This window comes from Cryptomeria japonica, chromosome 9 (assembly GCF_030272615.1).
Source record: "Cryptomeria japonica chromosome 9, Sugi_1.0, whole genome shotgun sequence".
Lineage (NCBI taxonomy): Eukaryota > Viridiplantae > Streptophyta > Pinopsida > Cupressales > Cupressaceae > Cryptomeria > Cryptomeria japonica.
In genome coordinates, this window is record NC_081413.1 from 380,979,113 (window position 1) to 381,123,291 (window position 144,179).

Sequence of the window (144,179 nt, forward strand, 5' to 3'; positions counted from 1 at the left end):
GTAGAAAAGTGTTACAACAAGGAAGATGGTGATTGATTTCCCCGCTTCTTCAGAGGAAGGATCTTTTGATGAATATAAAGTGCTTGAGATGCTTCGGAGACCAAATGGCTTAAAAAGTGTTGGTGAATTGTATCTCATTGTTCCCTCTTATGATCAAGATACAACTGAACAAGCTTGTGTGACGTATTTGCTCCAAACAAGCTTGTTCCCATAAATGTTGATGTTCTTCCAAAAGTACTGATAAAGTTGTAAATTGAGTGTATGGCTATAGTTGCTAGTGATGATAGTGATTCTAGTGAACCTTGCACAGAAGGAAATGTGACAGAGTAAATGACTAAAAAATGCCTAAAGGCACATTATGATCTTAAACCAAATTTGATCAATTTTAGAAAAATGATGGATAATGCAACACAATTATATAGGTATTGTTTGAGGTGGCCTATGACTACTAAAATAGGTTAAAGATGAAATAGACTCTATTGAGCCTTAGCTTAAGGAGTTAGCCCAATCCTTCACTATTTAAAAAGATGCTAATGGTGCAATGATATCCAAGGTGTAGGATCTCCATTCTCAATTGTCATTGAGACAGAAGTAGAAAGAAGAATATGTGAAGTTGTTTTGTGGACTTAAGGATGTCATGGAATTATGGTTGTCTACTTTTCTGAGATTATTGCCTGATGCAGAGAAAGTTGAGTAGAATGTGATTAATATCAATGTCTTTGATGTTGCAGTGAACTTATGTATTGATTTTTTGAGTGTCAGAGAAAAATTTTGTCTGCCACTATTCATTCATGGAACTCTTCTTTTGTTGGATTGAAGAAACAATACAAAGATATTTGGCCTAGAAATGTTTGATATGTATTCCTATTTTCGTTTACTTTATGGACAATTTTGTTAAGGGGGATTGCAGTTTTGCTTGGTATAGCATGTCAATTGAGGAGTTGCTCTTTGTCATTGTTGGCAAAGGGGGAAAACTATTGCTCGAGAGAAATTGTTGATAGAAGGAAAAATATTTTTGAGGAATTTGTTTTTTGTCATCTATGATAAAGGGGGAGATTGTTGCACATATGAGTGTCATTGTCTTCATTAATGTCAAACCGATGTTAGTTTGTGTCGTCGAATTGTTGTTGGTGATCCAAATATGTATTTTTATGAATATGTTCAATGGAAGTATGTTCATGTTCTTGATCTTTGGGTGAATGGTGTATCTAGTCGATGGTCTAGATGTTTATTTCTATGATAATATGCTACAGAATTGATTGTAGATTCACGGGTGAACTCACAATATTGGTTCCCACTTTTTGACCAACTTTGACACTTATATGAATATTTTGAAAAAAACCTTCACTTTCCGACACCTATAACTTTTAAACCATTAAGAATTTGAAGATGATATAAACTAGTGATTTTTAACATCTTGTTTGCAGATTCTAAATATATTTTTTTCAAATTTGTTTGAATAAAATTTAATTGATTTTTCCATCTCCCTCAAAAAGTAGTTTTTTACAGTAAACAACATTTTTTAAGAGTGATGTGTATCCCAAAACGCATAATTTTTTTTCTATAAATGATAAAAACTTAATTCTTTTGAATTTTGGTTTGTAACATCAATACCCAGGGCATGCAGTTGGTTTGATAGTGATATGTTGAATATTTTTCATTTTATTAAGTTTTGAAGTTCGACTAATTATAATTTAGATATAGGTGTACGTTTGAACACATAACTTGTTCTATATATATCAAAATTCAATTTTATTTTTTTTGTTAGAAAGAAAACATCAATACCTAGTGCATAGATATTTTTCATAATTTTTTTAACTTAGTTTACTATTTTTCCCAATGCATTGAACAAAGAAGTTCATGTTTGGTGAAAAACCTACATTCATAAGAAATAAAATAAAAATATATTAATGAAATTAAATATATTAATTGTTATACTATTTGGAAATCTTATAATAAGGACTAAATACTTTTTTTAAAAAAACTTTTAAATGAATTAATTTGACCCCCCAAAAGCTAATGTAAAATTGTTTTTTTATCAGCATTTGATAGATGCAAAGGAGACTCCATTGCAAGTATGATTTAGAAGTAGAAAGGTTCTATTCAAGAAATTTTGATCTAAGAGCCTTTGATTTAACTCTCTTCAATTAATTACTTAAAATGGGACCTCCTAAAGCTTAAATCATTATATTTTTTTTAAAATGTATGATTTCAGCAAAAATCAGGTCGTACCAAAAAGTGGGAACCAGCTTTGTGAGTTCACCCCCTGGACATGATGTTGATCTAAGGATATAGGATGATAATTTAGTGTGTTTCTAAAAGTCTCGTGTTCCTTACCTAGTCCAGAAGTGATTTTGTTATCTTTGATGACTATTCTAGTGAACTATGTTATATTTTGAAATCTATGCTTGTACGAGATATGCTTTAGATGATCATGTAGATCAAATGTTGATATTCTTAGAGTGTTGTAATTCCTTTATGATGGACCGCTTATTCTGTTTTTGGGCCTGAATTAAAATATTTTGGATTTAGCAGATCAGTTGGTACCAGCTTATGCATATTGGTCTGAGCAGTTGCGTGCAAAAAAAAATTATGATTATTGGAAGGATTCTAACTTGGTGTGAACCTTCACATATCTTCTTTACCTCTCGGATATATTTTTGAGTTGATGCTATGTACATGATACATTTTCCTTTGGCCAACTAGCAAAGTTTATTTTGGTCTGATTGATATATATTAGGCAAATCGGTAATGTTTGGTATATATGTGTATGATGATGTTGGATAAAGAGTGTGCTATGATGATATGAAGTGTGAAGTAGATCTAAGGTTCGGAGGTTGTGAGAAGCAGACAAATTAGTACAAATTGAGTAGCAGCTTGTATTTTGCCCTGAGGAAATGATCTTCAGTTGAGCAAGTCCTAATTTTGTATCTTTCCAAAGGTTGTGGGCCTTAGTCTGCAAGTCTGGAGCAGTGAGCTCTTTGGCAGGAAGTCATATTCATTGTAAATTGTTGATGTATATTGTGAGTTAGATTCTTGTTGTGGTTTTTCCCAATTTGAGTTTTCCATGTAAAAATATTGATGTTTTTGTATGGGTGTTTTGATGATTGAGTTGTTTACTTTTTATGCATAAACGTATGGATGAATGTTATGGTTCAATGTGATCAAATTTTTGTATATGTTGATTCACCCCCCACCTCTCAGCTTCCAGTTCAGCAATTGGTATCAGAACATTGGTTCTTGAAGAGATAGCTTAACTGTTGAGGTAGATCTTGGATTTTGAACACCATGTTTGAAGAAGAATTGAATGATATGGATCGAAATGATAGTAATGATGTGGATAGCATTGTTGATATGGAAGGCGAACTAAGATTTGCATTGGTAGACTTGGATGATAGCAAAGAAACACATAAAAAAGAAGTTGAGAAGATTTATTTTATGAGAAGTCTACTTGATAAGGGAAAGAAGGTCATTAATGAATTTGAAACAAAAATTGATCAGAAGACTAGAGAATTTTCAAGGCTTGAAGCAAAAATTGGCAAACTCAAGGAGGAACTGGAAGATGCAAAGGATCAGATTGATAATGAATTAAAAGGAACTGGAAGATGCAAAGGATCAAATTAATAATGGATTTAAACTTAAAGGTAGGAGTGAAGTGTTAGATGCTTGTCTCAATTCTCAAAAACAGAATAAAGACGAGTGGACTTATCTTTGAAGAAGCTGAATGTTCGAAAAAGGACAAAGGAAAAGACAAGATCAAGTAGACCTCTAGCAAAAATCAAAAACTTTGTTCCGCACCGAAGCTTCAGAAATTCAAGGATTGTCCAAGGACCTCCTTCTATTCCTACTGGGTATGCATCTTTTAATGGTAACTATTTTTCATGTAATAAATTTGGGCATGGAGCTAGTGAATGCAGAAATTGACCTTTTAATGGAAGATGTCATTTTTGTAACAAATTTGGTAATAAGCCAAGTGAGTGCAAAAGTAGGATGAATTGGAATAGAGATGAAAATTTGAATTTAAGAAAAGGTGTTAAATATTTCGATGGAACTTTTTATGCTTCCAAGATCTATGGGCACAAAGTTGTTGATTGCAGAATAAATTGGAGATTCGAAAATAGTAGAATGAATGACAATGAACTTCAAAAAAGTCTGGTATGCTACAATCGTAACTAAATGGGATACATTGCGAGACATTGCGGAAGCGGAATTGAGAAATCAAATAAACCACAAAAGAAAATCGATTACAATGAAGAAAAGGAGATGGAGATGAAATGGAAAAATAAATCAGATGGTAAGATTGAAGAAAAGATTGAGGATGGATCCACACCTTCTATGGGTGTAGATCCCTCTTCTGACAACTAACTCAAACAACTTTGTCTGAGGGGGAGAGCTTAATGCATATCTTTTGTCCCCTCTTGGTTTGGCGTTGACTTGCTCTTGGCATGGAAGAAGTGTGAAAGCCATTTTCAATCATTTCTAAGCAAGTTTAATGGTTCAAAAAAATTTCGGTGACTTCGAGTATACAATGTATCAGCTTTTAAAGAAAACCCTAGATGACCATTATATATATAGCTTATTTGGAATTCATTTGTGCAAAAATATGCTCGAAGAGTTGCAAAGTGAAAAGAGAAGTGAAGGAGATCAATCAGAGGTATTTCTCTTGTTTGTAATATTTTCTAATGGAAAATCCTAAAATTATCAATGTCAATAGTGAGGCAAGACCTAGTTTTGAATTTCAACCATTGATTTCGACAATGAGCGACCCTGTTGGTGCATTTTTTGTTGTTCTCGATAAAGTGGTATGTAAAGAAGATATCTTCAATTACATTCATGTTTCTTTGGAAGAGTATGATCATAGCAAGCTTACTGATTTTAACAAGATTCATCAAGAAGATGGTACACATACTTAAGGCAAACTATGCTAGTTTAGGGAATAAGAGTTTAGATGCTTGGAGTAATTTTCACATGTTTAATGATTAAGAGATAATTAGGATAGTGCTAAGTAGAATTCATGAAGATTGTTTATGGTTGGATCAACCGTATTTGATTTCAAAGAACCCCTAAGGGATATGACTAGTTTATGCTCAATTGGAACCATGCCTGCTTTAAGATCTGTAAAGAATAATGAGGTGAACAAGTTGGTTGGTTTTGTGTCTGATAATAGAGCACTTTGGATTGATAGTATTGATGACTTGGCAGTTAGGTATGCGACTATGGGAATTTCATACAAGGTGTATTATAGGAATTGCGAAAGATCATATTCTTCCACAGTTGTATATGTGGCCTATAAAATGGTAAAGAAAATGTTGACTATGATCTGTGTGAATTGTTGAGGTGGTAATTGTTGGATAACCTCTTATTGACGAAGACTAATTTGTACCCCTTCCAATATGGATCACTCATTGTGTGCTTGGTATTTTATTTTATGAATGCATTGCCTTGAATAAATAATGTGGTATGGAGAAGAGATGTTTCTGTCAGTGCTCAAATTAAGGAATATTTGGATAGTTTGGATAATTGTGATGTTGCTTGTCACAAGTTCTTCATAGATATTTGGACAGAAATGGCTGTGAAGAATCATATCCCTCTAAAAGTTGTTGAGAGGTACAAGGATGATATTACCTTAGTTGACAGGGACAATTGTTTCATTGAAGCCATTATTCTAAGGACTTCATGGGTGGCTAAGCTTCCTTGTGAAGTGTCAAAAAATGAATGCATGAGTATTGTGGAAACAACCCTTAAAATGCCAAAAGATGTGAATGAAGAAACATTTGGAACATATAATGAGATTATGGGTAGAAGTGTTGGAAAGAGACCCAACAAGGTTGAGAATGTGTCAAAAGGCAATAGAGAAAGGAAATCATTTGGAGAAGCCTATGCGTCTTCTTCCTTGTCAAGAGCTAAACGTGTATCAAAGGAATCTGCAGAGGTTGTTATTGTTGAAAGTGATGAAGAAAAACCAAAGAAAGTCAATGTGCAGAAAAGTGTTACAGCAAAGAAGATGGTGATTGCTTCCCCTGCTTCTTCAGAGGAAGGATCTTTTGATGAAGATAAAGTGCTTGAGATGCCTCGGAGACCAAATGGCTTAAAAAGTGTTGGTGAGTTGTACCTCATTGTTCCCTCTTAGGATCAAGGTACCATTGAACAAGCTTGTGTGACATATTTGCTCTAAAACAATCTTGTTCCCATAAATGTTGTTGATGTTCTTCTAGAAGTATTGATAGAGTTGTTAATTGAGCGTATGGCTATAGTTGCTAGTGATAATAGTGATTCTAGTGAACCTTGCAGAGAAGGAAATGTGATAGAGAAAATGACTGAAAAAAGGCCTAAAGGCACATCATAATCTTAAGCTAATTTGATTAATTTCATAAGAATGATGGATAATGCAACACAATTATATAGGTATTGTTTGAGGTGGCCTACGACTACAAAATAGTTTAAAGTTGAAATAGACTCCATTGAGGCTTATCTTATGGAGTTAGCCTGATCCTTCAATATTTACAAAGATGTTAATGGTGCAATGAGATCCAACGTTCGAGATCTCCATTCTCAGTTGTCATTGAGACAGAAGCAAAAAGAAGAATATGTGAAGTTGTTTTCTAGACTAAGGATGTCATGGAATTACGATTGTCTACTTTTCTCATATAATGTTGATGCAGAGAAGTTGAGCAGAGTGTGGCTAATATCGATGTCTTTGGTGTTGCAATGAATTTGTGTATTGATTGTGAGTGTTAGAGTAGAATTTTGTCTGCCACTATTCATTCATGGAACTCTTCTTTTGTTGGATTGAAGAAACAATACAAGGATATTTGGCATGAAAATGTTTGACAGGTATTCCTATTTTCCTTTACTTTTGGAGAGTTATGTTACGGGGGGTTGCAGTTTTGCTCGGTATGGTGTGTCAGTTTAAGGAGTTGCCATTTGTCATTGTTGTCAAAGGGGGAGAAATATTGCTCGAGAGAAATTGTTGATAGAAGGAAAAATATTTTTGAGGAAGTTTTTGTTTTGCCATCAATGACAAAGGGGGATATTGTTGTACATATGCTTGTCATTGTTGTCATTGGTGTCAAACCGATGTCAGTCTACATGGTACGATTGTTGTTGGTGATCCGAATATGTATTTCGATGGATGTGTTTAGTGGAAGTATGTTCATGTTCCTGATGTTTTGGTTGTATGGTGTATCTAGTTGATGGTATGGATGTCTGTTTTTATGATATAATGTTACAGAATTGATTGTAGATTCACGTGGTGATGATTTGAGGATATGGGAGATGATTTAGTGTATTTACAAAAGTTTGGTTTTCTTTACCTAGTCTGGAAGTGATTATGTTATCTTTGGTGACTGCTCTAATGAACTATGTTATGTTCCAGAATGTATGCTTGTACCAAATATGCTTCATATGATCATGTAGATCAAATATTACTATTCTTAAGGTGTTATACTTTCTTTATGGTGGACCTCTTATTCTTTTTTTGGGTCTGAATTAAGACATTTTGGATTTAGTAGATGAGTTGGTACCAACTTATGCATATTGGTTTGAGCGGTTGCATGCAAAAAATTTTGATGATGATTAGAAGGTGTGTCGACTTGTTGTGAACCTTCACACAATTTTACCTTCCAGATGATATATTTTTGGGTCGATGCTATGCACACATTACATTTTCCTTTGGTTGACCTAGCTAAATTTATTTTGATCTAATTGATATATATTAGACAAATCAGTTGTATTTGGTATATATGTATATGATGATGTATGAAAGAGTGTGCTATGATGATATGAAGGAAGTCTAAAGTAGATATAAGGTTCGAAGGTTGTACAAAGAAGATGAGTACAAATTGTGAACTGTTACCCGCATTCTAATAGATGAAATTTTGTATATAGTTCAATCTATTATTTTCATTGTATCTTAACAGCAATTTGTATCTTGCCCTGAAGAAGTGATCTTCAATTGAGCAAGTCCTTATTTTGTATCTTGTTTGAGGTTGTGCGCCTTAGTCTGCAAGTCCAAAGCAGTGAGCTCTTTAGCAAGAAGCCATATTCATTATAAAATGTTCATATATATTGTGTTAGATTCTCACTATGGTTATTCTCAGTTTGGGTTTTCCATGTAAAAATATTGGTGTTTTTGTGATGATTGAGTTGTTTACTTTTATGCATAAATGTTTGGATGAAAGAAACGGTTCAATGTAATCAAGTTTTTGTATATGTTGATTGTCGCCCTCCCTTTCGCCTCCTCCCCTCCTGCCCGCACCTCTCAACTTCCGATAATTCTCAACAATTACTATCATCATTAATTTTCCCCCTTTGATATTATCTTTAAGTACCCATCAACTAATTCTTATTGATGTTGTAGACACTAAAAATTAACCTCTTTTTCATCATTACTTCTTTGCAATTAATTAAATAATTTTAATTATTTAATTATTTTACTAATCATCCATTTCTTCTAATATTAATTAAATAAATTTTTTTAATTAATTAATTTATCAACCTTGCCTATTAATTAATTTTTTTAATTATTTAATTAATTTATTGTTTTTTTCTTTTGTTGATCTAATACAATTAAATAAGTGTTTCAATCATTTAATTAGCTAGCATTCTCCTATAGTTGAATGAATTATTTAATTTATTCAACTATTCACCCTCTTATTCTTCTAAAAATAAATTAAATATTTAATTTATTTATTTACCCCTTGTTCGTGAAATTAAATAATTTAATTTATTTAATTTTCTCCACCACCCAACCACATGTCCATTCTTATCTTCGACCACTTCTCCACTTCATCCCACTCCCTCTTCCATCTTTAGCCACCACTTTCTCCTCTGCAATCTCAACCATTGATTTCTTTTGGGTTGAATTCAAACTCAACCGTTGATTTGTCCCCCTCCATTTCTAGAAATTTGAATCTCCATCTCCATTTTCTCTTTGGCCACAAATATTTGAGCTCTTATTTTATCTATCTAACTTGTGTTTGCGGATTTTTTAGAGTAACATAACAATATTTCAAAGAAGACTCAAAGACAATGGAGAAATCATGAGTGCATTGGAAGGTATACTTTGTTGTTGATTTATTGTTTCTTGCACTTGTTTTCAAGTTCTTCATTGGTAGGCTAGATCTTTGCTTAATTCTAGGGTTTTATGGTTGCCCCTTGATGAACTTATGCATCTGGAATTTCTAGTCCTATAGATGCAATCCACTTCTCCATGCACTTCATGAAAGTTAGGCCAAATATTGAGTTGTCATTGCAACATGGGCATAGTCACAATACATTTTTCTTATGTCTATATGGTTGTAGAATTACAAACATTTTGAGTCCCACTATAACCCTCACCATAATGGCATGGATCTAAGTAAGATGCACCAACATTGTATGCTCAAAATGAAGTTTGGTGGAGTTTGCATTCAACGTTAAAGTGGAAATAATACCAAAATGGTGTGTATATGCTACAAGTTTTGGTGTTACAAAATATTTTTCCTTTATGATCCATAAAATCAGGGTAGCTATGTCACACTCTTGTACATCACATGGATTAAAAGTGAGATGCTTATAAACTACCATTTCCATGCATATAACTACCTATCATGATTGCCTATGATATGCATTAAAGGAATAAAACAGAAACATCTCAAATACCAAAAAAGAATTGTAGTGCACACAACAATTTGCAACACAAATTTACTCTAAAGAAACCCTTCAATGGGCTAAATTCCACGAGGCATGATCTATACTCCTCATGCCACTAACACAGTCATGCATCTTTATAATGGCTCAATGGAACTTACATTACATTCAAACTATTCTAAAATGAATCATGACTTGCAGCCCTACTTGTAGCAGTGGAAAATGAAGGGCACTACCTCCATGCACTTGTTCTATTGTCCACTTGTAGAAGCCCAAAATCTGTTGCAGCAATTCCAAATGATTTTGTATGCAATCTTTGCTAAATTATGATGCTTCAAGGGAAATTGTGTCCCACTTGCAATAACATGTACCTTTGTCAACTCTGTCCATACCAACTAGTCTCAACTAATCAGTAAACTTCAAGGCTTTGGTCTTTGTCAACCAGCCAACTCTGCATTGTTCATACAATCTCTACACTTGCAAAATGTCTCTAGCAACACCTAGTTTGCAACTCCTACCTATGATAAGTCTCCAACCTCTAACTAGGTTCCCTATGGCTCCAATAACCATGAATAGCCTTCATTGTTAATCAATCTCTTAGCCCCAACCAGCATTTGCACGGCTTTGGCCATCTGCAAACTAGTGGTATGCCACTATTTGTCATTCTACTTAGCATTGTCAACCCGCAATGGCTTGTCTCTTATACCAACCTACTAACCCTCATTCATATGGTTTCCCATACAATATAACAAGCAATCTTCTTCCTTTTCCCCTCTCAATATCCATCCTCTCCCTCTTCACCTTCCACCTCTCCCACCCTCATCACTTCAAATTCATTGCCAAACACAAGAACTTATGGGTGGTCATTGCAACACATGTAGTCACAATCAATAGTCGAGCAAGGAATAGCATCACCCAAATAAAAAATATAGCTGCCCTGGCAAATGAATCATGTCTACAACTTGCCCCTTGCAAGATGATTCGCATGCCCACATCAAGAGGAAAGGATGTGCTAGGGCATGGGAAAGACATATGCTTGCATAGTAGAAAATGCCCTCCAAAACAGCCACCACCAACAACTATCCAAGCGATTGCTACTCCAACTGTTACCATCTAGCCAACAAGAAAAAATCACACAAGGAAAGAACTGCCACCATAAACTTGCCACCTCAATCTCTCTAGTAACACTAACTACCTCAATCTCTCGACAAAATGCTCATGACTCCATCCAATTCTACAACATTGTTGCAAGTAACATTAGACCTTGGGTTGCACTTATAGCATTGTTACAAATAGTACTATCACCCACAATAGGAACAATCTCAAGCTGTTGTTTGTTCTTGTTGTCAACCAGTACAATGATGGTGAATGAAGTGAAGCTTATCACTCTCAATGCTGTTGTGGGTGACTTGCACTAGACTTATATATGTGTGACCTTTGTTGCAAATGAATGTGTAGCACCATAAGCCTTTTGCAAGCTACTATAAGTGACTTACAATGTTGCTTTAAGGTCCTTTCAATTGCTGCAAGTGAACTTACAGCCAAAATCCCATTGTCCACCTTACTGATCCATTTTGTGATCACTATGCCATAGTCAATGTTGAGAAAATCTTACACCTTTGTCATGGTGATGTACGTTCTTAGTATTTTTCCACGGATAAAAATGAATAAAAGGGAATACACTAAAGCAAATTATTCCACGGATAAAAATGTGTTCAAAATTAAGGATGTCCTTTATTATTATTTATATATAGATATATTTACTTCTAAGGAAAAATAGACCCAATTGCTAAAGCTAAGGAATCATGCAATATGGATTGTCAATGTATCTATTTTTCTCGACATATTAGATAACTCATATCTATTGTTGTATAAGGCTTGCAGGTATCTTCCTTTGGCCTCTATTTTGTAATACCACGAGCCATTTGCCCACCAATACAAAATTTCTTTCAAGGAACAGCTTCCACAAATGTGCCTTGCCTTTATTTGTTGCTTCCCAAGAAACAAAAAATATCTATTAAATTAACTCCCTCCTTTCTGAGCTCGGGGCCTAGCTCGATTGGTGAGAACTTCTAGTGTGAAGCACAAGCTCACGAGGTCTAGTCTCCCCCCAGCTCACGTGGTACTGGAAGACATGTCGTGCCAGCGTCACCGGTCACGTCAAAAAGTTTTCCTAGCGCATTGCAGTTTATAGGGGGGTGCTATAGCTGATTCCTACAATCTTAGAAAAAAAAACTAAATGAAAATAAATATAAAATATAAAACACTCCCTCCTTACTAGTAATGATTCCTTTGGAGTGGAAATCTTCCTCCTTATTTCATTTCCCTGTTTCTTAAAAAGTATCAATATTGAAGCTTATTGGTTTATTTCTCATCAAAGGGGCCTTGCAAAAGAAAAAATATGCTTCCTCCTAAATGCAAAGTTCTCTTGCACGAAATATATGTTGTTTAATCTTGCTTCAAGAAGCTTGAAGGTGTAACCTTCATCTTTGCTTCTCTACCAACTTGAAAAATGCAGTTCAGCACCTTTTTACTTTCAGTATCAAATAAATGGATATAGGATTGATTTTAGGTGAAGGTTATGATCCATTGGTCTGTTGCTAGAGCATGCAATAATTTGACATCTGGTGAGTAAATGTTACAGCCTCCAGATGTGATCAGAAAGAATTAATGAGATCAAACTAAGCTTCTGCAAGATGTGCTATGAGCAGGTCAATTTGACATTATTTAGCTGTCCCTTTTCTGCAGTGGATTTACAAAGAATGATATCATCATTGTGACAATTTCTCCGACAATAGCATTCAATATTTCAGTTAGAAGAAATAAATAAAGCAATCTGAAGATTCTATCAGTGAAGAAGATGTGTTAAGAGGATAGGCGTTGTCTATTACCATTCCTGCTGGCCAAGACTTCACAATCTGCCACCTATCATAAATTTCAGTTCTTTATGATCATGCTAGTTTTGCAAAGGTTTGTGGACATTGCAATCAGCCTCGTCATCCTTCTTCATGAAGATAAGGAATCATATTAAATAATGTCATATTAGTGAACATGTAGAGAGGTTCAAAACCTTGACTGTGTATCACCTTCATTAGACGGGTTGAACAAAAATGTGTCAATATCTACAACATGAATTCCATTATACAGATGCATCTGATTCTCTATTCAACCAAAATGCAAATTCATATATATTTATATATACAGTGGTAGGCATCCTCTTCAGGATTTACGGGATGTTTTACATAAATTGCACTATACATATAACTTTCACTTGAGATTCTAAATTGTTCACCAAGTCTGGCATTAAAAGCAATTGGCAATTAAAAGCAACACTTAAGGAATGTACTAGCCTTTTTTTAATATATGAACCACCTTTTTCAATATTTGATGCAAGAAAATTAAATTATAAACTGGCCCTGTGCATTCTATATAAACCACCTTCAAAATTGTCAGGACCCTTCTTAAAGCTTGGAAGATGTTAAACCTGCAACACATCATACTGCAATTTAAAACATGTCAAGGACCTAAAAGATGTGAAGCGGAAAAAAATAAATAGAGATACCATACCTAATGCTTTTCCATTGACAATGCTTGGACAGGCAGCTGGAGGTGCAGAGTTCTCATCTAAGAAAGATTCTACCCTATTTGCATCCGGCCATAAAGGATACCCTTTAATCTTTCCCTGCCGAAGCAATTAAGTTATATCAAAAATTATCCTACAGGAGCTATATTTATAGAAAGGTAGGTCAATTTCTAGATGATCAAAGCTATCAATCAGATATTGTTCTAGTAAGCATGAATAACAAAATGTGTAGTGACTAGTCTCAACTTACTAAGACATTTAATGCAGCAAGTGTAGCCATCCCTTCTCGAGTCCACTGAACAGAAAGTTGAAAAGACCATTTAGCATTTATTTTATATCATTATGATTTACAGATGTTTAAATAGTTAGCAAAAAATGGCTCATATCTAGGATTTGCAGCTTCGGGAGTTCTTTTGGGTTTTAGTACATTTTTTGTTTATCAGAGATTCACCGGTAAAATTTTAAAGCCAGAGGGCATTGGCTCAACAAGGGAAGCTACAAAGTTCCTCTTTCTAATCCCTAATCCCTACACCAACTTGAATGAACATTGTTTGTTATAAATGCAAAATAAAACATGCACAATATTCTTAATCAGGAATAGGAACAAATACTAAATAATTTGGCATCAACAGATGAAACAAGAAAGAATCAAATCTTATGACACTCTCTTTAGTAACTAAGAATTTTTTAATGATAAAAGATCCAGAGTTCTATAAGAGATACCAGTCCTACTCCTGAATAAGAGATATATAACTAAAGCAACAAAAATCATGCATACAAAACCCCAGATGGGGTTTGCAGGAAGAGACCACAGTACAAGCCAAATCATAGCACATAAATATAAAAACTAACAGAAACACATGCAAAATATCTGAATACCCAGCACACAAATGTGAGTATCAAACATGGAAGAAATACAAAATGAAATACACAAAACCTAAACAACCCATGCAATAAGCCTAAACAAACAGGAGGAAACTAATCACTCAGAGGGAACACAACCCAACACTCCATGTCATGAGCACCCAAAGCCTCATTCCGATGATTCAAAGCCCCCATTGGGAGACCCTCCACCAAAGACACAATTTATTTAATTTGAACACTACCCAAGCCAGCCAGATCAACAATGATATCCATCAGCATGCATTTTAGCACACCAACAGATTTGACAAATGCACCAAAACATCACCTTCCAACCATGGCAGGGTTTAACCACTAGATCCTTCAAGGACCCCTTTACGGTGTATTACCAACAAATGTGTCATCACGATTCTCAAGTCTTGGCAGAATGTAGTAACTACATCCACATCCACTAACAAGACCTATGTTTCTAGTGCATCACCTTCTATTTTAAATCCCAAGTCTCATCTTTGATCTTCAAAACACTATCTAGCTGATTCATCAACTCAGCACCTCCCTTCACAAGTTCCATGACACTAACCAAATTGTCATTCACCGATACTATTAGTGTTTCAATTCCTTGCTGCACTTCATCCAATAGCACCACATTTGGCAATTTGTCTGCAAAAGTTGCCAATATCAGAACCTAGACCAAAGGGAGCCATTATACTCTTCACCCAAAAATCCTTTTACAATCCTTAGCATGGCTAGACTAGAACACTTAAAAAACCTTGCTCAAATGATGACCAATTACCCTACCCCAACTATAGGAATCCTTGCAAGCACCCTTAAAAGTCATAAGAAATCAACTCAAAGCCACTAAAAAGAAAGAAATCATGCTCAAGAAACCATGAACCGCAATCAACAATCCAATCCACCCCAACCACCATGCGAAAATCCATCCTTCCGTATTTAATAATCCCTGAATGATTTCGCATGCTTTAGGCATTGCCTTGTCAATCACATCCAACTTCTTCTAACCATCCCAACCAAGACTCAAAGAAATATTATCAAGGCAAAGGGTGGCCATTCATATAAAACAAGTGAAGCCAATCATTAAAGAGTGTGTGATACAATTATAGATGAAGGGTCCAACTAAGGACTATCCAACCATTCAACCTTATCGCAAACCTTATAATCATTGCATATACAAATACAATCTGATGATAACAAATTGAATTCAACTATTCAACCTTATCACAAACACTTATAATCAATGCATTATAACTAGCCTAGACCTTAGTCTTAGCTTACAATACAATATTAGCACTTCACATTAGTGTGGCCACAAGAATGGTTATCCTCAAGCTGGTCACTCTTTCCTTGCTCTTCTCTAATAAGATATTTGGCACTACTTGAAACTCAGATGTCTCCTTGCTCTTCATTGTCCTTTTGCAAATGCATTAGACCTCCTTTTATAGCATATCTTTGGTGTAGAAGGTTCTTAGTTGGCCCAAAATAAGAATCCAATGTGGCTCTAAACACAAATCTATAAGCTTGTAGGTATCTTCCAATATCAATGAACGCTTGGATATTTAATTCATAGCTAAACTAGGTCTTCTTTGTTAGGAAATTTGACGAGACATTTCATGAACCAACAATTTGAGCAATCCCATTGCATTAATGTAGAAACAAACCATCCTCCACTTTGATATCAAATCGGAGCGTTCAAATCAAATTGTGCTGCCATACAGTTGATTCTATCTTCTATCCTAAATGCTCAACTATTGACTGTGTGGAAAATGTAACTATGACAAACCCAAATGATTGGTAAAGCACTGTAAAACTACATAACAAAAATAAACTGAAAGAAAACATTTTTGGTTGCTGCAAGATTGCTCTTACACCCTCGATGCTCCTAAATCAGTGTGTGGACAAAGGAAGAAAGAGGTCGAAATAATAAAAGCCAGCTAATGATGACACTAACCAAAAACACTAGATGATCCTCAAAGAGCTCGAAAAAATCATAATGACAAATAACCCCAAGCATGACCAATCACGTGTAATGCAATCAAAACAACTTTGTTATCCCTACATCATAAACAAGGCTTTGAAAAGAAATGAAAACCATTGTATGGATGGGAGGATACCAATAAATAATTACAACCATCCGAATTAGACAAACATTATAAAGATCAACCCCATTATTGGCAAGAAAATATATCGGTTATTTTGTTCCCTACAATAATGTACCACCTCTACTGAACCAAAATCGTTTCTCCATATGAAAACTTCTTACTAAATAGCATAAAGCTTCCAATCGGAGCAACGCACTTTCTTCAAAGCATTGAAAACTATTAAAGAGTCTCTCTCCATCATGATATTACAGAAGCCTTCTATCTAAGCCATGGCTATGCCAGATAAGAGTGACTCCCATTCAGCTTCACTATTTGTTTTAGTATTTGAGTAGGGTGATCCTCCAATTACAAAAATGCCCAAGCCATCCCATAACACATAGCTAGAATTTGCAGGACCAAGATTACTACAAGAAGCTTCATGAAAGTTAAGCTTCCTACCATACAAAGGGCTTTCCATTTTTCGCCTCTTCAATTATTCTTAGAGACTACTAACCCATTCATAGGAGAGCTTAAACTAATATTCCATTGATTAGGTACGTGGACTACGAAGTTTGACATGTGCACTCCAGTCTTTGTAAATCACCTTCACATATTCACTAGTGATACTTTCAATCCAAGCCCAACAATGGATAGGACTTCCTTTTTTAAACTTCTTTGATTGCTTTCAATCCATATGTCTCATAAAACATAGAGCAAAGTGTTCTCCAGAGTGCCAATGGTCTCGAGGTGCCCATAGCCCGACTATAGATGTGTTGTTCCAAACTGGCCGAAAAACCCAACTCATCAACAATTTTGAAATAAGTTTAGTCCAAATGTCAGCTGAAAAACCACAATGCAGCAAAAAATGATTTCCATATTGCAAGTTTTTGTCATTGATGTCGAAAGGTTCAATGTCAACATTATTTGAAATGAAATACTTGTCAAGCTGCTGATTATTCGTTAGATCTTCATCAATTGTTTGTTGAGCTACTTGCTTACTTGTTTGAGCTGCTTGACATTATACAAGTTGTTGGTTATGTTGCTAGATTTCAAGCTACTCCTAAGGATTCTCTTGTTCATGTAGTTAAGAGGATCTTCAAGTATCTTAAGAGTACTATGCATTATGGGCTTTGGTATTGTTGATGTGTGTTTTATGCACTATCAAACACAGAATAAAGTATTGAATACTCTATCCTCTGATGAACAAAGACCTCTCTAGTGCTGAGTGCAAGGATCACTTGAGATGACTCCAAGGTTAACAATGTCAAGTCTTGACGTGTTGGATAGCTTCAATGGTTGATGTGTTTGCTGCTCCTCCAAAGGAACTCAAGTAATTGTTCTTCAAAGAGATGAAAATTCTTAATCACAAGGAATGCTATTCTTACGAATGATATTGCAATAAGTTCTTTCTACTACTACTAATGATCTCTTGCTAAAAAATATATATAAAAAGGGATGAACGTTTAGAAACGCTAAACTAACACTAAGAATGCGCGATTGATGGATAACTTCAAATGAGGCTCAACTAAGCTTTGCTTTAACATGCGAAGAACATCTCCATAAAGTTAGTGTGATCTTCTAAGGATAGCTAATAATATTCAAATCACTACTGCGAACATGGACACCATCAAAACGATGGATATCAATGTAAAAGTAGTAATTGAAGTTAATGGCAAAAATGAGTTCAGTTGACTATGAACAATAGGAGCTTCACCATCAATCATGCACATAATTGTTTCACTCATCTAAATACTTAAGCAAGTTTTATTCTATCTCTTTTTTCTTCTTTTTTTTAGTTTTAAGTTCTCTCTTAAAAGGATGAAGAAACAAGCAAATGCTCCAAAACACAATAAGTCACCAACACTTCAATGTTTTTATTATTCCTGGCAGCATCAAAGCAACAATTCTTCAAAACTCTTCTAATCAATCCCTTACAAATAAAATGAGTGGAGCTTATATAGTGCTCTCAAATACAATGAATGGCCCAGATTAAATCAAAATCAATGGCCAAGATCTTGCCACCTAAACCCTAATTAGAGTTTGTTACAACAAATACCTAATTTATTGCAAATTATTTAATATCAACCAATGGGAATGTGACATCCATTTGGCACAAACTTTAAGGAAAAATCCTCCAATGAGAAAAAAGATGCCACATGGGATCATAGAAAACATTCTTCTAGAAGTTTGTTACCCTTATCCTTTTCTTTTGATGTAAATTCAATGAATCTGGACACTATAATTTCAATCTTGTCCATTGGAACATTAGGCATGACTTTCAAGTTTCAACTGATCTTCCATGAAGCTCACCTCATCTAAGGCAATAGCAAAGGTTTTCTTCCATCCTGACCCAAAATCCTTAGTCTTACTAGCAAGTACCATGAATGACTGTATATCTTCCAGATGCTTTTTTGTAGGTGATCTAGCTGTCCCAAAGAATATGAATTTTACTCTCTCAACCAGCTGATCAGCATCTATATGGATTCCTTCATTCATCTCTTTCTCAAGTATGATTTCAGCTACTTCCACGATTTGATCATGTATCTCATTTATTGCATTTTCTAGTTAAGTGCAACCACTATTGATATCTTCAAACATGACCTTCCTCATTCAGAGCAAGTTATACCAATGTTGGAAATCATGTGATTGTCCTTCTTTCAACACTCCTCCATTCACCAAAGTCTCTAGGTAAGCTCTTCATTGCTTGTAGTCTTTGCATAGTGTAATCTTTGGTGAAAGTGAAAACATCATATGCTGCCATGAGAACTTGAGTCCTATCAAGAACACCTGAAACTTTGTCAAATATCCTCACTAGCTCCTTCATGGATGTATTTGCCTTTTTGAAAGACTTATTTATCCAATTCTTCGTCATATGAATTAAAGTCCTCATTTCTTCTAAATTATCAACGAAGTCTGGAGGGAGCAGTGGTGGAGGTGTGTTTGAAGAATCATGTTTGCCTTATTAGTTCTTTGAGTTGCTGAAGGTAGCTCCTCAATGCATTCACCTCTCTCTTGAGCTTCTTGTTTTTCTCTACTTCAAGCTTCAACATACCATGAACTATCTTCACTGTGTCATTCAAGTCTTACATTGCTTGCTCAGTAGTGGAAGGACCTAAGTCAATAGTCTCCAAGTCATACTCCTCTATTGTGATCTCATCTTCGGGCTTATCTACTCTTGGAGTGGCAATTTTTATCTCGAGATCTAGTATTATCCTTTACAATTTTTGACATCTTGGTGGCCTTCTTTTTAACTCTCTTAAGGTTTATTCAGGAAGCCATCCAAATCATCAATAGACTCTTCTTCTATTATTATAACTTCCTTTGCTAATCTCTCCTTAAGTCATGCTGGGATAGAGAATCTTTCTTCTCCCACTTGAACCTCCTTGAGTTGTTGATCTTCTTGGGGTGGAGAGATTACTTCATCATCTTCTTTCTCTATTTTCACATATTCATATTCAGATGCCTTGTTGCTAGCTTGCTCCTATGGTGCTGAATTGTATTGTACTTGGGATCATTTCCCTCTATTTGTCTTCTCGCATCTATTGTCTTGAATTGTAGACTCCATGGATTCATTCACACTGTGATCTATGCTTCCCCTGAGTGGCCAACTCTCCTTGGCGGCTGTTTGATTCATCTCCACTTCATGTATGGATGAGGTACTAGTAGAAGGACGACCTGAATTTGATTTATTCCTCTTATGTGATGATCCTTATGATTTTCTTTCCTCTTTGAGCCTTTGGAGTGAGTTGACTAGGTGGTACTTTCACTCACGCTCATACTTTTTGTATCTTCATCAGATGAATCCGAATTTCCCATCAAATCAAATGTCAATTGCGCAGTTTGGCTCTTCAACTTCTGAGTTTGAATGTCTACCCATCTTCGTGTGTAGGCCAAGAGTAGTTTCATTAAGTCTTTCAAATCTATGATCTCAACATCAATCCAATTAACCTCTACCTTCTTGTCTTTCTCTCATTCGTACACAGGTTGGAGGTGTTTTCTAGTATCTTGTGCTTCATTGGGAATGTCAAAAACTTTACACATCCCGACGATGTCAATTGGTAGCCTTGAACACATCTTCCTTCTTATCTCTAAATCATCTTGGGCATTCATCCAATAATCTTCCAATTGCATCTTATACTTGTGCCTTCTCCTGTTAGCTATTCTCATGTTGCCATAAGGATCAAAGTTTTCTCTGGAAGAATACGGAATAAGGGAATAGGATCTCAATTCTTCCTCAGATTTCTCAACTACCTGTAAGGATGGACACACTTCTATTGATTGTCCAATTAAGATGGGAAAAACAATCCAAGTCTCGTGTCTATTTTTATGGACTTTGTCATAAGTGATCAACTGTCTCACTAACTCCAGTAGTACCATCTTGTCGATATGGTAGCGTGGTAGCATGTATGGCGGATAGGAACATCCTTGAACTCTTATATAGGTGAACTTGGGAAATTGGTGAAGAACACAAATGGACACTGAGAGTGGGGTAAATCGGTGTATTTTAAAACTTTTAACTATGTGTGCAGATACTGACACTGCAAATTAATTAAGAACATATACACACACAAATCAAACCACAACACAGAATATACGAGGAAAACCCAATGTGGGAAAAACCTCAGTGAGAATAGCTGTTGGAGTCTACTGCTACAATCCAACCTTACAATAAATAACAGTTTACAATGTTTAGGGCACCAACCCCTGAACTTTAGGGCACCCAACCCAAGGAACACCAACCCCTGATTTTATGAGTGCCTACTCAAAGGAGCACCTACCCCTACTCTAAGCACCCACTCAGAGATTTACATTGATTCATTAAGTTTACAATGTAATGACAAAGCCTTGTTACAAATGAGTTTTGTAACACTTAAAAAATTCTCATATCTTGAGAATGACTTTCTTTGCCTGCTGAAGTTTTTCCTTTGTTTCTCCTCCTTCCTTTGTCCCTTTTTCTTCCTCTCTCTACTACAGTATTACTCTCCAAAATGCTCTGTTCTTTCTCAGTTTCTATGGATGTCTTCTTCTTCCTGCTAGCGCTTCACTTTGCAGAATACTTTGTTCTTGCTTTGTTCCAAACTTCTTCTTTTTTCTTCTGTAGATTTCTCTGATTTTCTTGGCAACAGCACAACTTTCTACAGCACTCCACTTACACAGTCGACTAGACGAGATATTTCTATTTCCACCTCTGTAACTGTCTCAACAGCCACACCTACCAATGTCGAATCTCATTTATAGTCCTGCACCATCAGTTCTACATCAAGGAATGTTTTTCCTTCTAATATTGCAATTAATTCATTTTCCTTTCTAGGCTTCGGTCTGCAGTAGATTGGATTTCTTTCTTGGATCGACCACCTACATTAAATGACTCTTCTCTGTTTTTCTAAAAGTTCTTTGTACTAAGTTGCTATTTTTAGCAACCCCAATCTGTCTAACAGATTTTATTTTGCCTCTGTCGATTTCCTCGAGCCCATCAACGATTTGGAACTCGGTCGCCGTTAATGCATTCTCCATCCTCTATCGACCTACCCAAACAAGATCGACAACTACCATACAGAAGTCCACCGTCACCGACCTCTGCACATTACATGTTCTTGTTTACAATCAGGGAGCCATATGTCTTCATTTCCTTCGTGAGATTATACGGTCAAAGTCGGTTAGCATCCACGTAAACCTTTGTGCCTATAGGTATGCACAGATGTTGTCAAAAATCTTCTTAATCGACATCCAAGTCACCTGGTCAACCATGGTCAACCGCCACGTGGACTATCGAGCTTATCGGGTTGCCATAGTGTCGACAAAAAAATATCTTTGATGACCTTAACCTCTGTCACTGCGGGATGGCGGGATATGCGCCATATTGCCTTTTGACTTGCCCCGCATCGTTGTTCACATGCTCATTTTACCCATGCAGGCTGGCGAGATGCACCATTTTTCTGCCTCTACATACCCCGCAAGATCCTCTTTCCATCCTACTACAGCTGCGGGATTGCGGGATCCTTCTACCACTATCATCATGTTTCCCCGTGCGACCATCATCTTGTCTTACTTAGTATCGCGAGATAGTGGGATACATATCTCGCTCCACCTTGCGTAGCCCCACATGACCATCGCTCCTCACTTTTGATGATGCAGGATAGCAAGAAGCCCAATTCCTGCCTTTTATCTCTTAAACCTGCATTGTCACCTTTAACACGTCCATGCCACGGGGTGGCAGGAAGCATCTCTTGCTTCATCTTTTGTTACCCAACGAGACCTTCACTCTCAACTCAAACAAGCCGCAGGATAGAGGGAGACACTATGCCCAGCTTGGAGTTATCCCGCACGGACACCATGCACATACTTTGCGTGGTGCGAGATAGCGGGGGAAAACATTTCCCTTTGACTTTTCTTGTCCCGCATTGCCAACCAGGGTCTTCGACCTCAATGAAACTCTTATCTCGCACGATCTCTTCCCTGCATTCGAACACATCGCGGGGCCCACGGATACACGTGAACCAAACAATTTGCTGCCATGTGGAAATCACAACTCTCAACCCCAACTCGAGACTCGATCACTACTGCCGACATGTGGGGACGATGAATCAAGTCAAAACTCCTGCAGCATGACATGACGTGTTATGCGCAATAGCACAACATAACCTGCGTGTTATGCGTGACTGCTACCTGCATCTTTGCAACCTCTCTTGACATCCTTTTGACATCAATGACAATAATGCCAACAATCTCCCCCTTTGGCATTGATGTCAACACACTTGCAAACTACTCAGACCATTTCTCCGACCAATTCTCCCCCTTTGACAACAATGGCAAAGGCCGCCGCAACTAATTGTCAATTGTGCATGAACTCCCTCTTTGATTTTCTATAGCAATGAATGGAACTTCCAATTTTGATCATGACACAAATGCAATACATTAGAAATTTCCTTTACAACTTCTTGACGTATGTACATTCATCATGTTAGACTTCCTCTGTTGCTTGTAAGCTAGATGAACCATTATTACAATATAAAAAGCAGTGCCACTACTACTTAGAAAATTCGAAACTCCCCCTAAGACTGTACATGAGGTTCAAGGCGGAAAGTGCTCCCCCTAAACCACAGACTACACTAAAAAACCCTTAAGTGTTGCAGGCGATTTTTGTCTTAGATATTCAAAGTTGTCCTTAAGCAATGGCTTAGTAAAGATATCAACTTTTTGTTCACCGGTGGACACATATTCAACTTTCACCTCTTTCTCTGCAATCTTTTCCCTGAGAAAATGATATTTGATTGCAATGTGCTTTGTCCTAGAGTGCATGAAAGGGTTCTTTGATATATTGATTGCACTTAAGTTGTCACACATGATGGGAATAGGATCCGACAAAGTTGAACTACTCGTCACTCCGCAAAACTCGTCAAGCCCCTGGGAAAAAAAACTCGGCGAAAACTCAGCAAAAACTCAGAAAAACTCGACGAAAAACTCAGCAAATTAAAAACACACTTAAATTTAATAAAAAATGCATTTTTTCTAAAATTTAATGAGAAGATGCATCCAATGAGTCAATAAATGACAACACAAAAGAAACAAACTGATTCTAGATATATTTAAATGCAAAGTGTCTACAAAATCGCATCCTCATGAGGAATGTTGATGGTTGGAAGCCTAAAAGCAATATAGTTAATAGTTTTTGTAAAACCAAAAGTAAATACATCATTACAAATTACAATTACAACTTCCTCTTCCCAACTCTAGCAAAAAATTTGGGAGGTAGATCTAGAGGGTCCAGTCCCAGAAGTCTGCAGTGGGCGTGTGAGTGTCTGTGCCTCCTCGCTCGGTATGGTTGGCTCATCCTCCATCATGGCTGAAGCTATGTCTCCACCTTCTTGCGGCACTGGCAATGACTCCTCATCCTCATCCTCATCCTCTTCCTCCTCAATGTCATCCAACGTGAAACCAAATCCACCCCCCTCCTCCATAGCCTGCCTCTCTAAATCAGTGATCTCACCCTCGGAAAACAATGGAGGTTGCTCCTATGATATCCAATCACTGTAAGGATCTATATCATCCAGGTCAATTGGACCACCTTCTACTTCCTCTACCTTCCTTACGCGCAATCCAAGGTTATATTGCACGAAGACAGGGTCATTGAGGCGTTTCTGTGCTAACTTGCTCCTCTTCTTCATGTGGATTGCTTCAAACAAGCTCCAATTGCGCTCACAATTGGATGAACAGCAAGGCTGACATAAGACTTTGAGGGCAAATTTTTTGAGATGGGGGGTGTTTCCACCCCAATTTTGCCACCAAGCATCTGCAAAATAAAAAAAATTGAAAAGTTAGAAAGCAAAGAGAAAAGAGAAAACATAATTTATCAGTTTATCCAAAGTTCAAAAACTCGGCCCACGGACTCGGCACACCAAAAATTTGGGCTCGGACTCGGACTTGTGAAAGACTCGCGAAAGACTCGGCAAGGACTCGGCAAAAAAAAAAACCGTAGTTTTACAAAAAAACATAAAGAAATTAATGCATTTAGAGGACATAGAAGCCATAATTGAAACATAACACATGTCATATGATCTACAAACGCGCAATATTTGAAATTTGAAATACTAAATCTAAATACCCAGATTTCTTCAATGCTAGTTATGTTGTTATATGGAGCCTAATCAGACTCGGAGGTTAAATTTTCACTACTTCCATCAGCGCAGTTTCCCCCTATATTTTTCGACGGGGGTTTGGAGGCAGCGCCCCCAATTTGGGGTCAAGGGGCATCACCCCTTGGGAAATACTTTTATTATTTTATATAGGCGTCGGGTGTTATTTCTCTATTGGCAAAAAAACCCTTCATGAGATATTTCACTCCCTCAATTACGCCAAATGAAGGCAAAAAAATAAAAATAAAACTCACTTTTAAAAGTTGCATGACGTTTTTTCTGGGTCACGCGGGTCCATTTGAAAGACTCGCGAGTCCGTGCAAAAGACTCGTGCGAGTCCTTGCAAAAGACTCGTGAGTCTTTCGGATGGACTCGCCAGGAGTCAACTCGCGGGTCCTTGGCGAGTCGACTCGCGACTCCCAAGGACTCACGAGTCCGTGGCGAGTCCGCGATTTTTTGAACTATGAGTTTACCAATCACTTTAGATCCCAAAATCCAAATGGAAAATGTTATACCTGGGGTTTGAGTGGTTCTTCCTCTCCTAGCCAGCTCTGAAGAGCGTGGCTTACCCCTTCCTTCCTCATAATTTTGGAGCTCACTCACAATGAGGTCTCTCCTGAACATTGGCTACCATCCTCTCAATGCATGTACTGAGGCCCTCCATGACATCTCCATTCGGATTTGAGTAAGAACCCCTGAACCTAAAACGAGGGTTGAGGAAGTACCCTGCTGCATGAATGGGTTGATGGAGCTGATTGTTCCACCTCCTATCAACAATTTCCCAAATGGGATCAAATTTGAGTCTATCCCCCTTGTAGTAGTTTTTGATAGACTCCTTGGCCCTATCCATGGCCTCATAAAGATATCCCATTGGGGTTTTATCCCCATCCACCAAACGAAGAACTCGAACCAAGGGCTCTGACACCTACAATTGAAAAATACAAATTACAAAAAGATTAATTAATGAAGTTACAAATTAGTAATGAGAGACTTGAATCAAGAATAAGTAAAAATTAAAGTTTTGAAGTTACCTTCACAATCTTTGCAGCCCTTTGTGCAAATTGGTTGTCAAACACTATAAATGCCACAGCCTCTCCTTTTAGGCTTCTTTGAATAAGGTGAGTTAAGCCAATCTCCACTCACAAGCATTTGTTTCAAAGAAGTCAATGCAACAAGAACACTTTGCAACATCAAGAAAATCGTTGCAAACCTTGTGACACCAGCTCTCACCAAATCTCTCCCTTAGGTGTGTTGTCTCATCAAATTTAGAACCCAAGGGTGATTGTAAATATATTTGGTGATCCTCCTTGCATTTTCCACAATTGGAGTCACCCACTCAAGTTTGCCTATGTCTTCCAAAAGAAGGTCAAGGACATGTGCTGCACAAGGTGTCCAAAAAAGAGTGGGGTGCCTCTTTTGGAGGATTCTTCCTGCAAAAGAAGTTATTCTTAAGAAAGATGCAACCAAGTAAAACAAAGCCACAAGTACAACAAATGAAAATATTGGTAATGCCTAAAGGTGATAATTCAAAAGGATTCTACCTGCTGACACATATGTTGTTGCATCATCTGTGATGATTTGCACCACATTCTCTACCCCCACCTCCATCACAACCTGCTCCAACATTCCAGCCAATGTTTCTACATTTTTCACCTTGCTGGAGGCATCAACCGACTTCAAGAACACTACATTGTCCTTGCAAGCAACCAAAAAATTTATAATGGTGCGGTTCTTGCCATCTGTCCACCCATCAGAAAGAATGGTGCAGCCATATTTGCTCATTCATTTTTTTGTTCCTCTACCACTTCCTTTGCCCTACCAACAGCATCTGTGAGCAACCTACAACAACAAAGTGAAATTAGTTCTTAGTAAACAATTTTGATTTAATAAACAAGAAATCCACAAAACAATTAAAAATGAAATCAAGTGGACTATTTAGTAATTTACTAACCTCTCACTCAACTCCTTGCGAGTAGGGACCTTGTACCCCTTTCCTACAACTGTCATTGCGGTCACCAAATTCAGCCAATAAGGATTTTCCGCCACATTGAATGGAATGTTGTTGAAGTACCAAAAATCAGCACATGCAATGTGGCATTTCTCATGTGTCTCCCTATTCCATCCAGTGGCCTCTAATGATAGTTGTGCTCCAAGTGTGTTCCTAGGCACAAAATAGTCACCTATGGACCCTGATCGTGATGCAACAGTGGCACTGGCACTGCTAGAGCCAAGTACTCTACTAGAGGAACCAGATGCAATGGGCGAGGTGGTGGTGGGTTTGAGGTTACATGGACCACGCCGAGAGCCCACTATGCTCTGCAATGCTTCTTGTTCCTCTTCAATATCAATAGAAGCACCTTGAGATTGAGCTATGGCTGATCTCATGGCTAGCTTTACCCTCTCCCTCTGCAATTTCTTCTCTTCCCTAGCTGCAAGTAGGGCATTCATTTCTCTTTTTATTTCAAGAGTGGTCCCTATGCATTCTCTAGCATCATGTTTGCCTATGCCAGCAAAGTGGTATTTGAGGTGGTTGATGCCTCCAAGAAGTACTCTTTCACACTTTATGCAAATAACTTCCCCAGGTTTGGGTCCCTCATATGCATACCTACAAGCTTTATCTCTAGCACCTCTAGGATGGGTGCCTATATAACCGGATGGGCATGGTTCTAGTGGCCAATCATGACTTGTCATATTTAATGCTTAGTTAACCTACACATACAAAGTGAAAAAAAAAAAGTTAACATATTAGTTAAACAATTTAACAAACTATCTAAATTAGTTGAAAAACATTTAGACACATTTAAAATTTAAAAAGAAAAAAAAAACTATTAAGGTTTGATTTTGTTTTGAAAACTAGATATTCTTCAAAAAAATGATGAAAAAATCTACAAAACTTGTCAAAACTAGTGTTAAATCTTGTTCAAATAAGTTAAAAATATTTTAGACTACTTAGGAATGATTTCTAACTCATCTAAATTTAACAAAAAAAAAAAAAATGTTTTAAAAAAGCATAGAAAAAAAATTAAAAAACTAACCTGGGAATCTGATTTTTCTTGAAAATCCACTTGGAATCACTCAAAAATCACTCCAAATCACCTTGCAAGTCACTCCAAGCCAACCTTCACCCTTCTTAGCCCAAAACCCAATCAAAAAACACAAAATGAATAACCTTTCTGCCGTTTTGCGTTTTCAGGCACAGGGGGGCGAATTTTTGACTCGAACTCGCCGAGTTTTGGCCAAAAACTCAGCGAGTTATCCGGCGAATAAAATTCGTTATTACTCGCTGGATACAAAAACTCGTCGAGTTTTCGGCGAGTAGTTCAACTATGGGATCCGAAAACTCTACCTGGATATCCTTGAGAGTTTGCTTCATCCACAAAACTTGAGAACAACATGTAGCAACTGCAATATACTCTGCTTCAGCAGTGGATAGTGAAATGGACTCTTGCTTCTTGCTATGCCATGACACCAATCTGTCTCCAAGGAAGAAAGCTCCACCACTAGTGCTTTTCCTATCATCTACACATACTGCCCAACCCGCATCAATATAGGTTTGCAAAGTGAAATCTCCTTTCTTTGGATACCATAAGCCATAAGTAAGTGTCCCCTGCAGATACTTGAATATCCTCCTAACAACATTGACATGTGATTGTTTAGGAGATGCTTGAAATCTTGCAACCATGCACACAACTTGAACTATATCAGGCCTTGATGTTGTAAGATACAACAGGCTTCCAATCATGGATCTATACAAAGTTTGATCCACACTAGGTGACTCGTCATTTTTTTTCTTAATTTGCATCCTGTCACCATGGGGGTGCTAACCGGTTTGCTGTCTTCCATCTGAAATTTTTTTAACATGTCTTTAGCATACTTGGTTTGAGAAATGAATATGCTCCTATTCTGTTGTGATATCTGCAACCCAAGAAAATATGATAACTCTCCAAGCATGGACATTTCAAACTCTGACTGCATCTGATCAGCAAATTCTTTGCATAGAACTCTGTTGCCTCCTAAGATGATGTCATCTACATATACCACAACTATGATCATATGATCTCCATCAACCTTGATTTATAAGTCGCTATCAGCATTTCCCTTTCTAAAACCTTGTTGATTTAAGTACTTATCCATCCTAGAGTACCATGCTCTAGGTGCCTGCTTTAGACCATATTATGCTTTCTTCAATCTGCAAACAAAATTCTCATCTTCATGCAGCTGAAATCCTTCAGGTTGCTCTATGTAGACTTCTTCTTCAAGATTGTCATTCAAGAATGCAGATTTGACATCCATTTGATATACTTTGTATCCTTTATATGTTGAGAACTCCAAGAACATTCTTATTGCCTCAAGTCTTGCAAGAGGTGCAAAAGTTTCTTCAAAATCTATGCCCTCTACTTGAGCATATCCCTTGCATACAAGTCTTGTCTTGTTCCTTATTACTTTGCCTTCATTCATCTTGTTCCTGTAAACCCATTTAGTCCCAATGACATTTTTGTCTGCAAGTCTAGGAACCAAGTCCCACGTTTTATTTTTCTCAATTTGCTGCAACTCTTCTTCCATAGCCTTTAACTACTTCTCACTCTTGTTGGTCTCATCATATGTTTTGGGTTCCATCTTAGTCATAAGACAGAAGTTTACTTGCTCAGTGGTCCTTGCTCTCCTCCTAGTTTCGTAGTCTTTTTACCTTTATGTAAATCCTCGTCAATTCTCACATGTACACTTTCAACTACTTTCTTCGGCCTTTTGTTAAAACATTTGTAGGCTTTGCTGTGAGTAGAGTAGCCCAAAAAGATACCTTCATCACTTCTTGATTCAAAGCTACGTAATCCATCTTCATCTCTTTTGATGAAGCATTTGCTTCCAAACACTTTGAAATACTTGATTGAGGGTCTCCTATCATACCATAGTCCATAAGGTGTCATATAGCAATGTGAACTGCCTCTTTCCAATTAACATCAGGCAGATTTGCTTCATTTAACATTGTTCTTGCCATTTCCTTGACTGACTTGTTCTTCCTTTCCACAACACCATTTTGTTGTGGTGTCCTAAGTGTTGAATACTGTCTTCTGATTCCATCTCTCTCACAGTAGTTTTCAAATTCATTAGATGTGAATTCTCCTCCACAGTCTGATCTCAGACATTTCAGCTTGTAGCCACTTTCCTTTTCTACCATCTTCTTGAAGACCTTAAATCTCTCAAATGCTTGTGACATGTCTTGCAAGAAGGTAACCCATGTCATCCTTGAAAAGTCATCTATAAGCAGCATGAAGTATCTTTCTCCATTTAGGGCTCTTGTTCTTGTAGGCCCACACAAATCTATATGCACAAGCTCTAGTGGTCTTGTAGTTAAGTATTCTTTAGTCTTGAAGCTTACATTAGTTTGTTTCCCTCTTTGACACTCATCACAGAGAGTGCTTACAGGTTTGATAATCTGTGGTTTGTGCCTTACATATCCTTTCTTGCTTACCTTAACAAGGTTGTCAAAATTGATGTGACCTAGTCTTCTATGCCACAGTCAGCTCTCATCAACTTGTCCCACCATACATTGAGACTCAAAGCATTCCTTATGATTATATACATTGTCATCTGTCATTTTTCCTTCAGCAACAAGCTGACCACTGCTCTCTTTTCTGATTTCACAGCCCTTCGAATCAAATGTAAACTTATATCCTTTGTCACACATTTGACTCACACTTAGTAGGTTATGTTTCAGACCTTCCACATAATATACATCATGTGCTTTTAGTTTACCATCAATATTGAGGGTGCCTTTGCCTTTTATTTATTGAATGAATTGTCTCCAAACCTCACACAATCACCATTCCAATCTTCAAGCTTAATGAATTTCTTCTTATCACTAGTCATGTGGTTGGAACAGCCGCTGTCTACTACCCACAAGTTTTTTTTTCAGCCTGTAAGGCAGTTTGTACAATCAAACTTGACTCATTTTTGCTTGTATTCTCTGCCCAAACTTGTTTGGTCTATATCTTCTTTTTTGTTGTCCCATTATGTTCTAGTTTTGCATTAGGTTCAGATGTTGACACTGTCTTCTTTTGCTTAGCGGTCCTCAGCTTACAATGTTTTGCAATGTGGCCCAAGTTTTGACAATGATAGCATTTAACATTTACATTGAATGATGAATTTGAAAAATTATTGTAGGACTGAGAATCATTTCTCCTACATTCATAACTCCTATGACCATACCCACTACATTGATAACAAATAGCATTCATATCCCTAAGAACAGCAAATTGATTTTTACTTTCAAAACTAGTTGGAGATGTATGCATAAGTCTACATTCTACAATTATATGACCATAAGTATTGCATTTATAGCAGTAGCCATGAAATTGAGGTACATACCAATCATTGCTGAAGTTATTTCTCATTGGTCTCCTTGAAGCAGCATAGTTTGGTCTTCTTGAGCTCTTCCTTCTTGTATCCTTGAACTTTGTGAAGCCTCCAAGATCAACATTTGCTTTTCTTTTAGGATCAGCATGCTGGTTCATTGATTGATTCTTTGTAGCAGCAGCATATGTCTTCTTCTCATTGGGCTTGCTGACTGTGAATGTCTATTTCACTTCACTTTCACTTGACAAGGTGAAGTGTATTTCCTTGCTTGATGAATCCCATGAGTTAATATTTTTGTTTATTGTTCCTTCTTATCTCAAATTGAACAAAGTCCCACCACATAGCAGCGTGGCCTTTCAATTTGGTGCAGGCAAATTTCACTCTCCTTTCCTCTGCCTCTCCCTCATACTCAAAGTATTTGTTTAAGTCATTGATCCAATCAATTAGATCTTCACCATTGAGGATTCCCGAATATGTAGGAACCTCTTGTTGTGACATTTTCACACATCACTCCATTGCAAAGGGGGACCCCCTACTTTTTAGGCCCTCTTGGTCTTTTGGCTTTCGTTTTTGGGGTCTTTTTGCAACAGTCTCTTCAGTTTCTCTGCTTTGCAAGTGTTTGGGGGTCAATTTGATCAAGTCCGCTTTACGCTTGAGCAAGTTTGGCTAAGTCTAGGGCTCGTTTTGTCAATCTTAGGGTTTCTGCCTTTAGTCCTAGATTTTAGGGATTTCTTTTAGGGTTTTGGAAAAACTGAACGTAGAACTGGAGTCAAGACTCTTCAAGGAACCGCACAATAAAATTTGAGCAAATTTTGAGAACTTACTATTTTTAGTAAATTTCACTGCCTCTCGGATTGGTCTAATTTTGCCAAAAATCAAACTTAATATTTTTAGTAATTTCTATTTTTAGTAAGTGCTTTCCTGACTTGTTTTGTCCAAACCCTAACATTTTGAAACACTTACTATTTGGGAAAATCTATTTTGGCAGGTTCATCCCTGAAGACACTGAAGACTAAACGTTCCTAAAGATCATTTCTAAATCTGGAAGAGTCAAAAGGCAGACAAGTTGGATGAAAAAAAGGGTTAAGCATGGAACTCCTATTCCAGAAGTGGAAAGCATGTAAAATCATCTAAGTCTGGAAATTCAAATCAATCCACAAATTTCATCCTGATTCGGAAATGGCCTGAAATTTGACTGTCTGAAAATTTAAAAGATCTTCTAAAACCTAGAATTTGCATTATAATTCCTAGAGATCTGAAACCACTCTCAAACATCCTGCCAATATATACACAAAATATAACTTAAAGTATAAGGTTCTTATACTTAAATGTTATATTTCATGTATATATCCTGATGAAGAGAATGAGACCGACTTGGAAAAGTGGAAATCATGAAATTTCCCTCCCCAAAGGGAATCAGCACCCAAAGGAGATAGAGGGCGCTAAAACCAACTTACACCATGAATTCCTTCCTCAAACCAAAATCCCGCCCAAGAAAGTCAAAGGGCGCCAAAACATGGTCAACAAGGAGAGTGGAAAAAAGTGTGAATTCCTTGCCTTAAGCAAAAATCCACCCTAGACCAAAGGGAGGGCACTAAAATGAACTATCCAATGAGAGATGGAAAAATCATGAATTCCATGACCAAGGTGAAAATGTGCCTAGGCAAAGGTAGAAGGGCATTGGGGAAGAGTAGTCATGGAGAAGCCAAAAAATCATAAATTCCTTCCTCAAGCCAAAATTCCGCCCTAGGGAATAGTAGGGCACCAAATGGAGCGGATAAAGGAAAATGTTAAAAATCATGAATTCCTCCCTCAATGAAGAATAGCGCCTAGTAGTGAAGGAGGGTGCCAAAACACACAGGGCATGAAAAATGGAGAAAGTTTGAAATTCCATGGCAGGGAAGAATCAATGCCCTGGTCAAGGAAAGGTATTGAAATGGCTAAGGCAAGGATGAAATGATGAATTCCACAATGAAGAGTGAATTCCACGCCTAAGTTGGAAAACTGAGAAATTTGTCTAAGGCATGAAAATCCAAGGGTCAAAGAGGAATGAAAAGCATAAATCCCCTTGGGAAATTTTTTTGAGATTTCCATTTTTAGACACCAAATCTTATCAAAATCTGAAAATTTTTACAGATTTGGAATCGTGAGAGAATTCTCTCTCCTAGACCCGGGTATTCTCTCTCCTGGACCCGGGTATTCTCTCCCAGAGCAAGGCCCATTTGAAAAAATTCAAGAAAATGTTTCCAAAGTCGGAGATTCTCTCTCCTGAATTTTTCTCTCTCCAAGGATTTCTCGCCAAAGGGCAGTCGGGTCAGCGCATGTTGAGTCAATGGAGCATCTTTTTGCACACAGTCGTCACGTGAAGGCATAGTGGTGCATTCATTGCTGGAATATTTGACCATGGTGATGACTAATTCATTGCATGGCAGCCGTCGTACATAATGCAGTGGTGGAGCATCTTTCGCATGTAACTATCGTATTCAGGAGATGATGGAGCATTTATTAAACATTGGGCGAATTTGAAAGAAGTGATGCATTTAATGCACAATGGATGTCATTTTGGGCACATAAAATTAATTGTATAAGGGCATGATGGGTTATTAATTGTTGATTCCCACCTTGTTGCATCTTGAGTGGGAAATCCTCTAGGGTGAAACCCTAATTAGGGTTTGCATGTAATCATGGCCTGAGGCCTATATAAAGGGGCGACCCCCCTCATTTGTAAGGGAGGGGGATTTGTATGAAATTGTTGCGATAAGTTTTTGAGATAATAATAGTGAAACATTGTTCTCTGATGGTGTCCACTTAAGTTATTTTTTCAAAACTTGCATGGTTTCACCTTCCTCACTTAAGAGTACAATTTTATTTTCTCGGTTGTTAGATAAAGTGGTTTGATTTCAATGCAAAATGTAATGGTGTTTGATGAATTTTCATGGTTCATACTTTTTGCATCTTGCTGATTGTAAGTTGCAATGTAAAGTTAGCCTGAACCCCCAAATTTGTGTGAAGTTCGATTGTGAATAGTCGTTTGGATTGCGCCGTGTTGGGTATTCAAATGCACTTTCCCAATGTGAAAATCCTCCAACATCCTCAGAAGATTGCACCGGTTCTTGTGGAGTTGTAGTTAATCTTGGCAAAGCAAAGCTTGGTTTATTTGGAATTTGTCCACCGAAGCATTAATAGTTGATCTCACTGCCCTTGGGAGTAGATTTAGATCTTCTAAATCCTTTCCCCTTTATTTTCAGTTCATTTTAATCCGTTCGAAGCAGCAACATCACAAAATTGCCATATCCGATGATGAAGTTCCAGACACAATGAGGAAGTGAAAGAACGATTTAAATGAAAGGCCCCTTGGATTACCAGCAATCACATCCACCAACTGAGTCACGTCCATTGCATGAAGGAACCTTGGAGTTACCCATTTGAAATTTCCACAATCTTAGCATACGGTTAAACTTTGATCAATAGAGAGTGAAGTGACCATTGGCAACTTTATTTGTGTTAGACGTCATCATAAAAAACACCTCAACACCTCCTCTATCTTGGATTTGGAACCCACATTCAATATTGTCCTCAACAATCTCTCTTCAAACCTTTCAAGTTCTTCATGTTCTTCCCCCTCATCATCTTGGGGTCGTTCTTCCTCTTCAATTTCACTAACATCATCATTAGGGGTACCTCTTCTCTATGCCCTTTCCATGTCATCCATTCGGGCAATCAAATGTTGTAATAACTCTTGGATTCCTTCATCAAGTCCTCTTTTGCCTCTTCCTCGGGCTCCTTTGCCCATTCTCCTTGGAGGCATTTTGTCCACTCAACTCAAACCCAAACTCTTTTAGGCTCGGATACCACTATGATGGCACGCCTTGCTGATCACAAAACCAATCAATCACATAGGAACTTACAAGTAATTGACAAGGGCAATAATGATAGGAAGTCTAGGAATTAATCAGTGAACCAATACAACTACAGTCTATACCAATTAAGACAGGAAGCAAAGTTTGTTTATACAACATCAGTCCAAGGTATCAACAAAACTTCTCTAAACTTTATTCATGTTTGATTCATCAATCATTACATAGCATTTTGATTCCACAAACATTACAATCACAAAACTTCTACAGACTGCTATGGCCTATTCCCTTACCAGCCAATCGACCATTCACGCCAATGACTCACAGTCAATCTGTGCTCGTTGCATTACTCTACTCTTTGACCGAATCTTCCTTAGCACAATGAACCCCCAATCCACCAACAATCTCCTTTCATATAGAGGGAAATTTGGTTGGTTAACGGCTGCCAACGTGGCCTTGATAACCGACAACCACCGTGTGCCCTTGCAACCGACTGCCAACATGTGCAACTGTTGGTCGTTGCTAAGGTCATTGGATTCAATTGTGAACACATTTCCTATCACGGTTAAGACATGAACAAGAACATGGACCAACTCAAACAAACCTTCAACAAGAACAGGAACAGAAATAAAACTCATCCAAAACCAAAACTAAAACACCAGCAACCATGAAAGGAAAGGGGATGCCCTTGCATCATTGTGCGTATAGGTGTTGTGAGAAGCGAAGTGCACGGAGAAAAATACACAGCTTCTTGACGCATATACTTCTCCGGAAACTTCTTAACGCATAAGGTGTGTTTGGTTGTTGTCTCCTACCGTCTTCGAAGTCTCCCGACTAAAAATAAATGTCTCCTCCTAGAAAACTTAGGGAAAATGCAATAAAAAGGCAAAAAGAAAGGCAAACAAATAAGATAAGCTTGCAACCAAGCAAAGTCATAGGGAGATGACTAATAGAAAAAACTGATTCACGGGAAGACAAAAATCCATACAAAATTATAGTGATTAGATCTATTGACAGTGTAGACTTTTTGATAGGACTGATTTCTTATCATTGCAATAGTCTAAAGAGAAATTGCCTTTACTATTTAGCCGACAATATCGAGTGTGCTCAACATCTATATTACCTTACTTTCACTAAACAATTTAGATTGGCTATGGTATCAGCAATATAAGCAATTTTAGTTTCAATTTTTGTTCAATTTTAAAAAATGTTAAACTTTAACATTGTTCTTGTTTTCAAAATTCTCTGTCATGATATGTTTTGGAAATTCTTTAAATATTATTTATTAAAAAAATTGGCGTCTCCAAGTACCCCGGTCTCCTATTTTTGAAAATAGCGCTTTGTTCCACCCTCAAGGCAATCCATTGAATAAAAGGGAATTGGTTGGTTAGCGAGGTGGGAGGGGGATCTAGGAGTCCTCATGTGGACCACATGCAGGACACGGAATTATAGATTAACACCAATATTAAATATAATTTCAGCACGATGCAAGCATGGGAATTACCATGAAAAAATCTAAGTGCAAAATAACACTCGTTGGAAATTCAACTCTAGCTACTGACTTGATTGCATGTGATCCAATCTTTATTACAAAATTCTATCCACTAAAATTGAATTCTAAACTCCAACAAACTCTAGTTGATTACTTAGAACTCACATCTCTCCCATGGCAAAAGATAATTAAAATAGCAAAATCTAGGCTAAAAATAGAGATCACTAAAAATAGTAAAAAAGCTAAAAAATAATGCAAACTAAAATAGTAAAAATGGTGATGGTTAAAAATAGATGTGGATGGGTGGCTCTAGATGACTTTGATGATTCTATAACTTTTTTTTTTATCATGGCTAATCCTTTGAAAGCATCTAAAAAAACCTAAAAAGTCAAATTTGACATTTAAATTCCTTTGAGGCTTTGTGAATCTGATTTACATGTGCACCAATACACAAGAAAATAGACTCTAAACTTGCTCTTTTGATTTCCATTGTACAAGCATGCACTTCATCACCAAGTGTGCACTTGATAACTGAATTTTGAAAGTTGACTTTGAAATTCAATTATTTTAGTGAGGTGTGCACCTACGCCCCAAATGCCCACCTAACAAAGGTTTCTTTTTATGTTGTATTTTGAATTCTCTCCTTCTTTGAGGTGTGCACTTCTCTATGCACACCTATACGATATCAGACTTCTTTTGATCTCCACTATTAGGAGTGCACTTGACACTTTCACACACACATATACACTATGATTTTGAACATTTGACTTTCCCTTCATACAAGTGTGCACTTCATGCTCCCTAGGCACTTGACAATGGGGTTTCAAACTTTGACATGAGCTAAAAAAATCTTCATTGAGGTACACAACTACACCCCAAAGAAAAAAATCTTCATTGAAGTAAACAACTACACCCCAAAGAGACACCTAATAATTGGATTTCAATATTTTCTTCATGAGGTGCAACCTTCATGCTTAAGCACACAACTATGCATTGATCACTAAGTGTTTTAAAAAGCCTCCCTGATGAGGCATGCACCAGAGAGTCAAGCACACACCTTACTATGTGGCCTTCAAGTTTTTAAATTTGAAATCAAATTTCCTTTGATAAGATGTATGTCAATCCTCTAGGCATGCACCTCTAGATTATCTTTTGACCGTGAAGGTAAACCCTCTTCATTGAAGTGTGTCCATTACCCTCTAGTGCACACCTCTACGCTAGACTTCGACTAGAATTTAAATATTCTTCTTTTAGGTGTGCACCTTTGTATGTGAATCCATCCTTGCTTTGTTAGACACACCCTTCACATTTAGATGTGCACCTATATACAAGTTTTTATTCGAAATTAATACTTCCACCTCTATTAGGCGCACACTTGTCCTTCGCTCACACACCTTTGAATGCTATATCTGATTTTGACTCCCCTGTATCCAAGTGCATTCTTGATCTCATTCTTAACAAAAATTCTTCATGTAAGAACTTTCTTCTACCGTGACGGATATCTTCAAGAACAGCATTCCATGATCATAAAAACATTCAAAAAAAGGACAAAACGAGAAGACAATGCAGACTGGACAAGAATTTATCATGACTTGCAGGCGAATGACAGACTTCAATTTAGAAACTTGACATTATATGAAAGTTTCATATGGATACAACAAAAATAAAATCACTGTAACAGGACAAAAAAAAAATGCCTCGGCAACAACTAATTATTTGCAAAAACTAAGCAGAACTTGGCAAAACAGCATTTATTTGGTTATAGAGTTCAATAAAAAATTCAAGTTGATGGCCTATCCCATTCCTTGCCCTCACCCTTGTACCCTATTCCTTCCCATGCAAGCCCCTTCCTTCACAACCCCCACAGAACATAGAAAAGGAAAAATTAGCACAAATGACCATAAAGGAGGCCCATAATGTTTCCCAAAGATGTGTTGAAACCCATAAACTTTGCTAGAAACTACCCTGCACTGTACATGTTGAACAATTGCACCCATGGCATATGTCACAAGTGCAATCACAAATATTCAAGACTGTCGGAGGTCACAATACCCAAAAAATATGACAATATAGAAAATCAATGAGTATGTTAATATGACAATATAGAAAATCAATGACTTAACATACTTCAAAATATTAAAAAACCCTCCATCCGTTAACATGTGAATAGAAATAATAAAAGGGCAGTGCAGGCCCACACTATTTCTAAACTAACTATAGCAACACAGCAATACTTGAAATTTCTATTTAGACTTTATATGCACTTCTTAAAGACAACGTGTAAACCACCTGTGTTAAGAACCTTCAGTTTTTTCCTGTATCATTATGGTTTTAGAAAAGCTTAAAAGTTTGTGCAATAACCTTCGAAGCTGAAGCGATATGTGGCACTACAATTGCATTATTTTGCTCTGCAAGACCAGGCTTCATGTATGGCTCATCCTGTACAGACCAACAAAAGAAATGTAGTATATTCTTAATATCAAAGGCTTCAAGATTATCATTTTATCCAAAACGAGTAAATGCTAAAAGAGGATAATTTTTCTTCCACACTAAATACAAATTCATGATTGAAAAGGCTGAATTGGGAGTTAAACAGATTTTTGTACATCAAACTTCATCAGTATTCAGATAATGTATTCTAAAGAAAATTATTTGATGGTAAAATTTTAAACTAAATCACCTCAAACACATCAAGTCCTACACGAAACATAGGATTTGCTTTCAAATGGTCTACTAAGGCCACTTCATCAATCACTGGACCTCGGCTAGCATTTACAAGAACTGCTTCCTGCCATTCAAAAAAATGGTATGAATTTCACCGTCATTCAAATGAGGTGCCAAGAATTAGATTCCGCATACCCGAACAGAATCAATAAAATGTTTTTCATTTATCAATAGTGCTTTAGAATAAGAACGTTACCTCCTTCATTATGGATAATCTATCTTTGTTAATCAAGTGATAAGTAGTCTTGTCTAGTACAGGATGAAGGCTCACCTGTCAAAATACACTGGATGTCAGAGCCCATAAGTATAAAATAGTGTATATATCTTGGCTTTGATCAGATATTTCCAAATCTTGATATTAGAAAATAAAAAAATTAAGATGTAAATTTATTTTCTTAGAGGCTAATAGGTTAAGATGCTATATCAAGATCAAACAAAGCATTAGCAAAGAATAGAAAAACATTCAAACTGTAAACAAAAAAAGGTAGAATTTGCTCCAAGCGAGTTTCTATTAACTTGAAAATTCAACAAACAAAATGAACTTGCCTATTATTTATATAAAAGCTTATGGCCTTTAATTAAAAGAAAAGACCCTTCCATTCAGTTACTGTTTCACTTTGTAGTCAGTTATATTGTCATTCAACTCAGTTGCTAACTTAGTTGTCTTGTAAATCATTGTATAATCAGATTAGGTACTTTATTAATTACTTTTTTATTATAGGTGGTGAGGGGTCCTAACTGATAACTGGTCTCACATATTGTAAGTTAGAAGTCAGGTAAAGGCACTGATGTAACAACCAATACTGTACCAAACCATACCATTGATGTACACAGTCTCACTGTACCGCTATTGTTCTCTCTACTGTGTATTGTTTTTGTGATATATGACTCTGTTTTTACAAAAGTGTAGCATTTTGCTGTAACATTTATGGCATTGATTCCTTTGCAAAGTCGGTGATGCAGGAGCATCCCCGGTTCATAGCAATCTTGCATCAACCAAAAATATTTCCTTTCTGTTTGCAGTTTCAGCATTTATTTCTGTGTGTCCCGGATTTGGCTCACCAGAACAAACAAAAGTTTTGAACTGTTGAAGCAGAAAGTGACTGAGCAGCCTGTGTTAGCTTTCCCGGATTTCAATAAAGTATTTCAAGTGGATTGTGATGCAAGTGGAACAGCAATAGGAGCAGTCTTGAGTCAGGATGGGAGAGCAGTAGCTTATTTCAGTAAGAAATTGAATGATGCCCGAAGGAGATATTCAATGTATGATCAGGAGTTTTATGCCACAGGTCAAGCCTTGAAAAAGTGGAGACATTCCCTGTTGCCTAAGGATTTTGTGTTGTATACGAATCATCAAGCTTTGAAGTATTTGAACAGTCAAAGTAAGTTGAATCAAAGACATATGAGATGGGTAGAATTTTTGCAAAGTTACACCTTTGTGTTGAAGCATAGAAGTGGGAAATCTAACAAAGTTGATGATGCACTGAGTAGGAGAAGGAATTTGGTACAGAGATGAGAGTGACAGTATTAGGATTTGAGGAACTAAAGACCTTGTATGAAAATGACCCAGATTTTGCAAAACCTTGGGGTGCATGTAGAGAACCGGTTACGGTAGATAGAAGCAAGTGGTTGGATTACATCATTCAAGGTGGGATGTTATTCAGAGGAGTTTAGTTATGCATAACTAAGAGTTCTATGAGGGAGAATCTAATAAAGGAGAAACACAGTGGAGGATTAGTCAAACATTTTGGTACTAACAAAACAGTAGCATTGGTGAGTGAACATCACTTTTGGCCCCAGATTCATAAGGATGTTAGGAAATATTTGTCAATTGCAAAGGGTAGTAGTCAGAATGTGGGATTGTATAAACCTCTGACAATACCGATAAGACCTTGGGAGGATATAGGCATTGATTTCATACTTGGATTGCCTAAAACACCGAGAGGGAATGATTCTATATTTGTGGTAGTGGATAGATTCTTGAGGCTCATTTCATACCTTGTAAGAAGACATCAGATGCATTACATGTAGCAGACCTATTTTTCAAGGAAGTAGTGAGATTGCATGGATTACCTAAGAGCATAGTTTCAAACGGAGACACTAAGTTTGTTGGCTATTTTTGGAGAACACTTTGGAAGAAGATGAAGACAGATTTGACGTTCAGTTCTACTTTTCATCCACAGACTAATAGACAGACATAAGTAGTTAACCAGAGCTTGGGAAATTTGTTTAGATTTTTAGTTGGAGATAAAACCGGAAGTTGGGATTTGATTTTTGCACAAGCATAGTTTGCCTACAATAATTCAGTAAACAGGAGTACCGGAAGAACACCTTTTGAGATTGTTACCGGAACACATCCTAGAGGTATATCAAAATTAAGAGATATTAGCAGTGAAGACCGGAGAAGTTCAAAGAAGCAGAAGAATTTGCAGATCACATGAAGGACTTACATATTCAAGTTAAGCAACATTTGGAGGACATGAATAGCAAGTATAAGGAGAAAGCAGATGAGAAGAGGAGACATAAGGAATTTGAAGTTGGCGATGAAGTGATGGTGTATCTGAGAAAAGAAAGATTCCCGGTTGGAACTTATAATAAATTGCAAATAAGAAAGTTTGGACCTTGCAGAATTTTGAGGAAGTTCATTTCTAGGAATGCATATAAAGTAGAGTTACCAGATAGTCTGAGTATTTCACCTGTTTTTAACATTGCAGATCTTCACCAGTATCATGAACAAGAATTCAATGAGGAAAGTATTGCAGACTTGGAGAAACAGTTGCCTTGGAAGGAACCGGATCAGATTGAAGACATTTTTGACAGTAGGATTGGGCGTAGTACTCGGAGCAGTCAGTATAAGGAGTATCTTGTGAAGTGGACGGACAGACCAGTTGAAGAGTCACCTTGGATGTCTCAGGCAGAGGTAGACCACCTTGGTTTTCCTCTGACCCCGGCAAAGTGAGAGACTCACTTTTTCAACAACCCCGGATGTCTGATGCAGGAGCATCCCCTGTTCATAGCAATCTTGCATCAACCAAAAATATTTCCTTTTTGTTTTGCTTTATGTTTGCAGTTTCAGCATTTCAATCTGTGTGTCCCAGATTTGGCTCACCGAAACTTGTGGAGTTGAATTTTGCTTGAAGACCTGATCATCTTCCTTGCTTCCAAACGGTGGTGCTTTTGGATCGTTTTCCAACAAGTTATCGCTACCGGTTTCCGAGACAGTTTCCTGTTACCGATCGATAGTTTCCTATTACCAGTTGCCTGGACCTATTTGCATTGGTGATCTACTGGATCCCCTTCCGTAGCTTGCGGAGCCCTGAGCGTTGATTCTGATGTTCCTTGGCGTGTGGCCGACCTTTTCCCGTGATCTACTCTTCATCCTTTGGATTTTCTGGAGGAATTTCTTGGCGAAGGCCGACCTTGTTGGTTTTGCACGTTAGGTCTTCTTCTTCGGGTTTTGATCCCTTTTTGGGCCGACCAGATCCCCTTGGATAGTATAAATCATTGTAATAGAGCATTAGAATGTAACCAAGAAGTTCGACTGAGCATAGAAGATAGATCTTAAGATTTGAGGTCCCGGTTGTGACGTGTTCTGTATTTTGAGCATGTTTTAGTAGGCCTGAGTCGGTTTCTATAACCCGGTTGTTATTGGTTGGTTGTAATCAGTTTTCATGTTATAATTCAATTTGTTCTGCATTGCCTCCATCATGTCCTTGTGTTTCCGTTGTGTTTACTCTTGCTAACTGGTCTGGGTTGATCTCTTTGAGGTCCCTCCTAACCGGTGACTGCTTCAATCGGCCTAGCAGAGGTAGAGTCGAAGTGGAAAATAACGATTCCCAATAAGGATGAAAACATAATGAGGAAATAATGGCCAAGAAATTGAAGAGTTAGCGGAGAATATATAGCAAAGACAAGAAAATCCAACTTAAGGCTTCAAATATACGTGGATCTCTCAAGACAAGAACACATTAAAGAAGAATCTGAAAGAAACCAAATGCTTGCAAATTCAATTTAGGGCAACTTGGCAGTCACTAAAGAAGACAGAGTTGTAGAATAATTTATTTACTCTTTGCAAGATACTACATTATATTGCAAGATCAGCATGCCAAATGAAATTGCAAGGACAAGATAAAAAATTCTATAATGGCACAACAAAAGGTTTGGCCAAGAAGAGGAACAATCTAAAGACCAATGCCAATATTAGAAGAACAAATACCAAGGATTGAACCAAGAAATTTGTCAAACCATGATTATAAAACTTAGGCAACCAAGAAAGAAGGGGTGTATTGTTTTTGTGATATATGACTATTTCTACAAAAGTGTAGCACTTAGCTGTAAACATTTATGGCATTGATTTCTTTGCAAATTTGGTCTAGAAGAGGTTGAATGGAAGTGATAATTGATTGGCAATAACCATTCCCAATAAGGATGAAAGCATAATGAGGAATTAATGGGCCAGGAAGTTGAAGACTTAGTGGAGAATAAATAGCAAAGACAAGACAATCTGACTTAAGGCATTAAATATGTGTGGATCTCTCAAGACAAGTACACGTTAAAGAAGAATCTGAAAGAAATCAAATGCTTGCAAATTCAATTGGGGGCAACTCAACAGTCACTAAAGAAGACAAATAGTTGTAGAATAATTTACCGACTCTTAGTGAGATATTACATCATCTTACAAGATCAGCCAAATGAGATTGCGAGGATGAGATAAAAAATTCTACAATGGCATAACCAAAGGTTTGGCCAAGAAGAGCAACAATCTAAAGACCAATGCCATATTAAGAAGAAACTAATGCCAAGATTTGGACCAAGAAATTCGTGAAACCATAGTTATAAAACTTAGGCTCGGCAGCCCCTTAAATCAAAAGAAAGAATGAAATTATATCGATGTACACAAAAAACTGAAAATAGAACAAAGGGGCGGGAGCAAACAGCCAGTAAAATAGCAAAAGACTAGACTAGCACTCAGCATAGTAAAAAAATACACATTCATAGAATAAAATTAGCATGCAAAAGACAGAATTTACAGAAATCATATACAATTTTTCATTAACTTTGGACCAAAAAGGAGTACAATGTACATCACAATGTCATACATGATATGATGATTGATCATCATAATTGAAAACAATAAATCCATAAAATATTTTACTTATTTCTCTCCCAACTAAAGCTCCTTATGGGCTGACTTCCAAAGAGAAAGCAATGTTCATCAATCTTGACATGGCCAAAGCCTGTGACCGTGTCAACTAGTCAATTTTGCATAAGGTTTTGGCAGCTTTTGGGTTTGGCAATGAGTGGATCAAGTGGGTCATGAGTTGTGTTACCTCCTCCTCTTTCTCTGCTCTCATTAATAACAAGCCCTCCAATCTTTTTGGGGCATCTCGAGGTCTTCACCAAGGGGATCCTCTTTCACCTTATCTATATATTTTAATGGTTGAAGGCTTGGGGAGATTTATCAAGTCTCGTGTAAGGCAAGGGTTGATTTAGGGGTGCACTTGGGATGATAGAGTGCCTCCTCACTCTCATTTACAGTTTGTGGATGATACCGCCCTAACGGGCTTAGCCAAAGTTAATGAGACAATCAATCTAGAAAGGTCTTTGGATGTTTACTTGGTGGCATCTGAGCAAAGGATTAATCAGGACAAGCACTCCATATTCTTCTTTGATACTCCTAAGCCTATTCAAACCATGATTGCTTGGATTCTCAGATCTCAAATTGGTGCTCTTCCCTTGGTGTATCTTGGTATCCCCAATTATAGGCTCTCTACCTAGCAAGTTTTGGCAAGATGTTTTAGACAAGTTCCACGGGAAAGTTTCTCATTGGACCTGCAAGTGCCTTTCTTCTACTAGAAGAGTGACTAACCTAAAGTTGATGATTCAAGCTCGCTCTATATATAGGTGTTTTGTGCAAGCTGCTGCTTCTAGCTCCATTCATGAGTTTGATGCCCTCTCTCAACAATTATGATGGGTTGTTAATTTTGCTTTCGAGAAAATGGAGTTTGGTTAAGTGAGATTTTGTTTGTAGACCAAGGCAAGGAGGGGGGTCTTTATCTTCAACGGACTAGTCTTAACGGTTAGGCCTTGGCGGTTAAACTCTATTGGAGGTGGTGTTGTCATCAAGATCGGGATTGGGCCAAGATCCCCTTGTAAGTATTTGAGAGGAGTGGAGAGTAATGATGTTCTTCATTGTAGCCTTGTGGGCAAAGGCTCTTTGATTTGGAGCACCCTCAAAAGAGAAGCTAAATTAATCAAGGGCTTTTTTGGATTTGCAATAAAGGATCGAAGGCTATTTTGGTTTGATTTTTGGGACTATCATTTCTATGTATTTGGTAAATATTTCTCCTCGGGAACAATATCATCATCTAACCCCTTTCAATGCTTCTACTTGTTCCTATGCTTCTTTTGCTACTCCGTCCAATAATTCTTTCTCAAAATTAATGATCTCCTCCTTAGTAAACATAGGCTCCACATCCTTGTCAATCCAATTCAAATATGGACCAATTTCATCCAAGCCAATCACATCATGAGTCTCCTTCCTCTCCACATTTTTGATGTAAAGACAAAGATTGAAGTGAACAAAACAAGATGACTGAAGTGCGCTTTTGGATCAACCTATTATGCTTTTTTGTGTGGATGTCCTAAAAATGCTCCAATTGCATTCACGTCAAGTGCTATAGGGAAAGCAGAAATACATGGATGGCTAGGCTTTTAAGATTTGGTGTTATTCCACCATAATCTTCCCAACAAACATTTGAAAAGAGAACATGTATAACTTCGTAAGTAAACTAGAATTGGACTTATTGAACAAGTCTATTATCTACAATTTATTAAACTTGTGAAGTATCTTGTAAATATGCAACTCATCAAGCATTGTATCTCTAAAGGTTTCATTGGGTTTCATCCTCTCTATGCCTATATTGAAGCCATTGATAACCTGCCCATTTCCTTTAAATGATGATATTGTTCCTAAGGAGAAATATTTACCAAATACATAGAAATGATAGTCCCAAAAATCAAACCAACTATCTGTATGTGTTAGTGGAGCTACTTGTTTCACCTTCTAGCAATTATGCACTAATGCGTCATATTTTCTTAATATTTTCTTACAGTAATACTAGATGTTCATACAGATAACTCATTGGTTTTCTCTCAATTCATCAAGTGGAGAACCCTAGCGAAAGCTCCTATCACCTAAACAAAAGAATATGGATTTTTAAAACTAAAATTAATTGACAGCAACAAATAAAAAGTAATGAGAAATTGAAGAATTATTAATTTGAAAGTTTGTGTTATTGGCAAACATATCATCAAAACTGATCTTCATAACACTTTTTCTTTCGGCCTTCTTTGAACTTCAACCTCTTGGTAAATCATTGATGTAAGAGACATTAGTGAAGTTGCGAAGTAATGAGATCATTGGCAAACTATTTCAAACCATGTAATTTTTAATTGCACAAGCTCCTTTCCTTTGGTACGCTCTCTCATCAAGTTAAGCACCCAAGAGTGATTGTAGATGTATTTGGAAATGTTTCTCACCTGTGCAACCACATTTTTCTACCATTAAATTTTGCCTATGTCCTCCAATAGAAGATCAATACCTCTTCTCAAGAAGTCCCCTTGTTGCATTTTTTATCACAAACTATATGATCTTTTGAATACCCACTTCCATGAACACCCATTCCAAAATATTGCATAAAATATTAGGACTTCCTAGTACACGTTAGACGTCAATAGAATCCAAAAAAAACAATTGTCCACTTGAAGCAACCAAAAAGTTGATCAAAGTACAGTTCTTGCCATCCATCCACCCATTAAGAAAAATTCTAGAACTCTTTTTGTGCCAATTTCTCTTTTCATCTACTATTATCACCCCAATATTTATACTACATTCTCCAACAAGGGCTGGCTAAAATAATGTGAACTAGGTGCCTTGAATCCTTTCCCAACAATAGTCATGCATTAAATGACAACATGGAATGATACATTGTTATAAGGTCAAAAATTTGTGGCTGCCATCATCATCTCATGATGATTCTCCCAATTCCAACCTTTGAGTTAAGGTTGCACACCAAGATTACAAGGAACAAAGAACCCTTGTGAATGCGGCTAGATAGAACTCTCCATAGTGGATGAGTCCTAGAATCATAGACCAATAAAAGAGCCTGCTAATTTAGTATCCAAATCAAGAGAATTCCTCACAACCTACAATTGCCTCATTTGCCATCTTCTTTTTAATTTTTCCTAATGGTAGCTAGCGAGGAGAAGCTTCATGTGCCCTATAACCTCAAGTTCCACTAAAATACATAGGTGCACATCTCAGGACTCAAACAAGGTGATATGTGAGGTGATTAGTGACTCCTCCCATTTGAAAACCACAATAATTGCATACAAATATTCTTGGCTTTATGCCCAAATTTCCATGCTTCCAAGTACAATCCTTGAGGGTGCTATCTATATTTGCAAAGTTGGAAACCCTAAAAAAAAGAAATAAATTTAAAATTCTTAACCCTTGCTTTGAAAGATGGAAAAAAAAAATTAAATGAAAGCTTGAAACACTGGGAGTGCTAGAATACAACTAAAATAAACGAAATAACCAAAGACCTAAACAGACAAATAGTTGCATGCCTCCTAAAAAAATGGATATTGCGTAACTTTCAAGTCCAGCTAATAAATATGTCAAATCAGTCAAAGATCTCAACTAGGCCAAAGCAAGTAGAAATTGATGCAATTAGAGTAAAAGGTGTAGAGCACAAGAGAAAAAGGTCAAGAGAGGTAGAAAAATAATATTTTTTGTTTTAATAGATAATTATTGTTAGCCATGTGTTGGTAATTTTCAAATCAAAAATACACTTTTTTTTGGCAAGTTTGTGTGCAAGTACTCCCTACACGTTTTCTACTTGCAGTTCACCAAGTGAATCGTTAAGTTTTAATATATTAGTTGGACTATCTCAAATCAAAGGCTTATTTATATGAATACAAATACTTTTACCTTAAACCCATCTAATTGAACAACACCCCAATTTGTCTTTGTTAATAGGTACTCTAACTCTCTTTCATACTTCAAAGACATAACATTAATAAATGCTCCAAAACCAACAATTATACTAATTTAATTCTTAAAATTAGTAGCAGTGATAGAGTTGTGACTTTTACCCACAAGAAGACAGCATTTGTATTGTTTATGTCAAGTTGGCTAACTTCCTCATTTAATAATTCCAACAACATTTTTCTTTTATCTTTTAAATGTGCCAACTCATACAGGGACTGCTTTGGCTTTTTACATGTCCTCTAAAAGATTATAGCTAGGGAAACTAGACCAACCTGTGACATTTTTGGTCTTGGTGATATTGACCATCCTTGCTCCTTTGGTCATGGCCATTGCATTTCCTTTTGGTGAATTTGATAATGGAACATCATTTTTAGCATTGAATTTTGCATGATATGGTCAGTTTTTGGTATTCTGAAAGTGGTATTTAGTTTATTCACCTTAGTTTTGCATCTCAGATGATAGGGGAACTTATTCTTTGGAAAGCATGTACTTTTTGAGAATTTTCTTTTGATTTATCGTCTACTCATCTGGAAAGTAGAGAGTTTCTATCACAATTACTGAGATTTTTCCTGAGCTTGATCCTACATGTTCAAAGCCAGTTTGTGCAACATCCTAATTGTCCAATTCTTTTACAAAACTCAAAAAAGTTCAACAGATTCAAAACAATCAATTTCATTATGACCTTTTGTATAATGGACTCTGCACCAATCAAATAAGGAAAAATCATTAAGACTGAGACAGCCAAACTAGATAATTGTCTTTTGACTATTATTCTTATTAATGCTGGTATTATTGTTACACTGCTTAGACATATTCCAGTTTTGATTGCCTTGAATGTTTATCTGAAAATAATTTTCATTTGAGTCTGACTTCTCAGCTTCTTTATAAATTCAAAAAATCATTACTCATTTTTTAGGACAATGTTTTGTATTGCATCTAAGTTAGAAGACAAACTTGGTTTATAATTGATATCCCTAAAAGCAACTAGAGATTATTTGTGCCATTTCTAGTGCTCATGATGTTTTCCCAGGCTTGATCAATTGTAGAAGAACAATCTGTGATGTGATTAATATGAGACGATGTACATTGCATTTCTACCACAACTGCTTCTCTGTAGGCAGCATTCAAGTTAATAGCTACAACTCGAGAATAAAAGTTGAAGTGAAAGGATCCGAGCATTGAGATAGATATCTAGTTATAATTGCAATGTAAGCCTCTTCTTTGTTGGTATTCTATTCAGAAACCTTTAAAATCTTGAACTAAGGTTTTGCTGATGTGCTTTTTATGCATATGCAACACAGAATAAACTACCAAAGGCACTCTATCCTCTCTTGATCAAAATCTCCTGGGATGCTAAATTTATATGATCAACTGAGATGACTCCAAGGTTTCTATTGTCAAGTCTTTACTTGTGGAATCTGGATAGCTCAATGTTTGTGATGTGATTTTGCTAGAATCACAAGGTGGACTTACATTGATACTTGAATGCATGGATGTTGCTACAACGTGGAAATTAACTTGATTTAAAAGGGCAAAAGGATAGGGTTTACGAAGACTACGCTACTCCTAAGAATGCAAGAGACAATGAACAATAGGGTGAAATTCAACTAAGTTTGCTTCGCCATCAACAAACAACTCTACAAAGCTAGTGCAATCTTCTAAGGTAAGCACGTGATGTTCTAATCACTATTAACAACAAAGATACCATCAAGGCGATGCATATCAAGGTGTGAATAGCAATTGAAGTTAAGCTCATTTAAGGATTCCAGTTGACCACACAAGGCAAACTTACAATCAGCAAATCGCTAGTGGTATGGATAAACGAATTTCTCCATTTAATCAATCACAACTCCTTTCATTCATCTAATCAACATGAAAGCAAATGAGAAGTAGAGACCATGCAGCTTGTTGAAATAACACATCAAATCCACCATAGCTTCAATGAAATCATATGCTCTTTACAACAAAGTCGTGGCAGCAATGTTTACCTTCTCCTAATCTATCTTCTATTCTAATTGCTAGCTATTGATTGCTATCTAGGAACTATTATCTATTACTCCACTATTACTCTACTCTTGTTAACCCTTACAAATGAGAAAACTAAGACTTATATAGATAGCTCATTACAATGAATGGCTCAAATTGATTCACAATCAATGGTTGAGATTACAAGATGAAAACCCTAATTAGGATTTGTTACAATAACTCCCTTTGGCCAATGAGATAATTACATTTAATTTAACACATGTCACACATTGAATGTGAACCAATAGAAAATGAGGTTAGGTATCTCGAACCAAGTGCCTCCATGGGAGAGTCAGGTACATTGCATCTAAACATGCTAACGTGGAACCCTTTGATTGGTTAACTCAACTTGCTTATACTTGGTAGATCAACACAAAGTGTTTATGATGGAAGTAGGCTCGATACCTCACCGCAAGCGAGCGTTGATGCCTCGAGCAATATCTCTTGATACTCAACATCTCAAGCTTGCTAAATGTGATGATGATGATGATGATGGGAAGCATTATCCTGATCAAGTCAATCCTCCATCTTTGCTTGCTAATCTTGTGTTGATCAACATAACTTGATTACACTTGCCTTGATTAACTTGTCTCGTACTAGTTGACCTCTTGATGATGTTAGACCATGCATCCTCTTCGCTTCAAAATCCCTTATTGAGGTTCCTCCTTCAGTGTACTAGCAATGATTCTTGGATTTTGGGAAGAAATTCAAGATCGTAAAACATCTTCTCATCCTATATGCTATCTTTCCTTCACACCCTAAGGCCTTGACCTCCTTGTGCCACCATGATGTGATGAGAGCTTTGATGAAATAGAGATTTTGATGATGATCTTATTCCTTTACTTCTCCATATTCGTCATGTCATAGACTCATCCTACTTTGGTGTGATTCTTGAATGCGAAATGTGTTTCTGATATCCCCATCTTCACTTTGATCCTCCTAAGATCAGACCTGCCCCTTTGCTTTTACCTGCAAAACAAACAAGAAGATATCAAACATCATAAAGTAAATATTAACTTTACCTATCCTTCATCTCTATATGTCTGATTTTGCCTGATCAAATGATCTTTCAAGGTCTAATTGCTCACTCTCTATGTCTGATTTTATGTCTGCTACATGTCTGATCATGCATGGAAATTCGCTCAGACCTACTATTGTTGCCTTCATGGGTGGATGAAACAAGCCTCTTACTCAAGCTCAGACCTTCGTAATCAAGATCGCACCTCTTTGGCGTATAATTTGATCAAAGAAATGATCAAAAATCACTCTCTATAATGAATTTCGCACTGCTGTAGGTTATAAATCAGATTCGCAAAACACAATTGCATTGAATGATGTTTAATTGACACAAAATATTTCTCCTCTTATAGGCGCCAATGTGTTAGAGATGTGCCCTTTCATATCGTAGCCGACTTAGCATTAAAGCTTTATATCTTTGGCATGAAACACATGATCATTATGTTAACTTAGCCGACTCTTTTCCTTAAACACATCAGCTTCTCCCTCTGGCGGCATTTGCCATGTTCATGCACAGCTAAATCGGCATTCTAAGGCTCCCTTGTACAACCAAGTCAGCAATTTAGCCCCCATTTACACAATGAAATCAGTAATTTTAATCTTGTTTGCACAAGCATGGCGGCAATTTCATGTTGGTTTGCACAATGATGGCAGCTTTTGTTCTTGTCATTTGCACAACTATTTCGGCTTTTTGGTGCTTGTTTACACAACATTACTCTTGGTGGCGGCATTAAGACTTGCATTTGCACAAACATTTCAGTATTTCATGCTTGGTTTGCACAACTTTGGCCACAACTTTGGTGGAATTTAGGTGCCCATTTGCACTATGTTGGCGGGATTTTCATTTCTCTGCACACTTTGATCTAGCTGGTCGGCATTTTGATCTCTCCATGCACAAACATGTTGAGACAGCATTCTTACCTTCATATGCACAAGATCATGTCAGCATTTTGACCTTGATGTGTACAAGTGTGTCAGCATTCTAGGCTTGATGTGCACAACTTATCTTGCTGGACAGCATTATTGATGCTTTGTTACACAACTTGTTGACAAGATGGCAAATTTGATCTTGCTTGCACAAGAAAATCGGAAACTTTGGTCTTTCATGTAAAACTCACCTTTAGCTAGGCACATTTGATGCTTTGCTTGCACAACTTAAGCAAGCAGGTCGGAAATTTAGTCCTTGTGTGCAAAAGCAGGTCGGCTTTTGGGGGCTTGTGTGCACAAGTGTGCTAGCAAGTCGGATTTTAGAGTCTTAAATGCACAACTAGATCAGCTTTCTATCTCTTTCATGTACAAAATACCTAAGGCAAGTCGGTAATTTGAGTGTTGCTTGCACAATCAATTGGGCAATTTGGGTCTTGTATGCACAAAGAAATCAGTATTTTAGGTCTTGTATGCACAAGGATGGCGGGATTTTACCATGCAATTGCACAAATCAGGCAGAAATTTGAGGCTTGTTTACACAAACACATCTTGCTTAGCAAGCCATCATAAAGATCATGCCTTGAGCAAATTTATACCTTAGTCAATTTTTCCACCTTCAAAATTTTGGCAAGTTCAATATTTTCACCTCTTCATCATTTGGATACTTTTCATCCTTGGAAGTGATTTTGTCAACTATTCTCAAACTTATCTTCCGACAACCTAGAACCTTAGGGTCCACCTCAAATTTTTAAAACTCAGACTCGCCACGGACTCAGAAACCAAGAAATTGGACTCGGACTCGGACTCGGACTCACCACGGACTCGGAAACCAAAAAATTGGACTCGGACTCGGACTCGTGAAAGACTTGGCAAGGACTCGGCAAAAAAAAACGTAGTTTTACAAAAAAAACATAAAGCAATTAATGCATTTAGAGAACATAAGACCCATAATTGAAACATTGTACGTCATATGATCTCCAAACACTCAATATTTGAAATTTCATCATTCATACTCATTACTCATAGTTTCAAACTCTAAAATGTATAATAGCAGCATAAGTTTATAAATGTTTACAAAATTACATATAACGATATGTCCAGCTCCAAATGTGAAAAACAACAATAAACAAACTAAAGAGAAGACTACATCTTACTCTTTGCACTTCTCCTAATATAGCTCAATTTTTCAGGCCTTGAGCTAGAAGTAGTAGCAGTTTTAAACCCTACAAACCTGTTTTCACTATGAAAGAAAGGCAAATGAATGAAAAAATGCAAAATAAATCACTTTTTAACATTGTTGGGCGTCATAACTGGGTCACGCGAGTCCCTACAAAAGACTCGCGAGTCCATATAATTGACTCATGTGAGTCCATGAGAAAGACTCGCGAGTCTTTCAAAGCGAGTCTTTCAAAAAGGCTCGCCAGGACTTGCCTCGTGAGTCCTTGGCGAGTCAACTCGAGGAGCCACTAGACTTGCAAGTCCGTGGCGAGTCCACGAGTCTTCAAACTATGGTCCACCTCATGTATGCAAGTGAGACCTTGATGACTTGATCACCTATAACAACCTAATAGCACAAGCTTTAATACAACATAACCAACCTCCTCACAAGCAAAGGCTAACGACCAAGAGAGACGCCTAACTAAGACAACTAACCTAAAACCCTAAGCAAAAAGCAAAAAAAATGGGGGTCCCCATTTGCAATGGGGCAATGTGTGAAAATGTCACAATAGGTTTATAATTTGATCATTATTTTCCTTTTTGATGGAGCTTAACTACTAAAACAGAATGCTATGATCTGTATCATCACTATATTAATGATATTAGCAATGATTAATAATCATGCCAGATTACAACAGAATGTTGGAGCAAGTGTAAGAACCAATAAAAGACCAAGTTTTCAAAAGTAAATGGTAAAGCCTACAAGACACATCCTCTTGCGCAACATTTAATAACCTTAGTGCAGACTTGAATTTTGTAGCATGCTCTTAATATCATTATTACATTTGAAAAAATACCTTTCGAAATTTCTAGGTGGGACCTATTTTTTTCTCAGCACATCAATAGTAGTGCCAACAAGCCAAGTTGGAAGGTTGTCAATGTTGCTGCCTAGATCATTTGAATTCTTTCTGCACACACCATTGATCAGACTGATGATGTTGACTGATGCTAGGATTTGATTTAACAGTTCTAATCCATATTCAAAGGTTTCCCCTCTTTCATTACTAAGAAAGAGACATCATTTACTCAAATCACACGTATGCATCTGCCTTAACATGAAAAGGAGGAATTAGGGATAGGAGGAGCTTATACCAAGGAAGACAAGTCAATACAAAGGTTTTCAAGATTTTGAGAATAGGAGTTTCATCAATGAGGCATACCAATTCTTTGGATTCCCCAACTTTAGTCTACTTATGTCCTTTTTTAAGCCATCTTGACTTTACCTACAACCATCTCTCACAAAATGCTGCGAGCCAAGGGGAAGATTAATGTGTTGAATAGACAACCCAAGGTAAGTATCCCTAGCCTTAACCTCTTTCTTTTGGTACTTTCATTTATATTGTGATTGTCAAATAGCATATTATTGTTCATTATTATACAAGTATTGCTTATAGTCCTAGAATGCTTTGTAGGCCAACATTTTGAATTTTGTTGGACCTAGAATGGTCTTCTAACTTCTTTCTATTTAGAGGATCATCATATTATTAAGACCTATATTGGGTCCAATACAACTTGTACCCATATCCTTATACAAGTAACTTAGAATTTTATCATAAACCATCTTAGTACGCAACAAGGCTACTTATAAAGATAAATGGTAGCTTTAAAGCCATGAGTTAGGTTCAAAAAATATGTAAGCTTGTCATAATTTTTATTTCTATATATGCATGGATTATATGATACTATTTTAATAAACCAGGGAATAATGTCTGTGCTAAGATCAGGTCAGAAGTTTCATATAAAAAGGATGAATATATTATCTTGATATATTTATTTCATTGACTTACTAAAAAGAAAGTTAGTCAGATTTTTCTACATAATTTTTTAATATTTTGCATATTTTTATGAATTGTATTGTAATTTGTCTACGCATTGTATTTGCAAACCTAGATTTCAAATACAATACACCTGACACCAATATGTACAGTCGTAAATCAGTTAATTTTGGAATTTAGTGACATTAGGACAGTGTTTTCTAAGATCCAAGGTACATAGAAATATTGTGATGTTGAAGTGCTGAAGTGGGTACCTAAGCTTCCTCATGTAGAGTTACTGGCTTTAGTGACAGTTTTAGGAGAGGCCCTTTATTTTTTCATCAAAATCAAGGCAAATGTTGCATTTGTAGACCTCAAATGAAAGGTGAATCTCCCTCAAATTAAAAGATATGATATAGATCTTTTTGAATTTTTGAAGTTGTTTGGAATATTTTATAAAGCACTCACTAAAATATCATTAAATGTGAACATTGAATCCAATATATTCAAACCATCAAGGACTCTATTGAAGTCACAATTACAAAACTCAATGCCTTACTGCCCCACTCAATATTTGGATTCCAAACAATTGTTATAGACATATTTACAAAAATTGTACTAAATTAAGCTTTTAAAATATAATGGTAACCACATGAAGCAGGGAAATCTAAGGGATATTCAATTAACAATACTTGCTTCTAAACTGCACATGTTGGCAGGGTCTTCGACACTAATGAATACTATATGTAGACTTGAAGACATAAGGCCCTTGAATACGTTGATCTTTTCTGAAAATTTTAATTATCTTATAACTTCAATTTTAGACTAAACACATTATATACTTAGTCTAAGCCTAGCACTTGTCAATAGTCTAATTTATCAAGAACTAATTAAAAAAAAGATAAAAACCTACATTGCCTAAATTGAATTTGTTGCCTCACAAATACATTTTCAAGGGTGATATCCTTAGTTGGCACCATGCTACCTACAAAGATTGACCCTCAAAATTTCTCATCATCGATGTTGAGATATTAAAGTTTTTACTTCGTTCTAAATCACAGCAATTGCAATTGGTAGACTACCTCCACATATATTCTCCTGGATCCTCCAATTTGCCTCCTAGGAACTAAGAGGCAGTCAATTGAGATAATTAAGAGAATATTTATCTAGAACATTTTCATGTTCATAAGGATTGCTAATAAGGACTTTAACCCTAAATTATCCTTTTACGTTGATTAATACTACTTAATTCTATATGGATCGTTTATGCTTCCATTTCTGCACCATTTTCAACATTAGTCCCATGGTGTGGGTTCCCTCTAGAACAAATTAGCATTTCTTTTCATAAAATTAAGATTGAACAAGATTAATATACACCTATAAAGAAATGAACCTATAGAATTTGCTACTTAAAAACCATTTCCAAGAAGCATATAATCATTCAGTACCTAGTTTAGTTTTGCCTATTTAGAGATTTATGGGTAGCTTATTTAAATATGATATCAAATTTGCCTATCCCTAAAGAACTTTCTAATTGCAAATGTCCGTTCTTGCAAAATAATTATGCCTTCAAGAGAAAGACAACACATTACAATCTTTGCACCAAATTTAAGATCAACTTTGAATACTAGAGACCATCTTCCTTAAGTGTTACTTGATTTTTCCAATGGTTATAGAAGCCAACACCACGACCAAACTTCTCCATATGATAGTTTATCCCTTCTTTGGCTTTAATATTTTGCATAAACAAGAATTCTGCCCAAGAGAAAATGTGTAATATCTAATCACAAAACATGAATTTGAATATGCAATATATGAGACCAATATCATAATTGCTTATTCAATGGAAAAAAAGAGCTACAATAAATAGCCTCAAGATTTAAAAGACAACAAGGAAGAAGAAGAGGCAAAACAACCAAAAACAAGAGATTGCTTAACTAATAAGGGAAAAAGTAGAATCCCATGAAAGAAGTAGAATGTGTGCAACTCATTATCCTCCTACTTAAGTAATAAAATTAAACTACGTAAGTAAACTTAATATAATAAGGTGCAATTAAATAATTACACCAACATTTTCCTCACTTTCTTCATGGTACTTGTATTGTCAGGACATTTGCTTTTTTATTGTGTGGTTGTGTTATGCCCATAAAGTGGACGTGCCTAAGGTGATTGGGATATTGAACACATTGTAAGAAACAATGAATTATAATGCTTTCTGTATTCATCCCCAAAAAAATCTAAGGTCAATGAAGCAGTGAAGGCATTTTTCTATATTAAAATAGCCTCTATGCACAGAATGTGTCAAGGATCTGGAAACCAAATCCTTAAAACTAAATAGTTATCAATCCACCAAAAAGAAGACAATGATGAATTGCATATCATGTAAGATACAATGAATTATAATGCTTTCTGTATTCATCCCCCAAAAAATCTAAGGTCAATGAAGCAGTATAGGCATTCAAGGATCTGGAAAACAAATCCTTAAAACTAAAATGTTATCAATCCACCAACAAAAAGACAATGATGAATTCCATATCACGTAAACTTTTAATATTTGTCATAGCATTTGTTTACAATAGAAATTTTCAAACTGTAAATAATCTAAATATATGGAGCATATGAGCAATCTAAAAAAATAATCAAATAAACAAATCTCAAATCAAATGATAAGGATCTATCAACCAGTTCAATCTTAAAGCTATATCTTGTAACTGTGTATCAGATAAGATTCTAACCACATCAGCCTCTCTAAGCACATCCTCAGCGGTGGGTGCCCTTTTCCATGTAATGGGTGTTTCGCCTTGGGATTTCAGAAATCCACCATAAGCTACCAAAAGCCACCAACATAGTTAGTCAAAAGTAGAAGGAAAACTGTAGCCACCAAGTTAACAATATGAGGATCAACAAATCTCTATTCAAACTAGACATCTAAATAAGTAACTGATGTTAATTGACAAACAGGATAACATTAATCTAATGAAAAAAACAATTCTAGCAAGCACACATACTCTACATAAAAATGCTGTGTCTCCAAAGATAAATAATCATATGGAATCACTGCCCTTATTGCTTTAATTTAATCAATAAGCCACTTAATATATTGACTGCAAATCAGTCAAGACAACTCCCAACCTGTCAAAAACTTCTCAAGTCGAACCGACTGATATAAATCATAATATATAAGGTTCATTTTGAAACCTTCAACCTGAAAGAGACAGCAATAAAATTAAGCTTATGGATCTGCAATACTGTTCTTACTGCCTTTCATTCCACTCAATTGTCAGAATTAACAAATCCGAACTGGAAATGGACTAAAGATGTACAACTCTATCACTTTCAAAATGTTGACTTCATTCTATTCTATTCTATTCAAAAGAAGTACAAGATTGTCATACCATCATTCGAGCATATGCAGAACCTATCCTTCCAGCACCAATAATGCCAACGGTTTGTCCCTTGAGCAAGTTTCCAACAAATCTACCATCCAATAGAATCATTTTTTTGTAAACAATGTAAGATAAATCCTCTAAAGATACTACTCCAGATGACTCAAAAACAAGGTTATTACTCTCTTCATATCAATGCAACAGTTAACTGCTTCCATTTCAAAATTTCAAATAGAAGGATCTAAAAATACATGTATATATTTGGATAACTTACAAGTGAGGTAGCCAACCATCATATAGGCCTGCTCTCATAAACTGATCTGCTTCAACAATTCTTCTAGCAGCTGCTACAGATAATGCCACTGCCAACTCAGCAGTTGTTTCTGTTAGAACACCCTGCCAAATAATAGAAAGGTTTATGTCAATAAGTAAATAAATCCAAAAAATGTATTTCTCATTTTTTTCAATAATAAAAACATTTTGAATTATATAAAAAATAACTGAATATATACTTGCTAACCATTCTCAAGTGCTATGAACATAACAACAATTTATTACTCAAAACCAGAGATGAAATCCTAAAGACCTAAGTTGCTGAACCAGACAATATCTCTGCTGATTCCAGGTCCAGTATGTCCTGGAATCAAGTAATGCACAAAATCCCTATGGAATTGAACACGGTTTGGGAAGTTGAAGAGCGAAATGTTTTTAACGTTCTCTTGCTGAATCCAAGTGAATCCAGTATCAATGTGGCATTTCCAAGTAGATTCCAATGCAATTCAAAGTTGGACACTATTTTCAGAAGAAAAAAATCCAATTTTTTGAATGGGTAAAAGTGACAATCCTAACCCATTATTTTTAAATGTGTTTTGTGTTCATATTAACCTGTTAACCCAAAACAATGAAGTTGTAGCAGTTAACGAGTCTAAAAGAAATCATTTATCGGCAGCAAAGGTCAAATGAATAGTTGACTAATTGTCATAGGCTCTAATACACATATGCTCGATCACATTTTGAAGACATACAGCACTTGCTTGTTGTTTCTCATTTTTATTGACCTATCCAGTAATTCAACCCTCTACCAAGTTTTGGTTTGCCCTCTTGAAGTGGCTTGTTATTCTCAATTATTATCAAATATTTTTAGAATATTTCATATTATATTCCTCTTTTGTGCGAATTATTTCATTACAAATGGATGTGAGAGTTGGTGTAGAGTTCTCTATACCATGCAATTTTTGGCTAAAAATTGCAGCCACACAAGATCTAGAAGCTTCAATGAAAGCACAACAGAGATCATATATGAGAGAATAATTCTATTCTATCAAAAGATGCAAATGCACAATGAGATATACAAGAAACCCCTTGATTATACAGACCAAGGTAAGACATAGGATTGCATAAGATTATGACATGTGTCTTAATCTTATGACTTGCAACATAAAGTGACCCTATCTTATGTGTACCCTAAGTAAATTTAAGTAAATAGTGTGAATAAGACCTAGGTGATGAACTAGCTAGGTGAAACATCCCTTTCACACCAACACCCCCCTTAAGTATAACTTAGGGATAATGTGCAAAATGCAATGATGCAAGATGAAACAATGGGTCCCAACTACTAGGCCATGTTAGATACCCATGTACACGTGCAATCTCTCACAAATGAAGAATGGGAGAAAACCCAATGTGACCAACTCCTCCTCAAATGAGAGAAAATGCATAATGCTCTCAAAGAAGTATGAAGAGAACAAAACCCCGTGTGAGGAAAAAGTCCCCCTACCATAAAAAAGAAAGAAGAGAGCCTACACAATGCCCCTTCAAAATAGAGTCCCCTGCAATAATGGTAGATTCCTGACACTAAATACTGAAGATGATCCAATCTTGTCAAATAACACTCCTCCCATTCCTAAAAGGAAGATGAGGGAAGACAGATGATGTGCGATGTTTTTGAACTCTACTCAAGTGTCCCCATATTGATGTTGAAAGTTACCACAATCAAGTCAAGTGTTCTAGGCCACTGATGAGATGACAACCGAAAATCTAGTAGAGATGAATGTAGAACATTAATCCAAAGACAAGTTGCCTCCTCCAAATGTTGCTCAAGGATCTCCTCACCAATGCCAAACTATGACATATGATGCGACAAAGGAACAAGAAGGTCTAAGTGCTCCCCCACAATATCTAAAGAAGATGATGCAACTCCATATGAAGTAACATCAAAGAAGAGATGAATATCTTCAATAGCGTCCTCCAAGTCCTCCAATTTCGCAAGATAGGACTTATAAAACAAACTTGTAGTGTCTATCAAGTACTCATCCCAAGTAGCAAGACCATCAATGTCCTTCTACATTGAATCAATAGAATCCATGGATGTAGCAACACTAATGTCATTAGAAGCAATAGTAGATGAAGGAGATGGAATGTTAGCACATGTCTCTAGAACCTAAATAGATGAAAGAAGACCAAGATTCAAGTGATCACACTGAATTTGGCAAAGAGAATATTCTTTGTGATTTGTACGACCGAGGAAGGGAAAATTTCTCTAATAACAAGAGGCAAAGTGGTCTGATTTTAACTATTTGACAATCAATCTTAGGGTTCTTGGGCATCCTAGACATGATGACAAGGTCAAAATTGACCCAAAATGCTTCAAAATTGTAGCTACCTTTTGTATATAACCACCTCCCAACTTCAAACCCTTGAAGATTTGACCTCATGTGTCCAATTTGGATAAATCAAAAGACTAAACTGACTTTCTTAGAGACCCTAAAGTCAATAGTAAACTTGATGTATATGATGCTGTTATGGTATGATCATGATGCTATGATTACAAGTTTATGTTGGTTTTGTTGTTTATATGATGCTATGTGACATGCTAATCTTAATTCATGCTTACATGTTTTTGTACTAACGAACCCAAACCCCTTTTCAAAATTTTGCCATACCAGTGCCCGAACCTGAACCGGCAACCTAGTAGAAAGGATCTCTGTCATGAAAGTTTAAAAGTCATGAGAATCTAAAAGAAACAACGAAGTTGTGGTGGATAACAATGAGAATCTAAAAGATATCATTTATTGGCAGCAAAGATTAAATCAATAATGTTGCCTGATTGTCATAGGCCCTAAGACACATACACTGGATTGTTCTTTGAAGACATATGCCACTTGCTCATTGTTGCTCATTTTGATTGACCAATCTGCTAACTCAACCCTCTATCAAGTTTTCTATTTTCACCATTTTTAATTTCCAGTTTTCATTTGTCTTAATGTAAACTTTTAACTATAAATTTATAGTTTATTTTTTATATTTTTAAGTTTTAAAATTTAGTATTGTATAATTGATATTAAATATAAATATTGGTATTAAACACAATTGCTATTAAATAGATATTAGTATTAAACATTATTATACACATATAGTAAATATACAAAATAATGTTTAATTTATCTTTATTATTTTATAATTTAATTTATAAATAATAAATGTAAATGTTTAATAACAACTAATAAATATTATATTTGTTGCTAGCAATTCAAATCCTTTTGATCTTCAAAGATCTATTAGACAAGGATGTTTGTTGGCTTCCTCCCTACTTGTTATTGCTATTGAGGCTTTTCATTATGTGCTAAGGCATTCTTGCTTGGGTCCTCCTACAAAGGGCTTGTCTCTGCCTAATCACAATTCCCTAATTGAATGTCAGTTTGCAGATGATATTGTCTTGTTTCATGTGTTAGACAAGCATAACTTTGATAATTTGCAGAATAGGCTGCTTGGCTTTTATTGCAATGCTTCTAGTTCTAAGATTGCTTTTCACAAATTTGTTATTTTAAGCTAGACAGATCACACTTCAGATTGGGTGGCATAAAGAGGTTGTGATTGTGGTAAGCCTTGCAAGCAAATTAAATATTTGGGTATCCCATTTGCTTTATCCCCATGTTTGAAAACAATGTGGAAATGGGTCATGGAAAACGTTGTTAAGTTTCTAATTAACAAGCTAGTTTCTTTTTTTGGTTGCAGGGAGGTTTAAAGTGTGCCAAAAACTAAAAGTTTTCATTTCATTCTATTTATATAACTCTTCTATTTGGTCAGTTTGATTTTCATAAATGGGGCAGCTTGAGAAGTTATTAAATGGTAAATCTGGTTAAAAAAGGCGTCGTTCACTTTGATATCTGTTGCAGGCCCACAAAAGTGGGGGCTATGGGGTTGAATGTTCTTGCAGGGTGTATCTCTTGCAGCTAAGTGGGTGCCCAAATCTCTTGATGGTGACCCTTGGAAGGTTCTTATACAGAACAATATTGCCAATGTCTACCCTAAAGGTAAACCAATGTGGAAAGGACTTGGTCTTATGGATTTGATGTTCGGTAACTTTAATAATCATCTAAGGAGCTCTGTGATGTTTAGCTCCATATGGAAGGCCTAGGAGAGGACAAGAAAATTTGTTGTTAAGTGAGATGCCAAGATATCAGTAATGATCCATTTTGTCCTTTTAGGTTTATTTGGTGGTCAAATGAATTGAATGGCAAATCCCTTGCTTGCATAAAGGATGCTCTTCTCTTAAATAATTTAATGAAGGCATTAGATCTTTAGGGTATATCATCAAATGGATTTATTCCATGGGAATGCCCTCAAGTTTATTTTTATTTGCCGAAAACTCAAAAGATAACTTATTCCTTGATCATTGCTGCGATTGGTACTAATCAACCAGTCTAGAAAGGAATTATGATCTCAGTTTGTGGGATGATTTCCCATGGTCTTGTGGTGATAGACTTTTTGAAGTTACTATAAGAATGTGTATTGCATGCTCTCTAATGTTGATAATTTCCACCTTCATTTCAACTGCCTTTTAAAGGTAAACGATATTGAATCTATTTGGATGGCCAAGCTTGGTAATATTTCATCTAATGTTATTAAGCTGAATAAGTCTTTTTTTAAATGATTTTAATTTGGAAGAAGTTGGGTGTAGGTGAGATTCTTGGTTCTGAGAACAGATTACCTCATGTGTGAGTCTATTGATTTTTTTGAGCATCACTTTTTTTATTGTTCCTATGCCAAGCTTCTTTGGAGTTGTGTCTTACCTGAGTGGATTGAGTGGGATGGTGTTAAGTCTGTTTCTTGTATTTATCTCTTATATGGTGTATTGTCAATTCTTCATAAAAGCCTATTATTCTGTTAAATAAAGTCTAGCTGGTCCTCCCTACTAAGATCCTTTCATTTCTTTGGAATAAGAAATTTATAATTTTTTTCAAGGTCAATGCATGGAGGTTTCTGACTTTTCAAGGGATGAGACAATTTATCTTACTTACATCCAGGTTTGTAAGCAGGTGAACCTTTCTGAGACAAAGATTCAACATGCTATTAAAAGTCATTTGTTAAACAAAGGAAATTTAAGGTGGACAGTGGTGCTCCACTCGGTTCTGGTTCGAACTCAAGAGATACTATAGACATTGATGCTCTTGGTGATTATGACAATGTGCCTTTATCTACCTTCCCAGAATGGTAAGTATTGGTTCTCTGACCTGCATTCAGAATTTTCTAAGAGGTTGTGAATCTCTATTCTTAGATTGCTGAGAGGGTGGCCAACGAACAAGAGCTAATCAGATCTCTCCTGCACTTTAGGCTCTACATGACCTAGTGGGGTAGCCCTATTAATGCATGCTACATTCTATTTGAAATGCAATAATTTTATCATGGTGTAAAACAAATAAAATGTCCACGCATACATGGCAAGGATTCTTAAAATATCATGCATTCATATATACCCCTTGTACCTCGTATCCTTAATGCTCAGGCATGAACAATATAAATAAATTATTCATTTAATGATTTTCCTTATTTAATTATGAGTGGGTTGGGAGGATTCCCTACAGACTAACCAGTGCCTTTCAAGGAAATATGAAGTCACCAAGTATTGCCACCACTCTACTACATTGATAGCAACGTTTCTGGTGGTTCAAAACATGTACCACTGCCTTACAATAACTATTATTGCATTACAATAACTTGAACCTACAAATGTAATCTGATTACAAAATTCTACTTAATAATCCCTTACCAATACTGCAAACCCTACTTGCTTTCTAGAAAGATTTGTCACTCTCCTTGAAAGTGTACAAACCAGAACAGCAAAATCCTATAGCAAATGTATAGGCAATGATTTTTCACCTTCCTTAAAGGAGCACTTATCTTCAAAAACAAACAATATAGCAAACAAAACAACTATGAATCAAATCAGCATTCATATAAAGAAACCAGAAATAAGTGTCACAGCAGAATGGACAAACAAAATTGAGCAACTGATATTTCTTAGAATAAGTGTAGGATACAATACAGAGGCTTTTCCCCTCTCTTTCCAACCTTCTTACAAATGAAAAATCCATTCCTTATATAAAAAAGTTTATAGAACTAGCCCCACAGATGGCTGACACTTGTCGATCAGAAATCACAAACTGAAATGCCAAAAAAGGATTAACCTCCCATGCCAATTGCTAGGGAAAATCCTACAAGATCCATTGGAATGGAGATCATGGAGACCATAGAGAATCCACCATTGCATGTGAATCTGCTCCTTTATGATAAAGCATTGCTTCTAGGTGGGGTAAATCCTATTGGGTAATTGCAAAGCCTCAACTGATCATTAATGGTGCTCTAGTTGTGTAGGAGTGGTGTAGCACATCAAATGTTTCTATGATGCCTTGTTCTACACCTTTTAAAAATTAATGACATGAAGCTTAACTCCAAATTTTGCTTGAATGCTAACTATTGATGTATTAAGTAAAGAAGATCATATTAAAATAATATTGTAATATTTCATTGTAATGGTCAATTATGTCATTAGGATAGACTTTAGGTATATTCCTTACTCTCTTAGATATCTTTTGCTTTTCTTAGTTGTCAATCTTATCCTTATTGGATAGATCTTTCGTAATCTCTTATTTAAGAATACTTTAGCTCCTTTGTTAATAATGAATAACGAAGATAATATTGAATACCTTGATCATTACTTTTCGTAATATGGTATCAAAGCTTAGGTATTCATTCTTAATGTTTTGATGATTTTTTTAAATATTCGTGAACAGTTTTTTATCGTCTTTTAAAATAAAAAATTCATGAAAATTTTACTTAAAATTTGTGATTGTTTTTTTAAAAGTTTTTTGATCACCTTTTTTAAATAAAAATTGTGGGTTTTTTACCTGAAATTTGAGGGGTTATTTCAAAAGATATTTTTAATAGATTTTTATTTAAAAAAAAATTGGTTGCTTTCAAGATAGAAAACTCATGTGACTTTTGGAAAATCAAGGCTCTATTAGCTAAAAATTGTGCCATTTCTTTCACTTTTTTGGTCATGCCTTGTTCTTTTGCAGACAGTGGTAGTTTTCTTTTGCAGAAATCGTGCACCATTTTCTGTTCAATTTCATACATTTTTTCTTCTACAGTTGTGCAACACGGGTATTTGACCTAGGCGACATTTTTTGAGCGATTTTTTGCAAATTGTATTTGCATTTGTTTTTCTTTCTAGGCATGATAGGCTTCCATCTCCATTTTCTATCATGCGCCAAGGTTTTGCCGGGATTGCAGCTTGTTTTAGACAATTTTTTCACAAGTCATAGCATTTTTTAAAGATTTTTTGCGCCAATTTGGGTTTTGATAGATTCATAGCATTTTTTAAGCATTTCTCTGAGTTTTTAACCATTTTTTATTAAATAATGTGGTTTCTTATGTTCAAAGTGACAAGTTGCTTGTTTCAAACTTGCACATGACTGAGGTTGACTTTTGGCAATTTTCCCAACAAAAATGGTGATTTTTGAAGCTTTTGGCAATGGCCTAGGGATTTTCCGATTTTGTCCGAAAGATGTGACTTTTTAGACTGTGTTTTTGGCAATTTTTGGATAAAATCATAGTTTTTTTGGGCACCTACGGTTTTCTGGGCAGCTAGGATTTTGACCATTTTTTTCCAAAAAATTGTGGTGGTTTTTTTTCAAAAAACATGCGTATTCAGATTTTTTTTCAAATTGTTCTAGAATTTTTATTGTAGATTTTTTCCGATTGTGCTGCGCTACTAGGGATTTTGTAAATTTTTTCCCAAAACTTTTTTAAAGTCTTCTTGGTTTTCTCCTTTTCTGTATTTTTGGATTACAAAAGGGATGGCTTCTTTGACCAACATCATGTTGGAAAGCAGCCAAAAGTTCACGAGAAAACTTTACAATAATTGGAAACAAAGGATGCTCACTATTTTTTAGTATAGGTTGTTAATGTTGGAACCAGAAAGGTAAGACACAGAAATCTGAAACTTAGAAAAATCTCACAAGAACAAGATACACAGAATTTTATCTTGGGAAAACCCTCCACCTAAGGGTGAAAAACCAAGCCACACCAAAAATCAACCTTTATTAAAGGCACAAATCTGATACAAAGCTTCACAAGATTAATCACTTACAAATAACAGAATAACTCGATAATGTCTCAAACAGCTGATAGCTGCTACAATATGGCTTGAACATAGGCTTTTTATATATGATGATCCCTTAAACTTCACGCATCCCCCAAAATACAATCCGCAACAACCGTGTGATGACAAAGCAAGCTCAAATATGAATATACTGAAGGTAGCCAACACTTCCACGCCCAATATCCAAAGCGGCAGTTACATTGAATTACGTTCATAAAACCACCACTAACAGGAGCAGCAAATATGTTGACACTATTGCACTTCTTATCGTATGTAATACGATAAGACGCTTCCACCAAGTGTGAAATTCCCATGAAGCCAAAGGCAATATGCGATGGTCGGTGACAGGTAACAAGAAACCGGAAACACTTCCAGCTAAGAAGGAACTCATAAATGCAAAGATCAATATCTTCGAACAGAGACGAACTGATAAAAGTAAGGCACGATATCAACAAAATGGTTATACCATAATCGCAAGAAAAATAAAATCTCTTGCAGCGTACGCAAACATTAACATAGGTGCCCTAATCAGATTGTCCTTAGTTTTAATACTCGACCAACAATTGCAACTAAAGATCTGGACAAGTACAATGAGGGTAATTGTGAAAGAGTTATGCTCATTAAGTTATCAGTCACAAATGAAATGCTTCTAGAGATTCCTTCAAGCAAGTCTTCTACAAGGATTTGAAAGACCTGCAAGATTTGCAAGAGACATTATATAAAGGCAAGGCATTCATCCTAAATCATGTTGTTCTTGTTCATGATGGACGAGGGAGTATCTTTGCAAGATCATTTGATGAAAATCAAAGGCATACATGATCAGTTAGTTGCTATTGGTCGCACGATGGAAGCAAAAGACATGGTTGTTATCACGTTGACAAGCTTACCACGATCTTATGAGCATTTCATAGAAACACTCAATCACGTCTGCCAATATTGATATGAAGTTCAATGACATTTGCAACAAACTCTTATAGAAGGGCAGATGGAAACAATTTGGTAGCAATAATGATTCACCGAGTGCAGAATAGGCCTTTGCAACCAAGGACAAAGGCAAGCGACCTTAGAAGAAAGGTCAAGGACAAAATGAAGAAAATTTCAAGAATCTACAATATATCACATGTCATTATTGTGGTAAACTTGGTCACATGAAGAGGTCCTACAGAAAGAGGTTGGTTGATCAGCAATCCAACCAAGGAGGGTCCCCACCAAACGCTCATGTCGCAAAACATTTGAAGCAAGAGTAAGCCTTCTACACTTTTTGAATAGTCGATCATTTCAAATTTTTGGGTTCAAATTAATAAATTGACCACTAAGGTAGGGTATTAAAATAAAATTGTAATATTTAGTTATAATGGTCAATTATGTCATTAGGATAGACTTTAGGTATAGATCTTTTGTAATCTCTTATTTAAGGAGACTTTCACTCCTTCGTTAATAACCAATAACAAACATTATATTGAATATCTTGATCATTACTTTCATAGTAGATCAATGGCTATTGTGCATCATGTCTCATGTATAGTATATTTCTTTAAAACAGTAATGTAAAGAACCTTGGTGATGGAAAAGATATGCAAAGAGTGAAATTTATGCTCCTACTTTTACACTTGGTGCCATGAAAGGGACATTTTGTACACTACAACCACTAGGAGCATTACATTTTCTGAACTGATTAATATGTTTCCCAATAATATAATAGCATCTCTCCACATGCACTAACAACTAAGCCACTATATGTGGTAACATTTCACCTTTTCTTCCCATCACAAATCGTGCATATGGATGAGGGACCCACATTCAAAGCACAATGCAAAGAGCCTCTACAATACAATAATAATCTGCCATTTATTTGCCACCTCATAGGATACTACCATATTGGAAACCACATCAACATTTCCTCCTAGAAGAGACAATGCAATCGCACATCAAAAGAGTGAAGGTGGGGCCCTCATTCAAAATTGCAATGTAAAGGAGCTGCACAATGCAATGCATGTCTATCCCAAGGCGATTGGAATTTTGTACTTACTCCATGAAGTGCACACATAAGCATTAATGAACCAACTATCAACTCAATGCAGGGACAACACAACACTACAAGAACTAGCAAGTAAAACACCTAACTTAAGAACATGTTGGAACCATAAAATTTGCAATTTTTAGAATTCCAAATTCCAAGACAAGGAGCAAGAAAAATTCTAAATATATATATACATATATATATATATATATATTGAATAGGTACAAGTAATATATTTTATATTTGTTGCACAATATGAAACCATAACATAAACACAATAATGGGCATAAAAAATGGAGTGTGAAGCACCAAAGGGGGTATTTACATCATTTAAAGACCATTTATCCATTATATACCCATAAAATAGCCTTAAAATACCTCTAATATGCCTAAACAACTTGTAAAGTGACAATTAATTACATAAACTAAGGCAATTTCGGGATTTGGAATTATTTTTATTTAAAAGGGGGGTGTCTTTTCACCCAAAGGGGTATGAAAACCATTCAAACACATATATATGTGTGATGTAAAATGTAAAGAAAAAAGAGAGAGAATAGAGATAGAAGAGGTGGAGGCAATTTTGTACTTTTAAACTTTTTATCAAAAATAACCAGTTGCATTTTCTTTCTCATATGTGTTGAGAGTTAACATATTTTTAGAAGGCAGTTGCTTATGATATTATCTAAAAGTGGATAAGGTTATTCGTGTTCTTCCAGTAAAATTTTGTGTTTTATATTGTAGATTTGGATCAAAAAGATTTACTCGCGAATTGTAATTGTTCCTTGTATTTCTTCCTTGGATGGTCTCTTAAAAGTTAGGGTTAAATTCATTCAAGCAGTTTACAATATAGACATTGAAGTAGAGCTCATAAGAAACAGTAACTGACAGACTCATCGAGAGGTGGTGGGATTAAAAACTGTCTCATAAGTTTACACAATAAGTCCTGAAGAAATATAAGACTCTGTAGCCCAAATAGGAGGAAAGGCACTGATCATTTGTAAACAAACCCTTTAACCATACCAGTTACCCTTTACCTTTAAGCATTAGGATTAGTAGAGTAGGTATAGTAGGTAATTTAGCCAAAGTGTAACATATATACTTTTGTAAGATACATAGATCAATACACACATCTGAAATCAGTCTGTTTAAGAAACTTATGCCATTCTGAGAATAGGAGATATCAGATTAAGACACTAAATCTGCTATAAAAAGCATTAGTTGAAGGAACAACTAGTGAGTAGGTATACCCGCCTAGGTCCTGCAGAGCCTAAAGTGAGAGAGTTAGTAACCAAATAGGTTCACTCTATAAGTTGGCCAAGTCAATTGGAGGGTTTGATCATAGGAGTTGGCATTTCCTTAGAACCTATCCAATCTGTTGATTTGAGACCCAACAGAACACACGGAACAATATCACTAACACGCCATTTTAACAAAAAGCTTCAAATAAAAATTGTGATGTGAAGGAGCCACGAGATGCGATAGCAATTTGCCACCACATAAATTATTGTCAAGTTGGAACCCAAATCAACATAACTATAGGGCATATAAAGCCAGCACACCTTGCAAGAATGGGTGGGACTTGCATTCAAAACCATGATGTAATAGGATGCTGCTACTTGTCACAAATGGACTAGTCTTTTGTAATTACTTTGTGAAAACATACACATAAGCATTAACGAACCAAATTGTCAACTCAACATAGGGACAACACAACATGGTATGAATCAGCGGGTATGAATTTGCACTCATGGACACATTACATGATATCACTAGCTTGCAATTTTGGCAAAAGATTCATATGAAAACTACAATGTGAAGGGCCCTCAGAATGAAATAAAAAATTGATACATGCAATGCTAGCGGGGACTTAAAATCATAGTGTCACTACAACTAGCAAACCAAGGAATTAAACAAGCCCAAGTAATTACCAAGAAGTGAAAGCTAGGGGCCAGTGAGACAACGACATGCATGGGGATTAAACTGTAATCTTAAGTGAATAAACCTAGAAAACCAGTCAAGACTAAAATAGAATATTACAATAGTAGCATGCAAAAAGAACCATAGCTCATAAGGACAAGGGTTTTAGCATAAGGATATAAAGGAAATCCTTATGAACCAAAAATATTAAAACCCTAAGGATTTTCTTAGAAAAATTTAATATACTCCAACAGTGACTCATATTTGAGGACATATCTACTAGCAAGACATAGCAAGAATCCAAAAGCCTCTAGGATGCAAACCAAGAATAGCCATATGCATACTCAGATTCCCAGCTTGCAGGATTTTGATTTCACATTTTGAATATTCTTTGATGGCCATAAGCCATTGAAAATTAAAAAATAGCATCTTCCTCTATCAAAAACCTTGTTCTCAAATGATTGTCCAAAGTCTAATTTAAAAACATTGCCACACCCTGCATGTGCACTAATATTAGCATTGACGCATCTTCTCATATCCCTTAATCTACCACTGCTGAAGTTTACCAAGCCCATCTAGGCATTGCAATCCAATACAAAATGAAACATCACAGCATATGAAATGCACATACTGCATTTGTCATTTATATCATACCCACCTTCATTACAATACTTTATATCAAGAAGGTTATATTTATGCACTACTACAAATTTATCATAATCCACCAAATGACATGTACCATAAGTATTAACCTCACCTATCAATTTCAAATCAAATTCAAGGCTTTCAAGTATATTATGTTCAAAGGGTACCTCTGCGAGAATTTGGTCTAACTTGCTATAATCACATTTCAACCATCAAGGAATAAAACTAGGAAAAACCAAGGATATGAGAAATGTCAGCTATGTCATGTTGATCGGGATAATAGTGCACCTCTTCACTTTTCTTCAAATCAACAATAGGGCCACTTATAGTTGTCTCACAATTACCAAGCACAAGAGGATTTATATAATCTAGTTTTTGCATCACATATGAGGCAATCCCCATGTGTCCAAAACTTAAAATGCTCATACTCAGGTACCTGTTGTGACGTTTTCACACATCGCCCCATTGCAAATGGGGACCCTTGCTTTTTTTGTTTTTTAGGGTTTGTTTTTTGGTCTTTTAGGGTTTTGTTAGTTAGCCTTTGCATTTTGAGTGTCGCCCAGGTGATCACATGGATAAGCAAGTCCGGCTTGAGTGATGTCTTGATCCTGAAATTTGGCTGAGTCTGGAATGTCCTGAAAATTTGGCTAAGTCTGAACGTCCTAATCCTGAAATTTGGCTAAGTCTGGAATGTCCTGATCCTGAATTTGACTAAGTCTGGAAACTAAAAAACCTCAAAAAACTAGATTTTGCAATATAACTCCTGGAGGTCTGAAACCACTCTCAAACATCCTGAAAGTATATATGGAATATAACTTAAAGTATAACTTATACTTAAATATTATATTCCATTAAAATTGTCTTGATAGAGAGTTCAAAAAGTCAAATTTCGCTCCTGTCCTTCACTGAGGATCCAGAGCGAAAAGCGCTCCTGTCCCTCTCCAAGGGTCCAAGGCGAATCACTCATGTCCCTCACCAAGGGTCCAGAGCAAAAAAGCTTAGTGGAGTCATTCCTGACCTCGTTTGGACAAATTGAGACATCAAAGGCATGATGGAGGACAAAATGAACGTGATAGAGCATCCAGACTTGATTAAGGACAATGAAATGATGGAGTATTTGTCTAGATAGGTAAATTCGCTCCTGTCCCTCACCAAGGGACCAGAGCGATTTTATTCATATACACATTTTTAGACCTTGTTTGGACTCGAACTTTTATTCATGGCGTGTAAAGAGATGATATTTTCCTCAGCGAAGGAAATTTGAAGTGAAAAGTAAAAAGATTTGGCCCTGAGAGCAAAAATCGCTCCTATCCCTCACTGAAGGACCGGAGCTTGAATTCCAATTTCGCATTATCCTTGCAAGATTTAAGTGGTTTCGCGATTTGAGGAGGTCAAGGGAAGTATGTTTTGCCCGTTGAATATAACTTAAGTACGCCACAATGAAGAAAATCGGCCTAAGTAACAAGTTCGCCCCTGTCCCTCTCCAAGGGACCAAGGTGACTGGCTAGGGCGCTCCTGTCCCTCTCCAAGGGACCAGAGCGATTTTCCCTCAAGACAAGATTCGGGCAAGAGAAAAACAAGTTTTACGTTTGAGGTGGGTGAAGGAAGACGCAATCGATCCGTTGAAGATAATTTTCAAAGCTAGCAAAGGACGAATTGGCTTGTAATTGCAAAAGTGCTCCCGTCCCTCACTGAAGGACCGGAGCTTGAATTTCAAATTTGCACTGTTCTTGTAGGATCAAGACAATTTTATGATTTGAAGAGACCAAGGAAAACATGATTTATCCATTGAATATAATTTGGAAGGCTAACAAAGGACGGATAAGCTTGGATTTGCAAAATAGCTCCTGTCCCTCACCAAGGGACCAGGGCGAAAATGCTTTAAAGTGCACTCATTTCAAAGATCGAATAAATTGAACTCGAAATTCTAAGTAAAAATGCCATCTTGGACGTCAAAAATGAGGTCTTGGATGTAAAAAACAAGAAGTGTGAGGTCTAGAATGAGATCGCTCCTGTCCCTCACCAAGGGACCAGAGCGATCTTGTTAATAGCCATTATTTTTCATGATTGGGCGCCAAATATCCTTCAAATTACATTAAATGCCAGATTCGATAAAACCTTGAAATATTTTTGGCATTTAATAAAAGCGCATGGTATTTAATAATTAATTTTGAGCCTAAAAAATCGATTTTTTTAATTATAAAGGCATTTAAAATTAATTATTATTATTTTAAAAAGATAAAATAAAATTGGAGCGCTTGGGGTATTATTTAATGTTTTTATCAAGTCGGCCTCTTCTTTTATTAATTTTTATTTATCTTTTGGCCTATTTTTCCAAGTTGGCCCATGGAAATAAAATGGTGAGCGCTCTATATATTTGAGGCATGTTTTTCATTATTCAAATCATTCACTCATTGTTTCAAGTGCGATTTGGAGAAGGCAAAGAAAGAAGTGCGAAATCTAGCTGGAGTGGAGCGAATTTCTACTAAGTGTGGAGACTAAAGGAGGCGCATTTTGCTAAAGGGAGCTTTGATCTACACTTTGCCTAGCGAATTCACCTTATTTTTGCATCTTTTTCTAGAATTAATTCTCAAGTGAAGGTATGGCGTAATCACCTTGGCACCATTTTTTGAAGATTTAAATTTTGCTTTGAAAATCCTAAATTAGGAAATGATAACTCAAGATTTATCATGAGGTTTCCTAAATTAAAATCTTGAATCTTCCTTTTAAAGTTTAATTTTTAGATTTCAAAGATATATTACTAATTTTGAAATGTTGTGTAGGTACCAAGATGGCGACTCCCAAGCTCGAAAGATCTACAAGTCGAAAGACTCTTCTCAAGGAAAATCAAGCCAGATCAAGGACGGTCTCATCAAGGACGATCAAGCAAGGACAAGGGCGACCTCCTCCAGTCTAGCATTGACAAGGACGACCTTCTTCGATCCAGCATCATCAAGATAGGGGCGACCTCTTCCAATCCAGCATTCCAAGGCGAGGTACATCATCATCCTGCAAATCAAGGACACAAGAAGTTAGAACAAGGGTTCGTTGAGGAAGCAAATAGTTCCAGATGAATTAATTAAAGCTAGCTTCTCAACAACATTAAGTTGAATATCTACCAAGTTACAAGTGTCAGACAAGGTGGCATCCCAGTCATCGCTCATCCAGTCAGTGTGGTCCACCTCAGCATTTCCAAATTCAATGTACCTAACTCATGGAAGGTGGCACAAACTTCTATGTACCTACCCCGGCTATTCATTGGTCGAATTTTCTAGAGAGGACATGTGTCCAAGCAATACAATTTTATCATTGGTCAAGCATTAAATGTTATGTAATGGTTGTAACAAACCCTAATTAGGGTTTTCATTGTTGAATCTTGGCCATTGATCTCGAATTGATCTAAGTCATCGAATTGTATTGAGGGCACTATATAAGCCCTGGCATTTCATTTTGTAAAGGGAATTAGAAATAGTTAGAAATAGTTAGGAATAGTTGGAAGCAGTTAGAAGATAGAGAGAGAATAGCAATTAGAGTAGAGTAGAGAGAGAAGGCAAAGATTGTTGCCAAGATGTTGTTGTAAAAGACTTGTAACTTCATTGATGAAATGGTGAAATTTATGGGTCGATTCGACAATTTGCGTGGTCTTTATACTTCTCATATTTGATTTCATGTTATTAGATGAGTGGAAGAAATGTGCTTGATTGATGGTGAAATTCGTATATCCATACTACTAGCAGTTTGTTGATTGCAGACTTGCCTTGCGTAGTCTACTGGAATCATTTAGCTTAAGCTTAACTTCAATTGTCGCTTCTTCATTGATATGCATCAACCTGATGGTGTCTATGCCTGCAGTGATAATTTGAACATCACAAAGCTTTCCTTCGAAGATCGCACTAGCCTTGTGGAGATGGTCCTGCGATGTCAAAACAAGACTTAGTTAGAATTCCATCAAAGATCATTCATTGCTCTTACATTCTTAGTATTAGGATTAGATCCTTTCCTCGCCCTCATCTTTTTTCTTTTTTTTTCGAATCAAAGCTAGCAAGAGCTTGTGTTCCAGCAAGATTCAAAGCAAATCAGAAGTTCAGGCATCAAACGTAAGTCCCCTTGTGATTCCAGCAAATCACATCATACCACAAAGAGCTTATCCACACGTAGAGACCCTACATAAAAGAACATTGGAGTCACCCTGATTGATCCTTTTTTGCGATATCTTCAGCAATCAGAGACTTAAATTCAAGAGAGGATAAGGTACCCTTGGGTATTTTATTCTGTGTTAGGCTGTGTACAAAATACACGTCAACAGTACCCCTTCAATCTGAGCCGCCTCATGTTTGTATTTACCTTCATTTAGGTATTGCAGCTTATTCTCATATTACATGTTTCAATAATTTGCAATGAATATTCAATTATCACAACAATATCCTTATCAACAATCACGACATGATTCTCTTAGGAGTAGACAGCTTCTTCATTATTTATGCACTCACCAAACCTTGAACCCAAGGCTGCCAGCCTGTATCATCATTGCATATGCTGATAGAATTTTCCATGATAGGCTCAAAAACAAAACTCAATTTATCACTCCAACCATCATACAGCTCAAGATGAAAATTCTCAAGAGAAGGCGAAAACATCTAAGAATGCTCGTCTATTTCAAACTATTCATAACAATTTGTCAAAATAAAACTTATGTTGCAAAGAGATTCGTCTTCTTCTTTCTCAACATAGAGATCTATATCTTTCTCAAAATCAATATAGTCAATTGAAGATCTTGAAAACAAATTTTCAATATCATTTGTACCTTCATAAGCTAGCAGTTCTGACCTACACTCTAAAAAGTCACAAGGCAGAAAGCTTGTTCATTCATAGGCAAACATATGTTCTTACCTACACTTACTTACATCACTACATTCTTTATATGATGCGGCAATCTTCAATTTATCTTCATAAGAGCAATTAAAACTAGTAGAGATGCAATTAAATTCATTGTCATCACAATTGGCAAAACAAGGAAGCTCATCATGCATAAAACTGTATTCAAGTTCCTCAAATTAAGTGTGCACACATCTATCTTCAAAAGCATCATCAGTGAGCTGCAACTTGATGTCCGCTACATTGCTCTTGTCAGCATAATTACCAATGATATGAACTGACTTATTATATTGAATACCTGAGCACAAATTTATCCCCTGATTAATGAAATTACCATTATGTGGATCCTTGCATATCCCAGCTTCTTCACCATCCCTTATATCTAAACTGTTTCCCCTGCAAACTCCTGCAACATCCATTCTCCTCACAATTTTTTACCCACCCCATTGTCCTCATTGCACTATGCACCTTTGTTTTCTATTCTGCAATGCATGTCTTATCTTTTCTCTGGTCATCTAGGTCAGCCATAATGACTCTTTCATATTCTTCTCTTGTTTCCTCAAGAAACATAATCCACTTGCATTCTTGATCAAGCCTAGTAGGTTTCAACTGTTTTGGTATAGCACTCAAATCCAATTCATAAGCTTCAAATAAAAAATCAATACATACAACGTTTTAGGTCTGTGATGTACAGAGATTTCAAAAAAAGCAGCCATAAACCTTGTGCAAAAATTAGATATAGTGATTCTTCTTCATACATTTTAATATTAGACTGTGATTGGACAAGAGATACATGCATACTGTTCATTAAAATCAGCAAAAATATCTTTTCCATTCAAGAAATAATGATCAGAGAAATTTACAGCCACTCACTAGCCTCACCAAATAGGGATTTAGTAAAATACCTCATACACATATTTTCATCAGCAAAATGGAACCGCTTCATGAAATCTAAAAAGGCTTGCATGTGGTCACCTCTTCGTGAACACATGTATGCATCAAACCTAGGCAGCTAATTATAAACTTCTTTTGTCATAAGCTTGAAATCATGGATCATCTGAGACAAGTCCAACTGCTTATATGCAACATTGCAAAGAATATCAAAGGTCTTATGTTCATGAGTCATAAGGGATATAAGTTGTGACTTAGGCATTGATGCGCCAATGTCACAATATTCAAATGTATGGGATTGCTTTCAATTGTGAAGCCCTTTGTAACCTTCTTATGCTAACTCATCTTCATAGTAACCTATCCCTCATCCAACTAAATCGCAATTGAATTCAACACTTAAATATTTCACTCTTGGACACTCCATTATCAAACTCTGATTCAATATCATAATCCTCTATTTAAATTAAGATTTCTTTCTTCTCTTATTCTTCTAAAAAATTTCTATGCCGTGAATACTTCCTTGGTAGTTTAGCTGTAACTGAAAACTTGTTTTTGTCTTGACGATGATCTTCATTCCAAACTTTTCCTTCAGAGGAAACGTTTTACTATTTTCAACCCTTCTAGACACAACACCATTCATCATTGAAAATTTTAGGTTAAATATCTCTCACAATAGTATATGCTTGCTGGAGCGACGTGGGGTTTCTATATCTCGATAAGAAACCCATCTCTTCATTGAATGCACCTAAATATAAAACTAGACACATCTAATCATTCGACCTTACATTTTCTAGAGTGTCTCTCATAGTCTTTAAAAATCTCATATTAGAAAATGTCATAACCCTTATTTTCTAGTAGGAAATAAAATTCAGGATTAAATTAAATATATTCACATATATATATATTCATTTGAGATAATATAGATTATAATAATCTATATCATAAATATAGATTATTGCCTAAAAAATGACACACTGTTCAGCCCTCCTTTCCCATTGGCATAGTTAAACTAAGGCGATGGTAAAGAGTTGAACAGGTGTTTTAAGATTGAGCGCCTCTGGTCACTCGAAATTAATATTTAAAGCCAAGGATTGAGCAAAGTTAGAGATCAAACTGAGGGCGAGTGAAGCTGAAGAGGGTTTTAAGGAGATTAGAGAGATATGGATGCAGGCAAGAAGAGAAAGCTCGCTCACCAAGGCAACGGCATCAGTCTTGACCCGGATGAATTGCACGCCCTTTTGGAACCCTTAAGCAAAGAACAATTGCTCTCTATCATGGTCAATATGTAAGTGCATTCATATCTCTACTTAGTTGGCAGGGGGCAGAGGGAGAATTTGTGCTTGGAGGTTAGGCTAGGCCAAGGTAGGTTAGGTTAGGTTAGGTTGACAAAGGCAAGAATGAAATGATGCCCTAACCAGTGTTTACGGCTCAGAAACTACTTGCCTACAAGCCTTTTCCTTCGCTAACCAAAGATTCAACAACATCTTCGCTTCACTCTTATGATTTTTTGTTTGTTGGAACTGCGGAAATAAAATTCAGGATTAAATTAAATATATTCACATATATATATAATCATTTGAGATAATATAGATTATAATAATCCTATAAATATTACCTTTCTTTTGTAAAATTAAAAACCTTTTAATATTATTTGTTACACTTGTTAATGGGCATACTTGTGTCATGAATTCTGCATGTCCATGTTTCCTTCATTTTTCAACTGAGATGCTATTCACTGTAGTAGCCTGCACACAATTTTCATGAAGGATAGAATGCACAAACGAATTGAGAGTTCACCCAACATTCCAATAGGGAGTCATCCTTAAAAAAACGGTTAAGGGACTTATTTTGCATGAAATGAAAGAACACGCATAAGCAATGCTAATCATTAGATTCTTACTGTAACCTTCCAACGCATGAATATAACAGAAAAAATGGTGGTTCCCTGTCCATTTTTTTTAAAACCTTTGTTAGTCCACATTGACGGGGGCATATAATGAAGCTTTATGCATGTACCTAGGGTGACGGTTTCAAGCTGGTGGAGCAGCGCATGACAAGGAGATTTAGGAGAATTCATGCAACCAACATGGGGTTGTTTGGAGGAAATTTCCTTCACCATAGGAAGGTATCGAGTATTATGGGGGACATTACAAAGAGAGGGAGCTATATATATAGATATCCTAAGAAGGGATCGAGAGGAGAGAGGATGCAAGCAAAGAGTGTGGGACCTTGTTCTACACCCACCTAGTGTCATTTGCTCAAAAGTTTCAAATCCTTTTCAACAAATCCATTTTATACTTAACCTGCAAATCATTGCAGTCTGCAGGACTACATATCTTCCATGTACTCAAAATAAGGCTTTCACATTCTTGAATACCTGTTTAGCGAGAGAGATAGGGAGGAAAATATAATTGGTTTACTTGGGAGGAGGAGAAAATATGGATTTGGATGGAAAGAAAGAGGAAAAGGAGAACAGTAGGCATGGCGGTGGCAAGCAGCAAGCAGAATGGTAATTGTTTTCCTTTCCAAACAAATTCATTACAGGTAAGTTTCTATAGTCCATTCAACAAATCTATTGGGCGCATATAAAGCTTGCAGAAATTCCTTATAAGTTTGCCAAGGTGATTTCATCACACCTTATAATACTTGCTTATCCCTTATCCTTTGATGGATGCTCATAACCATTTCAATTTCCTCACTTAGCACTATCATCGCATTCTTATAATCTTGATCTCATTTGGTGCATTGCATCCATGATTCCATATCAATAATGACTGTAGGATTTTGGTTTAACTCGATCTACATGCTTTGACCTTAGGCAATTAAGCAAACAACTTTCCATTCCTATGAGCATCTAATTGTAGAAGCTTATAGGGAGACCTGGTAAACCCCTGAATTCTAAGGTAAGTGAAATTCAGGTATTGGATATACCAATATCCAAATCTACTGATGAAGTCCATAGACTCTTGAGAGAGTCTCTAGTGCAGCCCACCTTGCAACGTCTGCGTGATGTACATGAGAAAAGTATCATCCAATCTTTTAAAATGGAACTTTTCTTCCATGTGGAGCTGGGGATAACAATCATAGACTGGAAACTGGTTTTCTTTGTTTCCCACTTCCCCTCTGCAAGTGAGACCTCTGTATCTATAGGTTCTGGCCAAGGAATAAAACAGGTACGAGCTCATGAAGAAGGTCCTATTTGCTTCTAGGTTCCTCAGCTGGTTGTCCAAGTTGTCACTTATCATCCGGGCCCAATCTATCATTTTCACTCCATTCATTATTTCATTAATGAAATAATACATCCAAGGCTCAAATGGAGCACCTTGAGGATTTCCCATTATCTTGTTCAGCAAAACGATCATGTCTCCAATGTCTTCCTTGAAGTATGCTCTCACCAAGCTCTTCCTTTGAAGTTTGGAGGCGCCTTTCCTTGGCTTATCCAGCCAGGAATGATTAACGATGGCGTCATACTCCTTGCTATCAACTTCGTCCTTGGTCACTTACACAGTGTTATGATACTCTGGGATCTTGAAGGCTTCTCTAATGGCCTCATCGCTGATGTTCGCCAGCACTCTTCCATCAGGTGCAACAATGTCCTTACTGGTGGGGTTGTAATGCCTAGCACATTCAACTACTAAATCGGTGCATTGCATGGTGGGGAGAAAACCAGCAGCATGCACGATGCCACTCTTCATCATCTTTCGTGCGGTTGTGGTAGGCACAAGGTTGTCCAAACCAAACATCCGCTTCTTAAATTCCCTCAGATTGATGTGCCTGAGGTTGGTGTCGCTAACATTCTTCCACTTCGAAGTCATCCTTGACTCAGGAGGAGCGTCTTTATCCACTTGAAATTTCATAGTGCCTAAAATCTGCAATTAGACAGTGAAGCTTAAGTTAGAAAGTAATTCGTGAATTGAAGAAAATAGGGGCTACGAGTGGCTAAGTGTTTGAAAATTTCATTTTATTCTCATACTTAGCCACAAAAAGTGGATTTTCATCTGTCAACTCTTCAATCCTAGGGATGATTGTGATCATAAATCAACACCAAGTGTTATAACTTCAAAAACTTTCTTTGACTTAGTCAATAAAATGATTTTCATTTGAATAAATCCACTAAAATCATTTTCAATGACTCTGAAAAAAACTCAGAAAATATACAAATCTACATCGTAAATTCAACTTCACCTTCGAATAAATCACAATAAGGCTGGAAGTTTCTCAGAAAACTCAGAAAGAATTAACAATTCTTCCGTATACCAGCTGGCTTCACTCAAAAATCTGTGAATCCTTTGTCAAGAAGCTTGCCAAACTGCAAGCAATATCAAAATTTTCTCCAGATGAACTCCAATCTGCAAACACTTCACTATGCTCTCCTTAAGAATTTCGAACTTCTTGGTGTAAAAATGAAGTTACAAATGATGTATTTGTAAATGAAGTTGAATTCCTAATTAGAAACATGCAAAATCATCCAACTCATGTTTCTAAATCTAACTCAAATCGTTGGGAAAGTGTTGTCATCTTCTTTAGTTTGAAAATCCTTTACTTATGCAAGTTTCTAAATTGTTTTTAGTTTATTAATTTGAACTAGGCTCATAAAATAGTATCTTCCAAAAAGTTTCTAATCTGGAACTCAGTATGAAAATTCTTTTGATTTGTAAATATCTTCTTTCCAATTTTAATTTTGAGTTTCCATTTTGACTTTTCAACTCAATGATCTTTGAAAATCTCTTTTTCCAACTTTCTAATTTGATTGGGAGTTCGATTTTTGGGAAGATTTGATGACATCACTCACATTCTTGTTGACTTTATTTGACTTCCAAGAGTAGGGCGGAGTTTAAAGTGTTCAATTTCATACTTGGGCGGACTTTTGAAGGCCTTCAACATGTTTGTTTGTCTTCAATTCCAAGCTTGGGTGGACTTTTAGAGGCTCTCTCCATGGACGACCTTTCTTCTTCTCACCATGCATGGCGGACTTTTGTGACTCCACCATCTTCTTTATCAAACTTGGGCGGACTTTTCATTACCCTTTTAAGGCATAGGGCAGAGTTTTGAAGGTCTTCAAAATCATGCTTAGCACCTTGAGCAGACTTTTGATGCATCTCCTAGGGCGGACTTTGGAGTGACCTCAACACATGGCGGACTTTAGATCTCCCTCTACATAGCGGACTTTAGACACCTTTCCACCATGGCGGACTTCGAAGGCTTCTTTAGGCATGGCGGAGTTTTTTATCATTACTACCAAGGCGAAGTTTGAAAAGACCTCTACCAAGGCGGAGTTTTGGGCTACCTCCTTAAGCATGGCGGACTTTCTACTACCCCTACATGGTGGACTTTGGACATTCCCCATGATAGGACGGACTTTTGCACTTACTATCCAGGGCGGAGTTTTGAAGGCATCTCCTTCATCATGTATGGCGGAGTTTAGAGTGTTCCCCTAGGGCGGACTTTTGAAGGTCTATCAAGGAGGGCGGACTTTTGGAGTGACCTCAACACAGGGCATAGGGCGGAGTTTTAGAAGGTTGGCTACTTGCTTGGAGGGCAGAGTTTTAGGAGATTTCTCCAAGGCGGACTTTGGTGAGGTCTTCCTTGGGCGGACTTTTGGTGGTCTTTCAACGTTGCATCCATTTCCTTGGGCGGAGTTTAGGAAGGTCACCAAGGAGGGCAAACTTTTCAAACATCCCTTCATTCCATGGCGGACTTTAGAAGGCCTCCTTCATCATGGCGGACTTTGAGCATCCCTCTATGGCAGACCTTGATCATCTCTCCAACGTGGCGGACTATGCTTGGGCAGACTTTTTTTTTTTTTTTGAACACCTGCCGTGACACTCAACATCATCCATTAGCCGACTTAGAAAAATTTTGGAAAATTTCAAAATTTCACAATTTAACCAAATTTAACCAGATTAACTTGAAATTTGAAATCCATACTTAGGCAAACCATCTGAAGCATTATGACCCCTAAAATGTAGGGAACTAGCTTTTTAGGTCAAGACTTGAAAATTTTGGATCCCGGTCGAAGCACGTCAGTGGTATCAGTGCAAACCCTAGGTCCCCATTCTGAAAAAGCAAAAAGCAAGCATCCCTAAAAAATAGGGAAAACTTTCTAAAAATAGCCATACCGGGGATTGGGCTAAAAATGCCAAAAACGAAACTTCCTAAAAAATAGGAAAAAGCAAAAAAGCAGACTTTCTAAAACTAGAAAGTTGTTCAAATTCGTCCAAATCAATTGCGATCTTCATCCTTTGGCCTTTCTAGGCATTTTGACGGTGTCTTGACTCTAGAATCACTTGGTTTGCAAAAACTAACTTTCAATCCTTAGGACCCGAACTGTTCAAAACTAAGAAAGGCTTGACAAAACTGAAGTGGAAGGCCACGGGACACTAACAAAAACCCTAGAAAGCAGGAAAAGAGAGGGTCCCCATTTGCAATAGGGCGATGTGTGAAAAAGGTCACAACACACTGCTACCAAACTGTTGTTTCCAACAGTCCTGTTGCAGAAGTTTGGGTGCACAAGTCTGGAAACTTTAAGTCAACAGTCGTTGAAGTAATGTTGAGCATTTCTATAAGCGCTCCTCGGATTTAGGTAGACTCTTCAGGATGATTACTACCATATCCCCTTCCTCCATTTTTCAACCAATTGCTTCTAGCTGATCCTAAATGTCCTTGATCTTATCACATGCTCATGTAAGGACATACGCTCATCCATCATGATAGAAAATAGCTGGTTCTTTAGGAAAAACAAACGGCTCTTGTCTAACGTCTTATGGAGATCCTTTAAAATAGCCCATATCTCTACACTTGTCTTGCCGAATGGCACTTGAGGCAATTGATCATCAGTAACCAAAAGTTTGATAAGCATGACCGCTTCCTAGTTGTGCTCATCAAACTTATCCTGATATTGTCTAGCTACAGTAGGACGAGTCTCTTTACCCAAAGAGATCATCGAGGCAACAATATTCAAAGATTGTCATCATCTGCTGCTTCCATATGTTGTATTTTTTGTTGTTAAATCGTTGATTGCCTTCCAACATTATGTTGATCAAAGACACCATCGTGCACACTTTCCGAGGCATGGAAAACAATAATCTCTAAAGAGGTGAAAAAACTGATTTCTGAAGAGCACAAAACCAGAGGTGTGGATCCCAATGCAAAAATTGAGGCAAATTCAAGTACAAACTTCGAGACTGAACTAAGTACGACTGGCACAAATCCCAATGTATGGATTTTAACAAACCCAGAAGATTCCAACGACCCAAAAAAAGTATGAGAAAAACCCACAAGGAATTTGCAGTTGAAAATTAATTCTAGCAAAATAATCATAGGGTTTTCAAAAACCCTAGCTGGCAGAAAGCAGATCACAACTTTCTGAAAAACATGAAAAAATCGAGCTAGATTTTTATCAAAAAACGCAAGCACCAAAGAAAACCCTAGGTCGCAGAGAATACAAAGGTTAAAAGAAAACCCTAGGCATTGCGTTGGTGTGGAAATCGCGAACAAAAGAAGAGGTTCGTCACTAGAACTCTCAAAAAAATCGCACATAGAAGCTCTCGTCAGGTTAGATGTCGCACAAAAAAGAAAATGTGAGCTGGAAATGTCCCATCATGCATTTAAAAAACGCAAAAATCCATCACATAGACAGAAGTTCGCACAGCAAACACAGTTGCAAAAAAAATGTTGCCCAGAAAAAATCCAAAGCAAAAATTGCAAGAAAAAAAACCAACAGTGAAGAAATGCAAGTTGAGCCCAGGAAACGACCAAACAAAGGTCGCAATGAAGAAAAATCGCGTCGAAAATTGCAAGAAGGGTTTTGAACAGGCCCGAAAATCTTTTAAAAACTTTGAAAAAATTTTGGAAAAAAATTTCAAAATTTTTCATTTCGACTCTAATACCATGTTTTGGTAAAAAACTTAATGAATTAAGAAATGATCAAACAATCATTTAAAGAATTACAAAGACGATGTTTTTATAACGAAACAATCATAAACTGAAGAAAATAGAAACTAACTAATATGTACATTAAGTTACATTATTGACCATTAATAATAAATAATTAAAAGATTATTCTAATAAAGGAAATTAAAAAAAAACCCTTACAAACTAAGAAACCTAAAACCCTAAGGATTTTCTTAGAAAAAATTGGAACACTCCAACAATGGGTAAGGAAAACCTAAAACCCTAAGGATTTTCTTAGAAAAAATTGGAACACTCCAACAATGGGTAAGGAAATGTTTGAGATATACAATGGTGGACTTGGCCAGGAAACTAATCCTAATTATTGATGGTTGGAAAAAGATTGAGAAGGCGAAAGAGAAGGATGTTGTTCATGACTAGAGCTTTTTATGTTGAGATCTATCTATAGGAACTTTATGATACCATTGTGCCAATTTTTTGGTTAAAGTTTCTATACTACATTATTGCACATATGACATGTCACTAATGGTACTTATATTTATCTTTTGGAACCTTATATTAAATAGAGATTTGTAGCATGGATGTTGCATTGTCAAGCTATGGAAGGCACGATGTTTTCAATCTTTTGTGTTTATTCTTGTTAATTAAGCCATATTTGTAAACTCTATTCCAATACAAGAGGAAAAGAAACATTTAAAGAAAGTATTAAACAACATAGAATGCTAATAACAAGCAAGATGGTTCTCATGAAATATCATTTTGGTGGGTCCCTCATAATATCATTTTGGCCTAAAAAAACAACTAAGAATGGTTTGATGTTGATTTTGAATTAATAACTTCAAACATTGGAGATTTGAATGGCAAAGGAAAGGAAGCCCAATAGTCCAAAACTCTATGAAGATCATGATTGCTGATCCAATCGATGAAAGATGGATCAAGATCATGCCATGTGCAAGGTATCAAATATTGGACATCGAATTTGTAGTAATTACAGAATGAGGGAATCTAGAAACACTAAACTCTTTCCATCCAAGGGTTCCAAGGATAAAGTTAGAATGGTTAAATGTTAGTTCACTTGAACATCATTTGCCAGGCACATGGTGACCCAAATGCCCAAAAAACTTGGTGATTTGAATGAATTTTTAGCTTTCACGAGCTCGGTGGTTCATAAATTCAAAGATGTGCTGAATTGAAAATTAAAGTAGATAAAAACCAACAACACCTTAAATACCAAAGTACAATAGGACTTAATTACTTGTTAGGGGCATGAAGGTTTGAGAATTCAGGAGTAAGGAACTGGTCCAATGGAGCCAATATAGGAGCTATTTTTTGTAGAGCAAGGAGTCCTATCAGAAGAAGAAGAAAAATAGGATATATTAGAATCTTGTGTTAAAAATGGGAGGGCTTAAGCTTCTATTTTTTATTAGAATAATATTATATATTATTTACCTTATAATGGTCATTTATGTTGATAAGTTGTCTAAGCTAGTTTACTTAGCAACTTTCTATTTTCAGTTTGTCAGATATTTTAGTATCTTTCTGTTTTTTTTGTCTTTAGTTAACGATCGTTTCTTTTTAGAAACATCGTCCTTGTAATTATCTATTTAAGGATAATATTTACATTTTTCAGGAAGAGGAGGCCATTAAGAAAAAAAATTTGCTACGAGATTATTTGGAATCTTTTCCTGGAAGATAGGAGCTCCTACTGTTTAGGCTTGGATATTTGAGCAGGTAAAAAATGGGGTGGGGCTAGAAATTGTCCCACTAGCTTAGGAATGTTATCTGCCACTTGTCAAACATCTAAATTTAAATTTCCAGTAATAAAAAAAATTGGAGGAAAGGTAAATATTTTTTGCCCATTCTTATCACTGCACTGAGTATAGAAGAAGGTATTATATTCATGAGACCACCAACTTTCTAAAATTTCGGAGCTTAAGCTTTTAGGCCGAACTGTACTACAAAATTCATGGAAACAGCAGCTTTGAAATATTGCTAAAAAATCTCAACAGTTTCAGCTCTATTTTTTAGAAAGCCCACTTCCATGGGACCTCAACCTAAGGGGGTATCTTTGGAATGGGGCTGAAAGTTTCCTCTACCCGTTTACTAAAATTTTGTTAATTTTATAGACTTAGCTATATCGTTGTAAATTTAACTGTAAGTTTAGCAACCATTGCTGCTAAAAAGTAATCATGTAACTACTAACTTCCTAAAATTTTGGCGTTTAAAGTTGTAAGTTTGTCCATTATTATAAAATCCATGGAACCACCTGCTTACGAAAGCTCCTGAAAATTCTTGGGAGCACCACTAAGATATTTTAGGAAGCCTCCTCCATGGGACCGCTACCCAAAGGTTGGGCAGAGCAATGACATAGATAGCCTACAACACCCAAACAAATAGCTTAGCCAACCCAGTTAGGGTGCCATATTAGCGGTCATGTTGGCATTCTTCCACATTAGCAACCATAGAAAAACATCGTTGCAACCAACAACATTTTCAACCCGTTAAAACAGATCGGCTTTATGGATAAACTGAAGACCAATTCAGCTACCTTCAATAACTACCAATCAATTGTGTTCGATTGAAAGAAAATGGGGATATACGAAGCACAAGAAGATGATCTTGTCTGGATAAAGAGAAGTTCAGTCTGAGGTGTCATAAGGAACGAGAGAGAGCGAGTGAGAGAACTTTGATCATATTGTCCATGCAATCACAGCATGACAACATTCGATCGTAAATGTTAAACTTGTGACTGAATTCTGTATACATTGTTCGGAATGAGTAAGATAAACAGGAAGCCAATCGATTGACTCACTTTTCATTTTTATGGAGCGAATGACAAAATAACAAATTTGCTTTAGCTAAATAGTTTTAACGGAAGAAGGAAATTTAGAAAATGGGGGGTAACATACAGGAGTGTTGCCCACTGCAACACCATATTTATTCGCAGCGTTGACATCGACATTGTTGTAACCAACAGCCATATTGCTATATGCACTTCCTCCTGCACTTCTGAGGCAGCCGAACAGGGTTTCCCCCCAATCCTCTGTCAGCTGCACACCAATTCAATTCAATTCAATTAAACTCAAGAAACTAAAAGAAACCACAGTCCAAGTTAAATGAAGCTATTATATTCAGTGGCTTTGCCTGGCCAATGACACCATCGCATTTGTTGCCAATCAGTGCCTGAATGTCTTCGACACTTAAAATTGTCTTCTTTTCCATGCATATCTGTGATAAAAGCGAGGTTAATAACCTTTTTCAAATTAAAGTAGAATTATGTAAGCTGTTTTGCGTGCATACCTCGAGACGACAGTCAGCGAGGGTGAGGAGGTTGATCCAGCGCGTGCCAGGCATGGGTTTGGTGCTGACAACCCTATGTTTTCCCGATGGATTCCACACCTCTATCGCCAGTGACTTCGCCATTGCTCTAATGCCTCTTCTCATTATTTCCTTGCTCCTCCTCGGATATAATAGGATCGCCTTCTCATCTCTTCCACACAAATTTACTTACAAACAAAAAATTATTTATTTATTATTATCCGCTCTCACTAGGTAGCTCCTCTTTTTTTGTTTCCCCATTTATAACGTAGAAATGAAATGCAAGGAATCTGAAGTTTTTAATGATGTTTATGAGATCATATGGTGTATTCACCATATTGGATGTGAGAGTGTGAGAGTGGAATTAAATAATCAATAATAATATTAATCAAAAATTATATTTTTTATATTCATTTTTTTAGTTGATTATGGTTTTTTAATTATAGATTTTGATAAATTTATTTGTCATTCTTGATATTTGTTCTTCTTTGAACAAAGTTGTTAAAGATTCTATTTTTTACAGTTTTTAAATAATTTGATTCATATATCAATATTTGATCATTTTCACTAATTCTAACATGCGAAAATTACAAACCCTATCAATCCACTCATCTTTGGATCCTTTCCACCTTGTTTCACACCTAAAATAGTATGAGCTAGTTCCAAGTCGTTGGCTTTTTAGATTTCTATTCTATATCAACATTTATAGAATGCTTTTACTTGTGATCACATGTGGGCTTGAATTGGTTGATGTAATATTCTCTTTTTCATCCAAGGCATTTTGTCCACATAATTGATTCTTTTTTTTTATGAATTTACATTAGGTAATCCTACATGCTAACTCCCTATTTGTTCATCTACTTGGTATTTCACTTCGTACACACATTCTTTATTCTTTTTAACTTTTCCTCCACTGCAAATTTAGGCTAATGGTATCCCTCCATATTCTCTATTCTCTTCAAATATCCTAGCACCCAAATCATCATTGTTACTTCAACTAGAAAGGCGTCAGCCTCAACTAAAACAATCTAGTATGGTACCATGCTTTTATTTTGAAAATGCTTATGATTAAATGTCTTTATGACCTTTCTATTTGTCTCCATTTTTATATTGCTAAGTTGCTACCTTGAGCTTCACAATCATACAACACCACTAATAGAACAAATAATTCAAATAATGTCCTCTTTTTTTGTATCTATTTTAAAGTATATATAAAGCTCTGCATCCCTCTTGTCTTAGAAGCCTTCCAACTAATATTGTTGTGAAAATCAAGGCCCAAGTATTTGTATCCATTTACCACTTACAAGGGGCTTCCTTCAAAATTAAAAAGTATTTGTTTATTTTTTCTTCTCAAGGAAAAGATCATGACCTTGGTTTTACCAATATTCACTTGCATTTCCACCTCTTGAAAAATAGTTATATGCTTTCAAGTGTTCTTGTACGGAATGAGTCATTTTTGCCATTAGGATGAGATCATTTGAATAGTGCATTAGCATTATTACAAATGTAGCTAGGTAAACACCCCTACCACCTAACTTGTCTATAAATTCCTCTAAATTATCTATCTAGAAGGATAATAGGAACCTCTATTTAACTTTGATGTCAATTCCAAAAGATTTTGATAGGTCATCCTTTGTTATGATTTTGGCTTGAACTAAATCATAATGCTTGTGGGTTCTTGTATTTTTATTAAACTAGTGTTCCAACTCTTCCACCCATAATTTTCTTCTAGGTACCATTTTAAATACCTTTTTTTAATTGAAAAATAGAAAAAACCTCTTCTCCCTATTTTTCCCAAGCCTTTTCAATCAAATGTCTAACTGTAATTTAGTGGCCAATTTTAGAGGTTCTTGGCCTAAAACCTACTCAAGTCCTTTTTCCCTATTGCCCCCCTTTTCTACCCAAAGGCTAAAGAAAGTCTTAATACAACATCACACTATTATTTGGGCCCTTATTTCTAGGTGTGCTCTTTATATTTTATTCTTGATTTATTACACGTCCTACCCCATTTTAAATCTCAAGACGTGTTTCCCCCATCCAAACATTATATATTTTCATATGATATTATTCTTGGCATTATAACCCTAATGTCTCGAAACCCTAAAAATTTGGCCCAAAATTATCAAGATTGGGATGCCCTAAGCATCTCAATCTAACGCTTTTTGCCCTGAATTTTGAGAGGATAATATGGCGGTTCTACCCTATCTGAAACTTTACTCAATGCAAAAATATCATAATCCTAGGTCATCCTAAAGGTGACTTCATAATGAAATCCCTATATAAGGCATCTCTCTCAATTCATTTCAACATCTATCATCGTCACATTCTCATCTATTAATTCTCAAGCAATTATTCTTCTTCAAGAGTGTAATGCCTGCCAAAATACCCTAGAGAAATAAACCAACTAACATACAAATAGAGACAAAAAAAAATTAGTACTCTAATGCATCACACAAATAACTCAAATAAACACATATAATATGCTATCATCTACTAATCATGCACACAATTAAATTCTTCTAACAGGATTATCGGAATATAAACACCATTACTTAAGTAATTAACAACATCATAAATATAACCACATCATCATCATCCAACACTTATCTTATAATCATATCATCTAAGAACATAGAAAGATATCCATTTATATTGCCTTAATACATATTCAATACAATCTCATTTTCTCCTAATTCTAGTTTTATTTTAAATGCACTAAATCCAAATGTTCCTAACACTTGATTCCAACCAAATTAATTTTATTCCAATGTACGAAGATATCATTCCTGAAGCATAATCTTTTCCTTATGTAATCCATACAAATTAACCCATTATTCTCATTTCAAGTCTTATTATGTACATGTTACTAATTCTATCATTTATTCCTTCATGAACTAAACTTCCAACTACATGAATAATAAACATCCAAGACACATCATATCACCAACAAGGAATGCATCACATCTCAACTATAAGAATATTAACCACAACCTACTAATCAATGACCATTTACAAATGATTACAATATTGTTTTACATCAATATACATAGTCATGAATCTATAAGTATACATAACCCATGATACATGATACAATAATGACTAGCCAATCTCATAGATATACAACAATTTGCTCCAAGAATCCAATCACGAACGAAAGAGATAGAGAATCCACATCCACACATGAACATCCAATGAAAAGAACATCCCAATTGAAGAAGGCATCAAACCACCCAACCATGTGGAACCAATAAGGAACTGCCCCTCGTGCTAAGGAGATGACACAAGGTCCCACACACACTCTAGACCTAGACTGACACCTAACAACCAAAGGACGTAAACATGATGACAACTAAAAAGAGAAGCAACCACATAAGCAATAAAACCAAATCACACCACAAGGTTGAATCGAAAGCATAAAATCTCAAAGGCTTTCCAACAACCATGGCATACGGAACAAGAACACATGTAGGGAAGAGTGTCATCACATGCTACCCTCGCAAAGAAGGGAGATCTACACCCTTGATATACATGTGGAACTGTCTCTATCTATGTGAGAATCAAGGGAGTTTAGTTTACCATCTTTATGGCCTTCCCAAGCTCATCCCAAGTCATCCCTCAAAGGCTATGAGATGGGGTACAAAAGATCAATTTATTATCTTGATTAGATTAATCCTAATTACCCAACCCATCTAATTAATTATTAAGGTTATCACTTGATTAATAAAGAAACTTTCAGTGAGATCCTGGAAGTCTAGACCTTCAAGCATCCTTACAAGGAACCTCTTGGTGGCCTATTCACACGTGAACCCAACCAACTCATGAAATCCACTCCCCCTAACCATGTTCCAAGACCTTAGGGTAAACAACAATACAATAATAGCAACAAGGAGGCTCAATCAAATCCACATAACAAAAATCACATAAAAGCATTCACAAATTAATCAAAAACTAAAATGTCATAAAGCTACATTACAAAGGTAACCAAGAGCCTCATAGAAAAGCAATAAACATGAGCTAGGAGTGATCCCTCTTTCTCAGCCATAAAATAATGCAAACATCATCAGCAAGGAACCTCATCTTGTTGGAACCACTAAATACACAAATACTCAAAGCAAGGCAAACACATCTTGCTCAAACACAAAATGTCGATAAAACATGTATTTGATCATAAACACAAATCTGGAATTACGTAAGGATCCTGAAAATAGCCTCTAGTACAATTACAAACTCAGAAAAAACAACTCAGACTGATAAAAGATCACAAAACATAAAACTGGGTAGATTGGCACATTTGTAAAATCAAACAACACATCCACATAATGAAACAACGCATACAAACATCATCTTAGCTCATTTAACTTGTTCTGCAGTGCATATGATTATTTCTACAATGCTTTTAACCAGTTCTACGACACATATATGGCACAGAGAAGCACTTATGAAATACTATGTAGTGCATATAGTCATTTTTGCAACACATACAAGACCTAGAATAGCGCATATATCAGATGAAATAGTGCATATACTAACCCTATAGCGCATAAAATAAGTTATGCATTGCATTCGCTAAGCAGAATAGTGTGTATGTTGACTTAGTGCATTCGCCTTAAGGTTCAATGCTTATGATATACGAAACTCAAAAAATAGAAATGAGGATTACGAAAAACGCTCAGAAATACACTAAATTCACAAAAATGAAAGCAAACACATCCAAAAGACGCAATACAACATACACTACATGGAATTGCACAGATGAAAGATTAATCATTCAAGGCGTAAAAATAATACTACTCCTGAAAAAGACATGGGAAGCTACGACAGAGCCTTTCACGACAATTTCACAAGCCAAGCCCAAATTTCCTTCCAGGAATAAAACATAGAATACAACATTTTTCCCCAAATCATTTATATAAAATTTATGTATATAATCTTACTTCAACTCCCCAATTTTTCCCACAAACAGTCATTTGGAAACAAATCACAAAGGATCGGAACTCCAACCTGGTGAAATAGAAGGAAATGGACAATGAAGTTGATGAAGCGCAATCCAAAATCCAAGCTCCAATTCCAAATCCCAGCCACACCAAAATATCACAATAATGGAAAAGTAATCTCTAGCAAAACCAACCCACGACAATGCTCAAAAAGCCAAATAAATATAATTCCACTCAAAACTATGAAATCTGTCGATCAACCAAAATAATTGAAAATATAATATTTCATACCTACCATACCCAAAATCAAGGTAGAAAAATATATAAAAAATATTATTTAAATTACCCTAATCTCTCCACCAATCATAAAATAGGGTAGGTAGAGTAAATAATAATTTTAATAACCCAAAGGGGTAAAAAGGAAATTAAATAATAAGAATGGCCCAATAATTATGTTGATATGAAGTTTTCAACTTACTTATTGAAATCAATGGTTCAAAATTGACTAGAAGGATGCAAGACGATTGAATTGATCTCAATCATACGTATATTAATTTTTTTTTAAATGTTAAAAAACTAAAAAAACATATTTTAATATGATTAATTAGCAAAAGAATGCACAAAAAAAAGAGTACTATTTTATGCTTTTAATAATAATATATTTTTATGGTATCTTCTTTTATTTGAATATTCCATATTTTCTTGAAGTTTCAAAAGTGGAAAAGACAAAATTATTAAAAAAGAAAGAAATAGCTATTTTTCTACATTTTTAAATGATTAATTTTTCATTGAGTGAAAACCTTATTTTAATTATTTTTGTTTATTATTATAAAAGCAGTGGGAACTAGGGCACTGACCCTTTACATAACATGAGCTATCAACAACACCATTACAACACCAGAACAACACAAAAACAGTTATAAGATAAAGTCTTTCAGAACCAAAAAATAGCTAAGATTTCAAACCAACAAAACATGAGGGACCCTCGCCCAGCCAAAGACCAGCAAAACAAGAACTAAGGGGTCAACTTGCGAACCCCTGTCATTTCTATGACCTTGTTCCATGCATTAAAGAGGAACTTATAAAGTTCCCTAGCCTCCTCCTTATCAACATCATTGTCCACAATACGCTCTCTCAGGAGGGAAAGAGTCAGAGCTGAGTTGTGAAGGACCTACAGACAAAATTTGTTAATACTAATAATCTGAGTATCACAGACCTTCATCTGACGTTTCAACTCTTTAACCTCATCAATGATGGCCTTCACATCCAGGAGCAACACCAGGCTTTCAGTCTGCTTCAGGTTCATCGTGGCCTCCGTGCTGATACTCTGGATTTGCTCCATGGTAGGGATCCCCTGGGGGATTTCAGTCTCGACGGCACTACCGTCCCTGTTCTGCTCCTGGTTATGCATAGTCTTCGCAGCCAGATCCACTTTGTCCTCCTTGGTAATCTCAACCGTCTTCACCGCATCCTCATCAGGGGCACTAACCGCTTGGGCTCCCATATCCTCCAGGTCCACCATCTTCATGACCTCCTCTAGGTCCAACAAGTTGATCAAGACCATAGGTTCCCTTTCCAACTTAGCATTTCTAGCATCCATAAGGGGCCCAGAAGTGTCGACATCCTTAAGATCTTGCCCATCCTTGTCATCAATACGTTCATCATCAGTATCAGATACACATTGAGTTTTCACTTTTTTCTCTGAGGAGCCCATAGACGCAAGTCTACGGGATCTCCTCCTTCCTTCCATGTCCGAAGAGGGGTTTTCCTCCTTCATTTCATCTGACGAAGAGTTGTCATTAATGATAATTCTTTTGCACTTCATGCAGAGGTTTCCCTCTGCCCTTGGGAGGAGTATGAAACTTGTCTTTACCTGTGGAGGAAGAGGGCACAGAGTGGGTAATTTCAGTGATAGAAATGGAGGGGGGAAATTGGGTGGCCACAAAGGCATCATGCCTGAATTGGAAAAACCTAGGAAAAGCAAGGCCAGAAGAGAAGGTCATTAGAGGGTTTGATGTCGTAGTAGAGGGTTGAACCAGCATAAGGTTCCTAGGCGAGTAGAGAGACCAATGGAAATTGTAGAGCCTGTAAATAAGGCCTTGGTGTAGCGGGATAGGCGGCTTATCCACATTTTTGGGGTCCAGGTTTTCTCAAATAGAAGTTTCCAGAGAATGCAGTAAGAAGAACGGTAAACAAAGAAGGTCATTATTATAGAAGTGGTTGAGAAAAGGAAGGTGGTAGTAATAAAATACCTTGAAGTGGCCTTCCAGCATAAAGTATTTCATTATCATCAGGCAGATTTGATTACAAGGGTGCTCCAGCTCCTCACGGGCAAAACCACCCTGTAATTTCACCGACTCCTCCTTGTTTCTGAAGAAACATTTGAGACCTTCACTATTGGACACATGGCTAGTCCTCTTCCACCTTCTCCCTTCTATCGAGAGGCTCTTTGCTTGAGCAATTGAGTCCTCTGAAACCTCAAAAGAGACACTTCCAATCGTGACCCTTCTCCCAATCCAAGGGGCCGCAAACTGAGCCAAGAGTTGCTCATTGTGGGCAGAAAGGCACTCCATGAAATCAACAACCCCTCCTTCAACACAATAATTCCATACTAGCGCATCATTCTTAAAGTCGTTTGGATTATCAGGTTCGTAACACACTCTGTCATCCCCCATTGCCATGATAGAGAGCTCTTGTTTAGCAGAAGACATAAGAAAAGCCATGCAGAGAATGTTGCTTTTAGAGGAATAACTATTTCACAAGGGTCGAATAAATTAAGCCTGAGGCGAGTATCAATGCACCAAAAAGCAAAATTATTGCCATTAATGACCTTGGAAATAGGGAACTTATGTGAGTCATTAATCATAACTTGAGACAAGACCTTAGGCACGTAGGAAATAATCTTGTGATCGAAGCTAGTTCGATTAATGATACCAATGACACATGGCTTAATTTGCATACGGTGAGAGCCTTGAAAATAATCCAACGAGGCCAATATCCTAACATGTCATCACCCTTCCAGTTCATCATAAGGAGATGACCCCAAAAAGCATACCCAAAAATGATTGCCTCATACACCTCACCTTTGGTGGTCATGCTGGCAGTCATCAACATATTCCCCTGTTGATTATTCCATCTCATCCAATTATTGGCGGTAGTCATCAACATATTCCCCATATTCAAATTCGAAAAATAATTCCTCCCAAGACCCCAGAGCGTCAAGAGGAAGTACAAAAGGAGGCTAAACAAGAGCATCACCATAAGATTGAATTTTGGTACCTTCATCCTTCAAGAGGGAGTTAACATGGGGAGGCAAAGAGTTATGGTCCCTCCAACATCTTAGGCCAGTGTTCAATAATCCTAAGGCTGCTAGGGCATCAACAACCTCATTGCCTTCCCTATACACATGCATGATGCGGAAGGAGTCAAGCCCATATATGAGCCTAAGAATATCCCTGATGATACTTTCAATAGTCCAGTTGAGTTTGTTCTACCCTTTGACAACATCAACTATGAGCTTAGAGTCCCCCTTCAATGTCCATATTCATTATTCCCATGGATAGGGACAACCGGACCCCCCAAGACAAGGCCATAGCTTCCTCTTGATTTCTAGAGTTGCCATTCAGATTCCTAGCATAAGCAACAACTAGGGCCCCACTATGAGTTCTAATAACATTGCCCCCAGCCACAAGGTCCACACACGTTGCCCCATCAAAATTGAGTTTGTAGCAGCCAAGAATAGGGGGGACCAAATGACACTATGCCTTAGGAGACGTTTAAAGCCATTTGAATGAGCAAAGGAGCTAAAGAGGTTTCAGCTATAAGTGATCTCCCAATCCCTTTTTGAGGGAGGATTGGGTGGCACTTTGATCCTAGGAATAGAAATGTTCTCCAGGATGAGTTTTAGGAAACCGACAAAGACAGATTCCAGAGAGGCCTCCTTGTCCTTGAAGATTTTGTTATTCCTTTCCTTCCAGATGCTCCACTAGAGGTGTGGGGGAATTTGTCTCCAAAGTTGGCAGACAAGAGGGTTGAAGGAGGTGCCCCCAGACTCTTGCATCAAATGCAATATGTTTTCATTCATAGTCCAGCAAATGTTAAGCTTGTGACAAACCATCCCCCAAAGGTACAATGTAGGAAAAGATGGGGGCAACTTTCAACATCCATTTTAGAAAGGACACATCTATTAGGGAACTGAAATCCTCTCTTAGCCAAGTTGCCCTGAGTCAGAATTTTGTTGTACAGAGCAATCCACCAAAAGAAATTGATCTTAGGGATGAGTTGAGGATTCCAAACCTCTTTCCAATTAATAAGCGAGATAGGTTCTCGCAGCAAGCTGTTGTAAGAAGTTTTAACAAAGAAATCCCCAAAGGGGTCCCATTTCCAAATGGATTTATCCTCCCTAGGAAATAGAGGGAGGAAGGTCCCAGCTGAAAGCTTCTGTAGTGCACTAGCCATAGGAAGCAGAAGAGGTTGATCAAAATAGCAATCCGCTAGAGTCTTCCAGGTGTTGTTGAGGAAGTAGTCAGAGACCTTTTCCCCAAAGAATATTTTAGTAGTATCCTCAATCCTTCTAAGGGAGGGGGAAGCAATGAGGAGCTTTTCCCCAAGCCAACAATCCTCCCAGAAGAGAATCTTTCTACCATTTCCAATAAGCCACTTCGTACCCTGGGAGATGGGGTCCCTACAACTGATAATATTATTCCAAATTTTAGACCCTCTAGGGAGTCCATCTTCATTTGAAGTAGAGAGAAAACTGTCATTGACAAGGTATTTAGCCCTCATAATATGAACCCAATCTAAGTCCTTGTGAAGAATCTTCCAGGTCATTTTGGTCATGAGAGCCTTGTTGAAGTGGATAATTTTACGAATACCTAATCCCCCCTTCAATTTTGGGTAGCAGACTTTATCCCAAACCACAAGAGCAAGCCTTTTCTTTTCTTCCATCCTAGTCTAAAGGAAAGTTCTTTGGATATTTTCCAGTTTGTCAGCCATGGTAGCAAAAATTTTAAAGAGGGAAAGGAAGTAGATAGGGATACCCTGCAGGGACGAGGCCAACAGCTGAAGCTTCCCCGCACTACTGATGAACCTTCCCTTCCAGCGAGCCAACTTTTTTTGCATTCTTTCTAGGATAGTCACCCAAAAGGAGTTGGAGACATCCTTGATAGTCAGAGGTAATCCAAAGTAAATACCCAGGAGGGAGGTCTTTTGACAACCAAGGATCCTTCGAATTTTATCTTGAAGTTTGTCAAGTAGTGTGAAAGAAGTAGATATTACTTTTATCATAATTAATGTGTTAACCTAAGGCATTTGCATGCTAGTTGAGAAAGGATTTCCATCCCTTGGTCTCTACCACCAAAGAGATCCCAAAGAGAATGGTGTCATCCAGAAACTATTGCAGAATAGTAGGAGGAATAGTGGAAGCAGATTTGATTCCCAAGAGGACCCCTCTGTTAACCATAGAGTTGATTTGTTTTGCTAGAACTTTAGCTAAAATAATAAAGAGGTAGGGTGAAAGAGGCTCACCTTGTCTTAGCCCCCTAGAGGCCCCAAAGGTCTCCTGAGGGCTCCCATTCAAAAGGAAAAAATAGTTAACCATAGTTATGAATTCCCTAATAAGGTTTAGCAACTTTCCCCCAATACCAAGCTTTTGCATGATTTTAAAAAGAAAACTCCATTTCACTCGATCATAGGCCTTAGAGATATCTAATTTTAGCACCATACCAGGTTTAAAACTTTTTCCATAGAATGAATGATCTCATGAGTGGAGTTGCATCAAGGATTTGTCTACTAGGGACAAACCCCTTCTGACTCGGACTGGTGAGGAAGTCCAAAAAGGGTTTAAGCCTATTGACCAAGACTTTGGTGAAGATCTTGTAAATAGTGTTGTAGAGGTTGATTGGGCGAATTTTTTTAGAGAAGACGACTCTGAATTTTAGGGACCAAAGAAATGAAGGTGTTGTTTAACTTCTTGAGAAGCTTTCTAGATCTGAATAAATCTTTAGTAGCAAGAACCACATCAGCACCAACCACATCCCAAAATTCCTAGAAGAAAGTGGGAGGGAAGCCATAAGGGCCCAGAGCTTTGAAGTCCCTCATAGAAAACACTGCATTCCTAACTTCATCCTCATAAACTGGGGTTATGATAAGTCCATTGTCTTCCATCGTGAGGGGGGACATGATACAATGAAGGAGATTCTCATCTAGGATAGGGTCTCCAGTTCTACAATCATCCCAGAATAGGGCATAGAAATAATTAGTAGTCATGATTCCCAAGTTTACTTCATCTTTGACATCCTGATTGTGGTCATCCTTTAAACAAGAAATGTGGTTCCTTTTCCTGAATATTGGTTGATCTATGAAAGAAGGCAGTATTTTTATCTCCCTCTAAAAACCATTGAACCTAGAATTTTTGTTTCTGGTATAGTTCCTCCTTAGTAGAGTTATCCTTCCATTTCCTTCTAAGAGAGGCCTCCTCCAGGTGGGTTGCTTCTAGGAGATCCCCTTGATCAATATGTTCTTGAATAGTCACTAGCTTGCTATTGATTTCCCTTTTTTGAACAAAGATATCACCAAAAGTGTTTTTGTTCCAACCCCTAACATTCTGTTTGATCAAGTCTAATTTATGGGCAACCCGATACATAGGTGTGCCAGGGATATTAGTATTCTACCAGCGTTTAATGCAATCTTTGAAACCAGGGTGGGTATTCCACATAACTTCATATCTGAAGGGGTAGTTTCTTCTATTACCTCATGGTACTGGAAAGAAGAAGGGCATTATGGTCAGAAACCATTCTGGGGAGAGTCGAGAGTTTCACATTGGAACCAATACCCCAATTGCCTGAGATGAGAAATCTATCTAATTTGACATGTAATAAGGTCCTTTTCTTTTCTAAGATTGGACCAGGTGAATCTTTGTTCAATTAGGTCCACATCAAATAAACCAATCCTTCTTATGAAATCTGTCAGGCTGTCATGCTATTAGAGTACTCCTGAAGACCTCCCAATTTTTCAGAGGGCAAAAGCAAAGAATTGAAGTCCCCACAATCATCCAATGGGCATTGGGATCATTAAGAAAAAGAACAAAAATATCATTCCAAAGAGATAGCCTACCCAATCTAACATTAGGGGCATAAACATTAACGAGGAACCAGGATCCCAAAGCAGAAGAGAGCCTGGAGACAATAAAGTTGGCAAAAGAGGTAATCAGGCTGCTAGAGAACCTAGAGGGGTCGCACATAGTGACAAGACCTCCAGAAGCCTCACTAGCATCACTAATGAAGAACTCAACCCCAGGCCAAATTTTCCCAGCAATGAAAGTAAAGGGAGATTTAGTCATTTTGACCTCCTGGAGAAGGAGGACCTCAATTTTATTTTGAAAGATACAATTCTTAAGAGCATACTACTTTTGGGGGTTGTTTAGGCCCCTCATATTCCATAAGAGAGCCTTCATTTCTTACCTTTTATGGACATCTCCAAGGTCCGTTGTCTATCATTAGCGATTTACCTTGGTGCTTCCTTTTGTCTAGATAGTCTCTATGATGGGGGGCCCGTCTTCAGGTCAGTCCCAACATCAGTCTTCACATTCCCAGTCTTGCGTCTTTGTGTAATCCAACCATCATTAGCAAGAAGTTGGCAACCACTAAAGGAAGCTCCAGGAGAGGAGAGACCCATGCACGAGTTAGGGGTAACAGGCATGGTAGTCGGGCATGATGGGCCCTTCAAAAGTAACATATCAAGAGGGGACCCAATAGGCTCTAGGCCTACCATGGTTAAGGAGCCATCAACAATCTCTCCCTCCTCTAGAGGGGTGATCATCTTCAGGGGGTGGAAATATGAACAACCAAGGGGTCGAGTTCAATATTTATGTTTGTTAATTATTGTAGAATACTTATTTTTTTAATTAGAAATCTATCTTTTATTTATATCTTCTTTTGATAAGAATATATTTTATTTTAATCTTCTTTTATTAGGATATTGTATCTCATTAGTACTTGCCATTAGGCTAGTACTATTGCAATCGGTTGCATCCAACTTTCATTAACTCATTATTATTCAATTGGTTTTCCACCAATTATTTCTATGAATTTTTACTTTTGATGATATTTTTAAATTTTTTAATAGTTAGGATGCTTGATTTTTAAGTTTGCAAATTACAAATATTATTTTTCTTCAATCTAATTAGCTCAAATAATTTGCATCTTTTTACCGGATTATATATATATATATATAAAGAATACTATTTTAATTATATACAATAAATTAATAATATAGTTCTAATTTTTATAATAATGAATTAATAAATAACAATAATATAATAATAAATATAGAAACTTTTATAGTATAATTATAATATATTAATAATATAATAATTAAAATACATAATTAATTAATAATTTTTCTTAATTTAGAAATTACTATTATAACTTAGGGTTAGGTTTAGTTTTTGATTAATGTCAGGTATAGTTTTTAATTATAATCAATATTACAATAATGGTTAAATTAAGATTCAGTTAGGGTTAGAATTCAACTAACTTTTTTTTTTTTTAAACAAGGTGGCAGTGCCACTTAATATATTTTATTATATAAAGCTGATCCAAAGAGCTCCCGGAGAAAAGAACTAGTAAGAAAAACTCTGATCCTTTCTCTACAATACATAGAAAGGTTGTGAGATTTAAATCTCAAATATGCCAAAAAATACAATATCTTATAGTGTCCAGAATGTTGAGTGCCATAAAACATCCCCCAGTATCGAATGCTTTCTGGAATGTATTGAACAAGATGCAGTCTGAACCAAAACATCACGAGAGTTGTGCACATTTACATAATAGTCCACAATCTATCTCACTTATGAATTTATCCAACTTACAATCTAGCACACTTCTCAAATCGATATCCCTTTATTCAGATACAACAAAACCACAGGACCTTGCACTTATAATACCACACATACCAATTTATATCATTATGAAAAAGACCACTGTATAGCTATATGTAATATTCTCCTGTACCCATATCCTCCAAAAATTTTGCCTTAAGAATTGGATAAGAATCAAAATCACAATTCAGACCCATCATATTAAGTTCCTCCTTCGAACTTCCCATATTTGCCAAATGATCTACAACCCAGTTCCCTTCTCTATACACATGTGAAATGGTGAAGTTTGTAAATTTATCAATTAGTGTCCATGCTTGTTCAATTAAATATCTTATCTGCCAATTATCAATATTTCTCTTTATGCAAGCATTGATAATAATAGCTGAATCACCTTCAATGTGTATATAAGAGATGTTCAGTTTTTTTACTAGTAGAATACCTTCAAGTAAAGCATATGCCTCTGCAAAGTTGTTAGTACCTGGCGGAATAAAAGCAGCTTTCAAAGCTAAAACACATCCTGTGTGATCCCTTATGCATACTCCTATCCCTGCATCACCTAGGTTCCCTTTAGAGGAGCCATCAAAATTTAGTTTGAAATGCATTGAATCCGAAGGACACCATTTCACTTTATTTCTATCAATTTTACTAGATCTCACTCTCAGAAGACAAGGTGATACAGGAATAGAGATGCCCTTCCAGCAATTAATAACTTGACCATCCCAAGAAGTAAATTCCTTATTTGAATTGAACTGATTTGAAACTTGAACTTTAACCAGTTATGATACTGATTTTTCAATATAATTGAACACATCAGAAAGAGAAGATGTTTGCTTTCTAAAAATATGCTTATTTCTTTCCCACCAAAGTGACCATACTACTATGGATGGGATCACTTTCCAAATACATGCAAAAAGAGAGGATGAGTATAAGACTCGCCATGACTAGAACAAATCCCATACATTATCTGGAAGAGGGGTGCTAAAGGAAAGCTTATCAAGCACAAACATCCAACAATAGTGAGCAAAATCACATTGGAGGAGGAGATGATCTAATGTTTTATTGTGTTCACCACAAAGTACACATGCAAATGGATGTGCAATATTCAATTTAACAAGTCTCTCACTGGTGAGTATTCTCGTATGTAGAGCAAGCCAAGCAAACATCCTTGCCTTGGGAAGAACACTATTGTTCCAACAGAAATTGTAGGCTCTTTGTGAATAGGATAGAACATACATTTGATGAATTGCCTTATACCCTTCCTTGATAGAGTACTTTCCATTCTTCACAGGGCACCATATCAATTTGTCCAAACCATTAGAGATAAAGATAATGTGGTTCTTGAGAATCAAAGAAATTTTTTCCTTTTGACCCGGGGAGATTGGGAGTAGAGTTGGCTTCTTCCAAATGACATGATTTGAAGGCTTCTCAAGATCATCTATGTAATCATAAAGGTGAGAACCCCAATGAGCAATAAATATAGGGATCACATCTACTAGGGACTCCTCAAGATTAAGAGGGGGGAGACCACTCCATGAATCATACCAAAAGTTGACTTCTTTGCCATTATGTACTTGCCACGATAAGTATCTAGTAATCACATTCCTAGAGTCCATCATGAAGTTCCAAACTGCAGACCCTGATGGAGGATCAAGGATAATAAATATACGTGAAGGGGTAGGATTATCTAAATACTTTGCTTGCATAATTTGACACCACAAAGCATGTGGTTTTTCATACATATTCCAAACTAGCTTTCCCCCAAATGCCTTATTCCTTTTTGAAAGATCGTGCAGACCCACCCCGCCTGTAGATTTGCTTGGAGTTATTTTGTTGAGAGACACAAGCGGGATATTTTTCTCTTCTGAAAGATTACCTTTCCAAATAAAATTCCAAATAATTTTCTCGATATGAGAGACAATAGATTTTGGGGCTTGAAGGACTGAAATGTAGTAGTTTGGAATTGTAGGCAAAATAGTTTTGACGAGAAGGATTCTGCCTGACAAAGATAACCATCTATCTTTCCACACAGAAATTTTTCTTTTTAACCTGTCAATCACTGAATTCCAAAAAGAAAGTTTCCCTACTCCCATAAAGAAAGGGATACCCAAATACGATGATGGAAGAGAATCCACTGGAAAGCCCAATGTCTGGATAATGTTGTTAGACACCATTTCAGAAGTATTGAATATGAATAGTTTAGATTTTTGCGCACTGATTTTCTATCAAGATCCAGAAGTATATATGTCCAATATTTTCTTAATATGTCTTGCTTCTTGTATATTGGAATAGCCAAATAAAAGTGTATCATCTGCAAATAAAGTGTGGGTGATAGAAATTGAGGTATTAGGGATGCATACCCCCTTCTAGAAACCCATACTCAACTACTTATTGACCAATCTACTAAAAGCTTCTACCATGATAATGAATAGAAAAGGTGATAGTGGTTCACCTTGTCGAACCCCTTGGGTGGCTCGAAAAAAACCAAAAGGATTACCATTAACAATAACTGAAAAATGTGCCCCAGAGACGCAATTTTTGATACATTTGCACCACTTATCCGAAAAGCCAAACTTTTTAAGCACTCTCAAAAGAAAGGACCAACATACTTTATCATATGCTTTCAACATGTCTAATTTAGCTATAAAAGCAGGGGACTCTGAAGAGTTAATTGAGTGCAGAACTTCATGGGCCACAAGCGCACCTTCTGATGTTTCCCTGCTAGGAACAAAACCTCCTTGTTGAAGAGATATTACTTTAGGTATCAAGGATTTTAACCGGAGATAGATAACTTTTGTGAAAATCTTGTACACTGAATTACATAAGGAGGTAGGCCTAAAATCTGCAAAATATTAAGGGTTATTCGATTTGGGGATAAGAGCAAGATGGGTTAAATTGAAGTTCTTGAAAATAAAAGATTTTTGTCTTGACTCCTCCAAAGCCATTAAAAGATCAAAGCCTAAAATGTCCCAACACTTTTGAAAGAATAGTATGGTGAAACCATCAGGACCTGGAGACTTGTCAGGAGCCATCAAAATTATCACCTCTTGTAATTCAGCAAGAGAGAAAGGTTACATCAAATAATCATTATCACGTTGTGAAATTAGACAAGGAATGGAGTCTGGTGATATGTCGACACTGGACTCCTCAGGAACAAAAGGAGGGGAGGGAGCAAGAAGATTTTTATAGAAGAGTTCACCCTCTTCCTAATTTCTTGTTCATTAGTTAATTTTTCCCCCGAAGAAGAGGCATTTATAGAAAAGATTGTAGATGTAGCTTGCTTAATCTTTGTAGATGCCTGGAAGAATTTAGTATTTTTATATCCTTCTTTTAGCCATAATTCCCTTGATTTTTGTCTCCAATATTCCTCCTCTCTAGAGAACAATTCTTCCCAGTAGCTTTGTAAATGCTTCTGCTTTGAGAAAATTTCTGGATTAATCCCAGTAGAAAAGATAAGTTCATTGACGTCCTTTAATTCCTTCTCTACCATTGTTGTTTCTGCAAAGATACTTTTGAATACTTTCTTATTCCAGACTTTGATATTTGCTTTTACAAACTGCATTTTCATATAAAGTTGAAACATTTTGTTCCCCCTGTAGAAGGGGGCACTCACCCACCATTGATGAAGCAGAGCATGAAAATGTGGGTGCTAAAACCACATTCTTTCAAACTTAAAAGAAGATCTGTGATGAGAAACTTCATGTTTATCTAGACATAATTTGATAGGAAAATGGTCAGACCCGGAGAACGATAGAATTTTAGAGCTGAAAGTATATTTTTGAAGGATCCATTCATATGAAGTGAAAAATCTGTCCAATCTACTTGCAATTTGAAGGGAAGTTCTTCGGTTTGTCCATGTAAACTGACCATTAGAAGGTGAAATGTCAAAAAAGGGCGTTATCAGACACGAAAGATCTAAAGTCTTCAATCACCTTAGATGATGTAGGATTGCCTCCCTGTTTCTCATCCTAAGACAAGATGGCATTAAAATCACCTCCTAAGATGATTTTCTGAACTCCCTGCTGTTGGATCTGACAAGTTATAGTATTCCAAATAGCATGTTTCTCTCGAGGAGCTGTTGGGCCATAGATATTAAAGAGAACAAAGGATAAATAAAAAATTTCAATAAGAATAAGATGCCAATTTGTCCCTTGACTCAAAGTTTTTGTTTTGATTGTCCTAGTATTCCACAAGGTCAGAATACCACCAGAAGCCCCTACTGCAGGAATATGTATGAAATCCCATAAAGTTCATTTTTTAAAAATCTTTTGAGAGGCTTCATCTGAAAGCTTTGTTTCTTGTAATAAAATGATGTCTGCTTGGGAGGAATCCAGCTGCTGCTTGATCCGTCCCCTCTTGTCAGAGGCATTCAAACCTCTGACATTCCAAGATAATATCCTCATTGCATCTGAGAAGAACAACATGTTCTTCTCGGTCTTGTGTGGGGTGAAAACTTATCTACAATTGTGGTATGAATACCGCTGCAATCTCTTCTTGGGTTTTAAGAATCTTTGGCTTTCGACCTTTTTTTTAGGTGTTTTATATAACAAAGGAGATGAATAAACCGTTTGAATAAGAGAGAGATGTTGAGCAAAATCAAAGTCAAGTTGTGTGGAAGGATGAAAGGGCTGATATGAATTATCTTCAACCACAAGGTGTTCAACATGACTAGATTCTAACAAGGATGAGGAAATGGGTGGTGAAGTATTGAGAGCAAAAGGCATAGCATCAACAACAGGGACACACTGAATTTCTAGAAATTCCTCAAGAGAAATTTCATCTATCAAGTTCGATGCAACAGAGATAAGGATATCATGTGCCATTAATTCAAAATTTGGAGAATCCGATGAGGATCCAACAATGGGAGGACTGCGTTGAATCACATGGAAAGGTTGACAATTAAACATCAAGTTGTGAATCAGGTTGACCTTTGCATTATGTGATATATAGAGTTCCTGGAGTTGAGTATCTGAGTTTCCCACATAAGTTAAACTCAAAAAAGAAGTGGGCTGCCTAAAGAGAAAGGAAGAAAATATTTTCTTGTACAACCAATCAACCAGGATTGAAGAGCAATGGATCTTAAAAGATACTTTCTTGTATCTCCCCCCAAATTTTTGCAGAGAACTTAAACTAGAAATAGCAACCTGATAGTGAGGAGATTTCTTCAAATTGGAGGGCTTTGTTCTTTTTTTTTGCTGGAAGTAAAGTGTTAGTCATAGAGCCCAAAAAGGATTGAGAGGGAATCAAAGAGAGAGGAGGAACATCTTGAAACTGAACACCCTGGAAAGGTCTTGCAATATTATCAACATTGTTTAGAGGTATGGAGCTCTCTATTGAGTTAATTACACTTGTTGTCCCATTTGATGTAGAAGGAGGAGATGGAGCAAATTGATAAAAGGAGCATTTATGGTAATCAGTCACAAAGTCCTTGCAGACCCTAACAACATCAATGCTTGAACCTTGACACTGCAAATTAAAATGACCCAATTTATCTATACGGTCATCAATATCTTTAGTACCCTGTATGCAAATGTCTTGATTCCATTTCCCTATGGAGGAAGTCATTATAATGGACTTGGGAAGTGGCTTTGTGAGGTTTAGCAATAAGCATACCCTGACGGTTAAATGGGCCAGTTCATATGGGATAAGATCGTGCTTGATAAGAATTCAACTGAACTTATATCAACACTAACCCTAATTTATCCTAGAATAGTAACTTTAATCATCAATATTAGTCATGATTTCCTTAAAAATTCTTTTATGATTTTGCTTTCAATTTAGTAACCCAAATTTAGATTGTGTTAATTTACTTATAGTAATTTTATTAATCATTGGAGATCTCTAAAATGGTAAAAATATAATTGATGTATAAATAATTAAGTTAGAAAAATCAATTATTGAAAAGAGGTGCATAAGGTGAAATAAGCATCAACAAATTACTATTATAATTTTAGGGGTAAGCTAGGGCTATGGTTTAATTGAGATTAGGTATATTTTTTAATTATAATTACTATTATAATTATGGTCAAATTAGGATTCAATTAGGGTTATATTTCATTATATCAACCCTAATCCTTACCCCAACCTTTATCCTAGAATAGTAAATCTAATCATAAATAGTAGTCTTAAATTCCTTAAAAGTTCTTGATGATTTTACTTCAATTTAGTGATCCAATTTTAGATTGTTCTAATTTAATTATAAGAATCTTATTAGTACTTGTCATTAGGCAATCAGTTGCACCCAATTTTCATTAACCCATTATTATTCAATTGCCTTTCCACCAATTATATCTATGAATTTTTTCTTTCAATGTTTTTTTTCAAAATTTTAAATAGTTAAGACGCATGATTTTTAAGTTTTCAAATTACATAATTTTTTTTTTCAATCTAATTTGCTCAAATAATTTGCATCTTATTACCGGATTTCCCGGATCCACTTTCTTCATGAATTTTTTTAGGCATATTTTTGGGTACATTAAAATAATATTTAGTACGTTTTAATTTAATAATGAAAAAATTTGATAATAAATCTATTTTTTTAATTTGATATTTGTTACAAGGTAATTACCATGACAAATAAATTTTACTTTTATTATTGAAACTAGGTGAAAATATTTTGATGCTAATTAATTGATTATTAATTATTTGTGAAAATCTTTGTAGTTACCATTACAAGATAACACATATTTTACTTTTTAAGTAATTTATAAATAGCTCTTGGTTGGTTAGGTTAGCATTATTCTCACCTAATTTAATACTATTAAATTTTGATAATATAACGAGATTAAAATAATAATAGAATAATAGCACAATGTAATATAAAATATTATTAATATAGTCATAAAAATTATAAAATAGTAATATGATGTTTAAAATATAAATATTCTTATAATTTAAATATTAATATTGATAATAATCAACAATATAATGTATTAGTAATTAGAATAATAACAAATAATAATCTAATAATTTTAACATTAATAATATAAAATTAACATTTTTTATAATATAAATAAAATATAATATTAGATTATGCTAAGATTGAAGATCCTGTCATTGAATAAATATTAATGTAAGATAATACAAAATAATAATGTTTAAAAAATAATACAATGAATATCATTAAAAAATAATATAATGAATATTAATACAATGTAATATAATATAAGTTAAAAGACTAAAATATAAATGGAGAGAACATGAAAACCTCCTCTGCAAAAACAATTACACTCCAATGGTGATTTTGTGGAGGGTGGTAAGGAATTTATGGGGACTGTCTTTCAGGAAGAAGATATTGAGATTGATCTTTCCAGTGAAATGAAGGAAGATCAAGCATTATGGGTGGAGCATGCGGTCATCTGTAGAATTGTGGGTCCAAAGAAATCGAGATCCTACATAAAAGAATGGATTGCTAAACACTGGGGTATGGGTTTGGTGGTGAAGTTTTTACCCAGAGGCTTTTTTGTGACAATATTTGCAAAAGGTTCGAAAAGAAATAGAGTGTTGCACCAAGAAAGCTAGTTCGTGGAAGATTATCCGTTATACATTCAACCATGGCAGTCTAATTTTGATCCCCTTCCTTTAGCGGTTTATGATAGCCCGATTTGGATTAGATTATATAATTTGCCAATCGAATATTGGGGAGATAGTAGTCTGGAAAAGATTGGGCGTTCATTGGGCATATTACTAGAAATTGATGAAAAGATAATAGAGGAGGATTTATACTCGTATGCCAGATTGAGGATAGCGGTGGTGAAAAGTATTCCATCCTTTATCTATCTTCGTACTTCGAAAGGCAAATGGAGGCAACATATTGAGATCGAGAAGGAAATTATTCATTGTCATAGATGTGGGAGTAAGTTTCATTTTACCACAGAATGTAAAATTTTTGTTAGAAGGGCGAGGAGTAATTTGGTTAGGAGGCCCAAGCAAAACTGGGTACTTAAGGATAATCCAACCACCCAAAATCCTCTTTGTCTTACGTATGAAGATCTATTGGGAGAGAGATGATCGGCCTTCGATTCCTGTCCAAAATCATAATCTTCACATTGCTAGGGAACCAATTTCTTTGGAATTACCCAAGACAGTCATGGATAAGGACTCTGAGAACAAGTCTAGGGAGGTGGAGGCATTATCTCAGGAGTCAGAGAATGAATTTGAATTATTCTCAGAAGAAGGGGAAATCAAAGGAGATGAACTGGATAATGTGGACCCTAGATGTATCAGTCAATCAATAAATGTCTTGTTGGGTAAATCCAAGGGTTGCAGGGGTCATAGGAGCAAGAGGCAAGTCAGGGAAGACAGAGCCTCAAAAAAAGGTATTGTCAGTGTTTTGGATTTTCTGAAGATGTCCAAGGGAGGTAACCCCTCCCTTGGGCGTAGATGAAGATTCTTACCTGGAATGTTAGGGGCCTTGCTGTCCCTGACAAAAGATGTTTGGTTAAGAGAGAGATTGACAAATTGGCAATTGATATAGTTTTGATTCGAGACCAAGTTGTCTGACATTAAGGCCCAAGATTTCTCTAAATTTTGTTTTAAGTGGAGTGGTTTGTTTCAAGAGGCTACTGGAACAATGGGGGGCTTGGAATTCTTTGGAATCCATCATCTATTTCTATTTATTCTATTGCTTCCAATTCTAATTGGATGGTTGTTCGGGTCTCCAGTATGGGTGGACTTGCAGATTTTCCCCCGATCAATGTATATGGTCCTATAAAAACCAAGGAGAAGGCTAGAGTTTGGGGGGAGATTCTCAATCATGTTAAAAGGTTTAACCTAGATAGAGTTATAGTGGCTGGAGATTTTAATGCTATACGAACTTTGGATGATAAACTGGGTGGTATCAAGAAAAGCTCCAAAGTCATGGAGGACTTCAGAGAGTTGGAGCAATAGAATTCTTCCTAAAGCTGGAGCCTTTCTTTGGATTTACCTTCATGATAGGGTACTCACTGGGAGTAGACTGAAGACTATTAGCATAGTTGGGCCTAGCAAATGTGTATTATGTAAAGATGAGGAAGAGACTACGAACCATTTGTTATATAAATGTTCATTTTCTTGCAGGTGTTGGGATTGGTTGTTTGGTATGCTGAATTTGAGCACTATAAGAAATGAAGGATTGAAATCCTTTTTATTGTCATGGCCTTAGATGGGCAAATCAAAATGGGGTGATATTTGGTTGGTAGGGCCAACTTTAGTAGTATGGCATATTTGGAAGGAGAGAAATAGGAGAATATTTAAGTGGAACTCTTTATGGAGCAACTTATTTCAAAAATTAATATTGCCATAGAGGAAGTTGTTAATGGTAAAAGGGTAATGAGAAAGAAGATTAGATATAATAATTGGGATAGAAGTATGGAGACAAAGTGGTCTTTGAAAGAGAGAGGACTAGGTGTTCCTTCCAAGAAACAATTAGATAGGAATCTGATCAAATGCATTGCGCCGCCAAAGGATTGGGTGAAGGTTAATTTGGATGGGGCCTGTAAAGGTAATCCAAGAAGGGCTGGTTTCAGGGCTATACTAAGATATGAGTTTGGTGAACTAATTAGTGGAGTGTATGGTAATTTAGGGGAGTGCTCTAACAATGAAGCAAAAATAAGAGCTTTAGAAGCAGGCTTGAATATGTGTGTTGAGGGGGACATCTCCAAGGTTATCATAGAAGGAGATTCCCAAGTCATTATCAATGGTATGCCACAATTTGCTTTTCACAATTGGAGGTTAAACAAATGTCTGTCTTGTATAAATAATTTGTTGGATCGGATTGGGGTTTTCGAAATTGTTCACACTTATAGAGAAGGAAACGAAGTGGCAGACTTCCTAGAAAATTTGGGAGTAGTAGGGGAAAATCAATACTGCTAATTCATGCCAGTAGATGCTTCTCAAGAAGTAATGGAAGCCATCAAGAAGGACATCCTGAATTATCCCCTACAGGGTACAGGATAGGGATAATATTATTCTATATAAGAGGTATCCTCGCCTTGTTTCCTTTCTTAAGGAATGTTTATCATAATGGCATTTTAGAATTTTAGACATGCACTGTAGACAAGGATCTAGAACTCTGTGAGTACCACCGATGATATGTCCCAGTCATGGGGAAGAGTAAGAGTAGCATTAAGATATTTAGGTGGCTGTTTCCAGATGGACAAGACAATTCTAAGTAGGCAGTAGGAGCAGAATTAGCAGGTACAGAAGATCTAAAAATAGATTTTTCCTAGATTGACTGTTCTCAAGATAGAATATGTGTGGTTTGCCAAGGTCACTTTACCAGATTCTAGAAGCAACGTGCTCCTATATGAGGTTAGAGGTTGCATAGTGTAAACCATCTATGTAGATTAAGGTGCATAAGATGGCTCCATTCATAGGGATCATGTGCAGGAATTGTGTAGAGACTATTAAGCATCAGTGCATTACACTGTTTAACGCAAAGGATGAAATCCATGAGGCAATTCTAGAAATGATGTATATTTCCTTAAATTTATAAAGGCATTGGTGCAACGAATTCATCTACGAGGTTGTATTAGCACTGGTTGTGGATGTCCTGGAATCCAAGGAGAGTTGCATAGATATTGTGGGAGACTTTGTGAACGAAGCCTATGGGGATGAGGTGGCAGAAGCTCTGTGTGAGATGTAGAGCGGAGTTAAGGAAAGTATTCTCAAGATGTATTTCAATCCTTCTAACTATATGTTCTCAAACTCAGAAGAAGGGATAGAAGAGGATGGAGATCAGACAAAAGATGAGGAGGACGTCGATGCACAAAATATGATGGACAATGAGGAGGAGAGAGAGGATAGGGATTGAAGGGAGGAGAAGCATAGGAAGAGGAATTTTGTCAAGGAAGCCTGGTCGACCTTCAGAGATGGAGTTTTGAATGGATATTTGACTACATTTAGACAACTGAAGGAGGCAAATGACTGGTGGCTAACAGAGGTGTTTTCGGACACTCTTTTCAACCTAGGCCAACTAATTTCGCAAGTGCTACATTTTCTGAGGAATGAGTAAGGGGTATTGTTTAATAATAGTATTGTATATGATGGGTTTGGATAGGTATAAGGTAGTTAATATAGTTGGATCTAGATTTTAAGTAGTAGTTGATCTATTCGGCCAGTATTGTAATTAGCATGGATATTATATGTACAACACTTTGGAGCAATATAGGGAGCTATCCCCATAAAGATAACACTTATATAAAAAAATAAAAAATAAAAACAATGTAATATAAATAAAAATTGTTCTCACTTCCATCTCTTTTGCTATAGTAATTTTTTTTAAAGTTCTACTATTTAAGTATAATTTATGATTTGTTCACTAATCACATTCTCAAATAAATATTAAATTTTAGAAGAGATAGTGTTCTAAATTGGAAAAAAAAAATTGTTTACATAAATTTATAAATTAATAGCTTTACTAAGCCTCATTTATTTACTACATTTATATGTACTGGTTTGATTGAGAATTGCTATTACAAATAGGGTTAGGATTAGATTTATAGCTTAGTGTAAAAGTTTAATTAGGAGTAGGGTTCAATTAGGGTTAGGACTATGATTCAATTAGTGCTTAATTAAAGTTATAATAGAAATTTTTTAGTTTTGATTAAATTATGGTTATAATTCAAACATGGTTAGGGTAAATATTTAATTAGGGCAAAGGTTAGGTATAAAGTTAAATTGGTGTTAGGGTTAAGGATCATCTAGGCTTATAGGTAAAACTTTTCATTTAGGGTTAGGGTTAAATTATGATTAGGATTCAAAGAGGTTAGGGATACAATTGAATTAAGATTAGAGTTATAATTGAAATTAGAGAAATGACTTATTAGAGTCAAAATAGGATTAGGGTAAGGGTTAATATTAGTGTTCAATTTAGGTTAGGGATTATTATGTTGACATTTAGGATTCAATAGTTTATAATTAACATTAAATTAGTATTATAGTTAGGGTTCAAATAAGATTACAAATTAATTAGGGTTATGATTCAAATAAACTTAAGGTTACAAAATTATTAATCTCTTCTATTTGCTAATTGTTTGCAAAAAAGCATACTCAATTACTACTACAAATCTAAACGACAAGTACTAGCCACTACATGGCACTTGTTAATATAATGTATGGTAATTGGTTTATTATTTCTAAATTTGATCATGTAAACATTTATTTCATCAATTTTTATGATTTTATGATTCAACATTAAGATGAGTTGGCTAGAGAAGGGAATTTATCTAAATAATAAGATTTGTTTCAAATAATTTTAAATTTTAAAGTTGACAAATATTTATTCACATTTTTAGGATTAATTCAATCAATTAGAAATTATGACTTGGAATATTTAATTTTGGTAGATTACTCTTCTTTTTTTTGGCTTTTATGTCTTGCAATTTTTCATTAGAGTAATATTTAAATGATATAATATAATTAACTAAAAATTTAACCTAAGACTTACCTAACACTAGTTTTAAAGATAACCATAACTTAACCCTAATCTTATCTCTAAATGAATTATAAATTTAATTATAATACTTTACTAAATAAATTTAAAATTTTAATTTAATCAAAATCTTTCAAAACTCTTGAAAATATATATAATATTATTATATATCTTACTATTTATAATACAATATCATTTCTCAACATAAAAATTAAAATCAAATTTCAATACATATAATTTTAACCTACAATGCATATATTTCTAAATTTCAATTATAATTCAAATGATATTTGACTATTTCTATTTCTAAATTACGACAAGTACTTGTCTCTACATGACACTTGTTTTTAATTATATTATTCTAATCATCATCTTCTTCTTTCAAGGTTTAATTTACATTAAGTTAAAATTTAATTTTAATAATTTTTGTCTTATGAAGTTACAAATAATAATTTTAAAAGATAATAGAATTAATTTAATTTATACATATATCTTTATATATTTATCGCTCACTCTACATCTCTTTATATCTCTATCTATCAATGTCATTAGATTTCTACAATTCATTAGTCAATCTGTATAGTGCATCTGGATTTGATTGTGTGAGTTTTTTGCATCAACATTTTGGATCACACTCTTTGATGATCATAGAGTGTGATCCGAAACGTTGATGCAAAAAACTCATAGAATCAAATCCAAAAGCATTATATAGATACTCTCTATCTATTTTATCATCTTGCTCTCTCACTCTATCTTCCTTTCTACCTCTATCTTTCTCTCCCCCCATCTCTCTCCCCCTCTTTCTCTCTCTCTCCCTATCCCTCTTTTTAAACCTCTCCATTCATATATATTTTCCTCTTTATATCCATCTTTTCATATTTCTTCTTTTCATCTATCCATGTTTCTCTATTTGTTTATCTCTCTATACTACAATCTCTCTCTCTCTCTCTCTCTCTCTCTCTCTCTCTCTCTCTCTCTCTCTCTCTCTCTCTCTCTCTCTCTCTCTCTCTCTCTCTCTCTCTCTCTCTCTCTCTCTCTCTCTCTCTCTCTCTCTCTACTTATTTTTTGAGCATAGACATCTATCTAATCCTATCTCTTATCTCTCTTTTCTCCTCCATATCTCTCTCATTTTCTCCATCTTTCTCTCCTCTTTCTCCATATTCATATTCATCTCATCTCTATCTCTATCTATATCTCAATATTTATCTCTTTACCTCTCTCTCTTTCTCTCTTTCTTTTCACCCACCTACCTCTTTCTCCCTTTCACTTGATTGCAAACATAACATGAGGTTGTTGGTTATGGAGCTTGATTATCTTCCTAATTAAAAGGTTTTATTTTAGTTATAATTGGAACCTTGTAAGTGGATGCAAAAGTGGATTTTAAACTATCACTTCTCCATTGAGACCTTTGTTGCATAAGCAACATTATTTTCTAAATTTCACCTACCAATTGATCTCATGTACTACACAAATTTATGCAAAAATGGACCAAAGTTTTCCCTAGTTGACCTTCCACACCTCTTCGACATACCCATTGTACACTAAGGTGCAATTGCTAGTTAAATAAACATATGGGCAGTAATATAAATATCCAATTAAATATTAAACCACAAACTAAAATATAATATCAACAATAATTAAACAGTTAATAAATAAATAATCATAAATCTAATAAATCAAAGGCTAATTAAAACTAGTATACTTATGTTAAAAATATATATGTAAAATAAGTTGAGAGATATCTTATGATAGAAGAGAATCATTGTAAAATAAATGTTCTTACTAAACACCAAGAATACAAATCCATTAAATTGTTGTGAATCTAGTTGGAGACAAGTGGTGAGGGTTCTATTTTATTCAGATTAATAAAATAACACCTCCACAAAAATTGAAACATGGTATATTTCATGCTTTTACCCGTCATTTGCATGTCAAATTGTTTCAAAACTAGATTTTTGTTTACGAACATTTTGTTGTCATTGTAGATGCCTCTCGACATAATAATAATAATATAAAAGCACCAATAAAACATAAATCCATAAAATAATAATTAATAAATAATAATTCCCAATAATAATAATAATAATCACACATTAATATACAATATTAATGCCATCCATTAATTTAATACTCAATAAACTATATAAATCAATTAATTATTAATTAATGGGCTGGGGGCCTGCTCTATTGGTGAGAGCTTCTTGTGGTGAAGCATGAGGTCATGAGAGAACATGTCGGGCCAGCGTCACTAGTCACATTAAAAAGTTTACCTAATGCACTACAATTTATAGGGGGTGCTATACTCGATTCCTGTAGTCTAAAAAAATAAAAATTAATTATTAATTAATAAATAATCACAACTCACATGGCAACCCAACATAGGGTTGAACAACATACCATATGACACTAACATGATGCCACATGCCAAGACACTAACTGACAAGGGTATCAATCTAAGCCTAGAGTGTGTAGAAGGAACTCTTGTTACCTCCGATCAATTTGTCATTAGGATAAAGACATGCTTAGACCTAAGAGACTAGGTGGAGTCGATGTCTAGTACCTACAATCTTACACAACCACCAGTAATCATAAGACAACATATACAATCACATATATAATAATATAGTGAGATGAATGAAGAGAATCACAACATCATATCATGCTCATAAAGAGTGGTATGACATCGTCTCTATCATGAATATGGTAGTAACACAATAACAACAGCCATATCATCATCTCAACCAATATATTCATGAAGTGCGGTTGGCACTAGTAAAATGTCATCATATCATCATAACTAACATATCATACATGAATCACAAGTGCATATAGATCACCAATAAATGTAAATCCATCCATCATAATAATCCAAGATATAACATCATCCATGAAATAAATCATAATATATCATATGTCATAGTAGAGATGTCCAACATAAACCATAAGCATGTTTGAGATATAAATAAGCCATCTGTATCAATCAAAACACTATCAAAGAGTCTAAGCAAGTCTACCGATGCACAAAAGAAAGATGAATTAGGGAGGGACACTACAAAGAGCATATCTGATTCAAGGAGAACCAAATGACATCAAGGTATCTTCAATTATGATTTTATGATGGATTTTATGTGATTTATCATGTTATTGCATCAACACATGGAGGACTTATCCTAAGATCATTGCATTATCAATTGAAGGTGTAATCAATTTAATCAATCACTTTAATCAAGCATTTCCATTCAAACATTTCCATTTTAATTTGAATTCAATTATAGGGTTGATTCCAAACCCAGGGTTTAACTTAGGCAAATTCCTATCACCAACACTATTTCCTTTCTTTTGTGTGCAAGCAAAAAATTTAGGAGCTACATATGAAGAATCTGGCATAGTAGACAAAGGTAAACAAATTTTACTTTTGCAAGAGTGAAAAGTGGAGGACAAAGACACCCCAGAAGGACCAAGATACCCATAGAGGACTAGGATAATAAAACCACTAATTGACCTAACTATCATACTTACATTGAAAAAGGGTCAAACTCTATAGATCTAGGCTCAATCCTTGTGGGAAAGAGACTGTGATTCTGATTGGATTCAATTGGTTTTGATTGACTTATCCTCTTTCTTAGGTTAATTTGATTGATTGTGAAATCAGGGCAGAATAACAAATTATTGAAGCAATTTGACATAAATAGTAAGCTACAAATATCCCACTAAGCCACAAAATTAGATCTAGCAAGAGAAGATATGTCAAACCTATTCCTAGAAGTTCAGTTTGATTTTTTGGGACTAGTTAACACAGATTCACATTGGTCATTTGAATTTTTCATCATCAAAAGCTAAACATATTCATCAATGTCAACTTTACAAGATTTACCAAGTACAAATCCACACCTATTTCCTACACATAGAGAGAAGGGGAAATATGTTGGGAATAAGGGTTTTCCTCAAGTCAAACCTCGGTTTTGTAATCAACCATGAAATTGAATTGACAAATGTAATGAAAGATTGACATAAATTACTTTCCTTTTGAGGGAAAGACTAAATCTAAAATGTAATGCTTGAAACCACAATGTTTACCTTGATGAAATTTTGTTTGTCTTCACACATAGATTTTAGGGTTTCATGTAGGATATCTTCATAAAACATTTATCATGAATTCCATCTTCAATGCTTGAAATTGACTTCACTTCTGCTCCAATTCTTGATGAATGACTAATTGCTTGCTCACTTGAATTTGCTCTAGTGTCAAGATGATAATTGATCGATTAGGTTTCAAATGAGAAGGGTAGACCTCCTTTTATACTTGACCATAGAAAATCAAATTGAATTTCTATAACAAGCGGACACAAGATTCAAATTCCCACCCATGCATGAATGATGATCATTAGAAGGGTGCAATTTGGGGCCCAATTAAGAGGCACAGGGTGTGGTACACCTCGATCCTGATTTAGAACTAGGGTGTGGTATGCCATGTTTCTGATTTGGGACCAGGGATGGTACGTCTTGGTCCTAGAAATCGGGACTCCAAAAATGGGGTAGAACTAGGGAATTGATGAAAATGCAAAGTAGGTAAGTGGTGTGAGAAAAATCAACATTGCAATCAAGCCTTGGAAATCGAAATGCCAAAGTGAGGCCTAGGTGAGGAGAAAATTATAGGCGAGTACAATTTAGGATGATATAAAAATATTGGACAATAACGAAATATGTATAAAGGAGAGGGATAAGATTGGTGAGACTACGATCTATTTTTTCCAATTACTGTTGGGGAATAGTGAATTGCCAATTGTGGGTGATTGCAAACTGTTGAATGTTATTTCCATATTAGTCACAGTAGAAGACAATAAAATGTTGATGGAACCATTTACCATGGAGGAGATTAAGGTAACTACATTCCAATTCCATCCTCAGAAAATACCTACTCATGATGGATTCCTGGATAAGTTTTACCAAACTTGTTGGGATTTCATGGGGTGGACATTCACGGGTTGGCTAAAGACATCAAGAAGAGTAAAGAGTTTGTTAATGAACTTGAACAACACAATGATTTCATTGATTTCTAAAAAGAGTGACTGCAAAACAATGAACGATTTTCATACAATCTCACTTTGCAATACGATTTACAAAATAGAATCCAAAGCACTGGCGAACAGATTAAAGAAAATTATAGGAAAATTGATCTTAGAAGAACAAAATAGGTTTACGCTAGGAAGAGAGATAGGTTACAAAATCATTCTCACTTCAGAGACTATTCATTCCATATTAGTTCAAAAAATAAAAGGTATGGTGGTTAAATTAGACATAAGTAAGGCCTGTGATATTAGAAACATTTTGCTTTGATTGCAACTAGATAAAAATCATAAAATCATGAATATCTTCAATCTGCTTCTCTATGTTAGCAATGGTTCTTTATTTGGGTTTTTTAAGGCTACAAATGGTATATGTCAAGGTGATCCTTTATCATCATTTCTTTTTGTTATTATGGTTGAATTCTTGGGAACCTGTATATCGCTAAACTAAGAATGCAAAGGATTTGGAAAGGAATTTCAATTGATGCAAATTTGGAACCTATTACCCACTCCTAATTTGTATATGACACAATCTTATTCGAAGAAGCTTCTTGTATAGAGAAATAAGTAATTAGAAAGACTTTATTGAGATATGTTGAAGCCTCTGGTCAGAAGGTCAACAAGGAGAAATTGACAATGTTCTTCTTCAACACTAAGAAGGCAATTCAGAAACGTATTGCAAATAGTTTGGAGTTTTCAGTTGCTAGTTTGCCTACAACATATTTGGGGATTCCTTTTTTTGTTGGGGTCTCCAAAACTGAATACTGGGAGGATATCATCATCAAATGTAACTCAAAGACAACGACTTGGAAAAGTACTTGGTTGTCCCAAGTGGGCAGGATATTGATGATTAAAATAATTATGGTAGCGTTGCCTATCAATGTGATTTCATGTTTTAAGCTACCATTGAGATTTGTTTCCTCTCTGGAAAGCTTTATGAAAAAATTCTTGTGGGAGGGTGAAAAGGAAGAAAAGTGCATTCCTCTGATTCACTAGGATGTTTCTTGTCTTGCTAAATAGGATGGTGGAGTTGGTTTTAGGCATATGGAGATCCAAAACTTGGCACTTAGGGAAAAGTTAACTTGGAAAATATTTAAAGAGCTAGATAAGCATTGGTGTAGGATTATGAAAAATATTTGGACAATGAGGAGCCCTTGAAAATCTTGATGATGGCCAACTCCTTTGGTGGCTTGGTTGTTTGGAAATTCATATGGGAGAGTAGATTTATCATCATAGAGTATCTATACTAGAGGATTGAGAATGATAAGAAGGAAAAAATATGGTTGGACTTCTAGAACAAGGAGGATTCTATTATTAATGCCTTTGTAGTCAAGGATTGGGTGGATGAGGCTATCAATGAAAATAGAGAATTTGTCAATGAATACATGGACCAAGCAGAGGGAGATTGTCATATGATTACTTGGAAGTTAGTATCATCTTTGATAATTTTAGATTGGGTATGCCCAATTTTGTCAAACCTTCTCAAAAAACAAAGAATATCCTCACTGATGAGGACAATGAGGTGATCTAGTGTGCAACTAAATTGGGAAAGTATCTGACTTGACTAGGAAATGAAATATAGAGGAAAAAAGTGCAAAATATCAACTTGCCTACAAGTTTGTGGTGGTAAAAATGTGTTTATCCAAGGCCTGGTGCTTTTCTATGGAACGTTATGCATAGTAGGGTACTCACTGGCAAAAGATTAAGGAAGTATGGTATTGTAGGACCAAGTGTTTGCACACTCTATCTCTTGGATGAAGAATCTATTAATCATTTATTACTTCATGGCTCTCATTGCTAGGATCAAATATTGTCTTCTTTGGGGGGTGGTCAATTGTGCGAAATAATAATTTCCTAAGTTTTATGAAAGGTTGGCTTTCTCCAAGAAGAAGATCGTTGTGGGGTGATATTTGGATAGTGAATCCTTTTAACCCTTTGATAAATATGGAAGGAAAGGAATAAACACATTTTCAATAAGGACTCACTGATGGTGGACAAGATTGTAGCCAAAATTAATGATATTATTTGTGAAATTGTGAATACAAAGGCTCTTGGATAGAAGGGTGGATTATATAAAGAAATGGAATGAAGATATACAAAATACTTGGACTAGTCTAGAATCCCATCCGAGATTACTATTGGAAGTTATTTGAAATGACTAAAGGCTTGACCCGTTAATCCAACACAAGGTAAATGGAAACTCAAATTTTATGGAGCTATTGAAGGCGACCTTGGTGATGTGAGGATTGGATGTATCACTCAGGATTGTGAGGGAAGATTTGTTTGAGCTCTTTTCCAATCGATAGGAACAACAACAAATAATGAGGTCAAATTGGAGGCTCTAGCAAGGGGTTTATAGTTGTGTATTAATAAGGAGATCTTGGTTGTTGATATTGAAGGGGACTCATGGATTACCATAAATGAGGTCACCAAAGGTTCTTCTTCTAACTATAAACTAAGCAGATGGATTTCTATAATTAAAAACTATCTGACAAAGATTAAAGATTATAATGCCACCCATATAAACTAAGAGAAAAATAAGGTGGCTAATTATTTGGCTAATTTGGGCATGTTGGTGAATGAAAAGGGGATAATTTTAGACAAAATATTAGAATTGCTAGAGGTAGAAAAAATAATGGTTGATGTTAGGAAATTCTCAATACATTAGAATAGGTTTGGTGTTAGATAAAATAAGATACACACCCCATATGTTTGAGGAACAGAAAAGAATTTCTTTCCTTGGAATTGGAACCTCGATAATTTTTAGGTAGATGTAATCGAATCTACCATTCTTGGTAGTATGGCAAATGGGAAAAGATTATGATCGGTATAGGCATTGTTGCTAGGAGTTTTATCTTCTCCATCTCTTATATCACTGGGAGGATAAAAAAGGAACGGCTTCGCATGGTATGTCAAAAAAAATGAGATTCGTAGGATTGAGTATCTTCATTTGTGGAGGTGGCTTATTTTCTTCTTGGAGATGAGGACCTTTTCAAGAATAGGCAAATTCAATTTCTTCATTTTAGAGAATATCAAGAACATATGAGGCATGATGAAGGTGTACGAGAATTAAAATGATGGTGGACAAGATTAGCAAGCTTTATCAAGAAGAAGCCTATCTAGCACATGTATAGGAAAAGGAAAACACATGCATCCAACTAACAGTCAAATCCAAAGGGATGTTTGATGGTTTGTAAGGTTCTAGGATCTTTTGGAAAGATGAATATATGGAAACAAATCTTGAAGATTGAATTCGTAGATTTCTCTTTTGAGATTTGTTTCCATCAATGAGAAGACTTTCAAGGCTATAAAGCAAGGAGTTTACTCGACATTTCTTATGGACATAGATGATGGAGTCATTTGATGTCAAATGTATTTGTGCCAAATTGAATGAGTTGAGGGAGTCCCTAGAGGAATAGATTGCTTGGCTCTTTAATAAGGGGAACAAGGATAAGAAATTGACTATGATAAAAATATTAGGAACAAACTTTTGGGTGGATGACCATGCTCATGATGGTGTCATCTATTAGAACATGTTCATACCCACTATACAGATCCTGGGCTATGCCATAAATGCATATGGTCCATAGTACATCAAAGAGTTAGAGAGGAGAATGTGGGTAGTGTTAAAATTGTTTTGGAGACTCTAGATATTTTGCCTCAATCGAGGAATATGTTGGGATTCTTCGATCTTAATGCAGAGGGAAGGAAGACCAAAATAGCCAAAGCTTGGAAAATTTTCAAAGTTAGGGTAGGTAAAAAATATAGATTGGAAGATTTTGAGGCCTACATTAATAATAATAGAGATTTGTTTTCAGAAAAAATTGTACATAGGTTGAAAGTAATTGGGAAGGGAATTGGGTATCCGTACAATTGATCTCCCCTTTATCTATGTAATATTTTTCTGGTTTTTAATATAATGGGAGTTTCCCCCTCTTGACAGTACTTGATGCACATGAAAGGGGAACAAGCCAAAAGCAAAGCTCAAGTGGTCAATATGTTAGTCTCAACCAAAACAAAAATCAATAGAACTTTTAACCTTCAAATGCATATCAAAGGAGAATGAAAAAGCATACAAATAGAATCAAAACAAATAAAAATAAGGGAGTAGAGACTCCCTAAGATTCTCCCATGATTCTCTTATTGCCTCTGCCTTGTTCTTCTCCTCTCCAAGATCCAAAGCTTTCTTGAGTGTAGCCCTCAGTTTTTAGCATGAAGCCATGGATGCCAAATGAAGGATTGAATGTGGTTGAAAGTGTAGTTCTATTACTATGCAAATGCACATGATAGAATTACTTACTATGAGAAAGCTTAAGTAAAATGATTATGCAACTATAGTAACAATGCTCAAAATTATTTTTTTGCTTGAGGAATGAGGCTCCTTTTATAGGAAAAATGGTTGATTGGAGGGTCAACATTGATCTGGCTTAACAAGGGATAGGATTGCATGAGAGAGGCATGATCCTTAATCTAATTTGCAACTTTCATGAATGCAATGATGACAAGTGGCATCATGAGAGGGATTGAGACTAGAGGAAAGAAGAATTTAATGATTGGGGAGACATGAGGGTAATCTCATGTGGTTGGGTTACTAGATAATTCTATTACCCAATGGTAAAGTTATCACCCAATGGGTAAACTCTTATGCAAGGTTTACCCATGGTTGGGCCTTGACTAAAGGGACAAGACCCATGTGGGTTAGTGTGTTGAGGAAGGTGGTGACATGATGGGTTGAGGGTTAATTTGGGGTTAGTATTGTGCAAGTGATTAGAAGGTGGGTTTAGGCTAATTAGAAGGGTATATAAGAATCTAGAAGAAAGGTTAGTGAGCAAGTGGACTTTGTAGGAGAATGCAAGTGGGTGAGGATTTAGGGATTTTTTAAATAAATAATTATTTATTCAAAATAATGGTGCAACTTGCATTCGTAGGAGAATGCAAGCGGATGGGGGGATTTTTAAATAAATATTTATTTATTTAAATGGGGATTTGATTTAGGGATTTTAAATAAATGTTAAATTATTTAAATGAGAGGAAAGGGAGAATTAAATAAATTGATAGATTTATTTAATAGTTGGTCTATAGTTAGTAATTTACATAAATGTATGAAATTTATTTAATTAGATTAGAAGTATAGGTTTAAAATGAATTAATAGAATGTGAATTTAATTAATAGAAGAATATTAGTGTATTAAACAAATATTAAATATTTATTTAATTTAGTGGACATATTTATGTGTCTAGATTTGCCCCTCTTTGAGACAACACACAATTTATCGTGTCGTTTCAAGAACAATAGATAGGCATGAGAAAAATGCCCCATAGATGTTAGTTTAGTGGATGGTATGCCCCGTCGAGAGATGGGCCAATTTTTTTTGAAAAAAATTCGGGCGATCTCTCAAAAAATTAATAAGAATTGGAGGGATGATAGAATGCAGGATTTGGGATTGAATGGTGGCGAGTGGAGGAAAACAGGTTTAATATGGAGAAATGGTGAGCCTCGAAAGTTCTCGGGGTCCACAACAACGGGCAGGGTGAAGAAGGGTTAGGGCTGGGTAGGGTATATTGGGGTGAGAAAGGGTAAATTGGCCTCATTTTACATTCCTTCGTAGCAAATTTGAGCTCTGACAGAGACCCTTTTGTGAGCAACTTGTAGCAAATTAGATGGCGGTTCCCATAGTAGACCATCAATTTGAGTGAATCCAAAGGTACCAACGGCCAATCGACTACGGTCCCCCAGTAAGTCCAGTTCTGACTTTTGTGATTTGAGCTTGTTTTATGTATTTTTAGCTAGTTGAAGTTAAAGCTAGACAAAGGTGTTGTTTTAGCACTTTTGCCGCCCATTTTTGGTGCTATTGTGCCGCAATGGCATTATTGCATAGCTGTTTTAGTGCTTTTGTCAATGTAGTGCTATTGTGCAGTAGTTGTAGCATTATTGTTTTTTATGTTTTAGCACTTTTGATTTTTTAATTTTTAGTGATATTGAGAGGTTGATTTAGCGCATTTGAATTTGTGTAGCATGTTTGAGAGTTAAAATAGCGCTTTTGTGCATTTTAGCGCCTGTGATAGGTAAAATATCGCTTTTGGCACTATCTTGAGTGTTTTGAGTTGTGATTGCCCCAGTTAGATTTGGATTGTGACAGTTGATGTGAGTTTGCTATTTTAGGTTGTTTGTTATGTTTGTGAGACTCATTGTACATGTTGAGACTAGGCAATTGATGTAAATGCCCGTTGTAGTCTAGGTGTTTGTGAGTCAAGTTACCCATTGAGACTTGAGATACTTGATCAAAAAGTATCTGATGAAGTCTAGGTATTAGCCGATTATGTGAGTGAAGAGGTTGATATTGTCAGTTGATTGTGTTTATAGGAGGACCTAGGTGTGCTGCAGGCCCGAGAGAGGCATCCAACCACTTAGAATTTGCAGGACTAGTTGTCTAACCTGGAGATCGATTGTGTGTGTTGGACCAGTTGTCTGACCTAGAGATCGATTGTGTGTGTTGGACCAGTTTATATGATATGATGCATTTACCTGTGATTCGTACGAATCACGGGCTATTGATTGCGTTGGCTGAGAGATGTTATAGCGAGACTTTCTCCTTCTATCTGCCAATGGAAGAGATGTCAGTCACACTGGAGGATATATATGGAGGATTCTACACATTCCAATAATAGGTGAGTTGGTGACCTATGACAAACCGATGGGTGAGGATGCATTGCAACATATCTGTGAGTATCCTAAACTAGAGGTGCATGATGGGTCAGTGCTATGGGATGACATTATAGAGTTGTACGAGCCACTTCCTATTGTTCTTGCTAGTATTGTCAACAATTTACTATGTTAAGACCGGAGAACGCATGTGTTGGCTATTGGTTGGGGACAGGTGATCGAGCGGATGGCGAGTGAGGGGACCCGATATGCTTGGAGTCCATGTGTCCTAGCTCATTTGTACAGTGATTTGCATGGGGTTTTGTATCATGAGAGTACTTCCTTGGGTGTCGAGATCACATTGGTACACATCTAGGCATGGGAGCACTTGCCTATCTTTAGACCAATTTGTATGAAATTTAAGGCTATTGATTAGCCCTATGTGTACATGTATGAAGGTTTGACGACTTAGCCCCAACTGGGTAAGGTTGAGTACTAGCGCTGAGATCTAGATGATTTGGATACAATGATCTGGTGGCCATACCGAGACTATGAGCCTTGGGAGGATGACACTGAGGCCATAACCTACGTATATTCTTATCGGTTTTTGATTGGGTGGACATCCTACATCATTGAGAGACACCTTCTTGGTCGAGTGATGAGACAATTTGGATGTGTGTAGGGGATGCCGAGAGGTTCAGGAGAGTATGCTCGGGTAGTTCGAGAGACGTATAAGTGGGGGCCACTGTTACCATATGATCAAGCCCTAGTAGAGTTCCAAAGCCTCTAATTGAGGTTATGGGTATACAAGGTAGATATTGCATATGTAAGGGTGACAAAAGAGTATGCTCATCTCTTGTCCATACACCCCTTTCCACGTATTTCTGATTTGGTCGAGCCTGTGTCACCATTTAAGGATGAGTGGGCACCACAATAGGGGGGAGGAGGAGGAGATTGGATGGGGGGGTGATGGGAGTGGAGGAGGTGATGGAGGAGATAGGGGAGACAGTGTAGGAGGGAGTGCAGGAGGCAGGAGAGCTAGGGTTTCCCACCTCATGCAATTACTATAGGCTCTACCAGTACATGGAGTAGCACCAACACCGACAAAGGCAATGGGTAGGATAGAGGGAGAGGCAGCTAGGGATATAGGGGCAATAGGACTAGCAAGATAAGGAGATCTCTGGGAGGTTATGTCAGTTTGGTTACAAGCCCATGTTACTACTTTCGAGGCTCAGATCTGTGCCTTAGAGGTAGAACTTGATGATAGGGATGCAAAGATAGTTGTCGGGGATGTGCATTTGTTTTCTCAAGGAGTCGAGGTGATGACCATTTTGAGAGAGCAGATCCTAGAGTAGGTAGAGAGTTAGGGTTTGACTATCAATGTCATGAGGGAGATGCAAAGAACTGGTGCAAAGATTGACTACTGGCGAGGGTAATATGAGTAGGTAATTCCCAACACTCAACAGGTGATGAGTATTCTTAGAACTGGTGAGATAGATCCAAGTACACACAAAGAGCACAAAGCAACGAGGGTGTCATGGGTCCTCCCCCCCATCTAGCACCTTCAGTCGGTGATGCTCCATCCACATCTAGCAAGAGCATTGCTTGATACTTGTATTTGTTTTTTTGTTGTATTGTTACATATTGACACTTGGATGGCTCTTTAGTAGCTGATATTTTTGACATCTTTATATTCTGACACACATGTATTCTATGAGATGTTTATATGATTTACTGCTTATGCAAGATGTATGTTGGTGTTGATTTTTGTGATATGCATGATGTATGATGGATCCTATATGTGGTATGATGATGCATGTTATTTGTGATGATGATTCATGATGATGTGCAGATGGTTTTGATTTGATATGATAAATGATGCAAATAATTTTGATATATGTTATGAGGCTTATGCAAATGCTTGTGATTTGATGCTATGATGCTTATATTGATGTATATGATTATGATATGATGCGCTGATGTATATAACATATTTTGATGATGACTATACATGTTATGGATGCATATGTTGATAATTTGTGATGTTGGATGACTTGATTTGATATGATGATTTATGTGATTAATGCTATATTGGGAGATGATTATATTTAATATATAATGAATGTGACGAATAGTATGTAATAAATGCAATGTTTGATTGTTGATAAAATGATGAAATGGAAAGTGTTGTTTTATGATATTGGTGATGTATGTAATGAATGAATGCATGCAATGATGATGTATTTAATAATGATATAAATAAATGAATGATGTATTTAATAATGATAAATGAATGGTGATGATACAATGATGATATAATGAATGTAGTATGATGTATTTAATAATAATAAATGAATGATTGATGATGTATTTAATAATGATAAATGAATGATGATATAAATGAATGTAGGAAGATATAATGAATGAATGAAAATGAGCCTATAATGTATGGATGCAAATGATTCTATAATGAATGGATGCAAATGATCCTATAATGTAAATGAATGCAAATGATTCTATAATGAATGGATGCAAATGAGCCTATAGTGTAAATGAATGCAAATGATTCTATAATGTAAATGAACGCAAATGATTCTATAATGAATGGATGCAAATGAGCCTATAATGTAAATGAATGCAAATAATTTTATAATAATACCAATTGATTATTTTTAATGATGAATGTAATGAGTGACATATGATGATACTAAATGATGATAGTTAATGTAATGTCACTTATCAATCTTCAATGTGTGGAATGCACAGATTAGCGCTATGCAAAATGAATGAACCTAAAATGACCCTAAAAAAAGGAATGATGATGCATTTTATGAATGGATCTAAATCCGAAGTAATTCATGCACCTAGTGAAATGGTTAATATTTATAAAAATGTAGATGCTAGAGGTAGATGTTAGGTAATGTGTATCATAGTACTTCATCGTGAATTTTAAAGATAATCCTTCACACTTAGCTTTCTCATAACGACTCTATTTCTTGCATATGCGTAAAAAAAATTTACAATGTATAGATGAACAAATGTATGAGCGATATGCAACAAAATGCAATAGATGAGATGAAATGGGTGATCCATGGCTGATTCATAATGCTTTATTTCCTCATTGAGCATTGTAGTACTGCTCCTGGTCAAGGTATTTAGAAACCAAGGTTGAGTGTTCCACCTGCAAACAGACATATTACAGACAAGGAATATTCTCCTCCATTCTGGTTCACATACTTATGGTCAAGGTACACATTGTAGTCAATAAGCCATACACCATGACTCTGTATTTTTGCATAGGATCTTGTAGCTTTATGAACTTCCCACATAGACACCATTAGTATTTTCCCTAGAAATTCATTGGAATAATCCATAGACAGAAAATAAAGAAAAGATATCAGGAACCATCCTGGCCACTCTAATCACTTATGGATATCCCATAGAGTAGCACAGGAACCTGATACAAAAAGTAGTAATCTGACCAAGTGCTTATTAGCCAATCAAAATCTTCTTGTCAAATAAATATGTCATGATGTCCTATTGTAATGAAAGATGTATCCTTGTTAGGACAATCACGCATATGTGTTGCTTAGATGTTTGATTGTTTATTGATTTGATAATCAATCGTCTTTTAGGTAGCTCAGATGTTGTTTTGCGTCTGGCTTGATGTTTATGTACAAGGAACAATTTTATTGCAATGTTTTTGATTGATTTTGATGTTTTCTTATGTTTTTTGTTTTTGAATGTTCTTACCTTTTCTTCAAGATATTGTTTGAATGTTTTTTATCTTTTTGAGATTTACAAATGTTTTTGGATTATTTCAAGACATTTTTGGTGAATCACCAGTATTGAGAATCCACTCTCATCATTAGGTTGACAAGGTTGCCCCCAGTTAGGTGTCGGTGTAAAAGAAGGATGCTAGACACATGTGGTAATAAACCTGATTGCAGATTAATAACAAGCCATGGTGGACATGATGTATGAGTAGATGGAATGGATGTGATTGCAACAAGTCTAAAAGACAATGGAGCTACAACCTTTATGAATGGCACATGTATGCTAGGTTTTCATCACCGTACTTATCCAAGGCACCATAAAAGTGGTTTTCACCATTTGGATGAATGCAAGGTTTACTTTAGTGGTGAATATTTGTCAATGGCGAATATTTCACGTCGGCGACCTGGAAAATAATGAATATATTGTATCGATTAGGGGTGGCCATGTCACCCGAACTTTATAAATATTCGTCAAATGCATGACCCAATTGCCCATTGTTTTATGTAATTAATTGTATCTCTATCAAGATTTCGCCAATAGAATCTACGTTTTCTGCACAATAAATTCAATATTTTCACCTACACTTTCTGAGGTTATCTTAATAGACGATCATAATTTGCCAATAGCCATATAAAGATTTATTGGCCAGGAGGACCCAATTCGCCTGATATTTTGTGGAAGCATGTCTCAATTCACCCCAATTTTCACCCTCTATTATAATTGCCAATAAATTGGACGACCCATAATCGTGTCGAAAATTACATAAGACGTGTTATAGTTAAGTTTGATTCACCAAATATTTGTATACCATATATAATTCCCACCGAATTTGCCAAATAAGGATTAGTATAAATACAATCAAAGATCAGATTTATCTCTACACAATTTGGTCGGTTTTGAGCTCTCAATTCAGATCACTAGCAAAGTTTCAGACCAGGAATAACCATTGCTACTAATTGCATTGGCGACTACTAAGTTTCAGATCATATTTTTGAAGTTTTATAATATTATTCTAAATTCATCTCTATTTGTTTGCACTATTGAGTTCATTCTTTCTTAGTGGGGACCCATCAGTGGTCACCCAGGAGACCTCATACATCTAGATTGTAGGTCGTAGGGCCAATGAATCATATAATCTATTATTACTTATCAACAAGTTGATATTTTTTTTGCAGCCTTCATTTCATTGGAGATGTCAAATAGGAAGAAGGGTAGGAATACTGCATGTGGGGAAGGCCAAGAGAGGCCAGCAAAATGTAAAACGTTGTTATCATACTTTGGCATTGGCAAAGATTGTGGTGAAAATTAGGAAGGTACACCATCACAAGTACAAGTACAAGATTCACAACCTACACTGCATATTGAACAAGACGATAAACCTGATATCTTAGATCATGATGAACTTGTAGAAGATTTTCTGGTAGATACCTAGGTTAGCCGGAATGATATAATTGACTTGAGTGATAATGCTAAAGATGATAATGCACAAAAGGGGAAAAGAAAAACCAAATAAAAAAAGGATCAACCCAAATAAAAAAAGATTGGGAGTGGGATATGTCAGTGAGGAATTTTCAAATTAATTGAGTGTCAAAGTATCCATTCATTGAACCAATGGAGAATCCAATTGAAGGTGAGCCTCCAATAGAATGCAGGTGTAAGATTTGCACTTGGAAACATAAAAAGGAAAAGAGGTTGCAGCTAAAAATTGACACCATAGAAAAGCATATGGGTAAAGTTTATGAAAAACAAATGATAGATGGATTTGAAAAAGCAGTGATAAGATGAAAAACAAAGGAGGAATGTAAGCATGTGAGGAATACCAAAGAATTTTATTTTGAGAAAATAGAGGCAAAGCCTGCTGAAGTTAAAGGTTATATTGAAGCTATTATTGGAAAAGCAATGCAAATAGAACAAGTGGGAAAAGTTGTTCAGTTAAGTGTTGTTTTTTATATTTTGAGCAGAGGGTGTGCTATGACAGACTACCAATCAATGAGTGGTTTATTACACTTTTTGAAAGTTCGTAACTATCCTAATAGTCATTGGTCAGTAAACAGTGGATGGGAATGGGAAAATTGTCTTGCTAAGGTTGAAAAAGAAGATGTAAAGGAAAAAAATAAGAGAATCAAACTTTATTGCATTGTCTTTAGATGAAGTTATGATAGTAGATAATACTTCGTAGGTATGCATGCATGTTTATACTCTGCAGAATCATGCCTGCCAACCTCATCTACTATCTATTGCTAAAATGAAGGATAGTGTGACAACAAAAAATTTATTTCAACTAGTAAAGAGTTGTTTAATTGAATATGAAGGTATGGATGACATGACAATTGTCAAAAAGTTGGTGTATGTTGGAGTAGATGGAGCTCCGGTAATGTAAGGTCATAGGAACGGTCTTTGCACAAAGATGGAAAATTCTTGTGCACCCTACATTACTGGCATTCACTTCATGGACCACAGAATGAATCTAGCTTTTGGAATTGTGAGCAAGCATGCTCCAGTAAAAAAAATGAACATTTAATTAGAGAGCTTTACTCACACTTCTGTCGAAGTCCCAAACGATTTATAGAATTTCAACACTTTGTTGATGGAATAACTGATGGGAACAAGCTTCTTAAGGATAATGATACTAGATGGATCTCTTTGGATGGACCAACACATAGAGTTTTTTCAGAATATCCATCCTTGATTGGACTATTTCACACAAATCGTGACAAACCAGAGCAACCAAAATTTCTTGACCTACTTTGGAGGTTAAGTAATATAGAGACACTCTTAACTTTAGTAACTCTTCTCCCCATGGTAGAGAAAATGAGGAATATTATGAAAAAATCCCAATAAAGAGCTATGTATATTGCACAATATGCAAAGCTGCGTAAGATGACATGCCTCACCCTCGATCATCTCTATGGATCTCAACCAACATTATTTGATAAAAAATTTACTAAGTGGTAGACACTCACAGATTTGAACAATCCTGATAACTTTTTACAGATCAGTGCAAACAGGGAGTTATGTGCCAGTGTACGTAGAATTGAGATACCTATGCACTTCTTTGCCATGGTCGAGCCCGAGGAACTAGGAAAGCGCCCCAAGAAGCGACTAGCAAGAGTTACAAGTGAATAGTTCAACAAGATTGTTGAGTTTGTAACTGCTTCTATGAAGAAAATTGCCTATGATCTTTCCTCACATATTAGAAGTAGATTCCCTCCTAAGAAACTACTTGAAGCCATGTCTATTGTGTTTCCTTAATATTGGAACCTCAAGAATTTAGTTGATTTTTGAACTAAGCTACTCACTTTGATAAATCAATTTTGCAAATCCAAAGAATTTAGTGGAGTAACTGTAAATGGAAGTTTAAACAAAACTCTTCTTAGAGAGAAATCAACCTGTTTTGCATACACTATGAGGGAACAATATGATGTAATGGAGAACCCCCATGAAGAGGGATTAGTAACAAGGCTTTGGACAAATCTAGGTCAGAGTGAGGTGATGAGTGATTCAATATCAGACTATTTCAAGCTTGTTGATTTACGTCTTACCATGATATTGGGTTCGGTGGAGGACGAGAGAGTTTTCAATGCTTTGGGGTTCCTAAAATCAAAGCTAAGAAACAAACTAGACAAGAATTTGGAAAATTGCTTGAGGCTCTATACATCTAGGTATGATGTCCACACTTTTCTTTATGACACGACACTAAAAATATGGAGGTCCAAATGTGAAAGAAGAGATTTGGGCAACACTTTAAACCAAATTGGCAGTGAGACAATTGACTCATGTACTGGACCTACTGGTAGCATTGGGATGCAATTCAACGGAGGTATGTAGACCCAGAGTGAAGAAAACATAGACAAGAATCAAGGAAGCTCTGAATTTTTTGAGGAAGAATGGCAACTTTAAGAGATTTAACACTAGTAGTTCCTAGGTATTTATTAATCTTATTATTGTATCTCATCATTTATATTACAAAAACTTATTATTGTGGTTGATAACTTGATGATATTTTATGTGTCTATCAACTTATTGCAATTAAAATTTAATATTGATTTGCAATTGTATTTTTCAACGTTCTAATTTCAGATAGAAAAGAGAAGAATACAAGAGTGTAATGTGTTTATTGATAGAGTGATGTTTATTTAGACATGTTGAGATTTTCATTAATTCTTTCAAAATATAGCCACATGATACAATTCATTCAATATACAACTCTATGTGATTCTCTATGCAAAAGTCAATACAAAATTTCAGAACCCTTTGCAAATGACCCCGAATTCCCTTTTATAGAAACAAGGGAGCAATACCAACTTCAGATATTTTTGCAACATGTGAAGACTCAACATCAAAATCAATTACTAAGGCACTAAATCTATTATCTCATCAGTATCACAAACTTAGTACAATTTTACAAGGCTGAAGGTATCTATGACCATCATAGGCCAAATTAGCAATTTAGCAACTACTACATGTCTCCTCATCCTATTCAAAAAATAGAGTTCAAAATTAAAACTTAATTCAAGCCATGGAAAATTGAATATAGAGAATAGCAGTGCACACAAAACCTAGAAATCAGAAACAGAGAAAGACAGAAAAGTTAAAATCTAAGAGAAATTGAGAATACAAATTTACAAGGTTGAAGGTGTGCATCATAGGTTGGATTAGTAATAGTGAGTGTTGCATTTTTCCTGTTCATAAAACAAAGTTATTTCAAGTGATGCCAAAAGCAGAAGACCTTGAAATTAAGAGTAAAAGCAGAAAACTATGCAATACATACTATGATTCATGAGATCTTTGTGCCAATTTTTGTAGGGTGCTCCACTCTTCATCTGATGGAAGTCCAATTTCTTTTAAGTATAGTAAGTCAACTGCAACTTCGTCAGCAATCCATATTTGGAAGAGTGACTTGACTCATTGTTTCACCCAATATTGCATTCAAAGTTGTCAATGGTTTGATGAAATCCAGGTAGCTGTGAGGAGTTGTGTCCTTAGGAAGCAAGTCTAAATCAGACTTCATTTTGTCCTCCATCCTTTTTTTGAAAGCTTCTTTTCTAATGATTTTATTTGATGTGTCAACACTCTTTGACAAACCAAGATTTAACAAATTGGTTGTCTTTTGTTGTAGCTTCAATAACTTTTTCCCACCTTTATCCAAAATTTCATGTGCTTCCCTTAGTTTCTGGCATCTTTGAATGATAGATGATGCCTTAATTGAGGTATCAATGCGGCTCTTAATTCCCTTGGATGCCAAATAGCTATCATTGTTACTATAGACTTCTTGCAACATTTGTTTTGCAATACTCTTTGAATTAACATTTCCGTTCTTCTCAATGTGCTCTTTGAGCTTCCAAAAAAATACTGTTAGACTTTAATTCAATTCCAACCATTCACACAACTTGTCACTCTGCATTATTTGCCCCCAAATGTTTTCTTTTATATACTTCACTATATTTTTCATATTATCCTTTAATCTGTCTTTCAAAATTTTAATTTTATTATTTGCATTCTACAGCTCTTCTTTCATTTATGCACATTTTTTTCTTTCTTCCTTTGCTTTTGTTTCCAAATGTTTTTCTTTTTTTGTCTCATGCTCTAATTGGTTCTGTAAATTTTTGTTTAAGGCAGCAGCCTTCATCCAATTTTTCCCTTGTTTCCTTCAGTTCTCCCTCCATTTGTTCTTGCACTATAATTGCTGAGGTAGAGGCCGAATTTTTTATCCTATTTTGCAATTCATTGCACTTCTTATCTGCTACTTTCCTCTTTGCTTTTTCATTTGCCAGGTCTGCCTGTAACTTTTCCATTTGTTTCACCATCTTATTTTTCTCTCTCTCCATCTTTAGTAGTGAAGTGTAGATCACTTCAATGGTCTGTCTTGACACACTAATTTTGTCCAAATTTTGAACTTTGGAAAAATCCATTTGGAGGGTGCTAACGTGAAATTCAAAGGGATCTATCTGACTATGTGGCGGATTTTTATCTTTATTTTGGGCATAACAATCATGAACTCCATCATATATTTGTTTGGGTCATATGTGAGAAATACCCCGTTCGATGTAGGCTATTCCTCTAAAACTGCAGTAAGGACACCCCTCTTCAATGTCTTCTTTTTTTCTTTATTCATATTTTTTGTTTGTGCAAATTTATTAAAGAAATCATTGTAATGAAAATATGGGTTTGCTGAAACAATTGAATGTTTGAAAGGTGAAATAGCACTTGTAGTGATATATGAGGCTCCACCTATGTCTGTGGTTCTAACTAATGCATTTTGAGGAGTACCAAAAGCCATTCCTAATCCTGTCCCACCTTCACTTGCAAGTGTAGTTTGTTCTGAAGGTGTTTTTGTACTTGCCGACATAGTTGCCATAACCTTTGGCTTCTTCACATTTCCTTGATCACTAGGATTATGTATAGTATCTACTACTATTGTTCTCTTACGAGAGATATCCTGTTGTTGCGCCTAATCAGGACAACTAGTATTAGTACCCATGCCATCCCCACCAGTGGCAATGGCACTTGATTGAACACTAATATAAATACTATCCCAAGATTCCCCACCAGTGGTAGTGGCACTTGATACACCACCAATAGGAATACCATGTTATGGCAGTGGTTGTGATTGAATCCGAGTGTCTACATAAGGTGATTTTGAAGCTCTAACAAATTGAAATGGAGATGCAGGGTTATGAGTAGTACCTTTTTTATGATGAATCTAACGAATCAAGTCCAATGACTGGTTTGTCAGGACGTTTTTATTTTGAATTTTATGGAAGTGGTACCTCAAGTGGAAACCAAGGGCCTTCTCCTTGGGGACCTAGACCACCATCTTCAAAACCCATTTTTTCCACAATGATTGCCCCTTTGCTATATTTTTCTTTCATGGAAGCATCGACTCCACTCAATTTTGCAGAGACCATAGTAGTTGTTGGAGTGACCTCAACCTCATACTCATTTTCATCATCACTTTTGTCATATCCTTCTATGGGATGCTCCATATTCCCAACTTTGCTAAACTCAATATCCTCGTTGATTTTATCAAAGTTTGCACTGGTCTTTATTTCACCGAGGTTCTTCCTCATAGTCCAAAAATCATTTAGTTTGGTTTGAGTCCAATGTCTGTCTTTACATTCATGCAGTATTTTTTTGGGAATAAATTTGTTAGATGGATTAGCAACTTTTTGGTAAAAATTGTAGGACCTCCTATTTTCATTTTGATTTTGGATGCCCTGCTATGTTATTTTCTATGTGTGAAATGCCATAATTTATGATGACAATTCTTCAGTTGAAATTTTATTATTAGCAACAATTTTCTCCATCTCTTTTTCTACCTCATCCCAAGAGTCCATGTTTCTAATCTTTTCTAGCAATGGTTTACTTTGATGTTGGCATAACCTTTCAGAGTTCCCATTTTTTTAAGCCTTATTTGAATGATGTTGAGTGGATCATACTACCAGTGACCCTCAACACCAAAGCTAAAAATTGTCAAAAAATCATGTGCCAGTTGGAATGCTTTTATGTCAAATGTGAACCCTCCACATGAGAAGGGCAAGGAAGGAAATATGCTCTTCTTTTTATGACCATGAAAGAGTACATTTGTGCTCTCCAACTGCCGTACATATTCCAATGCACAAACCCTCACTGTCACATGTATTGGAAGTTTGTAGGGTTCTATTGCTGATCGATAAAACCTTAACACAATATAATCTTCCATGAAGAACCAGTCAGCCAATTGTATTTTACTTCCGAGTTGAATGTAATCTCTACAAGACATAGGCAATCTAGGCATTGGAGTGCTTGTAATTTCTTTATACATTGGTGCCAAAAAGAAGTCTACAAAATGGTTGTAGTTCTTTATGTTATCATTCATCCTTATCTTAGGTGTCCATTCATATATTCGACACTCTGATCTATTCTGAGTCTTCTCATCAATCTTATATGGACCTCATTGTGAAGCTTGTTGGTCTCGAATATTGCATGATACTTTGATAGAAGAAGATAGCACAAGTAGGATGTGAACCTAAATGTCTTATAGGAACTTGTTTTAATCATTAGTAATTGTGTTTGCATAGATTTAACAATGTGCTCAATAAAATTAAATCTTAATGGTTCTATTACGCAATGGATATTTAAAATTATTTCAAGAAGGCTGACACCCACTTCCCTATCATTTTCCACTCCTAGGCAAAAATTTAGTAAGGAAATAGTATCCTGAACCCATTACACAAATATATTATAATCATAAGGAGGCTTCCAATCCAATCGAGTACTAGACACTATTAAATCTTTGATAAATGTATCTTTTATAATTTGCATCGATTCTGTCATATTGCTCGACCAACTTTCCTAGGTCAATGTGGACGTTTGAGTTTTGTGCTTCAAACCCTAGGTTCAACAAATGAACAAATTCTCCCTTGGTTATGGACAAAATTTCCTCTTGAGTATTTTTATTGACAATTGCTTTTCTATCTTCATCATAATTTTGGGCACAAACCATGACAATTTCTGGGCAAGGGAATACTTCAGGTAACACCATGCTGGGAAGTCCAACATAACACGATGCAATTTTATTTGTACTTGCATATAACATTGTGTTAAAGATAGTATATTTTCCCCTATCTAGATCTCTCACCTTATTAGACAATGCATATCTAATTTCTATGATTCATTTTTTACCATGGATAACAGGGTCATAAATATCATGGTATTCATCAGTGAAAGCTGTTGTTTTAACTAGTTCAGTTAAGTCTATTTTTTATTCACTTGGGTTTTAGTTGTACTACTGGGTTTCCCCATCATTGGTACTGTTAATGGTTCAAAATAATGCTAACCCTCAAGTTGAACCCATAATTCTAGTTCTACAATCTAAATGGTAAACCATGAGATTCAAAAATTAAAAACGCGGGATGTAGGTGTTCTAGATTTTACTCAGAATTTCTATTTGAATAGACTGACGCAAACAGACTCTATTGCATTCCTCAATCTAGTAGTCATTTCAGAATCTCTCTGGATTTACTGGTTTGTCCAAGAATCAAAATACCAATATGAGTCCTTTAGTTTGAAAACCCTCAAAATTTCAAAAGTAAAACCTAAAGGGCAAAATTTCTAGAATCGTGTTGTAATTTTATAAATTATTATTAATAACTATTCGCTACCATAGGGCAAAAAATTCACTGCTTCTTTCTAAATTCTGAGGACTGATAGTTTGACACGTCACATGAGTCACTTTTTTGAAATATTTTTGAAGAATTTTTAATCCTTTACAACTTCTTCCCGAAATAAAGCTTATTACACTTAATTAAGTATACAATTACACATTTAAAATTTAACTATACTTAATTAAATATTTATCATTTATGGAAGTCTTTTGGTAGAAGTTTGCAAAAAATGTTTATCGTTCCCACATTTGGCCCAAAATACACCTTACACCGTTGATCTGTGCTCATCCAATGGACGACGGTATTCTTTGTTAGTTGTCGTGGGTCCAATTATACATAGGATTTTTGCCACCCAAACGCCATATCATCTGACACTTCATCGTCCCATGGGCCATAACCTTTCTTTCATTTCAGTGTTCAATAACATGTGTTTCTGGTGGAAGTTTACAAAAAAAATTAGAGATCCCACATTCGGTCCAAAATACACCTTAAGCCATTGATTTGTGCTCATCCAATAGACAATCCAGTATCCATTGCCAGTCATTGTCCGTCCCATTATCAATAGGATTTAAATATGAATTAAATGAATTAAATATATAATTTCAAAACTTGTATGAAATTTCATTTTTTTTTATCGATAATTTTTGTATTGTATTACTTGGAAATAAAATATTACAAATATGCAAGTATAGGTGGTATAGTAAAACCACCAAAGTTTTTCCACCACAAAAAACACCCCCAAAACCACCATTCCCAACAAAAAACAAAACCCTACTACATGCAGAAACCCCACAATTCCAATTTGGCCTACCAAAATTGTGAGCAAACATCCCCTCATACATACAGAGTTGGGGAGAAAATGGACATGGAACAAAAAGACAAACAAACAACACCAAACACCACCGGCCATAGCAGGATTAACCCATAAGTGGCCTGTAGTTTGGGTCATCATAGAATTTTGAGAGCCACTTCATTTCTTGGGTAGTCTTGGGTCTCAGCCTCAACTCTTGACCCACCTCTGTTCATGCCACTTCATGAAGGAACCTTAAAACCTCATCAAACTGCATCAACCTTGCGAACATTTTGAAGGCCTGCCACCCGTGCCAAGCAAGATTTTTTCATCTTGCCTTCAAATCATCATCAACCCATAGAATGAGTGCTAGCAGCGCCACCGAACCAACCACCCCTACCTCAGGAACAATGCCTGTTGGCATTGTGATGATGTTGTGATTGTCATTGATGGACACACACTTGTTTTGTGATCACTTTCTTGATGTATGAGTTATGCTAAACCGATATTTGTTCCAATCGGTATTATGTATTATAGTCTTTAGACTATCGGTTTTTTGCAGAAGATGTTTATCGGTCACAAACTGACTGAAGACCCAAAGCGGTATGAAGATCTCAAGCGATACGAAGGAACAAAGCGATAGTTAACATTTTTCCAGTCTTCACTTTTGGCAACCGATAATCGGTAAATTGTATGAACTGGTATTACTCTGTGATGAGTTTCCAACCGATATTTCTATGATGAGTTATCATCCACTGACACTTTGACGTTGATTTTGTGTTGTGTTACCAAATGTGTCTAGATGCACTGAACCTAGGAACTTGTAATGTAATCCTATTGGACCGACATGAAATCAGACTCCTTTATAAGGACATCATGTCTAGGGTTTTAGATGATGAGGTTTTGTATGTGCGATCATAGAAGAGAAGATTAGGTCTGTGTGAAGAGTAGGAGTGTGGAGATATTGAAGACTGAAGTAATGCTGAAATGTATTAACAATGAGCTATCATGGATCTAACCAAGCATACTGTGCTAGTATCTAGATCACTCACTTTTTGATTACTCACATCTTCGACAAGTCTAAAACCCTTAACCGAGTAGGCCTAGCAAAGCCTTTGTAAATCCTCTAACAAGGTGGTTCACAACTGTGAATCTGAAATCCTCTCACAAGGTAGTCTTTAACAGGACTTATCTCCTAACAAAGATCTAGATTCCTAACAGGATCTGTTCTGGTGAAGAACATTGTATGACCTTAACCGGTCTGACCTTAACTGGTCTGGTTTCTAGTCTGCAGATAGTTACTTGTGAGTTTCTGCTCATCGTGGTTTTTCCCATTTGGGTTTCCACGTCAAAACTTCTTGTGTTATGGTGATTGTGCTCTTGTGGGTGAATGCTTTGTTTTCTATTTGGTTTGCATTTATCTTAACCAGATTATTTGTAAATCTGTCATACCGGTTATCTGCTAAACTGTTTAAGTGTTTGAGTTCAGTGCTTTTTGGTATACTAATTCATGCCCCCTCTTAGTATTCATCAGTGCCCACCTTTAGGACCACACAAGCACACACACTATCCAGATTTAACAGGTGGTTTGAATCAATTACAACTCTTAGGGCATTTTTTACCTTGTCCACATCATCCTGAAACTAGAAACCCCAAGCAACAATCAATGAATATGCCTCTATGTTCATCCTGTAGAGATGACCTACATGGACAATTTCCTCTCCCAGTAGCATTTTCAAACTCTTGTACAATCTCTCATCCTTAAACAAGAACAAATCTTTCAACCTCCTATCTGTAAATCGTTCGAGAAATGGGACTAATTTCTTATCAGTATGGAAGGAGAAATTGGTTTCCATGCTGTTTAAGAAACCCAAGACAACGCTGCAAGTTTAGATTGTATGATACCAAGAAAATGGCAATCCAAATACACTCCATGACCCATCCAATCCACCCAAGCTTTAACACCTCACACTCAATTCTGACATCCAACGACGGCGGCCATCGACATTTGCCATTATGATTAATCACAAACTCTGCCATCCTTCCTCTGCATGTACTAGTTCAGCCGCACAATTCATCAGCACAAGTTGACATTAAAGCCACCTAAATGTTAACCATTCAGTGGTGTGCGTATGATAAGGCAATACCACTGTATATGGTCAGTTGTCATGGGTCCCATTATACATAAGATTTTTGCCACCTAAACACCACATCACCTGACACTTCATTATCCCATGGGCCATAGCCTTTATTTTGTGTTGGTGTTCAATGACACATGTTTCTGGTAGAAGTTTGCAAAAAAAAATATCGTTCCCACATTCGGCCCGAAATACACCTTATATTGTTGGTCTATGCTTATCCAACGGACGACGGTATTCGCGCCCGAAATTATATATGAAGAATAATAGTATTTAAAAATTTAAAATATTAATAAATAGTTTTTAAATTATATTGATTACATTTTATTTTTTAATATGTTGAAAATTATAATGGTAATAAATACTTAAAATTATTCCCAATATTTATAATAGTCATATTCAAAGTAGTGACTAGAAATTAATCTGTTTAAACAAAAAGGGATTAAAAATATTTAGAATAAACCAATATACTTCAAAATAAATATTAAATAAATTAATATATTTATTTATTCATCAGTAATTAAATTAATTATAAATTACAAGCATCATATGATAGAAATATTTTAAACGCATTTATGTATAAGATATTAAATATATTTCTATCTTTAAAATCTTACATTTAATAAAATTTTAACTTTTATTTAACAAAATATTTTATTTTATTTAAGAAGTGTATTATTTAATTCTAGATATTTATTAATGCATAAAATTTATATTAAAATTAAAAAAAATATTAAAATATGTAAATTAAATTTCTATAATCTTTAACTTTTTTTTTTAAATTCTGCAATTCAAAGACTACAAAAAATTGTCCGCAAACTTCAACATGTAAGCTCTCTATCTACATAGTAGAGGTAAATAGCCTGCCAAAATAGAAGCAAACAAAATAAACACAAATCTAGCATGATATTTATGACAAAATTGCAGCAACCGACTCTTTATAGTTAAAAAATTTAGTATCACTTACACCTAAATACTGACAAAACTTAATTTAATCTTCATCCTCTACCTCATTCTTAGCGATGTTGAAATAACGTAGCTCATAGATATTGCAATCCTTATTGAATGCTATCACTTGCAGCCAATCCCCGACATTATTCTTTTTCAAAAACTTCTCTGTCAAGGACTTCAAATATCTTTTAGAAAAGACCGTCTCAGAAGTGACACCGAGTTTGTTCTTTAACTTTAGATAAGAAATTAGAATAGACCCACTATGTTCGACACTATCTTCCCCCCTTTAATTAATATCCCACATTTGAAATATTCTAATTCCAACTTGTGTTCAAAATGGAATTTCCCTTTCTCTTTGCACGAGATTTAATTTAATGAGATTTGATATTTGTTTAAAATTTAATATTTTTTAATGGTGAAAATTAAATTTTATATCCACACAAATTAATAACTATTTAAGCTATTTGACAACATAATGATTATGCTAAGTATCTTGCCATGGCAGGAACTAATAATACAACGAAATAGAAAGCATTTTTAAATCCATAAAAGGCAAACTAAAATGAGCTGGAATTTGCAAAATTTTCATTAATATATTGCGCAAATTTATAATTTTCGACTGTCGGAGTCACTGTCCCTCCAAAAATTTAAAGCCAAAATGAGGGAGGTTATGAGGAAATAGCCAAAAAACAAAACTACTAGGGGCTAGGGCACTGGCAGTGGATGGTGGACTAGTGGTATCCAAAAAATAAGACAAAAAACTGAAACCCTTCATGGGCAACCCTAAGGATCTTTAGTGCAGTCACCGGTTAGGAGAG

At 35.9% G+C, this 144,179-nt stretch overlaps 1 protein-coding gene across 2 annotated transcripts; it reads right to left on the reverse strand.

The window, feature by feature from the left end:
• Positions 1–12,794: 12,794 nt before the first annotated feature.
• Positions 12,795–88,797, reverse strand: LOC131072682 (glycerate dehydrogenase). 2 transcript variants are annotated; one of them, XM_058008924.2, is made up of 13 exons: positions 88,612–88,797; positions 88,456–88,539; positions 88,221–88,361; positions 58,884–59,005; positions 58,619–58,700; positions 58,356–58,428; positions 57,959–58,050; positions 39,427–39,501; positions 39,187–39,294; positions 38,868–38,945; positions 13,464–13,508; positions 13,198–13,312; positions 12,795–13,129 (listed from the first exon to the last, which is right to left on the reverse strand). In XM_058008924.2, the coding sequence occupies exons 1-13, from the start codon at positions 88,753–88,755 to the stop codon at positions 13,125–13,127; spliced, it is 1,164 nt and encodes a 387-aa protein (XP_057864907.1). In that variant the 5' UTR covers positions 88,756–88,797; the 3' UTR covers positions 12,795–13,124. The 2 variants fall into 2 exon arrangements, with proteins under 2 accessions (XP_057864907.1, XP_057864899.1); XM_058008916.2 differs by having other exon boundaries at positions 12,795–13,114; positions 88,612–88,794.
• Positions 88,798–144,179: the final 55,382 nt, after the last annotated feature.

Bases quoted from the DNA above. Each gene is read 5' to 3' on its own strand.
- LOC131072682 (XM_058008916.2), bottom strand. From the start codon at position 88,755: ATGAGAAGAGGCATTAGAGCAATGGCGAAGTCACTGGCGATAGAGGTG. The intron at 58,051-58,355 runs GTTGGGAGTTGT...GGCTTTTGGTAG, and splicing joins ACTTGAGAAGTTTTTGACAG to CTTATGGTGGATTTCTGAAA. The intron at 13,509-38,867 runs GTTATTGCACAA...CTTTCTGTTCAG, and splicing joins ATATCGCTTCAGCTTCGAAG to TGGACTCGAGAAGGGATGGC.